Source organism: Pinus tabuliformis, chromosome 9 (genome assembly GCF_031772625.1).
Source record: "Pinus tabuliformis cultivar Carrire ecotype Pingquan chromosome 9, CPIR1, whole genome shotgun sequence".
NCBI classification, from domain to species: domain Eukaryota; kingdom Viridiplantae; phylum Streptophyta; class Pinopsida; order Pinales; family Pinaceae; genus Pinus; species Pinus tabuliformis.
In genome coordinates, this window is record NC_142307.1 from 1,849,223,376 (window position 1) to 1,849,367,554 (window position 144,179).

Sequence of the window (144,179 nt, forward strand, 5' to 3'; positions counted from 1 at the left end):
CTCTCATCGAGAGGTATAGGATTGATCCAAAGATCATCGGATTCCGATAAGTATTTATAGAGATATGAATTTATTTTGTTTATGTAATTATTATCAAGTTGACCAGCTCTTATGTAGGCTCTAGAAGCCTAACGTCATGTCTAGTCAATCATCCGCTTTTAGTATAAATAAGAGAGGATTTGGAGTCATTAGCACAACACATTCTTCATGTGAACTCCTCCTCTCCACGTCTTGGGTTTTTGGAGAAGGAGAAGACACTAAAAGAATACGTTGGATGCCCTAGCTGCAGATATTCTAAACACAGTCAAGAGTAGCTGTAATAGAGGAAGCTACAGTCATAATCTCACAAACATTGGAGACATCCACGCAGCTCCTGTACAGGCAATATCTATGCATAGCATGGTAACTACACGCTATCCATATGTTATCTACGCATAATGGTAACCACACGCTGTCCATATGCTATCCGCGCACAGTATGGTAACTACATGCTGTTCATATGCTGAAATGAATATCTACGCACAGTATGGTAAAATATACATATTCGATGCAACTGTTGAGACTCTAATACGCTGTGCAAGAAACCCTTATACGCAAGCCCTAATCCACAGTCAAGGAACGCAGTCATAAAAGGGAGTTGATTGCACACGCAATCATGGTTTCATGAGATATCTTGACACGCTATAACCACAGTCAAGAGCCACAGTCAAAGCTTGCAACTACAGCCTAATATGCACGTTGTACATGTGTTATCTTAACACACTATAACCGTTGTCAAGAGCCACAATTAGGAACCCAGTCATAGAACCCGCTGATATATAAAATACGTAGTATTATATTTATGATGAATAGAACGTAGAGATACGGGTCATATTCATTATGGATGCAATTATATGGAACGCAGAGATATACGGGTCATAGTTATTATGAACGTAGTCATATTTATGATGAATGTAAATGCTAGTCATTGGGCTGTAACATAAACGCTGGATGCTGGGCAGTAATATATACGCTGGTCGAGAATGCATATAAATTGTCATATGCAGCAAATGTATGAGGTTGACAAAATGGACATATATACACACAGGTGAAAACATATAAATTGTTATATGGGCAGCATCTGGGCAGCATGATATATAAGCAGCATAATGCATGATGTATATGGGCAGCATCTGGGCAGCATGATATATAAGCAGCATGATGCATGACATATGAGCAGCATGATGTATGATGTGCATGGGAAGCACAATGATGCATGGAGCATGGACAACATCATGATGAATGTAATCATGAGCATGGGCAGCTTGATGATGATGACGGTTGCGGATGAGATCATGGACATGAAGGGCAGCATGATAAGATCATGGACATGGGCAACATGATAATAATCATGATTAGTGCAGCATGGTGCAGTATGCAGTGATGCAGCAAGCGGACCAGCTGCCACACGATGATAGGTATCCGTTGAAGCATAATGTCTTCAACTGATCTCATCGTTATATGAGATGATCTATGCTTAGATCTAGACAAGTCAAAGTATTGACTTCAGTTGTAAACGTACTATTTATCTCTCTCTTTCTCTGCTGAACTTTGAAGAACATAAAAGAAGAATTGATGAAGGGTTTCCCCACACATTGTGGGGTTTGTCCCTGGCTCGCGCCAAATCTCGTGTCCTCTTGTCTTGGCTTGTCTTCTGCGATTTATATTTATGTTCTATCTGCAGTTTATCTTAATGCTGATGTGATTGCTAACTGTGAAAATTTAAATAAACTGCTTTAGCATAGAACATACCCAAAATTAACATGGTATCAGAGCTGAGGTGAAGACAATGCCCAAGCAAGGGTGAAAGAGAAATCACTGAAGATAGTTGGGTCAAGACAAAAGGATCAATGGGTTCCTCATAATTCACCTAGGGTGAAGTCGAAGCAGATAATGTTATCAGAATGGCGCAGCGGAAGTTTCTGATGGCCCATCTAGAGATCACTTCATTGGGAAGTTCGGATGTAAGGGTGAAAGGCGGATGCCTTGTTGAAATAAGTTCGGCCGTTAGGCGAAGGAGTGTTTGAATGATAGAGACACATCTCTTGATGAAGATAACAATCATTCTTGGAACATCTTCAATGATCAAAGGAATGACTGGTAATGCAGGTCATCAAGGAAATGGTCGACTCTTCCACGAAAGCAAGGAACCCTAGAATCTCTTTTATGTACCTGATCACAAGAAGAACCTGGTGTCCATCTTAGAAATGGAAGTCAAAGGTTACAGGATGGAACTTATCGATGGAAAGGTACGTTATTGAAAATAGATCTTTCAAAGATGTTTTTGAGTTCAGGGTTGTATCAAGTTATAGGAAGTCCATTGGGGACCATGTCCATTGACTCAGCACCGGAGGTCTGTGAGTCAGATGGTGACTAGGATGCATGAATTCAAAAAGGAGCATGAAGGTACATGTCTGAAATGTACCGAAGGAAAATATTATAAGGGGACCATTCCCCTCTTGCAGCAGGTCCACAGGCTTGGAACAACCCAAGGAGTTTGAGACTCATGATCAGGAATCTCATGTATACAGGTGGAAGAAAGCCCTCTATGGCTTGAAGCAAAACACCTCGAGCGTAGTATGAGAGGATTGATAGCTGTCTAATGCAATTGAGATTCACTAGGAGTGAAACTGATCCAAAACCATTACTCGAAGGTTGTGGATGATAAACCTCTCGTACCGGCACCTATGTCTGACAGGTGTAGACCCTCTCATTTATAGGAGACAGAGGGAGTTGGATTCTGAATGTGGAAAGATAAGCTGCAAGCCTATGACTACCTCGAGGATCTTAACATTCAAGAAGTTATATGGTAATGATGTCGGACTTGATTTGGGAAATGCCTCTGAGTGTCATAAACTCATTTTGCATTGATGTTCTTGGTGAACCTCCGTCCGGACATATGTTTTACAGTTAGCATGGTGAGCTCATATTTGCTTGAGTCTCACTGGATTGGTGCCAAGAATCTTCTGAGATATCTTCAGGGCACAATCTCTCATGGATTGAGATACACTGCCAGAAAGAAGAAATTGCATTATTATTCGAATGCTGAATGGGCAGGTAATGTGGAGGATCACTAGAGCACTTTTTAGTGTTGGTTCCCTTTGGATTCTGCTACGATGTAGGAAGCAGAAGTCGGTTGCTATGAGCATCGCCAAGACTGAATACATGGCTACGAGTATGATCTTGTATGAAGCTGCATGGTTACAGAAGCTCTTAAGTGAGCTATTTTTCTCTGTGACAACCAGAGGTAGGATTCAATTATTGAGGAATCCTGCGTTCGACAATTGCTCCAGCAGACAGACATCCGACACTGCCTTATCTGGGATATGGAAAGTCGATGAGCAAGGAGGCTACATCGCACTTAGATGATGTACAGGTCGCTAAAGCCCCAGGGGAAAGATCAAATTTTTGATTTTCCCGAATGACTTGGAGTCATCAAGAGACCTTTGTAAAAGGGTCCTGCATGTTGCATACATTGAGCTTTGGGAGCTCTGGGGGGCTTGCAGTTCTTACTAGAGCAACATACGACCACAGGGTGACTCACCCTCCCCTGGTGGTGCGCACTGGAACAAGATAATTCGCTCTCTTGTGGGACAAGATCATTCGCTCTCTTGTGGAACAAGATGATTTGCTCTCCTGTGTAGCAGGATTGATGTGTTCTCCTGTGAGGCCTGGATTGGTGTGTTCTCCTGTGAGGCCTGGATTGATGTGTTCTCCATGGCGATTGTAGTAGGATTGATGTGTTCTCCTGTGAGGCCTGGATTGATGTGTTCTCCATGGCGATTGTAGCAGGATTGATGTGTTCTCCTGTGAGGACAGGATTGATTAAGTTCTCCTGTCGAGGCATCCTACCCATGCAGTTTGGGACTCATGGGAAGTACCTCTCATCTGATCAATGAGCGGGGAAATGAAGTTAGGGACCATAGTAGTATCGATGGACGCATCGTTGTATCTACCGTACTCCCTACGCTAGGATGTCCTCCATTGATCTGGGATCAATGATACTGCTCTGGGACCAGTGGTAGGAGTTGTACATACTATGACGCTGACTTCGGGTCGGCTGAGACTAGTCTGGGATTAGTGGTACATACTCCGAGACTGACTTCGTGTCAGTGCAAGACTGGTTTGGGACCAGTGAGAGTCGTACATACTATGACACTGACTTCGGGTCAGTTGAGACTGGTCTGGGACCAGTAGTACACTCTCTGAGCCTACGATACTAGTCTAGGACCAGTGGTAGGAGTTGTACCTACTATGACACTGACTTCGGGTTGGTTGAGACTGGTTTGGGACCAGTGGTACATACTCAGAGACTAACTTCGTGTCAGTGCAGGACTGGTCTAGGACCAGTGAGAGTGATACATACTATGACGCTGACTTCGGGTTGGTTAAGACTGGTCTGGGACCAGTGGTACACTCTCTGAGACTACGATACTGGTTTGGGACCAGTGGTAGGAGTGGTACATACTATGACGCTAACTTTGGGTTGGTCTGGGACCAGTGGTACGCACTCTGAGACTGACTTCGGGTTAGTGGAGAATGGCATGAGACATTCTCGATCAACTCTTCTTCTTCATAGTTCAGCAGAGGTAAGTTGAGCAGAGCCAGTAGAGCCAGCAGAGCTGAGCAAAGCCAATAGAGCTGAGCAGAGCAGAGCAGAGCTTGCAGAGTAGAGCAGAGCTAGCAGAGCTTAGTAGAGGTGGGCCGAGCAGTGCAGGGCACGAATGACAAAGATAGTACAATCGGACTTATGGATCTTCAGATGGAGTTCTCCCTAGTTGAGAGGGAGTGTTAAATTGGCAACTAGGGCCAAACTCCATGTGGGTCAGCTTATTTATGATAGCTGATATTTTTATTGGATCCCTCTCATCGAGAGGTATAGGATTGATCCAAAGATCATCCTATTCTGATAAGTATTTATGGAGATATGAATTTATTTTGTTTATGTAATTATTATCAATCCGACCAGCTCTTATGTAGGCTCTAGAAGCCTAACGTCATGTCTAGTCAATCATCCGCTTTTAGTATAAATAAGAGAGGATTTGGAGTCATTAGCACAACACATTCTTCATGTGAACTCCTCCTCTCCACGTCTTGGGTTTTTGGAGAAGGAGAAGACACTAAAAGAATACGTTGGATGCCCTAGCTGCAGATATTCTAAACACAGTCAAGAGTAGCTGTAATAGAGGAAGCCGCAGTCATAATCTCGCAAACATTGGAGACATCCACGCAGCTCCTGTACAGGCAATATCTACGCATAGCATGGTAACTACACGTTGTCCATATGTTTTCTGCGCATAATGGTAACCACACGCTGTCCATATGCTATCTGCGCACAGTATGCTGAAATGAATATCTACGCACAGTATGGTAATATATTCATATTCGATGCAACTGTTGAGACCCTAATACGCTGTGCAAGAAACCCTTATACGCAAGCCCTAATCCACAGTCAAGGAACGCAGTCATAAAAGGGAGTTGATTGCACACGCAATCATGGTTTCATGAGATATCTTGACACGCTATAACCACAGTCAAGAGCCACAGTCAAAGCTTGCAACTACAGCCTAATATGCACGTTGTACATGTGTTATCTTAACACACTATAACCGTTGTCAAGAGCCACAATTAGGAACCCAGTCATAGAACCCGCTGATATATAAAATACGTAGTATTATATTTATGATGAATAGAACGTAGAGATACGGGTCATATTCGTTATGGATGCAATTATATGGAACGCAGAGATATACGGGTCATAGTTATTATGAACGTAGTCATATTTATGATGAATGTAAATGCTAGTCATTGGGCTGTAACATAAACGCTGGATGTTGGGCAGTAATATATACGCTGGTCGAGAATGCATATAAATTGTCATATGCAGCAAATGTATGAGGTTGACAAAATGGACATATATACACACAGGTGAAAACATATAAATTGTTATATGGGCAGCATCTGGGCAGCATGATATATAAGCAGCATAATGCATGATGTATATGGGTAGCATCTGGGCAGCATGATATATAAGCAGCATGATGCATGACATATGAGCAGCATGATGTATGATGTGCATGGGAAGCACAATGATGCATGGAGCATGGAAAACATCATGATGAATGTAATCATGAGCATGGGCAACTTGATGATGATGACGGCTGTGGATGAGATCTTGGACATGAGGGGCAGCATGATAAGATCATGGACATGGGCAACATGATAATAATCATGATTAGTGCAGCACGGTGCATTATGCAGTGATGCAGCAAGAGGACCAGATGCCACACGATGATAGGTATCAGTTGAAGCAGAATGTCTTCAACTGATCTCATTGTTATAGGAGATGATCTATGCTTAGATCTAGACAAGTCAAAGTATTGACTTCAGTTGTAAATGTACTATTTCTCTCTCTATTTCTCTGCTGAACTTTGAAGAACATAAAAGAAGAATTGATGAAGGGTTTCCCCACACATTGTGGGGTTTGTCCTTGGCTCACGCCAAATCTCGTGTCCTCTTTTCTTGGCTTGTCTTCTGTGATTTATATTTATGTTCTATCTGCAGTTTATCTTAATGCTGATGTGATTGCTAACTGTGAAAATTTAAATAAACTGCTTTAGCATAGAACATACCCAAAATTAACAACAAAGCACAAGCAATGATAAAAATGGTATAGACTTTTCCTATTCCTAATCCTACTTCTTAAAGGAAATGCTTTGTAGAATCAGATAGAAAACAATCGGAAAGGCAATTGACACTAAAGAAACTCTAGTGCTGGAATGTAAAAGACAATTTGCAAGTAAATCAAGTAAAGAAATTCCACACAATGGAAACAATCTTAAATGATGTAATGAAATGTTATGTTCATCTTCAGATGGATGGCTAATAGTTTGACAAGTGGGCCCTTGCAGAGTTTTGTCTTCCTCCCGATCCTCCTTCCACACAAACAACCTATCCTTGCACTGTTGCAATCTGCTTGCACTAGTGCAAGTACAATATCTCTATGTAAAAGTATATTTGACCTTCCTTACTGAAGACTTATGTCTTAGTGAAGGTGCTCTAAGCCTCAGGGCTTAGATCACTCTGTTTCTATGACAAGAGACCCACTCTTGCACCGAGGCAAAGTTTCCTTCACCCAATTTCCAAATTACTTTCGAAAGGACTGAAAGATGTGCTGAAAAAGAATTGCAACTGTAAATGAAATTCTGAAGTAAATTATCTGTGAAAAGGAAAGATGCTTTAATTCATTAAACCTTGCAAAGGAAATAAACTTCATGAAATAAAAGAAATTCAAAGGAATCAAACAGTAGTCTAAGTGTTTTGCATGTGTTAATTAACTTTGGTAATCCACTCAAAATTCTTATGTTCTTTGCAAGTATAACATGTTCATGATAATTTTATGCAACTACTTCCAAATCCCCTAAAGATGTACTTTTAATGCTGAAGATAGTTACTAAGTTACTGATTCATTCACTTGCAAAATAACTGGAAATAATATGCAGGTAAGTGATTCAATGTTTGTTGCAAAATGAATGACTAAACCAAAGTGCAAGCAAACGCATGCACTAGTGCAGGAAAGAGTTCCTTACATGATCCGATCGAAAACAAATTAGGGAAAAGATTGTGAGTAAACGAAATGTGAGAAAGGAATTTGATAAACAAACTAAACGTAACTAAATCTCAAACCATAGATCCGTTTCACTCTTTAGCTACAATAAATATTTAAATCAGAACTTGAAAAATAACTATTAACATTGTAACATCACACAGCTGCAAAACAAATATCCACACCGTCTTTTTGATTAATGAAAGTGAAAGGGGTAAATGAGCTAGGTTGGTTGGGCCCTAGCCAACTAGCTCATTCCCCTTCTAAGGAATGAAAAAGATCAACACTTCAAATATACATCAAAGATAAATTAGACGTTGTGTATGCAAATCATGGCAGTTCTCTTGTATTACTCGATTCGGCAAATATACATAACAGAGTAGTCCAACCCCCAGAGCTGAGGTGATAACCAGATTACATAAAAATGAAATTACAATCGATGGTTCACTAGCTAATCCTACCTATGATCTATATCTTATACATCCTTTCGGCCCTAGCCATTTTCACTAATTACAGACATTTCTTATTCAGGCCTTTTGGTCGAACAGACTTAGAAACCAAAATTACAAACATGACCAACAATTATAATTCACATGTATTTCGCTTGGCCGTAACCTAACTTTGGGAAACATTCACTGATTGCATGCCACCTGTTATCCTTCTTTCAGTTCGTCAACAACTAAACTAGGAGTCAAGGATCAAGACCCATCCTCGTGGAAGATTTGGCTTCTTCATGGCGGTGCAGGAATCTACCTGCGCTAGTCATACTCATTCATAATTAATACTAAGTTCCATAATTACTCTAAGAAATTAACATGAGTTACAAGAGGTATGTAAATAGGCATGAAATCCATATAAAATGATTAATAAAGCATTGTAATAAATCTTAATGTAAAATATGAGCAAGTGTAGGAATGGGTAACTATCTTGGACTAGTGTAGGAAAGAAGGGTCTTTATTGAGGTAAAACAAATGTTGATATTTATGGAAATGGGGTAGAAAATAGGGAAATTTGGGACACCAACATCCTCCCATCCCTAAGCTGTTATGTGTCCTCACACAACGTTTTACCTTCTGCAAAAAATCCTCAAAAATGAATGGCCAACTCCTCAGACTTGAACTTCAATGTTATTCCTGCTTTCACTATCTTCGACTTCTTGTCTCGGGCTTTTCACAACTTCTTGGTCACCTTCTTGAGGCATTTATAGCATTTGGAAGCCCGATACTTCCATACCTTTACTTGTTGCTTCTACCTCTTTACTTCTGCAAGTAACTCCACCTCGCTCTCCTTCTGCCAGCTCTATTCTTTCATGATAGGGTTCAAAGCCTCTAGGTCATGGACTTGTTGCTCCAGATCTATTATTCTACAGTTGAGGAAGAGAGTGGAGGGTGTTGTGCTAAGATCTTTGGGTGTGAATTCCTTCTCTGCCACAGACTCGAAACAAGTCCCATCATCATCAAGGTCAAGGCTGTCGAATGTCTACCTTATGACGTCTTCGAGGGTTTCTATACTCGGGGTTTTCTTGTCATTGAGGGTTTTGATGCCCTCACCAATATCCATGCCAAGGGTTTTAGTACCTTTTGCACTCAATTCCTCAGGGCTCTTAACACCTTGTTCTTCCAGTTTCTCAGGGGATTCAACACCTTATCTTCCCAAATCAGTAGGGGTTTCGGTTCCCCATTCTTCTACAACTATAGGGGCTTTAGTACCCTGTCCTTCTAGCACCATAGGGTCTTCAATACCTTGACCTTCTAACACTGCAGGGTCTTCAATACCCTGACCTTCTAAAACTGTAGGGTCTTCAATACCCTGACCTTCTAAAATCGCAGGGTCTTCAGTACCCCGCTCCTTGAAATCATTGAGGGTCTCTACATCTGGTTCACTGAAATTATCAAGGGCCTCTGCATGTTGTTCCTCTTCATCCTCCTCTGCTTGGACTTCACTAATATTCAGTGTCGTCTTTCTGCTCCTTAACCTGCTGACAAATGTTGACAACAAGACGTCATCTTCTGCATTCTCCTCATCTTCCACAGTGTGTGCCACTGCATCTGCAAGCACCAAGAGGTTATAAATTGTGGGGGAAACTTGGGGTGATTCATCGATTATGGTCAGAGAATTCAACTGGTTCATCCCTTGGGTGACAGTCTTCCTTCTCACCGAGATTCTGGTCTTCCTCTTCGTTTCCGCAGGTGGAGTGTTTTCAACGGCCCTCTTCTCTACTTGCACTGCTTGCACTAGTGAACTTTCACCTTGTTGTTTGGCAGGAGACAATGTCTCTGCCTTTCTCTTCTTACTTGTACTCATCCCAGCAGACACCTCTGCACCCCTCGCTCAAAATTCTTTCAGAAATGCTCCCCACGTTACTCCCTTTTCTTCTAACTTATTCTTGACTAGAATTGTGATAAGCCCATGATAGTAAACCTTGGTTGCAACTTGGCTTGCACTTCCACTCTGCACATTTTTCACCATCTTCTCAAGAATTCTGAGCAAGAAGTGAGGAAAATTAATCAACTTTCCTACCTCGAAATGCAGTAGCAATCGAAGGTGATATACAAACGCCAATGTATAGCGTCCTTCCCCAGTTACAAACTTCTGTAGTATAAATAGTAGGTCTCGCCACTTCTCGACCATGGCAATCTGTGGAAGTCCCTTCCTCCAATCGACCTTAATTTTCTTGTCAATCATGAACCAGTGCCAACACTTCTTAGCAAGCCACTCCTTTTTAAACCAGCGCTCCCCTATAAGTGGCAAGCCTATGGCTTGTGCAATAAACTCCTCTGTAATTTTGAACTTTAAGGACCTGACCCTGACTCGGCCTCCTTCGAATGTCCTTGTGAACTCCAGTACCAAAGCCATGTCGAACTCATCAAACTTCTGCAGGAATGGCAAGAACCCAGATTCTTGTAATAGTGCAATATTTTTCCTATACTCGATGGTTTGTTAAATCTCCTACAAAGACATCAGTTCACTCCTCACAGGTACCATTTCGAACTACACTTCACCCTCTCTGATCACACCCTCGAAGGAATTTCTGAGTGACTCCAACATTTACCGAGAGTTTTATGCCGGAGGTTCGTCACCCTCCATCTTTTCAGACCCACTCACCCAGCTATGATGGAACAACCCCCCCATATCAGGTGTTGATTCATGTCAGCCCACTATGGGTGAATCGTAATGATTGGATGCAATGGCGGTATAGGCGGCGATGGCGCAACAGCTACAATGATCGGATTACGGGCAAGCTAATAATGGTTAGGTAATGCGGAATTATTTCAAGGAGGGTGAATGCAGGTTATCGGACAATAGTACCATCCCACAGTCAGCATCATAATTTAATTAGACATACTTTAGCACTTATTAAAAAGATTAGATTTCAAACCTTATACATCTTGCACTTTAAAGATTTTTTCCTAGGTTAGTAAATAATGAAACAAAGTATCAATTAAAACATGGAATGAGATAACAGATCAACACATATACAGGAAAGTACAGGCCCATAAATATCCTTGATAAACCACTCCAGGACTATGTAGATTGCTTTCACAGTCAGCTGTGTTTCTGCACTAAACCTTCTTGCACTATTGTGCTTGCACTGCACTGTGCTTGCACTAGAGACTTTTACCAAATAAAGAATCTGATAGGACATACTTTTGTAGTTGGACTTAAAAAAAATTGCCTCATTATACAAGAAAAAATTATTCGCCATCCTTTGGTGTTTCTCAAACATGCCTTCTGGATTGACTGCATCAAATTCTGCAATCAATTTATGAGGGAATAAAGAAGTGGGAAAGGGGTAAAAATTTTAGAATGGGAAGGAATATTACAGTAGGGATTTCAGAAACAATATCACCAAGAGGGATAAACGAAATGGGATGTGGGAAAAAATTCAAGGGAAAAGAGGGATTTTACGAAATCGGGCAAGGGTAGTTTCTTGGAAGAAAGAGGAAGGTAATTCATTAGGGAATTTAGAAAAGAAACTAGTGGGAAATTTCAAAATGGAAAATAGAAGAAAGACAACATTTTTATCTTGAAATCTGCCTGCACTGGTGCAAGAAAAAATAATTGCAGCAGGAAGTAAGCGTTTACTTGGATAAAAATGTCCATGCTAGTTACCCCAAACTTGGGTAAGTGCTTGGTTTCGTGAACCTGCTTCTTCTTGGTGGCAGCCAGCATATCTAAAAATCAAGTAACATTCCATTTTTATTAAAATTTTGATCTTCCTGCCAGCATGCTATTTTTCAGGTTGATCCTTCTGCAATCATGTCAGTCAACTGATTTTCATAATTACAGGAAATTTTTTCTTTTTATACTTTTTTCTTTTTTTAATTTTTTCTCTTTTTATTTTTTAATTTTTATTTTTTTAATAAGGACAAGAAGGAATCAATTCTTCAACAGGTTGGTGTTACCACCTACCAACTCCTTTTCAAATGGCTATTGGACTTGTTGCATAAAATCTCCTTTAGTAAGGGGCTAAAAATATACCTTCAATCTATGTCCATTTACCAGGAACACATAATTTCGTCCATCAATAGTTTTGATTTCTACCACTCCATTTTCGAACACTTTTACCACCACATAGGGTCCCATCCAGCGTGTATTGAATTTTCCTTTAAAATGTTTGAACCTCGAATCATAAAGGAGTACCCAATCACCTAGTTGGAATTACTTCTTCTGAATGGACTTGTCATGCCACTTCTTGCACTGTTGTTGAACCAAGATGTTCTGCTGAACAACATCCCTTCAGATTTCATCTAACTCGTTTAATTGTAGAAGGTGCTACTACTGTGCTTCAGAGAGATCTAGTCCCAATTAGACTGCAGTCCTGAAAGTCTTGATCTAGAATTCTATCGACAAGAGGAATTGTTTCCCGTACACTAGCTCATATGGTGTGTGTCCTGTGCTATTTCTCCAAGTGGTTCGATAGGCCCATAATGCTTCTAGTAATTTGTCAACCCAATCCTTTTTGTGCATGTTTACCGTCTTTGTGAGGATGGACTCAATCACCTTATTTGTGGACTCCACCTGACCATTTTCTTGCGAGTGATATGGTGTAGATTTCCTATGCCGTATTTTGTCCTGCTCCATCACACCCTGTACTAGATTAGAAATGAACTGCGATCCATTGTTAGAAACAATTTCTCTAGGCACACCAAATCTAGTAAAAATTTTAGTAAAAACAAAATCAACAATGCTTTCAGTAGCCAAATAAACAGCTTTAGCTTCTACCCATTTTGTAACAAAATTTGTACAAACCAAAATATGCTTTTTATTTGATGATGTAGGATATATTAGTCCAACGAAATCAATGGCCCATTTTTCAAAAGGCTCAATCATAACTTGAGGACATAAAGGAATTTCGTTGGTTTGATTAGGCTGGCCAATTCGCTGACAGCTGTCACAGCACTTAACATATTGTTTTGCATTCTTGAACAAGGAAGGCCAAAAATAGCCAACTCGTAACACTTTGTATGTAGTCCACTTATCGGTGAAGTGACCCCCACAAGGTTCATCATGGGCATATTTTAAGATATCAAACACATCTTCCTCTCTTACACATCTACGGATAATGAGATCTTCTCCAGTGTAAAATAGGTCTCCTTGGATCTAGGAATATGCAACAGTTTTCTAAATAATATTCCGCTTTTCACGAGAGGATAAGTGAGATGGTAATTTTCCGGTGAATAAATAGTTAGCTATGTCAGAAAACCATGGAGATTTAGTTGACATAGCAAAAAGCTGTTCGTCAGGAAAATCATCATCACTAGGAATTGCTTCACTAGGATTATTTAATCTTGAAATATAATATACTACTACATTTTACTTTCCTGGTCTATCAACAATAGTAATATTAGATTCCTGTAATAATAGAAACCACCTAGTCACTCTACCACTAGTTAATGGTTTATTCATCAAATATCTTATAACGGAATGGTTAGTATGTACAAAAACTTCATATCCTGTAATATAACATTTGAATTTATTAATAGAAAAAATTACAGCTAAAAACTCTTTCTCAGTAACCGTATAATTGAGTTAAGTGGGTGACAAGTTTTTACTAATGAAATAAATAACATAAGATTGTTTGTCTTCTTCTTGTCCTAAACCTACACTTATAATAGTATCAGAGGAATTAGATGAAATATGAAATGGCAGGGACCAGTTTGGTCCTCTCAACACTGATGCCTAAACTAATTTTTCCTTCAATGTCTCAAAGGACGTTGGAAAGATGTGGACCAAGAAAACTCACTATCTTTAGCCAAAATTTGGAAAAGGGGGGTAGCTGTCCTTGAGAAATTCTCAATGAATCTCCTGTAGTATCCCACATGTCCTAGAAAACCTCTCACTTCCCTTTGAATTTTGGGTATAGGAAGACTCAAAATGACTTCTATTTTTGCAGGGTCAACCTGGATACCTTTGCCAGAAATAAGATGGCCAAGAACCACTCCCGCCTTGCACATTAATCTACATTTCTTATCACTCAAGGCGAGATGAGCTTCTTGGCAGCGAAGAAGCACTTTTTCTAGATTCTTGAGGGCTTCCTGAAATGAATCACCAAACACAGAGAAATCATCCATATAGATTTCTACGCATTCAAGGTCAGCAAAAATAGCCAAGGCTGCCCTTTGAAAGGCAGCCGAGGCATTATATGTTGGGTCCCTATAATACTAGTGATTACCCCATTACTATTGTATTTATACCCCTATTTATGTTGTTGTGCCCCTATTACCCCCATATTGTAACTATATGCCACATAGAAGCCCATCATTGTTACTGTTGTGCCCTACAATATTATTGTTATGTAGGCTTTGATTGTATTGGGACCACTTAGACTCCTATATATAGAAAGGAGGTATTTTCATTTGTATCATCCAAGAATTGTTCATTTATGTAATGTAAAGGAGGTTGCCCCCTCGAAGAGGCTGAATTCTAAGGCGTGGATTTATCTTTTCTTGAGCTGGTTTCATAACATTTGGTATCAGAGCTTTGGATTCTAGGGTTTCGCTGCTCCAAACAGGTCATCGTGGCATTTTCGCTATAACTTTTTTTCTGTGACGTTTCAGAAGTCGCAAAAAAAAACCCATTTGAGAAGAATTGGCGCTGAACCTTGGGTCCAAATTTCAGAGCTTTTCGCGCGATATTTTCGGAGATATGATCTGAGGAAGTTGGTCTTTTTGCAGACTCCTGAATTACATTCAAAACAGGTGACCTGGGGAAAATCGTCATAACTCTCTCTCTGAGGATCGGATTGAAATTTCGTAAAAAGGTACAGAAAGAGGACGGACTGTAGTTTCTTGTATGTGTGTTTCAGATTCAAAGGTTGAAACAGTGACTCGTGGCACGTCGTACAAGTTCGCTCTACTGAACCAGTCTAAAAGCAAGTCACTGTGGGAGATTTCACATAACTCTTCCTTGGAGAATCCAATTTGGCTCAGACTTGTGGCATTGGAAAGAGGACACAGAAGGCTACTGCAGGTATAATTTTCAGAATTGGATGATTCGAAATTACAGAGATACATCAGATTCAATATCAGACTTCTATAAAGTGAAAAAAGGTGTGTAGTTTTTTTTTAATTTTTGTGTAAGCTTGGTTTAACGGAATTCAAAGGGCATAGTAAAGCATTATTATCGGTAACTGATGCCCCGAGGAAAGAAAATGCAAACACCTAGTAAGGAACCTGAAAGCTCTAGCATGACTCATGAAGAAGAGGAAGAAATGCTACATGATATATCAAAATTACAAGAACAAGTGCAACAAATGTCACGCTCACAAAAGCTAACAAAAGCTAAGGTAAATGGCGTGGAATCTAAGATAAAGGGCATGGAAACTAAGATGGATGGCATGGACGCTAAAATTGATGGCATGGATGATAAGATGGATGAATTGAAGAAATTGCTACAAGAAAGGGTCACTAATGGTGAAAAGGCAGTAAAGGAAACTCATGATGAGAATAAAAGAAATGTTAATCATGATTCCATAGACTCTAATGTTGGATCGAAGACTCACCATGTTCCAAAAATCGATATGAGGAAGTTTGATGGCAAGGATCCCGCCACATGGATATTACAGATGGAGCAATTCTTCGATCTCAATAATGTGCAAAACACACAAAAGGTACGTATGGCAACTTTATATTTGGAACCAAATCAGTTTGTATGGTATCAATGGCTTTGTTCTCGTAAACAATTTATCACTTGGGCAATTTTTACGGAAGAATTGATAGCACATTATGAGGATACAAAAAGCAACACTTTTTTTAGCCAATTGATAAGTCTCAAACAAAAGGGTTCAATAATGGAGCACATTGAGGAGTTCCAAAAATTGAACATAAGGGTAAAAGATATTCCAGAGGAGCATAGGATTGATGTGTTCATAGGGTCTTTAAAGGATAATATCCAACATGATGTGCGCCTTTGGGAACCTGATTCATTAGAGAAGGCATTCAGGTTAGCAAGAAAAATGGAAAGCAAAATTATGGCAACTAGGAAGCATACCGTTCACAACTATAAAGACGGAAGTGTTGTTGCCCATAGTCTTCCACAACCTACAAGGTTGACACCACAACAATTGGAAGAAAAAAGAGCAAAAGGGCTTTGTTACAATTGTGATAGCAAATACACAAAAGGTCATAAGTGTGCTGAGAAGAAATTATTCTACATAGATTGTGAAGAGGAAGAAGAAAAGGAGCAAGAAAGGTCAAAAGAAGAGGATATATTCCAGGAACAAAGCCTAGATGAAGAACAAATAAATCCGACCATATCTTGTAATGCATTGGCGGGAATTACCACTCCTCAAACCATCAAGATAGAAGGACAAATCAAGAAGAAAAAGGTAATAGTGTTGATTGATTCAGGAAGCACCCACAATTTTATTCATTGTAGGGTAGCAAAAGAATTGAATTGCTTCCTATATCCAGCACCAGAGTGTCAAGTGATGATTGCAAATGGAGGAACAATAAATTGTTCTGGAAAGTGCCATAATATCAAGCTATCCATGGGAGAATATGTATTGACTAGCCCAATGCTTTCCATTCCAATGGGAGGTGCTGATGTTGTACTAGGAGTCCAATGGCTACAATCCTTGGGTACAATAGCTTTTAATTTTCAAGAACTTTTCATGAAATTTTCTGTGGAAGGAAAGGAAGTTGAATTAAGGGGTATTGCAGGGAAACCAGGAAAGATAATCAGCTCTAATGGCATGACAAAGCTTCTAAAAAAGGAGCAAAGAGGTGTAATTGCACAATTATGTTCGCTAGATGTTTCCACATTGGAATCATCTATTTCTCCAGATCTCCAAAAAGTCCTGGACAATCATTCCAAGGTATTTGAGACTCCCAAAGGTCTCCCACCTATGCGTGATCATGATCATGCTATTCATCTGATTCCAGGAAGTGTTCCTCCAAACATCAGGCCGTACAGATATCCATATGTCCAAAAAAGTGAAATTGAACGTATGGTTGCAGAAATGCTAGAGGCTGGTATAATTCAACCGAGTCAAAGTTCTTTCTCAGCTCCAGTAGTATTGGTGCACAAGAAGGATGGATCATGGCGCATGTGTCCAGATTATAGGGAGCTCAACAAGCTCACTATTAAAGATAAGTTCCCCATTCCTGTTATTGATGAATTACTGGATGAATTGCATGGATCAATTTACTTCACCAAGTTGGATCTTCGTTCGGGATATCATCAAATCAGAATGAAGATTGAAGACATTCCAAAAACAACATTTAGAACTCATGAGGGTCATTATGAATTTTTGGTCATGCCTTTTGGCCTTACCAATGCACCTTCAACATTTCAAGGTTTGATGAATTCAATTTTCAAACCATTCCTTAGAAAATTTGTGTTAGTATTTTTTGATGATATACTAATCTACAACAAGTCTTGGAAGGATCATGTTGAACATGTTGACAGGGTGCTACAACTATTGGAGGAGAAACAATTATATGCAAAAAGATCCAAATGTTTCTTTGGAGTCCAGGAGGTGGAATATTTGGGTCATATTGTATCTCATGAAGGAGTTAAGGTAGACCCTAGCAAAATTAAAGCCATTAAGGAATGGAAAATCCCCACATCCATAAAGCATCTGCGAGGATTTCTTGGGTTGACAGGGTATTATCGCAAGTTTGTTAAGAATTATGGGAGAATAGCAGCACCTCTAACAACATTATTGAAGAAAGATTCATTTTCATGGACTTCGGAAGCAACAAAGGCCTTTGAACATCTTAAAGAGGCAATGTGCCAAGCACCGGTCTTAGCTACACCGGACTTCACAAAAACCTTTATTGTGGAATGTGATGCTTCAGGAAATGGAATTGGTGCTGTTCTAATGCAAGATGAAAGACCCATTGCTTTTGAAAGTCGTCCAATCAAGGGAAAGTTTTTAAGCAAAGCTATTTATGAGAAGGAAATGTTGGCAATACTCCATGCACTTAAGAAATGGCGACCCTACCTAATGGGAAGACACTTCAAGGTAAAAACGGATCATGATAGCCTTAAATACTTTTTAGAACAAAGATTATCCTCTGAAGAGCAACAAAAGTGGGTCACAAAGATGTTGGGTTATGACTTTGAAATCATCTACAAAAAAGGGAAGCAAAATGTGGTGGCAGATGCACTCTCAAGAAAGGATGAGGATGTGGAAGCATTGTTGTGTGCCATTTCTATTATCCAACCAGATTGGATAAACGAAGCAAGGGAGGAATGGAAGAATGACGAAGAAGTGTGGGCACTTATTCGAAAGCTACAACAAGATTCCAGTACTTCTGATACATTTAGCTGGCAAAATGATTCGTTATGGTACAAAGATCGCTTATACCTCTGTAAGAATTCCCAGCTAAAACAAAAGATTCTTATGGAATTGCACACTTCTCCCTTAGGAGGGCACTCAGGATTTTTAAAAACTTACCACAGGGTTAAGAAGGAATTTTTTTGGGATGGCCTTAAATCAGATATTCAAAAGTTTGTGGCGGAATGTTTGGTTTGCCAGCAAAATAAAGTTGAAACAATTAAGACACCAGGTCTATTACAACCTTTATCCATTCCAAGCCAACGTTGGGAGGAGGTTTCAATGGATTTTATCACAGGTTTACCCAAGTCTGAGGGAAAGAGTGTCATCATGGTGGTAGTTGACAGACTTACCAAGTATGCACACTTTTGTGCATTATCACATCCATTTAAAGCCAGTACAGTTTCTACTGCATTTATGGAAACAGTTCAAAAGCTACATGGAAACCCAAAGATTATTGTAAGTGACAGAGATCCCATTTTCACTGGAAATTTTTGGACAGAATTATTTTCTTGTCTTGGTACTCAGTTAGCTCATAGCTCATCTTATCATCCTCAATCTGATGGGCAAACTGAGATAGTAAACAAATGTTTGGAAGGATATCTTCGTTGCTTTGTATCTGATAAACAGACACAATGGGTCAAATGGTTGCCTCTGGCTGAATGGTGGTATAACACTTCCTTCCATACAGCAACAAAAATGACCCCATTTATGGCACTTTATGGGTATCAACCACCATCCATCACATCATATTTAAGAGAAAATTCTAAGGTTCAGGCAGTGGAACATCACATCGAACATCAACAACAAGTCCTCCAACTCTTAAAGGATAACCTCGTGTTGGCACAAAATAGAATGAAACAACAGGCAGATCAACATCGCAGTGAAAGAAGTTTTGATGTAGGTGATTGGGTATTCCTACGGCTACAACCATATAAGCAAATGTCCCTAAAGCAAGCTAAGAAGGATAATAAATTATCACCAAAGTATTATGGTCCGTACAAGGTGTTGGAAAAGATTGGTACTATGGCATACAAATTGGAGCTTCCTGCAGCTTCTCGATTGCACCCAGTTTTCCATGTTTCATGTTTAAAGAAGGTTATAGGTGACAAGCTCCCAATTCAAACAATATTGCCAGAACTTGACGAGGAAGGAAAAATTATATTGGAACCGGAAGCAATCACAGAAACAAGAACTCGACAGCTACGAAATCGATCAATTTCAGAGTATCTTATCAAGTGGAAGAACTTATCCGCTGAAGATTCCACATGGGAGGATGAGAATTTTATGCAGAAGTATCCAGAACTGCTCAAGCGTTGAGGACAACACTTTTTTGAAGGAGAGGGGCATGTTGGGTCCCTATAATACTAGTGATTACCCCATTACTATTGTAGTTATACCCCTATTTATGTTGTTGTGCCCCTATTACCCCCATATTGTAACTATGTGCCCCATAGAAGCCCTCATTGTTATGTTGTGCCTACAATATTATTGTTATGTAGGCTTTGATTGTATTGGGACCACTTAGACTCCTATATATAGAAAGGAGGTATTTTCATTTGTATCATCCAAGAATTGTTCATTTATGTAATGTAAAGGAGGTTGCCCCCTCGAAGAGGCTGAATTCTAAGGCGTGGATTTATCTTTTCTATCTTTTCTTGAGCTGGTTTCATAACATTATATATCCCAAAGGGAAGCACTCGATAAGAAAATGTACCCCCTGGACATGTAAAAGTGGTTTTGCCTTGATCCTTGGGTGCTGTCTGTATTTGGTTATATACGCTAAAGCCGTCTAGAAAAGAAAAGTACTTTTTACTAGCAAGGGTATCGAGTACCTGATCGATGAAACGAAGGGGGAAGTAATCTTTAAGAGTGGCTTTATTCAATTCTTTGTATTCAATACAAATGTGCCATCTCCCATCTTTCTTTGGGACTAATACTAATGGAGAGACCCACTGGCTGTCAGAAATGGGATAGATAAAATCAACATCTAAGAGTTTTTGCAATTCTTCCTTTACAACTTCTCTTAGAGTTGGGTTCATTCACCTTTAGGTGTGTTGGATAGGTTGGGCTCCATCCTGAATATAGATATGGTGTGTACAAGTTTCAGGAGGGATGCCTTTCATATCTTCATAACCCCATGCAGAGGCATCAAGATCATTGTGCAACAAATTCACAAGCTGCTCTTGCTGAGAAGGATCCAAGTTTGAACTGATATACAAGGATTTACCTGGAGTAATCTCAAAAAGAGTAGTATTAGGCTCAAGAGTACACAAGGATGTCTCTAGAGATGGTGATGATGGAGGTAGTCATATCCTTCCTGAAAATCTAGACTAAAAATCTGACTCAATGACTCGAAATTAGGCATGGTGTCTAGATTGTTCAGGAAGCCTTGAATCTCACCCTCCTGTGAGGACTTTGCATTTTGATTTATTAAGGAAACAGGCTGAGTCTCCTCATTACTACTGTAGTCTAACCATAAAGTGTCTCGAAGCTCCTGGATGGATCTAGCGAGTGGATATAAGGTGACTTTCTTTCTGGAATCTCCATGGGAAATATACATATCACCAGAACAACATCCGATATAAGCATCAGTTGTAGCAAGCAATGGTCATCCCAAGATCAAGGGGAGCCTTCCCACAGGGTTCTTTGGCTGAAGCACAATGAAATCTGTGGGGTATTCCCAAGAATCTAAGGAAACAACCACATCATCCAACACCCCTTTCGGCTTGATTTTAGATTGATCTGCCAGTTCAAGCATTGTGGGAGTAGGACGAATATGGACCAATCCAATTTGATCCATGGTTTGCTTAGTCATAACATTAATGGCTGCCCTGAGGTCTATAAGTACATTGGAGACAAGGACATCACGTATCTGAATAGAGACAATAGGGTTTCCGAGGTCTGTATACTTTTCCATGTGTATACACCATGTCATTAACTCTGCTACTCTACCAACAAATTGAATGGTTTGGGGTTCCAATCTTCTCCTTCTTGGATTCTTGAGACAGATTTCCCTAATGATTTTTGTATAGATGGGGATCTCTTTCATAGCTTGGAGAAAAGGTACCCTTATGAAAAGGTTCCTAAGCTTAGAAGCTAGGCTAGACTTAGGAATGGGGTCTTTCTTCTCCCCAACTAACCTCTCTGGATAGGGAGGTCGGTTGGAAGAAGATGAAAAGGGATCAGAATGAAGAGGGATAGGCTGAATGGTGTCATATTTTTCAGAATGGCCAAGAGTTTCCTCCTCTCCTTTCTCATTGATAATCACCATGGGCTACTTTTGATTCTCTGAGGTTACTACCTTCCTTGATCTCAATTGGAGATCATTGACTCCAACTAGCATAGTCTGGAATCTAGATGACAAGGGATCAGAGTGTACAGGGATAGGCTAAAACAATGGAGGAAAAGGTAATGGTGGGATAGGTTGACTCAACTGAGGTAATGATGGTTGAGGCATTGGGTAAGGTGCATATGTAGGAGGGTATGATTGCATAGGTGCAGAATAGGAATGATGTGAATGGTTTGGCCCTCTCCATCCTTGTTGCCAAGATTGGGAGGGTTTTCCATATTGATATTGATTCCCATGCTGCCAATGCTGAGAGTGACCAGTGTTAGGATAGGAATATGAGTGTGCATTATAACCAAAAAAATGTGGTGGAGGTTCAGGAACCATACCTGCACTTACCTGAGGCCAATTTCTTCGTGCTCCCATAGCATGCAATGATTCAGCTTCAGGTTGTCCCCCTTCAAGTACAACTTTCAGCCCAGGTATAGAGGGACATTTATCTGTAGCATGGTTATCTGCAAAAATTACACATTTATTAGTTTCTTTAATATCTAGAGGAAATTATCTTAAAGGATGCTTACTTCTACATTTAGGATAGAAAATGGAAAATATCTATTGCTCTTCTACAAGTTTCTACTGAAACTTCAAAGAGTCTATTTGTTTACTAACAGTATTCATTATTTTAATTTTCATAATGTAAATTTTGTTTTCTAATCCAATAATCATAGCATCAGTAGATTCAGTTTTTTCTATTTTTATTCTGAATTCCTTTACCGGATCTATATTGGTTCCTCGATAATTTCCTACACAAGTCACATATTTGATCAAAGTATTTTGAGCAATATCCCCTTGTCCTAACAGATTAAATTATTTCTAGCATCATCAATGAGCCCACGTAAGAACAAGGTTCTAATGGTAATTGGATCAAATTTGTGCTTTGACCTTTGAAGGATATACAAGAATCTCTCCAAGTAGTCCTCTAAAGTCTCATCATCATTTTGCACAATAGTAAATATTTCATCTTGAATATCTCTAGTTTTACAATATTCTTGATATTTTGACAAGAGCACTCTCTTCATTTTCTCCAAAGAAGATATAGTGTTTGCTCCTAGTCCCATGAACTAACAGAGTGTTGCGTCCTTGAGAGTTGCAGGAAACAACTTTAACTTATGGGTATCGGATGAATAATCATAACTTCTACACAAAATATCAAACTCAAATAAGAAAGAGTCTGCGTCTTCATGTACCTTACCATAAAAATGAGGAAGAGCTGATGGTGAAACAATTTTCATTTGTACTTGTGTATGAGGATCCACAATCAGACATCAGAAAGTGGATTGTTCCTCATTTACTTAATTTTCACCACTTCCTTCTGCATGGTCTTCCATATCTGCCATTGTTGTTATTCCACACAAACCGCTCTCAACAAGTTGAGAAGGCTGACTATGGATTCCAATAGTCCCCTTCTTCCCCTTTATGGGTTGTGTCACACCTGAACCATTGCTACCAGAGCCTAGGTGGACTATTCCTACGTCATGAGTCTAAGTTTGTTTGGACTTTTTGCCTACAAAAGAAGGCCCAATATGTTCTAATTTAGTAACCAGAGAACCCACAGTAAAAACCATTCTTCGTCAACATTTCAAATCCCAACAGGGATCCATCATCAGAACATTCTTGAATGATGATAGTAGAAGAGCTTGAATGAGGGTATTAAATAGATTTTAATAGTTTGAAGTGAGAAGATTTAAATGGTTATTGTCATGACAATTCTTAAGAAATTGAAGGTCTGTAGCTCTTCTTGCTATCTTCACCCTAAATTTTTTGAGTAAAATGATTTCACTCCATGTATCCCCTCCGCATAGGGAAATGATTCTGGATTTAAGACATCTGTGGTTTATATCTTCTAATTTAGTAACCGGTGAACCCATAGTAAAAACCATTCTTTGTCAATGTTTCAAATCCCAATAGGGATCCATCATCAGGACATTCTTGAATGATGATAGTAGAAGAGCTTGAATGAGGGTATTAAATAGATTTTAATAGTTTGAAGTGAGAAGATTTAAATGGTTATTGTCACGACAATTCTTAAGAAATTGAAGGTCTGCAACTCTTCTTGCTATCTTCACCCTAAATTTTTTGAGTAAAATGATTTCACTCCATGTATCCCCTCCACATAGGGAAATGATTCTGGATTTAAGACATCTGTAGTTTATATCTTCTAATTTAGTAACCGGAGAATCCACAGTAAAAACCATTCTTCGTCAATGTTTCAAATCCCAACAGCGATCCATCATCAGGACATTCTTGAATGATGATAGTAGAAGAGCTTGAATGAGGGTATTAAATAGATTTTAATAGTTTGAAGTAGAAGATTTAAATGGTTATTATCACGACAATTCTTAAGAAATTGAAGGTCTGCAGCTCTTTTGCTATCTTCACCCTATCGAGTAAAATGATTTCACTCCATGTATCCCCTCCACATAGGGAAATGATTCTGGATTTAAGACATCTGTGGTTTATATCTTCTAATTTAGTAACTAGAGAACCCACAATAAAAACCATTCTTCGTCAACGTTTCAAATCCCAACAGGGATCCATCATCAGGACATTCTTGAATGATGATAGTAGAAGAGCTTGAATGAGGGTATTAAATAGATTTTCATAGTTTGAAGTGAGAAGATTTAAATGGTTATTGTCATGACAATTCTTAAGAAATTGAAGGTTTGCAGCTCTTCTTGCTATCTTCAACCTAAATTTTTCGAGTAAAATGATTTCACTCCATGTATCCCCTTTGCATAGGGAAATGATTTTGGATTTAAGACATCTGTGGTTTATATCTTCTAATTTAGTAACCGGAGAACCCACAGTAAAAACCATTCTTCGTCAACATTTCAAATCCCAATAGGGATCCATCATCAAGACATTCTTGAATGATGATAGTAGAAGGGCTTGAATGAGGGTATTAAATAGATTTTAATAGTTTGAAGTGAAAAGATTTAAATGGTTATTGTCATGAAAATTCTTAAGAAATTGAAGGTCTGCAATTCTTCTTGCTATCTTCACCCTAAATTTTTCGAGTAAAATAATTTCGCTCCATGTATCCCCTCCACATAGGGAAATGATTATGGATTTAAGACATCTGTAGTTTATATCTTCTAATTTAGTAACCGGAGAACCCACAATAAAAACCATTCTTTGTCAACGTTTCAAATCCCAATAGGGATCCATCATTAGGACATTCTTGAATGATGATAGTAGAAGAGCTTGAATGAGGGTATTAAATAGATTTTAATAGTTTGAAGTGAGAAGATTTAAATGGTTATTGTCACGACAATTCTTAAGAAATTGAAGGTTTGCAGCTCTTCTTTCTAACTTCACCCTAAATTTTTTGAGTAAAACGATTTCACTCCATGTATCCCCTCCGCATAGGGAAATGATTCTGGATTTAAGACATCTGTGGTTTATATCTTCTAATTTAGTAACCGGAGAACCCATAGTAAAAACTATTCTTGGTCAATGTTTCAGATCCCAACAGGAATCCATCATCAGGACATTCTTGAATGATGATAGTAGAAGAGCTTGAATGAGGGTATTAAATAGATTTTAATAGTTTGAATTGAGAAGATTGAAATGGTTATTGTCGTGACAATTCTTAAGAAATTGAAGGTCGGCAGCTCTTCTTGCTATCTTCACCCTAAATTTTTCGAGTAAAATGATTTCACTCCATGTATCCCCTCCGCATAGGGAAATGATTCTAGATTTAAGATATCTGTGGTTTATATCTTCTAATTTAGTAATTGGAGAACCCATAGTAAAAAGCATTCTTCGTCAATGTTTCAAATCCCAATAGGGATCCATCATTAGGACATTCTTGAATGATGATAGTAGAAGAGCTTGAATGAGGGTATTAAATAGATTTTAATAGTTTGAAGTGAGAAGACTTAAATGGTTACTGTCACGACAATTCTTAAGAAATTGAAGGTCTGCAACTCTTCTTGCTATCTTCACCCTAAATTTTTCAAGTAAAATGATTTCACTCCATGTATCCCCTCTGCATAGGGAAATGATTCTGGATTTAAGACATCTGTGGTTTATATCTTCTAATTTAGTAACCGAAGAACCCACAGTAAAAACCATTCTTTGTCAACGTTTCAAATCCCAACAGGGATCCATGATCAGGACATTCTTGAATGATGATAGTAGAAGAGCTTGAATGAGGGTATTAAATAGATTTTAATAGTTTGAAGTGAAAATATTTAAATGGTTATTGTCACGACAATTCTTAAGAAATTGAAGTTCTGCAGCGCTTCTTGTTATCTTCACCCTAAATTTTTTGAGTAAAATTATTTCACTCCATGTATCCCCTCCGCATAGGGAAATGATTTTGGATTTAAGACATCTATGGTTTATATCTTCTAATTTAGTAACTAGAGAACCCACAATAAAAACCATTTTTCATCAGCGTTTCAAATCCCAACAGGGATCCATCATTAGGATATTCTTGAATGATGATAGTAGAAGAGCTTGAATGAGGGTATTAAATAGATTTTAATAGTTTGAAGTGAGAAGATTTAAATAGTTATTGTCACGAAAATTCTTAAGAAATTGAAGGTCTGCAGCTCTTCTTGCTATCTTCACCCTAAATTTTTCGAGTAAAATGATTTCACTCCATGTATCCCCTCCGCATAGGGAAATGATTCTGGATTTAAGACATTTGTGGTTTATATCTTCTAATTTAGTAACCGGAGAACCCACAGTAAAAACCATTTTTCGTCAACGTTTCAAATCCCAACAGGGATCCATCATCAGGACATTCTTGAATGATGATAGTAGAAGAGCTTGAATGAGGGTATTAAATAGATTTTAATAGTTTGAAGTGAGAAGATTTAAATGGTTATTGTCATGACAATTCTTAAGAAATTGAAGGTCTGTAGCTCTTCTTGCTATCTTCACCCTAAATTTTTTGAGTAAAATGATTTCACTCCATGTATCCCCTCCGCATAGGGAAATGATTCTGGATTTAAGACATCTGTGGTTTATATCTTCTAATTTAGTAACTGGTGAACCCATAGTAAAAACCATTCTTTGTCAATGTTTCAAATCCCAATAGGGATCCATCATCAGGACATTCTTGAATGATGATAGTAGAAGAGCTTGAATGAGGGTATTAAATAGATTTTAATAGTTTGAAGTGAGAAGATTTAAATGGTTATTGTCACGACAATTCTTAAGAAATTGAAGGTCTGCAACTCTTCTTGCTATCTTCACCCTAAATTTTTCGAGTAAAATAATTTCACTCCATGTATCCCCTCCGCATAGGGAAATGATACTAGATTTAATACACTTATGGTTTATATCTTCTAATTTAGTAACCGGAGAACCCACAGTAAAAACATTCTTCGTCAACGTTTCAAATCCCAACAGGGATACATCATCAGGACATTCTTGAATGATGATAATAGAAGAGCTTGAATGAGGGTATTAAATAGATTTTAATAGTTTGAAGTGAGAAGATTTAAATGGTTATTGTCACGAAAATTCTTAAGAAATTGAAGGTCTGCAGCTCTTCTTGCTATCTTCACCCTAATTTTTTCGAGTAAAATGATTTCACTCCATGTATCCTCTCTGCATAGGGAAATAATTCTGGATTTAAGACATATGTGGTTTCATATTTGTCAGTATTTCTTTGGCCCCTGGTGGGCTTCAGACCCTTACCTCTTTTACGCATTCATTTCAGAAAATGAAAAAAAAAAATTCAAATAAAAATGCAATTTAAAAAAAATAAATCAGCGCCTATAAATTCCTTCAAACAATAGAAGTACACTACAGAAAAAAAAATAATAGCAGACTTACCCCTTTTGCAAAAAAATGGAAAATTCTTACCAATTCAAATCACCTCCCTGACAACGGCACCAAAATGTTGGGTGCAGGAATTGCGCTTGAGAAAACTTCTCAACACTTAATTGTCAACCTGAGGGTTTCGTAAACTTAGAGACGAAGCACAAGCAATGCCAAAAATGGTATGAACTTTTCCTATTCCTAATCCTACTTCTTAAAGGAAATGCTTTGCAGAATCAGATAGAAAACAATCAGAAAGGCAATTGACACCAAAGCAACTCTAGTGCTAGAATGTAAAAGACAATTTGCAAGTAAATTAAGTAAATAAATTCCACACAACGGAAACATTCTTAAATTCCATAATGAAATGCTATGTTCATCTTCAGATGGATGGCTAATAATTTGACAAGTGGGCCCTTGCATATTTTTGTCTTCCTCCTGGTCTTCCTTCCACACAAACAACCTGTTCTTGCACTGTTGCAATCTTCTTGCACTAGTGAAGGTACAATATCTCTGTGCAAAAGTATATTTGACCTTCCTTACTGAGGACATATGCCTTAGTGAAGGTGCTCTAAGCCTCAGGGCTTAGAGCACTCTGTTTCCATGACAAGAGACCCACTCTTTCATCGAGGTAGAGTTTCCTTCACCCAGTTTCCAACTTTCAAAAGGACTGAAAGATGTGCTGAAAAAGAATTAATGAAATTATGAGGTAAATTATCTGTAAAAAGGAAAGATGCTTTAATTCATTAAACCTTGCAAAGGAAATAAACTTCATGAAATAAAAGCAATTCAAAGGAATCAAATAGTAGTCTAAGTGTTTTGCATGTGTTAATTAACTTTGGTAATCCACTCAAAATGCTTATGTTCTTTGCAAGTATAACATGTTCATGATAATTTCATGCAACTGCTTCCATATCCCTAAAGATGTACTTTTAATGCTGAAGACAGTTACTAAGTTATTGATTCATTCACTTGCAAAATAACTGGAAATAATATGCAGGTAAGTGATTCAATGTTTGTTGCAAAACAAATGACTAAACCAAAGTGTAGGAAAACACATGCACTGGTGCAGGAAAGAGTTCCTTGCATGATCCGATTGAAAACAAATTAAGACAGAGATTGAGAGTAAAGGAAATGTGAGAAAGGAATTTCATAAACAAAGTAAACGCAACTAACTCTCAAACCACGGATCCGTTTCACACTTTAGCTACAAAAGATATTTAAATCAGAACTTGAAAAATAACTATTAAAACTGTAACATCACACAGCTGCAAAATAAATATCCACACCATCTTTTTGATTAACAAAAGTGAGAGGGGTAAACGAGCTGGGTTGGCTGGGCCCTAGCCAACCAGCTCGTTCCCCTTCTAAGGAACGAAAAATCTCAGCACTTCAAATATACATCAAAGATAAATTAGACATTGTGTATGCAAATCATGGTAGTTCTCTTGTATTACTCGATTTGGAAAATATACATAACAGAGCAGTCCAGCCCCCAGAGCTGAGGCGATAACCAGATTACATAAAAATGAAATTACAATCAATGGTTCACTAGCTAATCCTACCTATGATCTATATATTATACATCCTTTCGGCCTAGCCATTTTCACTAATTACAGAGATTTCTTATTCAGGCCTTTCAAATGAATAGACTTAGAAACTAAAATTACAAACTCGACCAAAAATTATAATGTACATGTATTTTGCTTGGCCATAACCTAACTTTGGAAAACATTCCCTGATTGCGTGCTACATGTTATCCTTCTTTCAATTCATCAGCATCTAAACTCAGAGTCAAGGATCGAGACCCATCCTGGTGGAAGATTTGGCTTCTCGGAAATCTCGAGCAATCTTCATGCCGGTGCGAGAATCTACCTGCACTAGTCATGCTCATTCATAATTAATACTAATTTCCACAATTATTCTGGGAAATTAACGTGAGTTACAAGAGGTATGTAAATAGGCATGAAATCTATATAAAATGATTAATAAAGCGTTGTAATAAATCTTAATGTAAAATATGAGCAAGTGCAGGAATGGTTAACTATCTTGGACTAGTGCAAGAAAGAAGGGTATTTATTGAGGTGAAATCGAGGTTGATATTTATGGAAATGGGGTATAAAATAGGGCAATTTGGGACACCAACAGTGTTTTTATAGCATGTTCGACTTCAACACATTTATTCGCATGTTAGAATTCATACTTTGATCGGGTCGGGATGGAGCACAAGACCCTGAGTCTTGTCTGTTATGACTCAGGCTGCATGGAGTTATATTTCGTTCATGATTGTACACATGTTTCTACTATATGGATGGTTGTGACCATACCATGAGAGACTTTATATTTATGACAATTTTTGTTATCTGGATGGCTGCAACCATACCATGGATATTTTCCTATAATCTTCATCATCCAGATGGTTGCGTCCATACCGTGGATTCATGTCTTGATCTCAAATATGTATATGTATATGTGCTTTCGATTTTCAAGTCTCCTGACAGTGTGTGTCCTCTTCCTTGCAAGAGCTCGTAAAGCATCTCAGCTATCACTCGTCATTCTGCCTTCATGCTTTAGGGGGCATCTGTTACACAATATTTTGTCACACCTCCTACGCTTCCCTGTAACATACTCCGAAGTGCCCAAAACATAACCATTATACAATATACTCATCCATGTATATAGCTCAGATCCATCCTAAGACTTTGTTTGGAAAATGTCTTGATCTTTCCCTAAAGAAACAACTCTTAAAACCCTAAAATGAGAGTCATCGCTCTTATGAGGCTTAAAATAGCAATGGTCACTTGTTGCACTGTGTTTGACCCATGATGGCATCGCTATGTTCCCTTGCATACTTGTGATGATCCCAAAATGGTAATTTTCCCAAAGGAAATCATAAGCTTCATGATCTAGAAGCTTCTAGAGCGGCGATCTGGAGGTGGTTTCACATAGATGAGGTTGAATCCTCTTAACTTGAACTCTTTGTCTTATCCCTATGAGCTACCTCCTTGAGATGTGGGCCTAATCCTATCTTTGGAGAAGTCCTAACTCCCTCTCCCAACCTATAAATTCCCCCTCTCCCATTCCCAAATAGTTGGTCTATGTCTATTTGCACCCTTATGCTAAGCCTATGCCTAGAGGCTATTCATTAGACTTGGAGAAGGAGTTCTTGGAGAGTTTCTTGGATTGGACTTGGATTACCATTGAAGGAGAGCCTTTCAACATCAAGGCTTTGGTTGTAAGCTTACCTTTATTTCTTAAATAATATACAACTGTTGGTTCATCTTCCCAAAATATATCTGCTCATGTATTTATTTATCTTGACATTCCTTGATTAGTTAAGTAGGTTGTTATTGGATTTGCTATTGGTTTTGGCATGCTTTGTTGTTTCTTGATCACTTATGCAGGTACAAAATTGCTCAGAGAAGCAGGAAAAAGTTTGTGACACAAGCGGTTTGAGGCCCTCAACAAAGAAAATCAAAATAGCATCAGAACGAGATAGGTCATCTCTTTCATTCTACTTTTCAATTATAACCTAGGAAGATGTCTAGTTGATTGTCACTTTAGTTCCTAGACCAACTCATTGGGCTAGAGGGATCATCTCTGTCCGTAGAGAGGATTAACCTTGTCAACAAGTATTTATCATTAAAAAAATAGGCCAACCTTGTCAAACTTATGCTAACTTCAATATAGTTACAAATTTTTTATGTTTATGTCAAAATTATGGTAACTTAATACATTGAAAACTTTGGCTTTCACAAATATGAATTTATCGTTAATCTCCATTTTAATATTATATTGAGAATTTTTTGTATCATATGCTCATCTAAATCATTTTTTGACTATTTGGGACGTGTCCTTGTTAATATTGAAATAATGAACTTTTGTATTATATTAAGTATTAATATTGAAATAATAAACTTTTTTTTTGTACTATATTCAAATAATGAACTTTTATATTATTCTTTTTAATTATATATGTATATATATATATATATATATATATATATATATATATATATATATATATATATATATATATATATATATATATATATAGATATATATATAGATATATCTATATATATATATATATATCATAATAATTGAAATAACAATGAGGGTAATTATCATATATTAAACTTTCCCATCTTTGAGGAAATGTTTCAAAAAATGGTTCTTGCGCAGTGGTTATAAATTTCAATAATTTTGGGTTTGTAACTTGCAGTATTTTCTTTAGTCTAATATTGAAGTATATAGAAAGAAAGTAAAGATCAAAATGGATAGTTTTCCTAATCGATTTTTAGATTAAAATAATAAATGAATGTTGTTGCTATTGTGATTTAACATTTTTCTTCTTTTCTTTGCAGTAGACAAGGTAACTTTTCCTTTGTTGCCAACAAAGGTTGTTGCTTTTGGTATGGATATTCCTATTTGGAAATTTCTCCTCTGTGAAATTATTGAGCTTCTCTTTAATTGGCTTCCTTTATCGGTGTTGATGAAATTTAAGTTAGTTTGTAGACAATGGTGTCTTGTTTTAGAAAACCTGCTTTTTCTTGCGGCTTGTGATCGATGTCGTGAGAAAGAGTTAGGGTTTATTCTTTATCCACTCATTTTCCCAATGATTTCTTCCTAGAATCATACCTTAACAATATTGATCTCTTGTTGACTATGGTGTTTCCTTTTCTTCATTCTGCATAGAGAATTGAATGTACAATGTGATCAATGATTCTCTTCTGCATGCCTGGAACTTTTTCGTATACAAAAAACTATTTCATTTTGAACCCTTTTATAAATACATTTAGAAATGTTGGACTTCTTAGTGTTGGGGAGCGAGGATTCTTCTCTTTATTTCAAAAATGCAGTCCAGGAAATTATGATTGGGTGTTTTTGAAACATGTTTGTGAAACATGGACTCACATTTTCTCATTTGTAGTAGTATTGACAATGTTTGGAAGAGGACAGAGCTTCCATATAGTGGTGTAACTCCACCAAAGGAGGCTATCTTCTTTGAGAAATGTTTTATTGGGTATATCTAGACAAAGATTATGAAGATTACCCTACTTATGGTTACACTATCTACTGGTTGGAATTGAACATAAATAATTGGGGTTATTTGTTTGTTCCTATTGTTGACATACAATGTATGTCATTAGGGTTATACATGAATCAACTTGTTTGTGTTGTTAATAATGGTGCCACGTCTATTTGGTCACTTGAAAAGATAAATAATTTTGAATTTGGTCAACTGTCGAAAGAGAAAAGTTTGGAATATTTTGAAGATGATTGGGGACACAGATGGTCGTTGCTTCAATATATCTCTTTGGATATAAATACTAAATGTGCAGGTTACATACGTTTGTGCATAGTTGGAGAAAAATTCCTTATGCTCAGTTCATCTCTAGTGCAGTTAAAGTTGTATGATTTACTGAGTGGACTATGAAAAATAACAATTGTTGATGGATTGTCTGTGCTTGAAGCGTCATGCTTCTATCTACAAATAGTTGAAGAATTTGATGATGTCATTGAAAATGGAAATATTTTTTCACTGATTCCTAATGCAGATTCTATTGTTGACATACCTCCACTACCTATGGATGTATTCAATTAGCATTTGAGGCATGAACATGTTTTTTTCTATATTACTGAACACCATATGTATGTTTAATGTTTTTAAATATTTTTTTGAACATCATTGTAATTCACATTTTGAAGTTATATTAAGGAGATAGCCTCATGGTTCTATCTACAAATGGTGGATGATTTTGATGATGTCATTCAAAATGGAAATGTATTTTTGGTTATTCATAATGGAGATTGTATTCTTCACATAGGTGCAGTATGTGTGGATGTATTGATTTAGCGTTTCAGGCTTGAACATGTTTCTTTTTTGATAATGTAGAAGACCTTTTGTATGTTTTGAAATATATATATTTTTTAAATCAATGTAATTCAAATTTTTAAGTTATATTGATGACATACATGTGGTATAAATTTCAAATGTGCTTTGTATTTCTTTGCTTTTAATTTCTTCAACTTGTTGATTTATCGATTATGTGTAAGGGGAACTTTTTTGTATGTCTTCCAAGTTTGCCATGGGAAACATAATTTCTTAAATATTTCTTCTCTGTGCTTTTCTTAGGTTTTAGTTTGAAGATTGAAGAGTATGTATTAGCGTGAAATAGAATTGTGAAATGAATTTTTAACTGACTTTAACTTTATCATAGAGATGTTGAGTGAAATAAGAAGTAAGAGTGGTGTGAAAAAACCTCCCTCTGCTGCTACACGAAAAAGATTAAGTGAATACCAATGACAGTGGTATCAACAGAATAAGGAAGTCATTAAAGCACGTAGAAGAGTTGTGTATCAACGAAAGAAAAGAGCTTTAGTGAATGATGAAGAAGGAGGACCTGTAAAATGTAATTATGAAAAGAGTGCTAGCTTTCTTCTTTGAAAATTTTGTTTTGATTGTTCCTTCATTGCATGTTTATCATCTGAAACAACTTATATTTTTTGAAGGTTTACTAACTTTTATATTTTTTCAAAATATTATGTTTTGAAAGAGACTCTTCATATGAACAACAAAGGTATTTCTTGTGAAAACAATGAAAGAGTGCAATTTAGGAGTTGATGAGAACTATAGGAATGAGGAATTTCCTGAAATGGTTGAAAATTTGGGAGACTATGTTGGCAAAGATGGTCAGGCATTTCTTTGTGTTGGCTTGTTGGGGCCTAACCCAGGTTCAGAGTTAATTAGCCAAACAAATCTCGATACTACTGGCCCTTTCGGCAACAGTCCACGAAGCCGGACTGAGGTCTCACCCAAAGTAGTATGGGAGGGTGCTAGAACCAGGTTTCTACACCCTAGAGATGTCTAGTGAGTTCGACTGGTTCACGGTTTGACCCAGCGTGCAGGTTGCTTCATGCACTTTCCCATTCCTCATGGCCTGATATACTGCCTTCGCGCAGCCATACCAAAGGGCTAAGCACCATGCTCTACGTTATTAGCCAAGGCCTTGCTTATATTCCAATGTTATTTAATTAGATTTGCCTACCTGAGTGCTTTAAGTTATACTTAACAACATAAACCATTCATACAAGATCACGCAGTAAATAAACAATATATTTTCAAACTATATAGAACATGAATTAACCTAAGAAAAGATACACAGGATTATGATAAAAATTCTCTTTATTAATTCCTTCCTCAGTTATAGACACGACTCCACCTTGCGCACTCAACTGCAGGGGTCCGCACACTCAACTATGAACTACTAAGCCTCTGCACACTCAGCTACAAAGCCTTCTCCTACTCTATGACCCAAAGACATACTTCAAACTGTGAATCAATCACTTAGACTTCTCATTACTTAGTTAGTTATCTATACACTTAGAGCCTCACTCTATTTATACAATCCCATGGTCCGTGGACCATGGGTAGGTCTATCCAACCAACATTACATTACAAAACTAGGGCATATAACCCTATGAATTTATCATACTTTCACACCCCATGCCTGCAATTCGTGGAGCTTTACAACAAGATTCAGTCAAAACTTGGGCTTTGAGCCCCAAAACATGCCTTGTGGGGGTTCCATGCCCAACAAGCTCCCAACACAAACATCATGACTCGCCCTTGAATCACTCTGTCGGCTCGACGATCTTTGTGCGAAGTCCCTCCAACTGTTCTTGAACTACGCAGAGGTCAGCATCGCACTGAGCTGCTGCTTGTTGGATCTGTTGCATATGTTGCTCCGAGACCTCTGTGTCAGGAGTGCTTCTCTGCATCAATATGTGCAACCCCTGCATGTGTGCGATCTTGCCTTAGATTTCTGCTACGATGGTGAAGTCCTCATCCATCCAAGGCTGAGCACGCACCTTCAGGACTGCTTCCTTATGTCGTGCCGCATCCACCTACTCCTTCAATGCTTTAGCCTTCTGCATCTGCACAAGCCTCCAGGTGAGGACCACCATCTGCACAGTTCCTCAAACACTCTCATACTACTGTTGGAGTTCTCGCACCTCTGTCTCTAAGCACTGGATGTTGGGGTCATCCTACAGAGTTGTGAGGACCTCAAGTGATTCTTCCAACATGCTAGTGCAGTCTCGCACTGCACCTACAATTTCTTCCAATCCCGTTGTGATAGCGCTAGCGCGCTATTCTCTGACTTCCAGGGGAGTGTATGGCTGCACCTTTAACTGTAGCTCCACAATCTAAAGGTTCAGCTCCATCTGAACCTTTGTCATTTCTTCCCTCGCCTCGCAGACCCCTGCTGCTAACATGTGGATCCATGCCTCTGCTAGTATATCTGCTAGATTGGCCAGCTCCGGGATGCTTTGACAAGCGTCGTCGATCACCTGTACCAACTGTTGATTCTGTGACACCAATTCGTCGTGCTGCAAGATTAGTTGTTCCATATTTATTTTCTGCTCACTGAGGACTTGGAGTGTGCATCTCTCCCTAGCTCGCAGCTCTACCATTATCCCATCCTGCAATACATATAAGGTCTCACGCAGGAGTGCAGCGAGATTGATACCGAGACCTTTCAACACACTAACCGAAGGCCTATCAACCTCATTTGATGGCACTAGTTCTCCTTCCGGCAACACTATGGTGTTCGTTATCCGTGTGCGCAACATCTACTCTGGTGTCGAGGATCCGACTGTACCAACCTGAGGGGGGTTTACCTGTAATTCCTGCAACTGCGCTTTGAGGGCCCCCAGCATAATCTAGTTCTCCAGTATGAAATCTTGGAGATCCTCATTGGTGACATCGCACACCGCTTCGCTAATGTCATGCAGGTCACCCTCGATTAGGGTGATCGGATCAATAGACAATTTCGAGGCCTTAGCCTCCTTCCGTAGCCCTGCCCGCTCGACCGGGTGTTGGCGCTTTAGCTATGTTGATGCGGTTTGTGGGTCCGTGCCTCCTTTTGTTGTTCCTGCTTCCACTGCTTCCTTCCCCTGTGAAGGCATTGTTTGGGCCTCACCCACCTTCGAGGTTGTTTCCTTTACTATTGCTGCTACTGCGACCTTTTCCTGCTTAGTTGCTTTCTATGCATGCATCCCGCACTGCCCGTACTTCTGTTGCTGCTGCTTCTTCCCTTCATTTTTTGGCCAACTGTGCGATGCGTAGCTTAGCCTCGTCTTTCTTTCTTTGCGCCGCTGACTTCTCGAGCTCTACGATGTCTGGGGCGTGCCACTTTGGCGGTCATGCCTCCAGGACATTGAAAATTATGTCGTTGGTGGCTATGAAGGGTAGCTTTACCCACTACTTGGTTGGGTCCTTGCGCGCCCTGATATAGATGTTATGCATGTCTGCTTTAAATTCGACAAAACCCTGCAGACTATTGTAAACAGTGGGTGACAACCGCGGTTTACGGTTGATCCCCATTCTGAGGTTCATTTCCATGAACACCCAGAAGATTTTGCTTTTACGTATCCGCTTAGCATCCTTTATGGCCCAGAGCGAAGCATACTTTGTGGCCTCTGGCAGGTCCTTGTCAATTATGGGGAATTGACTATCCCCCGGCAACTCCCCAACCATGAGCACTATGGACAACAACAACCATGCATAGTGGAACGTTTTGCCTTGTTCCTAGGCTTCACAACAATTTTCTAAAAATTCCTGGCAGAGGAACTCAGACCAGTTAAACTGGACCCCCTCCACACACTACTCGGCTAGTGCTACCACCAGCATAGGGACTTCGTCTGCACGACACTTACGCATGACCTTTCCTGCCAAGATTTGGGTTGCAATGTGCACTGCTTTGTCCTTGATGCTAGAGATGGTGTAGCCCCTCTTCTTTTTTTCCATCTTGTACTTCTTCTTCATGGCCTCCGCGATGGCCAAATCACTGCCCTTGCCTTCCGATATGTCCGCAGGGTCCTCTCCTTTACATGGAAGCTGAGAGATGTGGTGAATCAAGTCCACCGTGATGGGGATGGGATCCTCCAGCCAAAAACACCCATCATGCACCAGGTAGGCAGCTGCCTGATGACGAAAATGGTTATTTGGGTGCCGGTGGAAGTGTGGCACCCAAAGAAAATTAAGCAGTCCAACCTTCTCCACTCCGCACAGCCACTTCGACAGCTCTAGCTCTATAACCCTTGCCACGGTGTTCTATTTGGGATTCATAAGGTTCCCGGTCTCTAGGTGAGGTAACTTCTCATGGTCAGCGAGGTCCTAATCTTCAAATTTTAGACCCAGAACACGTCCCAAGTGTGTGCCCTCAAATATAATGTTATCTGGGAGGAGTAGGGTCTGGAGCAAGATCTTGGTCTCATCGAGGTCCTTGGGCACTTTCTCCTTCCCCTTTTGGTGGCCTAGGTGCAGGCGATATAGACAAACGCCCAAATCCTGATATAACTTCTTCTAATTCTGGCTGAAACCTTATTCTTCTCTAAATGGAGTATCAGTCATCTATTCTAGACTGACTATTATAAAAATTCCCTTTTTCTTCAAAATTGCCACTCTTCCCCCTTAATCACCCCAACCCTTGTTATCGGGTGCAATTTATTACATAGAGCCTCTTCTCCACTATCGGGACTATAATTCTATAGGAATTATAAAAATACACTATCAGAGGGCTTTTGAATGGAAATAATGCAAATAGTGTAAAATACACTATCAGTGCTGTAAATAAAGAAAATGCATTTAAATGCAAAATACACAGTCAGCGGGCTTTTATTCCAAAGGAATGGAATAACACTATCAGCACTTAAATACACTATCGACGACTTATTTCACAGGAACGGAAATAACACTATCGGCGCTTTAACATCGGTGATTCCCCGATGCGATATGACATGTGGCTATCGACAATCGCTATCGGTAATTGCAATACACCCTGCTAAAACTCCCCGCTAAGACTTATGATGCGATAACACTCGCAAAACCGATATGCTATCAAAGCCTTCCCATAATATTCGGATTCGAGGTATCGCTACTTTGGACTTTGGTGCTTTAAAGGGTTAATTCCTCTCCGCTATGGTTCTGCGATGAGATATTGGTTCAGACTCGATATGGGTATAAGCCAGATGTCATAAGATTTTAGGTTCGAAACTCTATTCCGGCTAAGTATTTTCACGATTTCCCTGTGTAAAACAAAGTTTTGCCTGCGGAACTCTGTAATGCAAATAAAGAATCCAGGGCTCGCCGATATGAAGGAAACACAGTCTAAAGGCTTCAACCGAGATGTTAAATGGAAGATAAGTCCAAATCGATGATATTAAAACTCAGAATAAAGCAACGAAGCCAAATACACATACAAATACCAGTTAATAGCAAACACAGTTCTGATGCACAAAAAAGCTTTCGAAGGTCACCACGCCTCCGAGATCGACCAATGCATAGAGAAAAAAAACCCCTTTTCCTTTGAAAAATATGAGATAAAGGCATGCGGTCCAAATCCTATTATAATGGCATCCAAATTACATTTATACTGGTTTGTATTAACAACCAGATCCCTAAAACAGAGGCTTTATTTAATACAACTATCAGTTCAGGGGAACATCCTCCTCGAGAACCTCCACTATGCTTAACTAATCCTATCAGTTCAGCGAGGTATTCTCCTCGATAACCTCCACTATAGCTTATCTATTTAACATTTATTACAACATGATTTAGTCCTATATTCTATCACTATGTTAAGCTAGAAAAACATGGAAATTGATGGCTAAAGGATCCCACTGCTTTGCCTGTAGATTTTTTTTGTGTTTTTGGAATAAGTTTGAAGATTTTCCCTCCAAGTCTCATGCTCCTGCGTCAGACTCCTGAGGACAAAAATATTCATGGGCTTCTTTCCATGAGCTCCTCTACAGAACTGCCCAGCTTCTATAGCATGCTTTGTGTTACCCAAGTAGCTTCAGAAGTTGGTTGATCCTTCCATTTTACCAAATACTGAAAGTAGTCCTATCCTTTGGTTTTCTTGAACACCTTTTTGTCCAAAATCCTTTCTGGCTGTAACTCTTTTGCTGTAGGTAACTTTTTTACCCAGTCAATCTCCTGTGTCTCTTGATATTGCGCTGTGTCATTTGCAGTTTCACCTTCTGTTGTGCCCTACAACAACCCCCCATTTCATATCATATTTATTTACTAAATCAATATATGAAATGGGTCCCTTTAGAAGTTAGTTGGTATCAATACTTCATTATTTGAAAAAGGTCCGCAAACCAAATGAAGACATTATATAAAACCTTTTAAAAACCCATTTTTGGTCAAATAAAACAATCTTTTATCATTGCGATAAAGCGATCGCAAGATCGCATATCGCAATGGCATAGAAAACACAAATAAGTGGCACATTGGTCTCCGCCGATGCGATATCGCTATCGGCTATCGGCAATACTCCATGCACATTTTAAAGCGCCCCATGCCATTAGCCCCGACGCGATGCGCAATCGGCGATCGGTTATCGGCGGTAATCTTTACACAGTCTTAAAACACCCCAACTCTTTCACCCCGATGCGATGGAATATCGCAATCGGCAATCGGCAGTATCCCATGCACAATAATAAGGCGCCCAGGTCATACCCCCGATGCGATGCGATATCGCAATCGGCAATCGGCGATACACTATTTATGCACATTATGATGCCCATTCACCCCGATGCGATGCGATTTCGCTATCGGCGATCGGGATTTCAAAATTGTCAACGTAAGGATTTAAGTGTTCCCGACGCCCGATTACGATATAGCGCGGATTTCAAAAAAGCCGTTAAATGGAGGGATATTATGATTCATTCATATTTAAAGCTTGATCTTTTAAGCAATCATTCACCCGCGCTCAACCGCCAAAACATCCACAGCACGCTTAAACGGGCCATTCGGCCGAATAATGGTATAATGAGCATTTAAGGGGTGGCAGGTCTTAAACGGCCATTTAATGTAATTGTAAGATCCTCCCATGGATTGTGTCTGCGCCCATTTTTAAAGCTAATCCCTTATTACACATTTCTCAATATTTCTCATCACTTGCAAGTTTTCATTGCTATTTCTCTGTGTTACGTATATTTGCGCCTCTGTGCAGAATTCATCCAAAGGAGAAAGCTCAAGCAAGATGGGGAAGAAATCCAAGAAGACCACAGGCGCTTCCGCTACACCAGCTGTAGGACAAGCTCTCGTGGACAAAAAGAAGGGCTTGATATCTGATACTACATGTACGGGTCTCGTCAGAGTTACTTGGCAAGGCACCTACAACCTGATTGAAGCCGAAGAACCAACAAGGACAATAGTCGAAGCTACTGTGGATCCTACTCGGAAGTCTGAATGTACTCTCAAGGATTTAGCCGACTCTTTCCTTCACAGAATAGCGGCCAGGGAGAAAATTCTCCCATACACAGACGTAGTGCGGTGGGCGATTCAAGAAATCCCAATCTTGGATAGAACTTTCAGCACTAGAGACGGAAGAATCTTCGGATCGTTCAGGGCGGATGATCTAAGGCAAATGTATCATTTGCCCGAGCCAGAAAAGATATATAATAAGGCGTTCCTGGAGAAATTCGCAAATGAAAATGAAGTTGAATCCGAACCCATCCAGGATTGGAGACAAAATCCGGCCAAGCACAAACACGAATCTTCCGGTAAGTACTCGGTTGATTCTCTGGCTTCTCCTTATTGCTATGCTGGATTAATGATGTGTAGATTATGGGGATTGCATGACTCTGCTAATTTTACCATAGAAATGGTTCCTCTAATGGAAGCAGCATGCAACAGTATAATTATGGATTGGGCCACCATCCTTTCTGACAAATTAGCACAAGCTATGCTTGATTTTAGAAATCAGACTGTCATCTCTGAAAGGAAAATTCCCCCATTCTATTACAGTGCATATATTTTAGATACATTATGTTTCAATTCTGAATTTCCCGTGCTCGGCTAGAGGTGGACGCCACAAGATCCCATGGCTATCCACATATACCATAAAAAATTATGGAAGTCCTCTTACAAGCACCATCTGTACCAAATCTGCAATGGCTTTATGGTGCCTATTTATTATTCTATTTTTGATAAACCCATTCCCAAGATTTCCTATCAAGCTTCGTTTGATATAACAACGGTAGGGAGTTGGTTTGGAGAGGAGAGATTTACCTACATAAGAGTTTTCGGCAGCCAAGCCAACCCACATGTTCTCCCTTTGTACATACCAGATAAACTGCTAGCAAGAGAAATCGCTTATCAGATTACGGCTGAGAGTGTTACACAGACTCTCAAGAAAGAAAAGAAGAGGGGCTGGCCCTCTTTTCCCTTGAGGTGTGGTGTCTATACTCTGCATGATCTCAAACATGCAGAAAAGGAAGCCACAAAGATTCAGTCCTTAACTCTGGCGACTATCCCAAATAGGCCATATGATCCAAAGAAAGTTGCCTATAATGCACTAGAACAGGCCAAATTGAGCATAAAGAAGATACGTTTGACGACCTGTTCGTTTCAGCCGAATCAATAGGTCAGGCTAAAGAATTCGCCCGAATGAAATATAATGATGAAGGGTTGACTGAGTTTAATAAGCTTAGAGAACAGAGGTTGCAAACTCTACCTCTAGATTTACTAGCAACAACCCCGGCGACATCATCAAGCGAGCCTGGTCGGCAACAGTCAAAGGAACCTCCGGTTGTAACAAAGGATCATAAGAACGAACAGGAGGAAAGGTAGAGAAAAGAAAAAGAAGAGAGGCAGAAGAGAGCACAGGAGGAGAAACAGAGGAAAGAGAAAGAGGAACAACAAAAGAAAGAGCAAGAGGAAAGGCAAAAGAAAGAACAAGAGGAATAGCAAAAGAGAGAGCAGGAAAAAGTGCGGAAGGAGTCCCAAGCTGAAAAGGAAAAACAAACCACCATTGATGTCAATATAGATACTCATATTGACCCTAAATTGCTCCAGGAGTGGAAGCAATTTGACTCTATCATCAGTGGGTTGGAATGTTCCAACGATACAGACACCTCTAAGACAAACGATACACAGGACATCACTTCACCTCAGGTTCTATGTGGAACCAGCGCCCACCCATTTCTAAGGATGTTGAGGTAATACCAAAAGACCCCTCCGACCAAATCATTCTCCAGGTAGAAGATATTCCTCCCCTGGATGTTTTCTATAGCCCGAGGCATAAAGCAGTGGTAAAACGACAAAGGAAAAGAAGGAAGATTGATCAACCTCCCCTTTTCCCAGAACAAACTGTTATGGGCGGCGTGGTTTGGAAGGAGGAATTCGACCCCTCTGATGACCTGACAAAACTGTCGCAGTATGCGGGAGCCTATTCGGCAGCGACAATCGATAAGGCATTAGAGGTAAGTCTTCTACTGAAAACAAAGGATCAAGAAATTTTCGCATTACAGGCAGAATTGGCTGAGACAAAGCAGAAGGCAGAGCAGCAATTGTTGACACAACAGCAAGTGAACAGTCAACTAACTCAACAGTTGCAGGCAGAAAAGCAAAGGGTCGACCAAAGCGTGATCCAGAAACAGAAGGAATTATCAGAGGCATTGGCACAATTAAGGGCAGCAAACGAGCAAATGATGAAAACAAAGGATGAGCAAATCGCTCAATTGTCATCGCAGCTCGAAAAGATAAAGGGCGCTCCACAAGTGGCTGAATTCAGAGCAGAAGCATTACAAATAAACACTGCATTAATATCTCAAATTAGGCTTCTGTGTCAACAAATCGCTCAGGCAGAGCCACTCTATGAATTAACGACATCCATAAATCAGCAGGTAGAAAAGGCCAGAAATGAATTAGATCAAGCCGAAGAGATCATAACTGCATTTCTTGACTGGCAAGATTCTGATCAAGGGAGAGCAGCAAATTTGCCCAAGATTTCAGAAACACATAAAGATATACTTTTCACAGAATGGCAGTCTCAGATGATGAAAGCAGAGAGGGCAGCTTCAAGATGTAAATCAACTTCCAGCAATCTGGTTGAACTAGTTAACAACACTCTCTACTTATCAAATATGATTTCCCAATGTACACCAGGAAAGTTGACAACAACAAACACATTGGAGCAATCATGCTATCCTGATTTAGAGGAAAAGGGGAGATTAATCGCTGGGATTAATAATTTAACTATGGAAGCATATTGGCTCGTCCTGGTAAAGCCGCATATACAGAGAGCCGCCCTTAAGTGCCTAACAGATGCGATCGGGTATATAATTCCCGATATTCAGGATGCCACCTATGCCGCCCAGCTCAGTTCGCGCCTCAACAAACCTCCTGAAGTAGAGCCAATGCTTGCGATAAGTCAGCTCAGATTTAAAGGCAAGCAGCCTACCTGATGAATCATGCTGTCGATTGCCAGATCGCTGAGGAAAATAGGATCAAAATTTATTGATACCGATTTAGTTGCATTTCAGTTTAATAGATATTTAGATTAATTTAGTATTTATAGACCCTTTCATTGTTTTGGAAAGGGTCGTAAAGTTTTGTACCAGACTTAAAGACTGAAGTTTGCACTATTGTGCTTCAGTCAATATTCTTTTATGAAACTGGACCAGTTTTTCTTAATTCAACAAGGAGGCTTTTTATGCAATTGTGCACTATTGTCTTTGTTGAGAATGTTTCTGCGTTGAAGAAAGAATTACAAGTAGCGATTGATATCGGGAGTGTCAAAGCAGCTCATATGGTATTTCTATCTATGTCTGAATTCATTCCTGTTATGTGAATTGTTATTTGATTATCCTTGCTATTGTTGATTATATGCATGCGCTGTAACAACAGATCTACATTCATACCACTATTGGATGTTTTATGATATGCTTTCCTTTTAATCATGTATATGTCGATAATATAAATGATGAGTGTGGTAATATCGCTGTAATCGCTGCGCTTAACTATTTAGGCACAGTAATCTTGAATGAATTAATATCTATGTCTGATAGATGGAGTCATCTATATGCCTGTCTTTAGACACAGACCATCAAACGCTGCACTTTAAAGTTCAATAGATTCCCGGGATAGGTCATAGTTCTTGTATTCTTGTTAATAGTTTAGTTATTCGCTTACCGCTAGCTTAGTTTATAAATCATACATTCATCCCGTTTATCCACTTTTGGGAAACTGGTCCCATTATCCCCAGTCGGAGCCACTATTCCAAACAGAAAAGGAGCTGTACTAAGGTCCGGACCGGGTGGTTATCCCCGATGTTGTTGCAGCGATTTTCGAGGCTTCAACATTTTTGGCGCTAGAAGGAGGGCCTGACTGTGAATGGCAAACAAACCCAAATCTGCAAGCCATTCTAAGAGTAATTCTCCCTCCGAATCCCCTCGGACTTCTCATTCGCATGCTGGTTCTCCAGTATCCAAACAAGAAGAAGAGGAATCAACTACCACTGCTCAAACCCATCATACTCCAGAACAATTAAGTCTTGAATCACCTGAAGTCCAGTCTCTTATCCACAAACTTCAGAGCTTCTCGATTTCACCACAGAAATCTGAGGTATCACAAAGCAGTGCGACTTCGCAGTTCAATTTACCTCACCCTCTCACCAGACTTCAGAGCGAAAAGTTCGGTATTGAACCCACTAAGTTCCCTTTACCCAAAAGGAAAAAGGCGAAGACAAATATTGAAGGATCTGACAGTGAAGAGCTTTCATCCATATCCTCCATTGCATCTTCCCCTCTGCAAAGTCAACCATCCACTCCCCCATTACATATTGTTGTTCACCAGGGATTAGAAGCTTCAACATCCCAACCTGCCCACTCCTCAGCATTATTTCCTTCCCATACATCTGGAATTCCAACAGTAGTATCAACCACTGTTGCTATTACAATGGAAGATCCATGGACCAGACCTGGTGCAGTCAATATGCCTGCGCCATTGCATCCATTACCAGATTATCCTGAAAAATGCCTACCCAAGTTTAATCCAGATGATGGAACCCAAGTTGAAGAACACATCAATAATTTCATGTTAGCAGTCAACTTGAAAGGAGTAACAGAACAAGATGTTGTTGTTAGACTTTTCCCTTACACCTTACAAGGATCAGCAGGATCCTGGTATTTCTCTTTACCCTCTGGTTCCATTACCAGTTGGAACACTTTCCAAGAGCAATTTCTTACCAAATATGGAGATGATAGGTCTTTGGCAACTTTAATAAACGATCTCTCCAATCTGAGAATAGAGCATAGGGAACCAATTAAGGAATTTAATGCTCGCTTCAATAAACTCCTGAACAAAATCCCTACAGCTTCCAAACCAAGTGAACAAATTCGAAGCGAATGGTATATCACCACCCTACCTGCCAATATAGCCATTTTTGTAGACAGGGCTGGGAAACCTACCTTAGCCAAAAACATGAGAGAAGCACTTGCTGTGGAAAAGCACATCAATGCTCTAGAGAAGAAAGCTGCTCTGGAAGACAGAAAAGCCAAAAAAGTCTCTTTCAAAGATGACTCAAGAAAGAAAACCCCAAAAGACCCATACGACATGGAGGGTTTACAAAAAGTCCTAAAAACTTTATCAAATGAAATGGTTGAAATAAAGAAGCAAGTGGCCGAAACCTCAACCAAAAGACCCTTTAGGACTTATAAGAAAAATGAATCAAAGCCCCCAAATGTCATATCTAATGCAGACTCAGAGCAAGAAGAAGAAGAGGAAGAGGAAACAATCACACCGACTGATGATGAAGAAGAAGTAGTAGAATGTCATGGGATGTGGGATTTTATACTCCCCAACTCCGATGCTGATAATGAAGAAGAGGAGTTCACTACTAGGAGCAAAAGTACTTCTGAACCTATTCAGGTATCATCAAAGAAGAGGAGTGCAGGTGCCGCTACAACCAAAGAAAAAACACCTGCAAAGAAATCACCTGCAGCAGTTCCCCAAAACCAGCCTTCAACTTCTAATACTCCTTCAACATCTAAAACATTAGTGGTATCCGATTCAATGGAATATAACATTGTTGATGACATGAAGAAAACTAAGGCAAACATCACTATGTTTGAGCTTAGTAAATTAAAGCATCAGCAGAAATTACTCCTTAAGGAATTGAATGCTGTTCCTTCTACACCTCTTCCCAGTGCAAAAGCTACTAATGATTTAGGCCAACCTCCTCCCAGTATGGTTGAAGCTACCGATTCAGTTCTGATTGGTGATAGATCAAACTCTCATACTCCACCTTTCCTCCTAACCTATGAGATTTACAACAGAAACCTGCACAACTGTTTAATTGACTCAGGGGCATCATCTAACATAATGCCAGCTTCAGTTTGCTCTAAACTGAACATTGAACCCCAGAAGTCTGCTATCCATATTGTACAGTTGGACAAGACCAAAGTGCAGGTTGTGGGAGAAATTAATTCCGTAACTATCAGGTTGTCTGTTGATCCCAGAGTAATACAAAGGATTGACATCCTAATAGCCGATATACCTGAATTTTACGGTTTAATTCTGAGTAGGGATTGGTCCGAAAAATTGCATGGGTATATTTCCACTGATTGGTCACATATGTGGCTTCCCTACAAAGGCAAGCCAAATCAAATAAGGATCGATCGAGAGAAACATATGACCCATACAGTGACTGAATTTGAGCAAGAAAACCAACCCGTAGCGTTCAACAACAACATTTTGGGGAATTATTCATCAGAGTCATTCTTTGGCAACTTTGTTGCCCAACCATCTCCTTTTTCAGTCAATCATTTTACATCTCAGATTGAGAATTTTTCACAAACTGATAGGTCTAGATGTTTCAATGATGCTGAGAAAACTGTAAATACGTTTGTTAATACCTCTTTATTTTGGTCTTTATATTTTGATGGCTCTAAGTCCAACGAGGGCTCAGGAGCAGGTTGCATTTTGGTTAGTCCACAAGGAGAAAAGACAATGCTGTCCTGTAGGCTGGAATTTGAATGTACTAACAATACAGCCGAATATGAAGCCTTAGTCCAGGGACTGTATAAAGCGATCGGTCTTAAAGTGCAATATTTGAAAGTATTCGACGATTCTGAAATTATTGTTAAACAGGTGAGGAATGCAATCCATTGTCTTTCAAATCACCTCAAGCACTATTAATCGCTAGTACAAGAACTTACTTCACACTTTTCCGCATTCAACATTTCCTCCATCCCCAGGTCTCAAAACTCGGCAGCCGATCTCCTAGCCAATGTAGCTTCCAAGCTTCTACCTTCTGAAGACTACAGCCTAGATAAATTTTCCGTAGAATTGCTTTTTAGGCCTTCAATTCCTGACAATGTCACTAATTGGAGAGTATTCAACCATGATGAGGATATTTTACAATTTCTAACTTCTGAAAAGTCCTATGATGATCAAATTATTGAGGAAAATGACCATGATCTACAAATGAAAGAAACACCTAAGGAAAATTCAATTCCTAAGCCAGTGGTAAAGCTCGAAGATCTCTATGATATCAAAGACAGGTTTAAACCTGTAGCTAATGCAAAGCTCCAAAGTTCTACCCTTAGGTTTGAATTGATAAATCTAGGTACTGAGCATGCTCCTCAAAATATTAATTTAGGATTAGGACTTTCCTTGGAAGAGAAGGAGGCATTTATTAAACTGTTAAGGAAAAATAAACAGGTTTTTGCTTGGAAATATGATGATTTGAAGACTTATGATACATCCATTATCCAGCATACCATTCCTATGCTTCCCGATCAGAAACCGATTCAGCAGAAGTTAAGAAAAATACATCCAAATTTGGAGAGCCAGATAAAATCAGAACTTAACAAACTCTTGAAAGCCAAGATTATTTTTCCTGTCCGACACTCAAACTGGGTCTCTAATATGGTGCCAGTCAGAAAGAAAAATGGCGACATTCGAATTTGTATTGATTTCAGAAATTTGAACAAAGCGAGCTTGAAAGACAATTTCCCATTACCTACTATGGAGCAAATACTCCAATCAGTAGCAGGCTCTGAATTGATGTCCTTTCTTGATGGTTTCTCAGGATATAACCAAGTTCTGGTTCATCCTGATGACCAGCGTAAAACCACATTCAGAACAAAATGGGGAACATATGCGTATCAGAAAATGCCTTTCGGACTTATAAATGCAGGAGCGACATTCCAAAGAGCTATGGATATAGCTTTTAGAGGGTTGATTAATAGAACAGTAGTCGTCTATCTAGACGATATTACTGTATTCTCTAAGGAGAGGTATAATCATTTGCATGATCTAAATCAAATCTTTCAGCGTTGCAAAAGATATGGTATTTCTCTTAACCCTAAAAAGTCTTTCTTTGCTCTTGATCAAGGAACGCTCTTGGGTTTTATTGTGTCCAAAGATGGCATTTATATTGATCCTAATCGGATCAAAGAAATCTCTGAAATCCCTTTCCCACACAATAAAAAATCGATGCAGTCATTTTTAGGCCAGATCAATTTTGTTAAAAGATTTGTCCCAGATTTTTCTCAAATTATTTTGCCACTTCAAACAATGATTAAGAAAAATTCAGTCTTTAAGTGGGGATCAGCAGAAAAGGAAGCTTTTGATCTAATCAAGCAATCAATAATCAATGCCCCAGCTTTAAATACTCCAAATTTTTCTAATCATTTTACATTGTATACCATCGCATCCAACTTGTCTTATGCTGCAGTACTCACGCAACTAAATGATCACAATTTGGAAGCACCCATTTCATTTTTTAGCTCAAATCTTCAGGGTGCTGAATTGAATTACTCCGATGTAGAAAAACAAGCCTTTGCTGTATTTAAAGCAGTCAAGCATTATAGACCCTTCCTTTTGAAAACTCACACAAAAGTTATAGTTCCTTTCCCAGCAGTTAGGCAACTATTAATCCAAAAAGAACTGGGTGAAAAAAGGGAAAATTGGGTCACAGTGCTTCAAGAATATGACTTAGAAATTAGGCCAGCAAAGATTGTTAGGGGCCAAGGTTTTTGCAGGATATTGGCAGGAGCATCCAACATTCCAGAATCAAGCGATACAGAGCAAACTGAAGAAATCAATCAGATAAGTGTTACTGATTCTGAATCTCAATATGCAGATTTAATCTTTTATTTAAAGAATGGTTATGCACCTCCACACCTATCTTACAAGAACAAAAGGGCCATTGGGTTGAAAGCAAAGAATTTTACAATTATTGATGATGTACTTTTTAAGTAGAATTATGATTCCATCTTATTGAGATGCCTTGAGAAAACTGAAGCACAAAAGGTTTTGCAGGAGTTACATGATGGACCAGCGGGAGGACATTTTGGAGCTGATACAACAGCTCACAAAATTATTCATGCTGGTTACTATTGGCCTACTCTGTTTAAAGATGCCCACGAGTATGTAAGGAAATGCCTCAATTGTCAAACTTCTAGTGGAAGACAACGTAAATCAGCTTTCCCTCTGCAAACAGTCAACATTGAACAACCATTTGAGCAATGGGGATTGGACATCATTGGGGAGATTACTCCACCATCTTCCAAACAACATAAGTATATCCTTACTGCTACCGATTATTTTACTAAGTGGGTTGAGGCAATCCCTTTAAAGACAGCAAATTCTGAAGCAATAATTGAATTCATAGATCAATTCATCATTACCAGGTTTGGTGTCCCAAATGCTCTTGTTTTTGATAATGCATCTTACTTTTCAGGCAATGCTATGTTTGATTTCGCTATTAAAAGAGGATTTAAATTAAAATATTCTGCTAATTACTATCCCCAGGGTAATGGTTTAGCAGAGTCTACTAATAAAAATCTGATCAAAATCATAAAGCGAACTATCGAACAGAATCATAAAAACTGGCACAAATCCTTAGTGTTTGCATTATGGGCTGATAGGATAACACAGAAAGCTTCTATAGGATCTTCTCCGTTCAATCTTGTGTATGGAAAAGAAGCAGTACTACCCACAAATCTTGTTCTTCCTTCTTTAGCCCTAGTGCAGTTCATTGAGGAAAGTCCTTCCTCTTCTATTCAGCTTAGACATGACCAAATTCTAAAATTAGAGGAGGAAAGAGAAAAAGTTAGGGTTATTCATGCCAAACATCAGCAAGTCATCAAGGCAGCTTTTGATTCAGTCTCATCTAGTTCAAAACAATTCCAAGTCGGTGATTTAGTTCTGAAATGGGACAAAGCCCATGAGGACAAGGGTAAACACACCAAGTTCCAGAAGATGTGGCTTGGACCGTTTCAGATCTGTGAAAAGATAGGCCATTCGACCTTTATATTGCAAGACTTATCAGGGTTGAGAGATTCTCTCCCTGTTAATGGCCTTATCTTGAAGAAATTCTTTAATTGAGGAGGTAACCCCTTCTCCTTCTAGTTTGATAGATTTTTGTAGTTTGTAGGATTTGCAGAAAATAATGTTGTAAGGTATCTACTATTGACCTTTGCTGTGTTTGAAAATTTGATCTACAGGAGTACAGCGATATTTGCTTTTAAAATAATAGAACTCTTAACCAAAAGGGATAATTTCTAGGAAATTAGGTATCATTGTATTCTGAGACTACAGTTCAAGTTTTGTGAACTCCTTTCAAAGTTTAAAAGTATTGTAAATCATTCTCTATTTTCAAATTGGTCTCAAAAGGTTATCAATATCAAGATAGAAGCCAATCCAATTTCAGCATCTTCAACTCTTACCCTGTCATCCATTTACTCTTAAGGAGAAGATTGTTCATCCCATTCACTAAAGTTTATGATTACTCAGAGTGTAATTCTAAAATATCTGATATTAAAGATAAGAGGTCTTATTACAAGCCTGCTTACCATGTTCATAGGGAAATAGTTTAACCGACATTACCAATATTGCATACCAAAACAGGGTAATGGCTTGAAATTATAAGACAAGGGGTCTCATCAAGATCCAGCTTGTTCGGTTAGATTACTACCAGTGAATGGCATTGTCAATAGCTGGCCACCAAACCAGGACAATGGCTTTTTATCTTATCAATAACAGAAAAAGGAAATGAAATACAAAATATGAAAACATGTTTTGAATTCATTCTGTTAATCACACTTTTAATTGGATGGAACAATGGACAATAGCATGGTTAAAAGGTATCCCTGTCGAAACTATGAACGTTTGCTGGCAGCAGAGGCTCTACCTATGACGGAGGAGTTCACTTTAAAAGCTGATTTGGAAAGGTTTTCTGTTTTATCATTATAAACCAATAAAGGCTTATTTAAAACTTAGAATGTATTTATTTTCTTAAAAAAGAAAGGAAGTTAGCAAAATAGTTTCATTTTATTCGGAATGCATATATACCTAGTTATATTAGAATCTTCCCCTTTGATTAGAACTCTATTGTGAAAAAAGTTTAAGTATTTTTATGCTTTCCAGAGATAACTGGTTCTTCCAGTGAATCGCCAATCGTTGTGCCCTACAACAACCCCCCATTTCATATCATATTTATTTACTAAATCAATATATGAAATGGGTCCCTTTAGAAGTTAGTTGGTATCAATACTTCATTATTTGAAAAAGTTCCGCAAACCAAATGAAGACATTATATAAAACCTTTTAAAAACCCATTTTTGGTCAAATAAAACAATCTTTTATCATTGCGATAAAGCGATCGCAAGATCTCATATCGCAATGGCATAGAAAACACAAATAAGTGGCACATTGGTCTCCGCCGATGCGATATCGCTATCGGCTATCGACAGTACTCCATGCACATTTTAAAGCGCCCCATGCCATTAACCCCGACGCGATGCGCAATCGGCGATCGGTTATCGGCGGTAATCTTTACACAGTCTTAAAACACCCCAACTCTTTCACCCCGATGCGATGGAATATCGCAATCGGCAATCGGCGGTATCCCATGCACAATAATAAGGCGCCCAAGTCATACCCCCTGTTATCACTGAAAATTCTGTTGCCTAAATTGCTCAGACTAGCTTAAGGAAAAAGTGTTTCAGCAGCGCATAGATCCTTTTAGCATTTTCGCAGCGCAACTTCTTTTAGATGGTTTCATAGCGCATAATTCATAATTTGCACTGGCTGCGCTACGAAATTGGGAATTTGTCCGAAACCATTGCTCACCCATATCACTTTTGTCTCCTATGGGTTCTGTGGGAATATGATATATGCATAGAAAAGCCTGTTTCGGCAAATTGATGGTGAAGTTTGTAATTCATCTGAGTTATGGCTACAGGCTTGCTTGCCTTCTAGTGAGAGTTTAAAGCTTGTTAACCAGGATAAAAGTCCTCAATCAGCTTCACTGTAAATGACAGCTGATGTTAATAGGAAGGATGTTTGTGAAATGGGTGCTGGGGGTAGTACTGATGTTCAATCAGAAAATCCAAATTCTGAGTCCTTGTTTTATGAGCCACCTCGTCTGTCAAATTGGGATATTCCATCTGCTAATTGTGATTTGATTAATTCATGTGGCTATCTTCATCAGGCATATAGTCCACTTGGTGTGCGGCAAATGATAATGTCATCAGTTGATTGTTTTACTCCTCCTGGCAACCCATGGGGATCTGCTTTCAATGACAAGAGCCCAGGATCTATACTGAAGAGTGCTGCCAAGAACTTTATGAATACTCCCTCTATATTATGGAAACGGTTACGTGATGTTTCAACTCCTGTGGATGCAAACCAGAGTAAAAAAAGCAGCAGATAGAACAAAAGCTCATGATAATTTTATAACACCCGGTTCATTAGCTAAGAAGTATAATGAACTGTTGGAATCTCCAGATGATGTGTTGTCTGACTATTGAGTAAAGGATGGTGTCAGTGGACCTGGGTTATGCCAAAGTAAAAGGCGGACTCTAGTCTCACCGCATATTTCTACAGGCATATTTCTCTGCTTTAAGTAGTCAACTTCCAGGAGGTATTTAGAGCAGCTGAAAGAATATTTTCAAAAACTGAAAGAGGTTTTTATTCCTAACATACGGAACTAGAAAAACCTCTTTCATTTTATTCAAATTGATTATGAGCTGGGAGAAACGAGTGACTAAAAGTTGCGCTACAAAACTGCTGTAGGTGCAGTTTTTAATTTCCTGTTTTACACATCTTCTTCAAAGACAGATTCTGGGCAGCTGGAGTAGTGTTTTAAAAAACCAAAAGAGGTTTCTGTTAAGTACGGATTGTTTCACAAAAACCTCCTTCAGTTTTTCCAAATACGTCTTCTGTGAGAAATTACGAGCTCTGTCTCAAGACATATTTTTCAGCCAGAACATATGGGAGTAGTTGGTTCGATTGCAGATTTATGGGTTAAATATGAAGCTGAAGTGAAGGAAGTTTTCTCAAATGATAGTGCTACTAAAGCTATTGTTGAAGATACCCTTGATGACAATGAACGTGAGCCTGAGAGCTGAAAACAAAGCCTTGAAGAAGGAGGTTGTAAATTTGAAGATACAGCTAGGTCAACTAGCTCACTGACTTGAAGAAAAAGGTGCCATTCTTAGTTTTGGGTCAATTTTGTTTAAGCTCCATTATTTTGAAGTCATATAAGTCTTTGATACCTGTGGAAGAAGTCTAAAGAGTCATGAGTCTAAGCAAAAAACGTTTCAAGGCAAATATACTCTGTTTCAGCAAAAACAGCAGTTTCGTAGCGTGCTACGAAACTGCTGTAGGTGCTGTTTTATAAGGAAGATGAGCAGTTTAATGGTGAGGTCAGCAGATTTTTGAAGGAAACGCCAAAGTAATGAAAGAGATATCACTCAAGGCTATCCTGGCTATTCAGAGAATGACAGGTGGACCTTTTGGTAAAAGTAAAATTTTTGTCTCAAGTTAAACTTGTGTAAAGCTACTTTATGACAAGTTAGGGTTTAGCAGAATGGCATACGAGGAGTATCTTTTTGGTTCATACACCTGGCTATCCATGAAGCTTCCTACGCATTTGAAGTATGGTGAGGCTCGTAAGTTTTGGGATATTAAAGGAGTTGGGACATGTTGCTTAATTTTCGGAGGATGGTAGGAGACAGGGACCATAAAAATAGGGGTTTTGATCCTAATGATAAATGATCCATTAGCGCCTTCAGGTATCCAAAGTCAGCGTTCCTTGCACCTGTAGCTCAGTCATCTCAGCCTAACCAACAGAAGACAACTGTCAAAGATCAAGAAAAGAATCATGCTACGAGGACATGAAATTAGAGTTTTAGTTTGATTAGGACTCTTTGTAATTACAGCTCAACACTTTGTGTATTTAATGAGTCTGTTTAAAATAGATAAGGATAGTTAATGATAAGTGATCGAGCTCCCCTCATGCTAGAGGAGGAGACTCAAAGTAGTTAAGTTTGTTTTCCTATATATAGTGAAAACTCTGATGTAATGAGGGTTGGATGTTATTGAAAAAACAGAGTTTTATATTGGCTTATGTAAAAGACTTGTTGCAGTAATATAATAGACTACTTTTTCTTCTCAAGATTCATACTTTGTTCAAATGCTCAAGATGTATCTGGCTTTGTCTTATCCTTTGTGTTTTACAGCTCTATAGATATACAATCACTCTGAATTCACCTAGTTGCTCAGATTTCCTGTGTATATTTATGAGTTGAGGTTCATTTGCAAAATGTTTTGAGTGTTTAAACATTACATGCCTTGACTTCCATGAATGAGTAGTTGAATGGTTTACTGAAATGGTGTTTGACTCCATGAGCCCAATGGAAGAAATCTTATGTTGTCTGTCCAACCAGCATGTTATTAAGTTTTCATTTCAAGAGTTAGCCCTCTTAGTGTTAATCACAATCAGTAGTTTGTTTTGAGAGAGCCCTCTCAGGTTAGGGAGGCTAATCCTTAGCCAAGAGTCTGGTCTGAAATAGTTACATAAAGTCTAACTGATTAGCAGCCATCAGTACATGATTTTGTGATAACATTTTGGTGCGTCTGCCGGGAGCCTGAAGATTATTCTTTCCCGAAATCATGAAGCTGAACTTCTGAAGGTAGCAGGAGCTCAGAAGGTTTTCGAGGCTGCAAAACTACCTTGGCGACTCCATTGTTGAAGAATTCAAAATTCATACATTCATGGTGATTCCACTGGAGTTATGAAGGACCCAGAAGCTACCATTCTTAGTTCAAGGTATGCATGCATAGATTTTTCAGGAATTCATGGTTTCCCAAATCATTTTCCCAAGGATGCATATTTTCTAAGGAATGGTCCCAGATTTAATGGAGAAGATTTGAGTTTAACTCTGAAGCATATCTCAGATTTCTGTCATTTTGCTGAGCTTCTTAGAGTTAAACATGAGGATGTTTGCATTATGTTATTCTATGATTCACTTCAAGGGAAATGTAAACAATGGATTGAAAGTTTTCCTATCAAATCCGTTAAGTCATTTCAAGACTTATGGCTTATGTTTTTGGAGGAATGGATAGATAGGTCAGAGGTGGTGGAAAACTCTCCTTCAGTTGAGGGTTTCAAACAATGGAATGATGATCATATTAATGAAAAAATAGGTGAAAATTTTTCTTTGTCCTTGTCCTCGTATCTAAAGTCATTTGACTGTAAAGCAGAGGATAAGATGAGATTTTTGGATGAAGTTGTTGAGGACATTGAGAAAGAAATTGAAGGTTTAGAAGGTCAAATTCAGGCATATAGTTTTCATAATCATGATCATTATTTTCAGAAGTTTTCTATGGCAGAACGCAAGGAGAGAATGCTGGTTCCTTTCTCTTTCACAATTGAGGAACTGAACACTGTTGTTGAAGATCAGTTTGCACAGCCGGAAAGTTACAAGAAAAATCAAGCTGATCGTGTATTCTGGGATCCTATAGCTGATTACATGGAGGAGTTTGACACTCCAGTGTTTCAGTTTGCCTATAAAGATCAGAGACAATTCCAGTGGCAGCGGTCATCACACTATCATATTGGCTCTGAACTCCGATGCAGTCAAAGAAGTCAAATATCAGATAAAATAGAAGATTGGCTACATTGGAAATTTCACATAGATTGAGCAGAAAGAAGTTGAAGCTGATAGGGTAGGTAGGTAGGTAAATGCAAATAAGCTCAAGGTTGACTGAGCATTTTTTTTTAGTAGATGTAGTTTTCTTTCTCCTACAGTGATCATTCAGCTAAAGCCCAAGGTGAAGGCCCAAGGAACTTAAAGAAGATGTTTGTCAAATAAATTTTATAAGGCACTGGACCTGCGAGTTCTTAGTGTACCACGAGGGCACACTATCCCAAGTGGAGCCACTGTTATCACTGAAAATTCTGTTGCCTAAATTGCTCAGACTAGCTTAAGGACAAAGTGTTTCAGCAGCGCATAGATCCTTTTAGCATTTTCGTAGCGCATAATTCATAATTTGCACTGGCTGCGCTACGAAATTGGGAATTTGTCCGAAACCATTGCTCACCCATATCACTTTTGTCTCCTATGGGTTCTGTGGGAATATGATATATGCATAGAAAAGCCTGTTTCAGAAAATTGATGGTGAAGTTTGTAATTCATCTGAGTTATGGCTACAGGCTTGCTTGCCTTCTAGTGAGAGTTTAAAGCTTGTTAACCAGGATAAAAGTCCTCAATCAGCTTCACTGTAAATGACAGCTGATGTTAATAGGAAGGATGTTTGTGAAATGGGTGCTGGGGGTAGTACTGATGTTCAATCAGAAAATCCAAATTCTGAGTCCTTGTTTTATGAGCCACCTCGTCTGTCAAATTGGGATATTCCATCTGCTAATTGTGATTTGATTAATTCATGTGGCTATCTTCATCAGGCATATAGTCCACTAGGTGTGCGGCAAATGATAATGTCATCAGTTGATTGTTTTACTCCTCCTAGCAACCCATGGGGATCTGCTTTCAATGACAAGAGCCCAGGATCTATACTGAAGAGTGCTGCCAAGAACTTTATGAATACTCCCTCTACATTAAGGAAACGGTTACGTGATGTTTCAACTCCTGTGGATGCAAACCAGAGTAAAAAAAGCAACAGATAGAACAAAAGCTCATGATAATTTTATAACACCCGGTTCATTAGCTAAGAAGTATAATGAACTGTTGGAATCTCCAGATGATGTGTTGTCTGACTATTGAGTAAAGGATGGTGTCAGTGGACCTGGATTATGCCAAAGTAAAAGGCGGACTCTAGTCTCACCACATATTTCTACAGGCATATTTCTCTGCTTTAAGTAGTCAACTTCCAGGAGGTATTTAGAGCAGCTGAAAGAATATTTTCAAAAACTGAAAGAGGTTTTTATTCCTAACATACTGAACTAGAAAAACCTCTTTCAGTTTCTTCAAATTGATTATGAGATGGGAGAAACGAGTGACTAAAAGTTGCGCTACGAAACTGCTGTAGGTGCAGTTTTTAATTTCCTGTTTTACACATCTTCTTCAAAGACAGATTTTGGGAAGATGGAGTAGTGTTTTAAAAAACCAAAAGAGGTTTTTGTTAAGTACAGATTTTTTCACAAAAACCTCCTTCAGTTTTTCCAAATACGTCTTCTGTTAGAAATTACGAGCTCTGTCTCAAGACATATTTTTCAGCCAGAACATATGGGAGTAGTTGGTTCGATTGCAGATTTATGGGTTAAATATGAAGCTGAAGTGAAGGAAGTTTTCTCAAATGATAGTTCTACTAAAGCTGTTGTTGAAGATACCCTTGATGACAATGAACGTGAGCCTGAGAGCTGAAAACAAAGCCTTGAAGAAGGAGGTTGTAAATTTGAAGATACAGCTAGGTCAACTAGCTCACTGACTTGAAGAAAAAGGTGCCATTCTTAGTTTTGGGTCAATTTTGTTTAAGCTCCATTATTTTGAAGTCATATAAGTCTTTGATACCTGTGGAAGAAGTCTAAAGAGTCATGAGTCTAAGCAAAAAACGTTTCAAGGCAAATATACTCTGTTTCAGCAAAAACAGCAGTTTCGTAGCGCGCTACGAAACTGCTGTAGGTGCTGTTTTATAAGGAAGATGAGCAGTTTAATGGTGAGGTCAGAAGATTTTTGAAGGAAACGCCAAAGTAATGAAAGATATATCACTCAAGCCTATCCTGGCTATTCAGAGAATGACAGGTGGACCTTTTGGTAAAAGTAAAATTTTTGTCTCAAGTTAAACTTGTGTAAAGCTACTTTATGACAAGTTAGGGTTTAGCAGAATGGCATACGAGGAGTATCTTTTTGGTTCATACACCTGGCTATCCATGAAGCTTCCTACGCATTTGAAGTATGGTGAGGCTCGTAAGTTTTGGGATATTAAAGGAGCTGGGACATGTTGCTTAATTTTCGGAGGATGGTAGGAGACAGGGACCATAAAAATAGGGGTTTTGATCCTAATGATAAATGATCCATCAGCGCCTTCAGGTATCCAAAGTCAGCGTTCCTTGCACCTGTAGCTCAGTCATCTCAGCCTAACCAACAGAAGACAGCTGTCAAAGATCAAGAAAAGAATCATGCTACGAGGAGATGAAATTAGAGTTTTAGTTTGATTAGGACTCTTTGTAATTACAGCTCAACACTTTGTGTATTTAATGAGTCTGTTTAAAATAGATAAGGATAGTTAATGATAAGTGATCGAGCTCCCCTCATTCTAGAGGAGGAGACTCAAAGTAGTTAAGTTTGTTTTCCTATATATAGTGAAAAATCTGATGTAATGAGGGTTGGATGTTATTGAAAAAACAGAGTTTTATATTGGCTTATGTAAAAGACTTGTTGCAGTAATATAATAGACTACTTTTTCTTCTCAAGATTCATACTTTGTTCAAATGCTCAAGATGTATCTGGCTTTGTCTTATCCTTTGTGTTTTACAGCTCTATAGATATACAATCACTCTGAATTCACCTAGTTGCTCAGATTTCCTGTGTATATTTATGAGTTGAGGTTCATTTACAAAATGTTTTGAGTGTTTAAACATTACATGCCTTGACTTCCATGAATGAGTAGCTGAATGGTTTACTGAAATGGTGTTTGACTCCATGAGCCCAATGGAAGAAATCTTATGTTGTCTGTCCAACCAACATGTTATTAAGTTTTCATTTCAAGAGTTAGCCCTCTTAGTGTTAATCACAATTAGTAGTTTGTTTTGAGAGAGCCCTCTCAGGTTAGGGAGGCTAATCCTTAGCCAAGAGTCTGGTCTGAAATAGTTACATAAAGTCTAACTGATTAGCAGCCATCAGTACATGATTTTGTGATAACACCCCCGATGCGATTCGATATCGCAATCGGCAATCGGCGATACACTATTTATGCACATTATGATGCCCATTCACCCCGATGTGATGCGATTTCGCTATCGGCGATCGGGATTTCAAAATTGTCAACGTAAGGATTTAAGTGTTCCCGACGCCCGATTATGATATAGCGCGGATTTCAAAAAAGCCGTTAAATTGAGGGATATTATGATTCATTCATATTTAAAGCTTGATCTTTTAAGCAATCATTCACCCGCGCTCAACCGCCAAAACGTCCACAGCACGCTTAAACGGGCCATTCGGCCGAATAATGGTATAATAAGCATTTAAGGGGTGGTAGGTCTTAAACGGCCATTTAATGTAATTGTAAGATCCTCCCATGGATTGTGTCTGCGCCCATTTTTAAAGCTAATCCCTTATTACGCATTTCTCAATAGTTCTCATCACTTGCAAGTTTTCATTGCTATTTCTCTGTGTTACGTATATTTGCACCTCTGTGCAGAATTCATCCAAAGGAGAAAGCTCAAGCAAGATGGGGAAGAAATCCAAGAAGACCACAGGCGCTTCCGCTACACCAGCTGCAAGACAAGCTATCGTGGACAAAAAGAAGGGCTTGATATCTGATACTACATGTACGGGTCTCGTCAGAGTTACTTGGCAAGGCACCTACAACCTGATTGAAGCCGAAGAACCAACAAGGACAATAGTCGAAGCTACTGTGGATCCTACTCGGAAGTCTGAATGTACTCTCAAGGATTTAGCCGACTCTTTCCTTCACAGAATAGCGGCCAGGGAGAAAATTCTCCCATACACAGACGTAGTGCGGTGGGCGATTCAAGAAATCCCAATCTTGGATAGAACTTTCAGCACTAGAGACGGAAGAATCTTCGGATCGTTCAGGGCGGATGATCTAAGGCAAATGTATCATTTGCCCGAGCCAGAAAAGATATATAATAAGGCGTTCCTGGAGAAATTCGCAAATGAAAATGAAGTTGAATCCGAACCCATCCGGGATTGGAGACAAAATCCGGCCAAGCACAAACACTAATCTTCCGGTAAGTACTCGGTTGATTCTCTGGCTTCTCCTTATTGCTATGCTGGAATAATGATGTGTAGATTATGGGGATTGCATGACTCTGCTAATTTTACCATAGAAATGGTTCCTCTAATGGAAGCAGCATGCAACAGTATAATTATGGATTGGGCCACCATCCTTTCTGACAAATTAGCACAAGTTGTGCTTGATTTTAGAAATCAGACTGTCATCTCTGAAAGGAAAATTCCCCCATTCTATTACAGTGCATATATTTTAGATACATTATGTTTCAATTCTGAATTTCCCGTGCTCGGCTGGAGGTGGACGCCACAAGATCCCACGGCTATCCACATATACCATCAGAAATTATGGAAGTCCTCTTACAAGCACCATCTGTACCAAATCTGCAATGGCTTTATGGTGCCTATTTATTATTATATTTTTGATAAACCCATTCCCAAGATTTCCTATCAAGCTTCGTTTGATATAACAGCGGTAGGGAGTTGGTTTGGAGAGGAGAGATTTACCTACATAAGAGTTTTCAGCAGCCAAGCCAACCCACATGTTCTCCCTTTGTACATACCAGATAAACTGCTAGCAAGAGAAATCGCTTATCAGATTACGGCTGAGAGTGTTACACAGACTCTCAAGAAAGAAAAGAAGAGGGGCTGGCCCTCTTTTCCCTTGAGGTGTGGTGTCTATACTCTGCATGATCTCAAACATGCAGAAAAGGAAGCCACAAAGATTCAGTCCTTAACTCTGGCGACTATCCCAAATAGGCCATATGATCCAAAGAAAGTTGCCTATAATGCACTAGAACAGGCCAAATTGAGCATAAAGAAGATACGTTTGACGACCTGTTCGTTTCAGCCGAATCAATAGGTCAGGCTAAAGAATTCGCTCGAATGAAATATAATGATGAAGGGTTGACTGAGTTTAATAAGCTTAGAGAACAGAGGTTGCAAACTCTGCCTCTAGATTTACTAGCAACAACCCCGGCGACATCATCAAGCGAGCCTGGTCGGCAACAGTCAAAGGAACCTCCGGTTGTAACAAAGGATCATAAGAAGGAACAGGAGGAAAGGCAGAGAAAAGAAAAAGAAGAAAGGCAGAAGAGAGCACAGGAGGAGAAACAGAGGAAAGAGAAAGAGGAACAGCAAAAGAAAGAGCAAGAGGAAAGGCAAAAGAAAGAACAAGAGGAACAACAGAAGAGAGAGCAGGAAAAAGTGCGGAAGGAGTCCCAAGCTGAAAAGGAAAAACAAACCACCATTGATGTCAATATAGATACTCATATTGACCCTAAATTGCTCCAGGAGTGGAAGCAATTTGACTCTATCATCAGTGGGTTGGAATGTTCCAAGGATACAGACACCTCCAAGACAAACGATACACAGGACATCACTTCACCTCAGGTTCTAAGTGGAACCAGCACCCACCCATTTCTAAGGATGTTGAGGTAATACCAAAAGACCCCTCCGACCAAATCATTCTCCAGGTAGAAGATATTCCTCCCCTGGATGTTTTCTATAGCCCGAGGCATAAAGCAGTGGTAAAACGACAAAGGAAAAGAAGGAAGATTGATCAACCTCCCCTTTTCCCAGAACAAACTATTACGGGCAGCGTGGTTTGGAAGGAGGAATTCGACCCCTCCGATGACCTGACAAAACTGTCGCAGTATGCGGGAGCCTATTCGGCAGCGACAATCGATAAGGCATCAGAGGTAAGTCTTCTACTGAAAACCAAGGATCAAGAAATTTTCGCATTACAGGCAGAATTGGCTGAGACAAAGCAGAAGGCAGAGCAGGCAGAGCAGCAATTGTTGACACAACAGCAAGTGAACAGTCAACTAACTCAACAATTGCAGGCAGAAAAGCAAAGGGTCGACCAAAGCGCGATCCAGAAACAGAAGGAATTATCAGAGGCATTGGCACAATTAAGGGCAGCAAACGAGAAAATGATGAAAACAAAGGATGAGCAAATCGCTCAATTGTCATCGCAGCTCGAAAAGATAAAGGGCGCTCCACAAGTGGCTGAATTCAGAGCAGAAGCATTACAAATAAACACTGCATTAATATCTCAAATTAGGCTTCTGTGTCAACAAATCGCTCAGGCAGAGCCACTCTATGAATTAACGACATCCATAAATCAGCAGGTAGAAAAGGCCAGAAATGAATTAGATCAAGCCGAAGAGATCATAACTGCATTTCTTGACTGGCAAGATTCTGATCAAGGGAGAGCAGCAAATTTGCCCAAGATTTCAGAAACACATAAAGATATACTTTTCACAGAATGGCAGTCTCAGATGATGAAAGCAGAGAGGGCAGCTTCAAGATGTAAATCAACTTCCAGCAATCTGGTTGAACTAGTTAACAACACTCTCTACTTATCAAATATGATTTCCCAATGTACACCAGGAAAGTTGACAACAACAAACACATTGGAGCAATCATGCTATCCTGATTTAGAGGAAAAGGGGAGATTAATCGTTGGGATTAATAGTTTAACTATGGAAGCATATTGGCTCTTCCTGGTAAAGCCGCATACACAGAGAGCCGCCCTTAAGTGCCTAACAGATGCGATCGGGTATATAATTCCCGATATTCAGGATGCCACCTATGCCGCCCAGCTCAGTTCGCGCCTCAACAAACCTCCTGAAGTAGAGCCAATGCTTGCGATAAGTCAGCTCAGATTTAAAGGCAAGCAGCCTACCTGATGAATCATGCTGCCGATTGCCAGATCGCTGAGGAAAATAGGATCAAAATTTATTGATACCGATTTAGTTGCATTTCAGTTTAATAGATATTTAGATTAATTTAGTATTTATAGACCCTTTCATTGTTTTGGAAAGGGTCGTAAAGTTTTGTACCAGAATTAAAGACTGAAGTTTGCACTATTGTGCTTCAGTCAATATTCTTTTATGAAACTGGACCAGTTTTTCTTAATTCAACAAGGAGGCTTTTTATGCAATTGTGCACTATTGTCTTTGTTGAGAATGTTTCTGCGTTGAAGTAAGAATTACAAGTAGCGATTGATATCGGGAGTGTCAAAGCAGCTCATATGGTATTTCTATCTATGTCTGAATTCATTCCTGTTATGTGAATTGTTATTTGATTATCCTTGCTATTGTTGATTATATGCATGCGCTGTAACAACAGATCTACATTCATACCACTATTGGATGTTTTATGATATGCTTTCCTTTTAATCATGTATATTTCGATAATATAAATGATGAGTGTGGTAATATCGCTGTAATCGCTACGCTTAACTATTTAGGCACAGTAATCTTGAATGAATTAATATCTATGTCTGATAGATGGAGTCATCTATATGCCTGTCTTTAGACACAGACCATCAAACGCTACACTTTAAAGTTCAATAGATTCCTGGGATAGGTCATAGTTCTTGTATTCTTGTTAATAGTTTAGTTATTCACTTACCGCTAGCTTAGTTTATAAATCATACATTCATCCCGTTTATCCACTTTTGGGAAACTGGTCCCATTATCCCCAGTCGGAGCCACTATTCCAAACGGAAAAGGAGTTGTACTAAGGTCCGGACCGGGTGGTTATCCCCCATGTTGTTGCAGCGATTTTCGAGGCTTCAACATCTTCATACTTGTATAGGTCAAAAACATTGAAAATTAGAGATATTCCAACATCAACGGGTAAGTCTATTTGGTATGCATTTGCAGAAAACTTCCTTAGTACCCTGCATGGTCCAATTTTTTTTAATTTTAATTTATTATACTCCCTTTTTGGAAATCTTTCCTTTCTAAGGTGTGCCAAAACCAATTCTCCAACTTCAAAATTCACCTCTCTTCTTCTCATGTTTGCTTTGGTCTTATACTTGATGTTGCTATTCTACAGGTGTTGTTTTATTTGTTCATGTATTGCTTTCATTTCTGAATCAAAATCTTCTCCCTTTGCACTTCTCATTTCTTCGTTTCCCAAGTTTCTCAACTCAGATACTCCTCTTGGGTGCATTCCATAAACTATATGGAATGGAATCTGTCTTGTACTCCTGTTAGGTGAGTCATTGTATGCATATTTAGGTTGTGCCAACACTTGTTCCCACTGTTTTGGATGTTCTGCAGTAAGACTTCTTAAAAGATTGCCCAAACTCCTGTTCACAACTTCAATCTGTCCATCAATTTGTGGATGATAGGCAGAACTGAAACTTAGTTTAGTTCCCAACTTCCTCCATAATGTCCTCCAGAAATGTCAAACAAATTTGGAATCTCTGTCTGAGACAATACTCTTAGGCAACCCATGCAATCTTACTATCTCCTTAAAAAACAAATTAGTAATGTGAGTAGCATCACTAGTTTTATAACATGGAATAAAATGTGCGATTTTTGAAAATCTGTCCATTACAACAAAAATTGAATCATTACCCCTTTGTGCCTTTGGTAAACCCAAAAAAAAATCCATACTTACCATATCCCAAGGCCTATTTGGAATTGGTAATGATACATACCAACCTGTGTTTTAGCTTCTTCCTTTTGCATATTGGCAAATTTTACAAGTTTTCACATACCTTTCCACATCAGATCTCATTTTTGGCCAGAAATAAAATCTGTTCAACTGTTCAAAAGTCTTCTCTATACCAAAATGTCCTGCAAGTCCTCCACTATGTTTTTCTTTGATTAAATTCTCCCTCCTAGAACAGTTTGGCATGCACAACTTATTTCTCTTAAACAATAGTCCATCTTGTAAGAAATAATCCAACCATTTACTCCTTTCCATCAAAACATGATTCTTACAAGTTTCAAATGCCTCTTTAAAATTTGAGTCTGTCTCATATAATTCTTTAAGAAAATCAAAGCCTAGCACTTGAATTTGACTCTCTTGGAGTAATATATTTCTCCTACTTAGGGCATCTGCAACTTTATTTGATTGGCCATTTATATGTTTCAAAACAAAATGGAAACTTTGAAGATGCTCTACCCATTTAGCATGTTTCTGGCTAAGCTTTGGCTGTAGCATAATATAATGTAGTTCATGGTTATATGAATAAAGGATGAATTCCTTTGACATTAGATAATGTCTCCACTTCTTCAATGACTATACAACTGCATAGAACTCTTTATCATAAGAAGAATGCTTCTTTTTGGAGTCATTCATCTTTTCACTAAAATAAGCTATAGGTTTGTCTTCCTGACTTAAAACACCTCCAATAGCTTCTCTGCTGGCATCACACTTCATTTGGAAAGGCTTACTAAAATCAGGTAGAACCAAAATAGGCTTTTTAGTGATTTTCTTCTTCAACAGCTAAAAATTCTTTTATGCTTCAGCAGTCCATCTAAATGGATATTTGTCCTTCTTTATGGTCTCAATAATAGGTGCATTGATCTTACTAAAATTCTTTATGAATTTTCTATAAAAACTAGCAAGACCATGAAAACTTCTTACCTCACAGACACTTTTAGGTGAAGGCCACTCCATGATTGCCTTGATCTTCTCTAGATCCATCTTCAGCCCTTCAGAAGAAATAACAAAACCCAAGTACACTAGCTCTTCTTTCATGAATGAACACTTCTTCAAATTCAACAATAACTTCTATTGTTGTAGTCTTTATAAGACATAATTCAGATGTCTCATGTGCTCTTCCTTAGACCTGCTGTAAACTAATATATCGTCCAAATACACTATTACAAATTTACCAATGAATTCTTTAAGTACTTCATTCATGAGTCTCATAAATGTACTTGGTGCATTTGATAACCCGAAAGGCATTACTCTCCACTCATACAATCCCTCATTTGTCTTAAAGGCAGTTTTCCACTCATTCCCTTCTCTTATCCTTATCATATGATACTCACTTTTAAGATCTAATTTTGTAAAATACCTTGCTCCACTCAAGCAATCCATTAAATCTTCAATTCTAGGTAAAGGAAATCTGTACCTGATTATGATTTTATTGATGGCTCTTGAATCTGTATACATTCTCTAGTCTCCATCTTTCTTTGGACTCAAGACTGTTGGTACTACATAAGTACTCAAGCTTTCTTTCATCAACCCTTTTTCAAGAAGTTCTTGAACCTGCTTCCTAACCTCTTCATTTTTTGTAGGAGTCATTCTCTAAGCTACTTTGTTAGGTAGACTTGCTCCAGGAATCAAATCTATAAGATGGTTGATTCTTCTAATGGGTGGCAACTCATTAGGTAAATCAGCAACTATGATATCACAATAGTTGTCCAACATTTATTGAATATCAATAGGTAAATCAGAAACTTTAGTGGAAGTCATTATTACCTTGGGCTTGCAAATTACAGCAAAAGTTACCTCATTCTCTTCAATCTGCTGCAAGTATTCCTTTCCTCCCAGTAGTAGAGTTTTTGGATTAGTCCTCTTTCTTAATGAATCTTCTTCTTTCATAGGCAGTAGTGTATGATTGATGCCATCTTTACCAAACTTGTAGGTGTTTCTTTTCCCATCATGCATAGCTCCCTTGTCATATTTCCAAGGTCTTCCAAGCAATATGTGACATACATCCATTGGCATCACATCACATACAATTTTGTCCTTATATTTGCCCAACTGCAACTCCACTTCACACTGTTCATTCACTAACAACTGATGTCCCTTTTGTAACCATGACACCTTGTAAGGTGTTGGATGTTTCATTGTCTTCAGCTTCAATTTCTCCACCACTTCTGTAGAGACCAAATTATTAGTGCTACCACTATCATTGATCATCTGACAACATTTCCCTTGAACCTTACACACTATTCTAAACAAGTTCTTTCTTTGTGATGGTTGAGCTATCTCCATTGCTGGCTTGAGAAAGACTTTATTGATTACCAAAGATTCTCCTCTCTGTGGTATATTTTCTTCTTCTGCCATTGTTGTTGCTATTGCTTCTCCCTCAACTAGAGTAACAATTGCATTCCTCTTGCTTATTCTTGCATTCTCTGGGCACTCAAAAGCTCTGTGTCCCAGTTTGTTACATCTGTAACATCTTACTTCTCTTCCTCTTCCTCTCCCTCCTCTTCCCCTAGAAAAACTCCCTCAGCCACTTGCATCGCCATGCTGAGTTGAGATGCTACTAGCTCCCTCTTTATGTGTTGTAGATCTTCCTCTACCACCTTGACTTCCCCTTCCTTAGAAAGTTCCTCTCCCTCTGGAAGATTGCTTCTTCATGAGCTTTTCTTCAGCTTTCAGTACCATTTGATAAGCTTCCTCTATTGTTTTAGGAGATAGTATACTTATTTCATCTTGAATGTCCATCCTAAGACCATTCACATATCTAACCACCTTCTCATCTGTATCTTGAGTTTTTCCAGCTCTTATGCTTACCTTATAGAATTCCTCTGTGTATTCTTTTATTGTCATAGAACTTTGTCTAAGATTCTGCATCTATCTGAACAAGGTTTACTGATAATTACTTGGTAGAAACTTACCTCTTAGCTTTGCTACCATCCTGCTCCAATTCTTGATAGGTGGCTTGCCAAGTCTCTTTCTCTCTGCCTGCACTCCATCCCACCAAAGTGTTGCATGGCCTTTTAGCTTGGTGACAACAAACTTTACCTTCTTCTCATCTTCTGTTTCTTCATAGTCAAAGAAGTTCTCCATGCCATTAATCCAGTCTATCAATTCTTCTGGATTCATTCCTCCTTCATATATTGAAAACTTAGTCTTTGGCCTAGCTGTGGATCTCAACACTGACTGGAAGAATCTCATATTAGGAGTAACTACTACAGCTTCCTCCTCTTCAGCTTCAACCTCAGGCTCACTGACATCCCCATCATCTATATTTCTCTCTGTTGTTAATGCCTCCAATCTTGCTTGCATCTGTTGCACAGCTTCCATCACTTCAGCGTTTGCAACTGGTCATCCTCTTCTACCACGTCCTTGTCCTCTTCCAACTCTGAAAGCCATATTATCTTTTCTTCTTCCACTTATGAGATTCAATTCAGTGTCAAAAGGTTGTTCTAAACCACTAATGGTGGCCTGGGTGTAGGTGATATAGACAAACACCCAAATCCTGATATAACTTCTTCTAATTCTGGCTGAAACCCTTCTTCTTCTCTCACTGGAGTACCAGTCATCTATTTCTAGACTGACTGTTGTAAAAATTCCCTATTGCTTCAAAATCACCACTCTTCCCCCCTTAATCACCCCAACCCTTGTTATCAAGCGCAATTTATTACATAGATCCTCTTATCCACTATCGGGAATATAATTCCATCGGAATTATAAAAATACACTATTAGAGGGCTTTTGAATGGAAATAACAAAAATAGTGTAAAATACACTATCTACGCTATAAACCAAAGAAAATGCATTTAAATGCAAAATACACTGTCAGCGGGCTTTTATTCCAAAGGAATGGAATAACACTATCAGTGCTTAAATACACTATCGGCGGTTTATTTCATGGAATGGAAATAATACTATCGTTGCTTTAACATCAGTGATTCCCCGATGCAATATGACACGTGGCTATCGACAATCGCTATTGGTGATTCCAATACACCCCGCTAAACAATCCCCGCTAAGACTTGCGATGCAATAACACTCGCGGACCCGATATGCTATCAAAGCCTTCCTATAATATTTCAGACCCGAGGTATCGCTACTTCGAACTTCACTTCTTTAAATGGTTAATTCCTCTCCGCTATGGTTCTACAATGAGATATTGGTTTCGACCCGATATGGGTATAAGCCAGATGTGATAAGATTTCAGGTTTGGAACTCTATTCCGGCTAAGTATTTTCATGATTTCCCTGTGTAAAACAGAGTTTTTCCTATAGAAATCTGCAACGCAAATAAAGAAGCTAGGGCTCGCTGATATGAAGGAAACACAGTCTAAAGGCTTCAACCAAAATGTTAAATGGAAAATAAGGCCAAATCACTGATATTAAAATTCAAAATAAAGCAACGAAGCCAAATACACATACAAATACCAGTTAACAGCAAACACAATTCTGATGCATAGAAAAGCTTTCAGAGGTCACCACACCTCCGAGATCAACCAATACATAGAGAAAAAAAAACCCCTTTTCCTTTGAAAAATATGCGATAAAGGCATGCGGTCCAAATCCTATTACAATGGCATCCAAATTACATTTATACTGGTTTGTATTAACAACCAGATCCCTAAAACAGGGCTTTATTTAATACAACTATCAGTTCAGGGGAACATCCTCCTCAAGAACCTCCACTATGCTTAACTAATCCTATCAGTTTAGCGAGGTATTCTCCTCAAGAACCTCCACTATAGCCTAACTATTAAACATTTATTACAACATGATTTATTCCTATATTCTATCACTATGATAAGCTAGAAAAACATGGAAATTGATGCCTAAAGGATCCCACTCCTTTGCTTGTAGATTTTTTGTGTTTTTGGAATAAGTTTGAAGATTTTCCCTCCAAGTCTCATGCTCCTGCATCACTTTTCGCGAGGGGAAATAGGCGAGCAATTTTGTTGCAGAGCGTGTAGGCTAAGTGTCCTCCTCCATGCCTTCATCCTCCTCTTCCGAGATGATAAGAACCTCCAGATCTTCTTCTTCTTCGTCTGTTTCTATAGCGACGGCTTTCCCCTTCTCCTCCATCGATAGTTTGCTGCGCAGCGGGTTCCATGGGGACACGTGTATAGGAGCCATTGCTTGTTTGTGCTTCTTAGGTCTTGGCGTCCATGGTGATTTTGGGATTTCTGCTACATTCCCAACATCTTCTGGAACATCCCCCATAGTCAGGGTCTGCGCGACCTCCTCGGTAGTCATTTTTGTTATATCCATAACATCCTGAGCAGTTGCCATTGTACTCATCCAGAAATATAGCACTCGCGAACTCAGGGGCTCAATCAACACTCAGCTCACAACACTCAAGGCTTTGTTCAATCGCTCAATTCGCAAATTACCAAGTGTCGTTTGCTGGGCAGCCCTTTGTATTTTATGGCACTTTTTGAATTTGAATTCGACCGTTCCCCCCAGATCTGGTTCATTAATGCTCCCTTGGCAGCATATTTTCCCAGATTTTGCCCATAAATCACGTCTTAAATGCCTTCCACCCACTCCATTTGGCCTCAAGTCGAGCATCCCATCGTGAATAGTGACTTCAACAGGCACTTTTTGGCCAACTTGCATGGCAGTGTAGCCCCCTGTGCGCGGTCGTGGACCCTGTGACTCTTTGCTTCTGCACGCATCTCCAATTTCGCGCAGTTCCCGGACAGAATATTTTATATTCCTGCACTCCCGTCCAACTTCTTGGAGTGCTAAGACTATTACTTCCTTGGCTAGTCAGGCGGTCGCGCCACTTGTGTAGAGTCCCATCTTGTCCTCTGTCATGGTTCCTGGAGAATCCCCAACTTTTATTGTTACGGTTGGTATCGCACACTTCAACATTTGCAATGCACTACCCTGGTCACTATGCTTAGCAATATGTGGTCCAAGCCAAGGCATCATACTAATTATTTTGTGGTGATAGTCCTCAAGCTTGTTAAAATGATCGTGTGCACCCTGTTTTATGACTGTGGTCTTCTTATCGAGAAACTCGTCCCTTATCTCGTCTTCTAGCTTCTTGAATTCTGCTTCTACCAAAGTGCTTTTCCTCCTTAACCACAACCTTTCTTTTTCAAGTTCTTGGGGCCTAAATTTCCCTGTTGGATTTCTTCCTCAAGTCCCATACGTTGCGACTGTTTGATCCCTTCTTTCCAGGCTTCGCGAACCCTCATATCTACTGGTACTATTATGTGCAAACTAAGCTTTGCATGCCCCATAGGGATTACATCATTCGCTTCGAACTCCAGCCTTGGTGGTGCTTGCATGGTCAGTTTCTTGCTTGTGGTCCTATACACCCATAGAACCGCTCGTATGCACAGGTCCCAGTCAGCCCGCTTCACATGGTGAACCGTGTTCAGTGCTTCGCGTACCTTGTCAAAATCTTCTGCGTGAATATGCTTTTGCGCACTTGGTCTTACCATACTTCCTAGTCTCAAATAGAGGGGTTGTTCGCGTCATTGTCTAGCCCGCCCCTACTTGCTGATCGTGTTTCCTATCGTGAGGACGGTGTACCTTTGTGCAGGTTGTGCACCATACGCTTGTACCCATCTGAAAAGGTGGGCGCGCAGGTTGTTTTGTCCGTCATACTTAGCTTTTATCCACATCTGAGGCTTCTCAAATCATAGATGCATCATCCTTCTGCATTCATGCCAGTCCTCAAAACTCTGTTGGTGCATACCCCACCACCTTGTGGGCGTAGAATGTAGTACCCATTTCAGAGCATCGAAATGCTGCTATTCCGGTACTTCTCTTTCAAATTTTCTCAGGAAATCATCCACCCCGCTCAACTCGTCACACATAGGCAAATATCTTACCTCTGTTGTCATGCAGCACAGTGACCTTGTCATCATGTTACAATAGAGTGTGGTTACCTCGTGTAACCGGTTCTGCCATCGTTCTATTTCCTCATCCGAATCTGAGGTGTAGGAACTTTCACGCTCCCATGAAATCCTGCCATCCATTGTCCTACTCCCATGCGGTTATGCTATAGATACACTCTAGATCGTCATCGCTATCTAGTCGTTCACTAGCTCTGTGTAGCACAATCCTTCGAAAAGGTCTAAAGGTACCACTACGCGCAGTGAATTTTTCTCAAAAATCATCTTGCGCTTCTTTAGCTTTATCACTCCATTTATGTCAGTGGCCCAATCTATTCCCAGTAGCATGAGATAAGGATTGCTATCATCAACAATCTCTATCACTTTGAAATCTGCAAGTGCACCTACTCCTTCACTATCTACTGTGATTCATTGCAATCTCCCCATAGGTAGGATCTTCTACTGGTTTGCCATTTGCAGTTGGATAGGAGACCATTACAGTGCAGGCTTGCCCATGCGTTCCATGGTCTACTTTGGCAGGACGTTCGCATCTAATCCTAGATCTAGAATCACTTGATCCATTTCATATTCCCCAATCTACGCAGTCAGTCTCATCTCCCTTCCTGTTTGCGTCGTGTCCTTCTCGAGCTTCCGGACTACACGCAGTTCTCCTAGCGTGGTCCTAGCACATCTAGTGATGAGTTCTTGCAGCCCCTTCACAGCCTTGTTTTCGCGCAACAACTTCATCCATGTCTCCAAAAATGTAGTGAGCATTGATGGGTCCATTTCTGGTTCCAATTTGTCTTTACTTCCTAAAGTAGAGGCATCCGTGAACCTCTTCTTAGCTTCCATGAATGTCTCTTTAACGTGCTCCAAATCAAATTCAGGTTCCTTCGTCGGAGCCTTGTGAACCCAGGTACTTTCTTCGGGCTGCTTTCCCTTGTCATCTCCCATCATAATATCGCTTCGGAGCACGATATTTACATTTGGGTCTTCCTCGCGTGGCTCAGACCTCATCATTTGCAAGCTCTGAGTCGGGGGAGGTTGGAGTGCTCCTTTATCGCACAACCTCGCTATCAGCATGGGACAGTCCTCTGTCTCATGATCAAACTGCATACAATATAAGCATGATTGTCTTGTTGGATTTGTACAATCACGGGCATAATGCCCCAGTCCTCCGCAATTGTAACATATCAGTTGGTCGCGACCTCTTCCTGGTCCCATTCCTCCTCGGCCTCGTTCATGCCCCTGAAATCTAGCGCGCGCCATTCCTACATTTTGATCGAGGGGCCATGTTTCGGCCTGAACTCTGTAGGTAGGAGTCTGATCCATCATCAGTTCATAACTTCTATAGGTGCGCTTGTCATGGCCTACTGACCTGCAAAAATTACATAACAACTACTGGGAATTCTGCGTATACTTCTGTAATAGATGGCACTTATCTGTAGTGTGCTTTCCTCCTATCTAACAAATAGCGCACCACAATGCAGGCGCCGTGCTTGGTCCTACTTGTGCCTCCGGTCTCAAAGGCATTTTTCCTCCTCTAACCAGGTAGTTCGCAAAGACTGGACAATGGTCCTTGTCATGTCCCTAGCCTTTGCACTTTACGCACCATACCTCCTCGCGCGCTTTTGGGCGAACCGTCTTGTCTTGTTTCAAACTCTGCATCTCAAGGCACAAGTTCTTTAACTGCGTGTGAATCTGTTGGACTCCCAGGTTTGGATCTTGTATCGAAGTCTCATGCAATCTCATCGCGACCTCCAAAGCTTCAGTCTGAGTGGTTAGCCTTTGTTGTGACAACACATTTCATAGATGCGGTGTTAACGAGGCTACAAACCATTTGCGGTGTTGCCCATCTGTTAGGGTCATGTTCACTTCGTGAATTGTGCACTTCAGTATTTGATCCAACTCCCACGGGTTTTTGCCTAGTAGCACGGTGATTTCCTTGAATCCAATGATCAAATGTGCCTCTGATATCAGCACGCTAAGTTCTTTGTTTAGCGTAGTCTGGATATCTGCTATCCTTACATTCGAATTTTCATTGGAATGCTTAATGTACCAAGTCAGTGCGCAATCCTGCAGAGTGCTGACCAACGTTGCCTTCTTTATATTGTTGTCTGTGACACCCTGTGCTTCCCATACTACTTTTACCATGAACCAAAATTGGTCCGGATCTTTATTCCCTACTCCCTTGAACACTGGTAGCTTTATTGCGCTAGCCATACTGCTTTGCGGTGGTGGCGGAGGTGGTGTGGGAGGGGGTCGTATGTGCAGAATTTTGTGCTTTATCAGATTGATCGCACTTCTTAGTGAAACCCTCGCGAGCTCTCTTTCGTTCCCTCGCGGAGATGATATCAAGGGGCTGGTTTCAAGTTCTATGCTACCTTCATTTCTGTAGATCCTCCCACTCCGCGTAGCCCCAAACATCAATTTATTTGCATAACCCACTTTTCACACAGTAGTATTTTAATCCAAGTGTTCAAATATTTGACGTACTTACCTCATGGTCCCTTGAGGAAATGTCATTCCACCTCGCTATAACTAACCGAAGTATCTACCGTGAATTCGGTGATGAACCCTCCTATGATCCAATCCAGTGAGTATCGACAACGCGTGCGATCTTATCTTCTGATGCTTCCAGTCTGCGCACCAATTCTGGAGTCCACACAATAGGTTTGTCGATTTTACACCTTCATTGGCTATCTGCTAGCTTCACAATCCACTTGTACACCTCAGTAGGGAAGGATGCAAAGAAAATTTCGTGGATTTCTATTTATAAGTAGCAATCTAACCACTCTTCCTTCAATAATCGCGGATTCTTGTTTTCCTGCACTGTGAACTCGTGAATATTTGTGTCCAACCACCCTTTAATTCCTTTCTTTGTCGGATTCTAGTGATATGACATCAGACATCTCTATGCAGATCTCGGTGCCGGTAATGGAACCATTTGTTGGCTTGTTGGGGCCTGACCCAGGTTTGGAGTTAATTAGCCAAACAAATCCCAGTACTACTGGCCCTTTCGGAAAATAGTCCGTGGAGCATGGACTGAGGTCTCACCCAAAGTAGTATGGGAGGGTGCTAGAACCAGGTTTCTGCACCATGGAGATGTATGATGAGTTCCACTAGTCCACGGTTTGACCTAGCACACAGGTTGCTTTACGCACTTTCCCGTTCTTCGCGGCTTGATATACTGGCTTCGCGCAACCCTACACAGGGGTTGAGTGTCATGCTCTGTGTTATTACCCAAGGCCTTGCTTATATTCCAACGTTAGTTAATTATCTTTGCCTACCTAAGTTTTTTAAGTTTTTTTTTTTTGGCGCGTGGTTCACGGACACCTTTGGTCAATGGGTGGTGCTACGTCCACTGGAAAAATCTGGGCTGACGCCCCTCGGCCTACTACAAGACCTAACCCCAAGAGCTTTCGAGAATTGATCCTGTGACCTCCCATCTAGCGAGGCCCCGACTTGACCGATTGAACTAACCCTTGGGGCTGTTGAGTGCTTTAAGTTATACTTAACAACATAAACCATTCATATAGGTACGCGCAGTAAATAAACAGTATATTTGCAAACTATATCGAACATGCATTAACCCAAGAACAGATACATAGAATTATGATAAAACTTCTCTTTATTAATTCCTTTCTCTGTTATAGACTCAACTCCACCCTGCGCACTCAGCTGTAGGGGTCCGCGCACTCAGCTGTAGACTACTAGGCCTCCGCGCACTTAGCTGCAGATCTTTTTCCTACTCTACGACCCAAAGACACACTTCACACTGTGAATAAATCACTTGGACTTCTCATTACTTAGTTAGTTATCTTATGCACTTAGAGCCTCACTTCCCATGGTCCACGGGCCATGGGTAGGTCTATCCAACCGATATTACATTACAAAACTAGGGTGGACAACCCTATGACTCTATCATACATTCACGCCTTGTGCCCACAATTTGCGGAGCTTTACAATAAGATTCAGTCAAAACTTGGGCTTTGAGCCCCAAAACATGCCTTGGGGGGATTCCATGCCGAACATTTTATAGCGACTATATTGTTAATATAGCTACCCCTCCTGAATATTTATGTAATGTGTTTGTTGGAATAATGTAGGGAGCTCAATTTTTTTTCTTTTGCATTTGAACTTTTTACTTTTTTTTTTACCATAATGTTCTTTCAAAATAGTGTCAAAATCATTAGTAACCGACAAATAGATTCAGAAGTAGCAAAAACTTTATTTCTTCCTCAATGCGAGGGTCAATGACCAACTTTTCAAACTTCAAGAAATGATGAAATGTATAATAACAGTAATCATAAGCTTAGAAACTTTTGTCTATACATAGTAGAACATTTTGTTTGCATTTTTGTTTGGTTTGTTGTTGATTCTCTCGAATTTTTGTCTTCTTCCATATACCTTCTCAAATGTTTTATGTTTTCCAATATTGTGTTTACATAGGGACCCTTGATAGAGATGAGAACCTTGGGGGTTGTGGAAATCATGCAACAAATGTTATAATAGAAGATAGGGAATTTGATTCTAGAGAAGAAGTTATTGCGTATGATGTTTTTTGTGATAGTAATATGCTTGCTAGAATGGTTGATGATTTGGGAAATGTTGGAATGAATATTTTTCGACGTAGCTCTATAGAGAACATTGTTGAAGCCGAAGAATGTGAGAATAATTTTCCTCTTGGTGGAGAAAAGTTGCTTAATACATATTTATTTTGAAAGGTTTAGTGGTTGTCAATGTTAAATTTATATTGTTTTACGAATGTCTTTGTACATGTTTTTGTCGCAGAATTCTGTTGAGCTGAATAATGGTCGACAAAGAAATTTTCAAGCAATGCAAGCAATATCAGTTCGATCATTTTCACATGGATGATGTAACAATGAAGAAAATGTAAATTGTTTTTTGTTATAATAATATAAATTTGATTTGTTTTGTGGATATTTCATTCTTACAAATGTTATTTTCTTTCTTCCAAGTAGAATTTGGTCAGCTGTAATGAATATAGAAGAATGATTTCCCATTTTGTTATAGAAAGAAATGATATAACCAATACTCCAGTTCCACAAGTTGTTTCACATGATCGCCAAGCTAGAATGGTGTTTCGTAGAGAAAATGAAAGTGTTTAGTATCATTTTAGCGAACAAATGGTTGATGTGCATAAAAAGTTTCAGTCGAGGATTGATAGTTTTTCTTCTGTGCATATTTTCCATGTATGTAATGAATTTTATCCTGGTATACAAGTTGTTAGATTGCACGAGGGGCCGATTTGTAAAATATGTAAGTTTGAGAAAGGTGCTCATCACTTTTCTCACTTTAACAACATGGATCCAAGTGAGCAACTTGAGGTTCTAAGAGTTTTGACACAAGTTTAAGAGATGCTAATAACACGGGTAAATCCAATATTGCAAGTAACGCATTCTCGTGGTGGTCAATATAAATATAGCAACCACACAATATGTTTTCCACAAGATATTTCTTCGATTGCAAAGAAGCTTCCACGACGTGTTGAAGAACTATATTTTTTTATTGTAAGAAGGTGAGGTGTACAATATTAACACTATGAATGCTATGGGAAGAGACGACATTTGATGGATGTGTTGCGTTATAAAATTGAAATGGACAAGTACTATAGGGATGTCAAAATTGACATGGATTTAGTTGCTTCTCTCCTGGAAAGACCTACTGATGTTTCTAGCAAGTTACAATATGTTGATAGTCATGTTGATGATATACCTAGGATGGATGCAGACATTGAAACAGACGAGGCTAATTGTTTGCACTGTCACCCTTCATCCTTTATTTCTCGATTGTCTAATGAACCCCAGGAAGTTGATCGAATTAGAAGATTTATTGAGAATTCAAATAACACATCCGGTGAGCTAATAGATTGGAAAAATATTGGTATGTCTCCCATTAATGAATATAATACTCAAGGACTGCTAGATATGGCATTCCCCACTTTGTTCCCTACAGGTGATGCTGATTGGTTGCATCCTTGAATTTGCAATGTTCAGATGCATGAATATGGTTTTCATGTATTGAGATTTTATGGTCAAATATTTGGAAGCCATCCTGACTTTCAATATTTCTTGTTGAATATAATTATGCAACATCATATTTAGGGAACAACTTAATTTTTTTTAAGAAAAATATTCATGGAAATGTCCCTGTAACTGTTAAGAAGTTGCGTCAACAATTTTCTGATTTGCCAAATAATAAGTTGGGTGAGAAATTAATGCATTTTAGATCTTGTCCTAGGGGTACAAGAGCTTATTGAACAAAGTGTCATTCTGAATTAACTGATATGATCAACCAGTTAGGTTTCCCTACTTTGTTTTTTGCATTGATTTCAATTGACACAAAGTGACCTGATTTGCATAGTGTTATGCCTTCAAGCAGAGATTGTGATTGACAAAGTGAGCATGCTAGAAAGATTCAAAATGTTATTCGGTACCCACATATAGTTGCTATGTACATGCACCAAATATTCAATATCTTCCGTGACATAGCCTTGCAAAGATATCTTGGTGCTACAAACTTTTAGTATAGGTTTGTGGTTCTTCCTTTTCGATAATATTATAATGATTTGAAGGAAAATGTATGATGTTATGATTACTTATTATATTTTAATTGCATGTTTTCAATCTTTTTAGGTATGAGTGGTGGCATAGGGGTTCCACCCATATCCACAGTTTTTTTTGGTTGCCTGAAGCACCAGATATGGTAACATTGAATTGGTCCAATGGAATCTGTGTGACATACATCATTGAAATATCATGATCTCTCGAACTTTAAATGATGATCCATGTCTTTTGAACACTAAACAATTTTTTTCTTGTAATGTTGAAGAAGATTATGAGCATTTAGTTAACCGTGTGCAAAGGCATAAAAAATGCAGTGTTGATTCTTGTTTACATAAAAAGGGGTATGTTCTTTCATGTCACTATCATGCCCCATAGGAGGTTTGTGTGGAGTCTGTTGACCACTACCGGTCAACTACCCATGCAGTACACCCCCTTTTCTTTGCAAAAAAGGGGTAGCACTTGATCGACATGTCCGTGCCATCCTGCAGTCATCAGCAGCTTGATCATTTTAATTGTAAACCCAGTCTGCATGTATGAATTGTAAATAATCTTAGCAGATATGAGTCGTGTATGTAAATTGCCTAGGTGGACCTAACTTTCTAATGGTAATCTACGTCCCGGAAGGTTTTTCATCTCACCGATCCATGATCGGCAGAGTTTTCCTTCAGCTTGACCCCAAAGCCGGGATGGATTTTGTCATTAGAATTTTAGGAGAATCCTAGTGCGTTAATCTGCTAGATTATAGTTGTGTCGCAGAACTGGGTGGTTTATGAGGGTCTATGATAAAGGGGTTTTCCCCCTTAAGATGTAAATTGTAAAAGTCATGATGTAAAGTGTCTTGAGGGTTGGAAAATGTTTTAAATCCCTCATGAGTCCTAAGTCCTAGGTCCAAGGAAATGATCCCAACGGCTAGTTCGAGTGATCCATGTCGAAATGATCTCGACCGTTGATGAGAATCAAGACATCTCTTAATCTCATCCGTCGATTTATTAAAAAATGATATTTTACATGCATTCACTCAAAATATTATTATTTTATTATTTTAGGGTTTTTGCTTTATTTTATAATTTTTATATTTTTTAATTTTATATTTTATATTTTATTTTTATTTATTATTATTATTTTTTAATTATTTTTTAATTTTTAATTCATTTTAAAATGGATCCTCGAACTTAGCCTTTGGAAAAATCTCCTAGGACCTAGGACTTAGGACTCATGAGGGGATTTAAAACATTTTCCAACCCTCAAGACACTTTACATCATGACTTTTACAATTTACATCTTAAGGGGGAAAACCCCTTTATCATAGACCCTCATAAACCACCCAGTTCTGCGACACAACTATAATCTAGCAGATTAACGCACTAGGATTCTCCTAAAATTCTAATGACAAAATCCATCCCGGCTTTGGGGTCAGGCTGAAGGAAAACTCTGCCGATCATGGATCGGTGAGACGAAAAACCTTCCGGGACGTAGATTACCATTAGAAAGTTAGGTCCACCTAGGCAATTTACATACACGACTCATATCTGCTAAGATTATTTACAATTCATACATGCAGACTGGGTTTACAATTAAAATGATCAAGCTGCTGATGACTGCAGGATGGCACAGACATGTCGATCAAGTGCTACCCCTTTTTTGCAAAGAAAAGGGGGTGTACTGCATGGGTAGTTGACCGGTAGTGGTCAACATCTGGCTCTACTTGGGGACACGTTGCTGCTCTGTAGGAATGTGAGAATCCAGAATCTGCATCCATGCAACACAAAACAAAATATAAGTAGTGTCCGTCCAAAAAATCATCATATAACATTAAGCACATGAAAGATATAAGCTCTTCATTTATTAACTATCTAGAAAAGTAAATCTAATCCTAAAACAGAAATGAAAATGCGGAAAAAAAACAAGGAGTAGGGTTAGAAATACAGCGGAAGCCCCTGGCATCAGATGTGTTCAATATAGTGTATACTGAGCATTTGCCTTCTTTCAGGCAAATCTGTTGGCTGCTTGTCGGATGTGCCATGTCCAATTCTGCATAAGGTAGGACTTTTTCCTATCCGAAAATCAAGCTGCTCGTGGTCGTCTGATGCATCAAACCTTCTTCTCATTTTCTTTCTCTTGCGCTTTTTCTTTGTGGTAGGTTGTATTATTGATGACATGGAACTTTCTGTTTCAAAGCTATCAGATGAAGTATGTAAGATATGTGTGACATGTCCTTTTTCATCTTGCATCTGATCTTTATCGTTTTTAAGCTTATCTGGATCACCTTCAATTAACCATCTTTCAATCGAACCAATGACCTCCTCATAATAAGATGGAACTCGTTGTAACAAATGAGAAGGCTCATGATCTGTTGATGTCCCCTGGTTTCTCTCATCCTCTGACCATTGTTGAAACTTTTGAACCTGTATTTTAATGGCATCCATCTGACTAGAGTGTTCAACCTTTATATCACTGATTTGCCTGGCATGATGTTCTTCCATATCTTTTATTACTTTATCGTTCTTTTCCTTTATGTTCATCAAGCAATGCTGCATGGAGTTTATTTCTTCCTTATGATTTTCTTGCATGGTGGCCAACTGATTATTATGATCGAATGTCATGATAGTCATTTCTTCATCCATAGTTAATAACTTGTTTTGCATAGAATTAATTTCCCTATCATGATCAGCTTTCATGGTCATCATATTTTCTTCTAAGCTTGACATTTTGCTTTGCATGAAACTGAATTCTGTGTCATGATTAGTCTTCATGGCTTCAATTTCTTTAGCATGCTGATTTTGCATAATCTCCATCTCCCTATTACGTTTTTCCAGGTGGGTGCATAAAGTTCTCATATCATTGACGTAATTAGTTTGATTAATCTCCATATTTTTTACCAGCAGCATTAGCTCCTGTATAATTTGCTTTTGATCCTCCTTTTCGTTGTCATTTGTCCCTGCTTTTCCACTATCATGGACTTGATTTGAAATAGTATAGGTGGATGACACATTCTGATATGAAGAATCGTCTTGGAATCTTTCACCGACAGCTGGACCTTTTTTAAGATTTTTTTCATTTTGTTGCAAAATTTTAGGGGCACAAGGCGAGCTATCTGGATCACCATATCTATCTTTAAAAGCATTGACAATGTCTTGCAAAGAAATGAAGGAATCTTCAGGAAAACTATTAAACCAGTCCAAAGCATCACCCTTCAAAGAATGGACAAATAGACGCATCTTGAAATCTTCATGATTATATTGAGGAAGTCTACAATATATGATCATTACACAAGTAAACCTGTTCAAATGCTGTCTAACAGCGATCGAATCACCACCCGAGAACTTAAATAATTTAGAAATGGCCTCTTTCGGAAAATCATGGAGATTATCAGTAAAATGACATGGTTTAAATGAATAATCCATGATGAATAATAAGGGATCAAATGGATGATAGAAAGAGATTTTTGCTCAAGAAAATTAAGAGATGTGGAGTCGCCACTTAAACAAATGAATCTAATTCTAAGATCCAAAAAGCAACCAACAAGTAGATATGAGAGAGGTTTCTTATCTGGGAAAAATAAGAAAATGGAGTCGCCACCCAAAAAGAAACAAATCGAAGAGAAGTTGCTGATATGACGAAATATAAGGTGATGAAAGAGATCCAAATGATGCCAAAAAATGTTGAATCTGCCAGCGCAAATGAGAGAGAAATGAGAAGATGACAAGTCGTTGAAAAGCCAGGAACAGAAAAACTCTGTCCCAGGCAACGACGCCAAAAAATGTTGGCGTTGCCGGGCCAGATGAGAAGATAAAAAAAAAAAAAGAAGGATGATTGTCGTTGAAACGCGAGAATAAAATTGTCCCCGGCAATGGCGCCAAAAAATGTTGGCGTTGCCAGCTCAAACGAATGATAGAAAGATGAATGATGAATGATAAAAAGTCGTTGAAACACCGAGAATAAAGTATCCCCGGCAACGGCGCCAAAGATGTTGACCACTACCGGTCAACTACCCATGCAGTACACCCCCTTTTCTTTGCAAAAAAGGGGTAGCACTTGATCGACATGTCCGTGCCATCCTGCAGTCATCAGCAGCTTGATCATTTTAATTGTAAACCTAGTCTGCATGTATGAATTGTAAATAATCTTAGCAGATATGAGTCGTGTATGTAAATTGCCTAGGTGGACCTAACTTTCTAATGGTAATCTATGTCCTGGAAGGTTTTTTGTCTCACCGATCCATGATCGGCAGAGTTTTCCTTCAGCCTGACCCCAAAGCCGGGATGGATTTTGTCATTAGAATTTTAGGAGAATCCTAGTGCGTTAATTTGCTAGATTATAATTGTGTCGCAGAACTGGGTGGTTTATGAGGGTCTATGATAAAGGGGTTTTCCCCCTTAAGATGTAAATTGTAAAAGTCATGACGTAAAGTGTCTTGAGGGTTGGAAAATGTTTTAAATCCCCTCATGAGTCCTAAGTCCTAGGTCCTAGGAGATTTTTCCAAAGGCTAAGTTCGAGGATCCATTTTAAAATGAATTAAAAATTAAAAAATAATTAAATAATGATAATAAATAAAAATTAAAAATAAAATATAAAATTAAAAAATAAAGCACAAACCCTAAAATAATAAAATAATAATATTTTGAGTGAATGCATGTAAAATATCATTTTTTAATAAATCGACGGATGAGATTAAGAGATGTCTTGATTCTCATCAACGGTCGAGATCATTTTGACATGGATCACTCGAACTAGCCGTTGGGATCATTTCCTTTAAATAGGGTGCTAGGGGTCATTTGAGATAAGATAGGATTGGTGAGTCTTGTGCTGAAGAAGCTCTCTTGTAGTTCATTTTTTGTGCAATAAAGAAGACTTTGGGGTTAAAAATCTTGTTGGTGTTACTCTTCTGAAAATGCTGTAAGATTGTTCTATTTGTTCTGCATAATTTTATTTTCAGCCATTAATGATAGCTTAATGAAGATTGATCTAGGCACAGGTATCTTGTCTGATCTTTGAGGTTTGAATGATAGTTTAGATCCTGAAATATATTGGCAGGTATCTCCATTTGATCGGGGTTTCACTATTGTTTTCTCCTTCTATGTTGATGGTTGATTTTAAGCTGTGCAGGAAATCCTTTTTTTCAGATTACCGGGCGTTAGGGGAAGTTCTCGGCTGAACCAGCCAACTCCCGGGTTGTGTTTTTTGAAAGAGCCCAGCCAGTTCTTGATCTCGGGCTTATCATTCGAAATATTTTTTATGAATGCATGTAGGGTTTTCTGAAGTATTTTACATTAAAATCAAATTTTGATAATATTTCTGCTCTTATTGCTAAATCTGGCTGTTAAGGGGCCAAGATCTGTAAATTACTCAGCTGATCTAGGGTTTCATTTTTGGTTATACATAATATAGGGATTTGCCCTTTTCTTTAGCAGGTTGCAGGGTTTTCTCTGAAAATTTCGAAGGGTTTTACTTTAAAAATTTTGTGTATATCTGCTGGGTTTTGTTTTCTTCTTGCAGGTTACAGACCTGAGACAAGATCTTGAGTTTTCTCGGTCCTCTGGGTGTTGCGTTGATTGATTGACCACCTGCTTGACTGGCCGTGGAAGCATCAAGGCCCAGAAATCACGTTTTGAAGGGGACATATTTCGATTCAAGGGTTTTTCTTTTCTGTTACCCACGTGAAAAACGTCAGGCTGCCTGCAAAATCTGCGTGAGTCCTTCCACGCCGTGGCTTCATGTAGCTGATAGCCGTCAAGAGAAAAGAGCTGCAAAACGAAATCTATACGGGGCTGGTTTGTATATGCATAGCGTCAGGTAGCAGGTCCAATCTAAAACGAAATCGTCCCATTCAGAAATGCTCAGTAGCAACGGTGGCCTCAAACCTACCCACGCGTTTTATTAAATCACCATCACCTGGTTGCTGGAGGCTGCACGCTTCAAACAGTGGCGTAATAAATTGATCAGGTAAGCTTCCAAATACGATTCAAGATCTTCACCATTTGCTGGGCAGTGCGTTTCAGAAAAGGCGATTTCCTCACACGCCCACGCACAGTAAAAAAGGAAAACGCTGAAGCGATACGAGGGTTCAGCAGTGTTTATTAGAATCGTTCCTCGCCAGGTAATATCCCTAAAACGTAAATCGTGCAAGTACCAGGTAAAAGTCGATTTGTATGAAAAGCGTATTTTTTTTATGTTGCTGTAACAACGTTTTGGTTTTCATATGAAAGACATAGTTTTTTTTGAAAAATGTTGTGAGCATCAGGTAAGAAGATCCAATTTCAACCGAAGTTTTGCAGCTCGGCATCCTCAGGTAACCCCTGATGCGGTTTTGAACCTTCGATCTTTGTTGGCATCGCTTGTTTCTGAGCTTGAAGTATCATCAACATGCCTAAATCCTTCCGCCCTGCAAACCGCAAGTTTTTTTTTTCCTCACGCATCAAGGGCATCAAACTGCCTGCAAAATCTGCGCAGTTCCATTTAACGCCATAGCCTTCAGAAGCAGCGGTCATTATTCGTCGTGGTTTCGATCTCAGGTTTCATTGGTTAAATCTACTGTTTTGTCTGACTGCAGCAAGCTTTTGCGTATCGAAGCCGTAAGGCAGATAAAAAGGGAGCGTATAGTAAGCGTTTTTTTTTTATTGTTTAATTTTTTCATGATATATGTATATGCGTAGTTAGGTTTTGTTATTTAGGATTTAATCTCAGGCATCGACTTATGTATTTTTTTTAGTTTCTAATCTAATGTTAGATTTATTTTAATAATTTCCGTTTTTTTAGATTTTTATTAAATATAAAAACAAAATAAATTTGTTTAGGATTAAGATTTTAATATTTTGATAGTTTAGTTCTTTCGATTTTTTTTTAAAGCTTTAGGTTCGGATTTTTTTTAAATTTACGTTTTAAAAAATAAATAAATAAATAAATAAAAAAGTTTTGTTTAGGTTTTAGAATTTTGACTTAGTTTATTTTGAATAGATTTTAAATTAGATTCTAATTTAGGAATTATTTTTTTAGTTAAATAGTTTAAATTTCTTTTATTTGTTAAGTTTTAGTTTTTGTTTCATCCTTTTTAGATTTTATTAATTAAAAATAAATCATAAAAAATAATAAATAAAAATAATAAATAATAAATAATAAATTTTGCATTTTCAGTCTTGGCTCGGGAGTTTCCTAGGTTTCATCTTTTATGCTGAGGCTAGATTTTTTGACGTGGGAATTAATGTTTATCGTGGGTAAATATTCATTTGAAGATTAACTGCATAAATTTGATTGCTAAGTATTCGTGCCTTTATTGGTTATCTTGTATCTGGAAAAAGTTAAGCTTTTCATGATAAATGAGTGCTCTTCCTGGTTTATATTTCTGCAACATCTAATAATTAATCGTAAAAACATTAAATCCACAAGGCACTGGTCCGCTAAATTAATAAAATCATTCTAGTGCTTGTTTCTTCATGTCTCCCAACCCAACTGGTTGACAGTGGGTCTTCATCACCTCATAGGGTCTACCCCCCTTAGCCGCGGGATACAGGCTCAAACGGAGAGATCGGGGATCAGAGTGACAACCCCCGGTCTGAGTGTTGTCGTGACAATCTGTGCGACAACAGAGTCAAAATTGTCGATAGATGAAAAAGGGAGAGAGAAGTATGAACCGACACAAAATGATGACCATGTAAATGTTCATAATGTTGATTTTTTAACAATGTGGCGAGAAAATGTTGATCGTCAGCCAGTTCTGTCTCGACATCAGGTTTTAAAGTATATTGCAAAATATGCTTCATAGGCAAAGAGGAGATATGAAATTTATCACGAAATGTTGACTAGAGTTATTGGTGGGAGTGGGTCTGAGGATCTTTTATTATCAGCATAAAGAAGGTTCCTTGTTGAGATGCTTGTTGAGCGTGATGTTGGAGCTCAAGAGACGTGCCATTTGTTGCTAAAGATGCCTCTTATTATATGTAGTTGGAAATTATTTTCCTTGATTGTTGGAAAGAAAGTTTACCAAATGGTTTCACTACATTCTGATGAAGTTTTGTGCGGAAACAACTTCATTCAAGTTTATCAAAGCCGAAATTTTTTTTTTGGAACATTTATGCCTGATAGAAACAACAAGATCATGGAGTTTTGAGGAGAAGCGTAGGAAGGAAAAATGGAGGCCACGTGATAAGCAGGTTATCATTCATGTTTGGCCATGGATTTATGTTGTTCCGAATGAGGGGTCAGAAGAGTTTGAAACATTTTGTTGGAGGATTTGCTTCAGATATTGGTTTGTCTTGAAATTATTGTTGAGAGTTGGAGAAATTGGAGATATCGTGCATGGCATGTTGATCAAGGCCCTTTATCAAATGAAGGTGATCAAGAGGATGTGGAGCCACTTATACATGAAGAAAATGTTGATCGAGATTTTGAAGAGTGCCAGGTTTTTTCGTGGTTAGTTCCTCCAATTTGTGTAAACATTTTAGACCTTCATAATCTTGGTAGAATGGACTTTTATGTTGATTATAATTGGCAGGAAATGATGGTGTCAAATGATTTTTTAGAAGAAGGGGTCAATTTTGTAAAACATGCGTAGTCTATAGGCGTTTTGAATTTTGGGTTCGTTACAGACACATATTTGTTGCCTTCGTTTCTATCAGAAAAATAACTAGCTTCTTTTGAAATTACTTTTCGACACTTTGCTAATGGTGAGAATGATGGTGCTTTGAAAATGATTATTCTAGGTATTGATTGTGATCGACAAAGTGAGCATGCTAGAAAGATTCAAAATGTTATTCGGTACCCACATATAGTTGTTATGTACATGCACCAAATATTCAATATCTTCCGTGACGTAGTCTTGCAAAGATATCCTGGTGCTACAAACTTTTAGTATAGGTTTTTGGTTCTTCCTTTTCGATAATTTTATAATGATTTGAAGGAAAAAGTATGATGTTATGATTACTTATTATATTTTAACTGCATGTTTTCAATTTTTTTAGGTATGAGTGGTGGCATAGGGGTTCCACCCATATCCACAGTTTTTTTTGGTTGCCTGAAGCACCAGACATGGTAACATTGAATTGGTCCAATGGAATCTGTGTGACATACATCATCGAAATATCATGATCTCTCAAACTTTAAATGATGATCCATGTCTTTTGAACACTAAACAATTTTTTTCTTGTAATGTCGAAGAAGATTATGAGCATTTAGTTAACCATGTGCAAAGGCATACAAAATGCAGTGTTGATTCTTGTTTACATAAAAAGGGGTATGTTCTTTCATGTCGCTATCATGCCCCATAGGAGGTTCGTGTGGAGTCAAAATTGTCGATAGATGAAAAAGGAAGAGAGAAGTATGAACCGACACGAAATGATGACCATGTAAATGTTCATAATGTTGATTTTTTAACAATGTGGCGAGAAAATGTTGATCGTCAGAAAGTTGTATCTCGACATCAGGTTTTAAAGTATATTGCAAAATATGCTTCAAAGGCAAAGAGAAGATCTGAAATTTATCACGAAATGTTGACTAGAGTTGCTGGTGGGAGTGGGTTTGAGGCTCTTGTATTATCTGCATATAGAAGGTTCCTTGTTGAGACGCTTGTTAAGCGTGATGTTGGAGCTCAAGAGACGTGTCATTTGTTGCTAAAGCTGCCTCTTATTGTCTGTAGTTGGAAATTATTCTCCTTGAATGTTGGAAAGAAAGTGTACCAAAGGGTTTCACTACATTCTGATGAAGTTTTGTGTGGAAACAATTTCATTTAGGTTTATCAAAGCTAAATTATTTTTTTGGAACATTTATGCTTGATAGAAACAACAAGATCATGGAGTTTTGAGGAGAAGCGTAGGAAGGAAAAATGGAGGCCACGTGATAAGCAGGCTATCATTCATGTTTGGCCATGGATTTATGTTATTTTGAATGAGGGGTCAGAAGAGTTTGAAACATTTTGTTGGAGTGAGTTGCTTCAGATATTAGTTTGTCTATTGAAATTATTGTTGAGAGTTGGAGAAATTGGAGATATCATGCATGGCATGTTGATCAAGGCCCTTTGTCAAATGAAGGTGATCAAGAGGATATGGAGCCACTTATACATGAAGAAAATGTTGATCAAGATTTTGAAGAGTGCCAGGTTTTTTCGCGGTTAGTTCCTCCAATTTGTGTAAACATTTCAGACCTTCATAATCTTGGTAGAAGGGACTTTTATGTTGATTATAATTGGCAGGAAATGATGGTGTCAAATGATTTTTTAGAAGAAGGGGTCAATTTTGTAAAACATGCGTAGTCTATAGGAGTTTTGAATTTTGGGTTCGTTACAGACGCATATTTGTTGCCTTCGTCTCTATCAGAAAAATAACTAGCTTCTTTTGAAATTATTTTTCGATACTTTGCTAATGGTGAAAATGATGGTGCTTTGAAAATGATTATTCTAGGTACTGCTGGAATAGGGAAGTCTTCTCTCATTGGGTGTATTTCACATGCTTTTCCTAGTGTAACAATGAATGGGAAAATTCCATTGTTATTGCTTGCTCCAACTGGTATTTCTTCTTTTAACATACGTGGGAAAACAATACATTCTGCTTTAAAAATTCCTATAAAAGATATGAAGCCACTATGTGGGTAGGCTTTGGCAGTGTTCCAAGAGGAAATGAGACATGTTCGATATATATTGATTGATGAGATGATATTTATAGGTCCAAGGCTATTCATACAAATAGATTCTCATTTGCGAGAAGCCTTTCCTGAAAATAAGGACTGTCCTTTTGGTGGTAGGTCCATCATTCTTGTGGGTGACCTTGCCCAGTTGCCTCCTATTAAGGATAAACCTTTGTATGCAGGTATAACAACTGGGAAAGTTTTGTGGGAAAGATTCAACATTGTAGTGGCTCTAGAAAAAATTTATAGGCAGCAAGGAGATGATCTGAGACAAGCATCTTTTCACAATCTTTTAACCAATATTAGAAATGCAGAGCCTTCTCTTGCTGATTGGGATTTTCTTATGACCCGTGTTGATAGTTTCTTGGATCAACAACAAAGGATTTTGTTTGATTCTTTTGTTCACTTATTTGCGACGAATAATCTCGTCAATTTTCACAATCAAAAAATGCTTAAAGCATTAAATTCTCCTATTGCGAGATGTGTTGTAGAAAGTAGTAGAAGAATAGAAATAAGTGATAATGATGATGATATATTGGAGTGTGAAGTACTGCTATGTTGTGGAGAGTGTGTGATGTTAACATGTAATTTGTGGGTTGAAGTTGGTCTCATTAATGGTGCACTTGGATATATTGAAAATATTTTCTTTGCGCCTAGTTCAAAGCTGCCACAACTTCCACAATTTGTTACAGTTATGTTTGAAAAGTATTATGGTGTTCCATTTGATAAGGATTTTCCAATTCTTGTACCCATTTTGCCTATTCTTAGGGGGAATATGAGGCAAATTCCTTTGAAAATGGCATGGGCGTTGACAATACACAAATCACAGGGGATGACTTTGCAACGAGCCACTGTAGATATTGGAGATAGAGAAAGGCAAGGTCTAACATTTACAGCTATATCGAGAGTGAAATCAATAGATAGTTTGTAGATTTCACCGCCTTTTTATTTTCAATGTTATGCACAAAAGAAATATGGTGCATATGTTACACTTAGAAAGAAAGAGGAGGAGCGATTAAAGTCAATACCATTATTGGGGTATTTATCTTCAATACAATTTACTCTTCATAAATTATTTTTTAAGTAAATTAACTATTTTAGAGGAATTGTTGTTTGATTTCTTGAATTGTAGTTGTTTGTGTTATTCTCTGTCTTTCTTTTCAATCCTTTTATATTTATGTTTGAATATGAAATAACCAAAATCATAAATGAATAGTTTTATTTATGTTAATTTGTTCTCTTTCATTGTACTGATTTTAATTGTATGGTTTTTTTAATGATTCACAAATATGGAGAACAATGATGGTAATTATTACATCAAAGTGATTAATTCTATTACAAAAACCATTAGTTTTGTTACTTTTATTCGTGCAAGGTTTGATAGAAGACATGGCTTCCATCCTCATTTTTTCGATGAGCATATTCGTGTTTTGAGTGGAATGAAATCAGATGTTCAAACTTTATATCATTTTTACCAAAGAGAATTAGGGAGGAAGACGAGAAAAGACTGGCTTGAAAGCGTAAAGTATCATGATCATTATGTTGTTGATTTAATTGGTGTTTCTTTTGCCACTGTTGTCACAAACATTCAGTAAAGAAAATTTTGATTATTGTAAAATTTATGCATAAAGCTTGCGATTCGATGAAGTTCATCCTTATTAGTTAGATTTATTCGATTGTTATTATTTGAAAGATATGGACCATCGTTCAAGTGTCCCAATCAACATGTAATTCCATAGTTATAGTTTACCAGCAAAATTCATATATGACATAATAATAAGTAAGATACATGACATAATAATAAGTAAGATACATTTTATAGTTATTGTTTTATCATTACGAATCTTGCTGCTACTATAATTACTCTCATTAGAATTAGAATCTCATTAGAATTAGTGGCCAATTAGTAGTTCAATATGTGAAATGTAACCATTAACCATTGGTAAAATATGTAAGGCTTTTGCGCAAATTAAACAACTCACACATTTTGCCATTTGAATATTTCCCTTTTTACATTAATGGGTAAAGTGAATGTTATTCACTAAGATAAACTTGTTGGTTTGTATGTCATTTTTATTTATAAATATGTATGACACTCCATTCTTATCTCATAATAGATCTAGTTTAGATGTTTAGATTATATTATAATATATTTAACTTAGATTATCTTATAATATATCTAATTTCGATGTTTCGATTCAAACTACAGGGAAAATTATTTGCAATATTATATTAAAATTAAAATTTCAATTATGTAAGTAAAAATAAATAAATAAATATATATAATATATCTAATTTAGATGTTTCGATTCAAACTACAAGGAAAATTATTTGCAATATTATATTAAAATTAAAATTTCAATTATGTAAGTAAAAATAAATATATATATATATATATTTATATATATATAACTATTTTAATGGATATATCCACCATTTATATCTATCTATATATTAATATTAATTAACATCGAATTTCCTATAACAAAAATAACTCTTACACGCTTACCATACATATGTGTATGCATCATACACATATACACATATTTTCTAAATTTGAAATTTTTCATTGAAAATTTTAGAAGGAAAGTTATTGGTATAGAAATCTAAAAATAAAATTGTTGTTAGTAATTTTTATTGGCATAGTCTAATTTATAGATGAAACAACCACCTTCATCGGAATCCGATGATACACGATGATACACTTTCAAGAAAGAATGTGATTTTTTTTGTTTAAAATACATTTTAAATGTATAAATGGATCCAATGCCCTGAAAAACCTTGAGACACTCAAATTCTACATATTAAACATCTTAAAGTCAAATTTGTTTAGTTAATTTAATAATACCTATACATTTGGCATGCTCATGAATTTTATATTTATACCAAAACCATCATTTAACACACACATACACAAACACTCATTTATATATGGTTGACCTCCCAACTTACTCCTTGGGTACTCTTCTTCCCCTTGGACCCCTAAGCTGCAATGGCACTATAAGGTAGAGGAAGAACACTAGTAAGTGGAGGAGAAAACTTTGGCTCAAGAGTGCCTTCTCTCATCTTTCGTTCCTTCTTTTATAGGAGGATTCATAAATGGCACTTGTCACTTCATGAAAAAATAATTATTTTTTTAATCCAATAATTTGATTATTCACCTATCGATGCATTAGCCTCTCACCAAAGCTCTACTAAAATTATTTACTTAAATTCTTATTAAAAAAGATATTTCCCCCCACTGCAACATGATTCACTATTTCTTCTCCTAGTTGTCCTTTGATCCCCCTTATTTTGTGTTCATTACTAAAGACAATTGGTAGGTCTAAGATTTTTTTCCCTAACTACACCCTAGTTTAACTCAAGTTGAAATCTTGGATGGAGATCTTTGTGTTGTGTTCTTACCACATGGAAGTTCTCTCATGAAACTAAGTTTTTTTAATTTTAAATTATTATTCTTTAATTTTGTACACCACTTTCTTTTCTTAATGAGGTTAAATTATTCTTAGATTAATGTTTCTAATTAAACTGTGTGTACCCTTCCCCCTTCGTTATTAGAACATATACATACTTTTGAAGTTATTTTAATACACATTATATATTTAATATTTTCCAACGTGAGGAGGGCAGAGTTACTCATTTGGTCCATTTTTTATAATTCTTCCTATTCTCCCTTTTCCCAAGGTTTACTCTTGATTTAGTTAATTTGATTCTAAAAAATTAGTTACTACATTATGTGAATTAGTGCTCAATATTGCATGATCATCAACCCTTAATTATCTTTCAACTTTTTCTTCTTGATGCCAAGTGTGCCAAGTCGTTCGTGCACTTCAAGAACTTCCCTTTAAGGTTACAAGGGTGTCATGTCGCTTTCCCTTCAGGAATTCTATGACTACAAGGGAAAAAAATAGGCGTGATGATAGAAACCACTATCATCTCTTGTTTCGCCCTCTATAGTGACACTAGTGGTGTTATGGATCAAGGAATCTACCTTGATGCGTGTCCCCCAATAAATTGTCGTATGTGACCCAATCCAAGGTCTTCCCTCACGACATCATGAGCTTCAAGGTGAAGGTATCCAAACACCTTCTAGCTCAATTCACAATAAGAGTGCTTGCAGGTGAAGTCAGGGATGTTGTTCCAACCCTTCCATGAAGTTCTACCTATCTTGTACAACCCCATCACCCATGTGTGAGTCATTCAACTAAGCAACTAAATTATGACTGTAACCACCAACATTCCATTAGTAATCATAATAGAATATTATTTTAAATTTTAAATTTTAGTGTCAATAGTATGCAATCGATCAAACTAGAGGTCATTGACTCATCACATGCAAGTGCATCTAGCTGGTCTCTTACTATACTCAATAATCATCGGCAATATCCATTCATAATGTTAGTCATTGATATAATTGTGCGTGCTAAATTATCATCATGACATAATCATCAACATAACCACTAATTATAAGTAGGAAGTTAGTCCTTAGAATATGTAAACATGAAAACATAATGAATTTATCAACATGATTACACATAGTCATTAAACATGTCCATCACAACCATCATCATCATAACATCAAACTCATACATCACAATTATTATCACATTCACTAATAACATAAGAAAAATAACTAGATCCTTAACTTGAGGTCCTCAAAGAATAATGCATGATTTCTAAGGCTATATCAAGCCTAATGTAATATCAGTCAGTCAACCAGAGTGGGGAACTACATACACCCGTTCTTAACAATAGACTTCGTCTCAAAGTCCTTAGAATGGGAAAGGAAAATGGTGGCACATCTCCTCAACATCCTCCAAGTCGATGAAATTGGACTATAGTTTTCCCATTGGACATGCAATTGGTCCACCAATCATCACCTAAGTTGCAGGTTCATTGGCCCAATATGTGAAATGTTTCGGCTGTCATTGTGCCCTTGTTTGATACTTGTGGACGACTCAAGCCAATAACTTGTGATGAATATGAAATATAATGATGTAATATAGACACATGGAACACATCATGCATACGTGCTAATGATGTAGGTAAAACAAGCCTATATGCCACCGATCCTTTTTTCTCTATGATTTCAAATGGTCCCACAAATCATGGAGAAAATTTTGCTCCCTTCCCAAACTTTATGGAGCTCTTTTGGGGCCTTACTCTCAAAAACACCCTATCTCCCACTTCATAACTTTGATCAATACAATGAGCATCAATATCGTGTATCCTTTAGCCTCACCTCAATCATGGTCATTTGCTTTGAATCCATCTCTTGTGCCACTTCTAGTCTTATTAATACTCAATCATCTAGTCAATCCCAACTGAGAGACATTTCACAAGGCATATCATATAGGAACTCAAATCGTACCATCTTGATGGAACTTGGACAATTTTTATTGTAAGAAAATTCCACTAATGGTAAAAAAATATTTCCATCTTTTTTGTTGATCCATCACATACATCCATGGCATGTCCTAGAGGATTTGATTAGTCCTCTCTATTTGACCATTTATCTCGAGGTCATAAGCAATGATTAAGTTTAACTGGTTTCCCAAGGTTTCTTTGAAACTGGTCCAAAACCTTCCTAAAAAGATTGCCCGCCTATTTGATGTGATCTTCCTTGGAACTCCATGTAATCTCACAATCTTATAAATGAAAACTATGGCTATCTTAGGTGCCTTATATGTAGTCTTAACTAGTATAAAATGGACGCTCTTGGTCAACATGTCTAATACTACAATTATAGAATCGTGTCTCCTTGCAGTCATTGGTGGTGTCATGATGAAATATATTAAAATAAATTCCCATTTAAACTCTAGTATATCATGGGCTTGTAATAACCATATTGGATGTATGTGCTCAACTTTTACTCGTTTACACTCTAAACATCTTGTTACAAAATTTACGATGTCTTTCTTCATCCCCTTCTAAAAGAATAGTGGTTTCATGTCCACAGTCATCTTATTAAGACTGAAGTGTGCCATGTATATGGATCGATGTACTTCGCTCAAGATTAGTTGGTGTATATATTCATTCAATGACACATATATCCTTCCATGGAATCATAGTAGTCCATCAATATATAGAGATTATCCATCATACTTTGAGATTTTCATTTCAACCTCCCTTAAACTCTTGCTAACCTCCTTGTACCATGTATCCTCAATTAGCAAGTTGAGTAGCTTCTCCCTCAGGTTTGTCTTTAAGGGGATCACCAAAAATATTCGAGGCCTCCTACTTAAAGAATCTGCCACCCTGTTTATTGTTCCATTTATGTAAGTAATATCAAAATTGCATATGCTTATCAACTCTAACTACCTTATTTTTCAATAATTTAAATGGCCTTGGGTGAATATGTGTTGCAGTCCACAATGACTAGTCTTAAGTTCAAACTTCTTTCCTAGTAAGTAGTGTCTCCAAATATTTAGGGTGTATAAAATAGTTTTCATTTTTAGATCATGTGTTGTGTAGTTCTCCTCTTGGGTTCTAATATTTCTTGAAGCATACACTATTATTCTTCCCTCTTGTATCACTATGCAACCAAGCCCTTCCTTAGAGGCGTTGGTGGTAACTAGGATTTCTTGCTCCATATTTGGCACCTTTAGGATCAGTGCAATTGTTAATAATACTTTTAACCTCTAGATTTCCTCATCACATTTTTCAGTCCAAATGAACTTCTTATTCTTTCATTGGAATTTAGTGATGGGGGTTGTTATCTTTGAAAACCCCTCGACAAATATGCGATAATATCCATCCATGCCCATGAAACTATGTATTTCGTGAACATTAATTGGTGTTGGCCATTTCATGATGGCCTTGATCTTCGTTGGATCTACTATGATACCTTCCCTAGAGATAATGTGTCTGAGATAATGGATCTTGGATTGGTAAAAGGAACAGTTTGAAATATTTATGTATAGTTGGTTCTCTCTCAAACATTGTAAAACTAGTCTCAAGTGTTCATCGTGCTCCTTTGGAGTCCTTGAGTAGATTAATATGCCATCGAAAAAGACTTATACAAACTTATCTAGGTATTCCTGGAATATCTCTTTCATCAAACTAATAAAAACACCTAGGGAATTTGTTAGTCCAAATGGTAATACTACAAACTCAAAATGCCCAAATCTTGTCTTAAAGGTTGTTTTCTGGGATATATTCTTCCTTGATTCTTAACTAATGATATCCTAATCTCATATTTATCTTTGAAAACATAGTTTCTCCCCTCACTTAGTTGAACAAGTCATCTATCCTCGATATAGGATATTAATTTTTTTATCATCACCTTGTTCAATTGACGATAGTTAATGCACAATCACTAAGACCCATTCTTCTTTTTAACAAAAATGAAAGGGGCTTCCCACGAGGATATGTTGGGTCATATTGATGAGCCCCAAAAATGGATAATTATTTGGGCTCATTCAACCTCCTAATTTGACTTAATCCACCATTCTCATTAGTTTATTGCATGTTTTTGATTATATTTATGCTAATAGAGTGAATTGGGTTAGTCATTATGCCAACAAGTCTAATGTGTGCTTTGTGTAGCCTTTTTGGTCAATTTGGAGACAAAATCAAAGGTTTAAATGAGCACTTGGCAGCTAAATTCGTGGGAGAACAAGGGAGAGGATTTGTAGGAAGGTGTCCCCTTCATTTATGGGCCCTTACCTCGAATTCTCCACCATCAGCTCGGAGTTCAAGGGCCACCAAATCAATTAACACAAGGGCAGCCAAGCAAGTCAAGTAGGACTGCTGTTAACTGCAAGTTTTGGGCAGCCGAGTTCCTAAAGTTTAGGAGGGTTGTTGGGGTCCTCAATTTGTATAAATAAGAAGGCTTAGGGCCTCATTTTGGTTAGCCAGTAGTTAGTCATTTTTGTATTCATTTTGTAGTCATTTTATAGTTCGATTTTTAGGCAGTAGATTAGCTTTGCTTTCAACACATTTTCAAGTTCTCCTTGTGGACAGTTTTTGGAATGTAACATTTCTTTTGATCAATAAAGATGAATCTAGCTTTTCACCAGCTCTAAATCTCTCTTAGGAGGCTGTAGCTCTTGGGGTTGGGCCCATCTCAAGTGCTCAATACCTCCTTTTTTACTTTCATGTGTCTTTGCTGCATTCTTAGAATAAAATCTGTTATTTAGATTTAAACCTTGTTTTATTATTTAGGTTGTTTTTGATAAGTAAAATAACTTTTCATGCTCCGATTTAGTTGATAGGTTGTTAACAGAAAAAGCTTCAAGAAAAGGGCCAACAAACATCTGTGGTTTCACCTCTCCCTCAGTGGGATCAGGAGCTGTGACTAGGATGACTTTGTTGCCCACAAAAGCACTAATTTTGCTTTGCCATTCAATCACTAGTGTTTGATCTTCATGTGTAGAAGCTGGTTACAAGTTCAGACTTTCATTTGCTTAGTTGCATGAGTTAAAATACATGGTTTCATTGCAGGTCACACTTCTGTTCATTCTCTTTACTGACAGCTAGCAAATTAGGTCATCGTAACTAGGTCTTTGAATTTACAAGTCTTTGTTGGTTCAGATTGGAAAAACGACTTGCAGAGCACCTGTACCACTCCTTCATCTGCTTATTCTCCATCAGCACCATCCACTCCACCCTCTACTTAGAATCCTTACCTCACGTTTTCCACATTTACTCACATAACCCTAGTTTTTGTAAATCATTGTTTCAGCCTTCTTTGAGCCAACTTAGCTATCTACACCTTCTCACCACTCCATCCACCAGTACCTGGGCCACTTCAGACCCCTATCCTACTTCCATATCCATTCATGCATCTTCCCTCACTCACCCATCCTCCAAAATCCAATTTTAAAACATCCTGTAGAAATTTCTGAACATCCTGTAGAAATTCCTGAAACATCCTGTAGAACCCCTGCAGACTTCCTGTAGAAGCTCACGAATGAGGTTTCTTGATAGCCAAACTTTGTGAAACTCTCTGGAAGGGTGTTAGGGACCCCTTAGGCCCTCTCTGAACCTTCCCGACCTCTTCCAAGCGTTTCCTCTTGCCAATCCACCTCTACACAGTCAAAAACAGTTAAATTGTATGAATGATAATTGTGACAACTTATTCAAAAATACAAAAAGATGTTTTCTTCAGGTAGTGATAACTTAGACACATGCATTTTACCTTCCTAGAAGTCAATGGCATCTCTTTCAGTAGCTTGCATCCTCTTTTTCGCACCAGTAGGGCTAGCTGGTAAAATTAGGGTTTGCATTTCCTTTCCGCGTTCCAGTTTCTTTCTGCAAGTAAATTAGCCCCTTTGAGTTAGCTTTCATTCATCAGTTAAAAATCTTCTTCTAAGAGCTCATAGAAGTTGGCTTAAGCTCCTAGCGGACTTGTGCCAGCTGACCAAGTGACAGTTGTGGCAAGAGCTAGTACTTGTGCATATAGCATCGTCGCTTCCAAGTTTGTTACGAACTACCGGGTTGATAAAATTAAAGAAGGGAGTTCCAGGAGTTGCAGCATTATTGCTGCAATACTGGAGCCCACCATCTTTTTGGCGCCGTTGCCGGGGAAGCGTCAGAGTATTGGTGATTGCTGCTTTTCTTCTATTTTCCACTACAACCTTCTGCTAAGTAGTTTATTTCATTTCATTTCCGCAAAAGTAGAGTAGACATTTCCCGCTTTCATAGATTAGCATTTCAATTCCGCAATTTCATTTCTGCAAGCGTAGATTAGCATTTCAATTCCGCAAGCGTAGACTAGCATTTCATTCCTGCAATTTCATTTGAGCAAAATAGATTAGTCATTTCCTGCTTTCATTTCAATTCCGCATTTTCATTTCAGCAAGATAGTTAGTTGCAGTTCAATCTATTTCAGTTTTGCAGGTAGAAGTAGAAAAAAGCAAAAATCAACCAAAAAGATTTCATTTCATGCCTTGTAGGAGTAGAGATAAGTTAGAAAAATGATTACACAACACCCCCACTGCTTCACACAGCCAACATTCTCTCTTCTTCGATGGCTGTGATTAAAGAACCCTTAGGTGGACAGCAAGACATATTTGAAGAACCTCAAGGGAAGAAGAAGAAGAAACCATTCCTCTGGAGCAAATGGCTACAAGCATAAATGTTGGGAGTAGTACCTTGTCCAAAAATGAATTTGAAAATCAGATCAAAGATTTCAAGAGTGATATGAGGCAATTTCTTGCCATGCAATTGGATACCTTGCAGATCCAAAAGAAGCAAGAGGAAGCCAAGAGGGCTTTGGCCATTTTTTGTCCCAGGTGCACTAGAAAGCATCCTAAGGACGAATGTCCAATGCACTCCCTAGAAGTGTGTTTTGTCTGTGAAGAATACCATCCTACAGATCAGTGCCCTTCCTTACCCAGAATCAAAGCTGCATATCAGAGAGCCAAAGGAGCCACTGAATCACTCTATTATATGAACCAAAGGAGGCCACATGGACCTAGATCTTACCAGCAGGAATTGTAAGGGACACCCGAGACCTATTATGACCCCTATCAAGCCACTTTCATGCCTTCTTGGGGTCCCCCTGCTCATCCTTTCTGGCTCACACCTCCTCCTTGTTCCTTCACAGATCCATATTATGCCCAACCAGTTGCTCATTCATTTGACTCTTGTGCTCAGCCACAACCTTAGTGGAATGCACCTCATCAAGGGTGGAGACCCCAGTACAACTCTCATCCCACTCCTTTGCCTCCACCACCTGCTCAACCGCAACCATCGCCTCCTCCTCCACCAAGGCAGCCCCACATGCCTACCCAACCACAACCCCATCCGCATCCATCTCAAATATACACCCCCACTCAGCTACCCGTACCACCATTTACAAAACCATGCAATGGAGTAGCTCAACCCAATTGCAAAGCTGAGGCACAACATGTCCAAATGACTCCTCTTGAGCTCAACGATCTTCACCATAGCCCAGGAAGAGTGTTGCAAAGCAGAGATTATATTGACAACATTGAAGGACCAAAAGAAAAAGAAGATTCAAAAGAGGAGATCAAAGAACCATGGGCTACACTTGATGAAGAGAAGAGATCAGAATCAGAGATCGAGAAAGCTCCCTCATGGTCACCATCAAACCCTCCATGTAGTCAAGAGAAAAGTCAGCAAAAAGAGGAAGATGTGAAGTTCATGATAGAAGAAGATATGGAGAATGATCCAGATCAGCAAAAGGACCAAGGATATCAGAGCTATATTGAGATATGGTTTCAGACGGTCACTAAGTTGCAGCGGTACTCTCTTCCTCAGCTATGTTTGATCCCTTCAAAGTCAGATCATTTGGTCTCTAAAATCCGGATAGCTGTCAAAGCATGCATTTCAAGCCTCCACATCATCTTGTCTCTAATCTCGATGTGCACATGGCTCCATTGGAAGTATTCTTATACTTGAAAATGATTTTGTTTTTCAAGTAGGGTAGGGTAGGAAAAAAAAAAAAGGAGAAAAAAATGAAAATAAGAAGAAAATAAAAATCTAAGGTGAAAACCTCCTCGGAGGCGCCTTAGATTGGGTCATTGATTGAAAACCTCCATGAGGCGGTCAATGGGTTGGAAAGAAGAGAAAATAAAAAGGGAATAAGATCCCTGGGTGAAAACCTTCCTTGGAGGCACCCAGGGCATGCAATTAGGGTGAAAACCTCCATGAGGCGCCCTAGTTGTTTTTCAAAAAAAAGAGAAAAGAAGAATAAAAATAAACCTAATTTCCATTGGATAGTTGCAGGTTGTAAGAAGGACATTGCAGGTCAGGAGGATCACTCAAAGCAAAGACAAAGTAATTTTTGTGCCTTCTACAGGAAGTTTTGTATTTCTACAGGAAACATCCTGTAGAACCTTTGGACGAACCAAATTCAATTTTAAAAGGGAATCTGATGGTGGGAATCTGTTGGTTAGGCCTGCAAGCACCTTTGTGTCCATCCCTCGCCTTTCTCCATCATTTTTTCCACCTCATTGTGCTTCTTTTATGAAAATTGTGTTTTCTACAGGAACTTCCTGTAGAAATTACAAGAAGTTAAAAATGGATTGCAAAAAAAGTAGTTTGGCGAACATGGTAGCTTCCTCAAGGGTTCAGAAGTCCTCTTGCAATTTTCAAACTCCTCCTCCATCATCTCCATGCCTGCATCATAGCCCAAGCTCATTCTTTTTCACCATGCAAAAACTTGCAGAATGCTTTGAAGAAAAAAATACATAGAACAGAATTTGTTTTTGCCCTAACTTGAAAACCATGCATCCATTTGAAAAACTGTTTTATGGGGAATTGTACAGGGGTGATGGCAACATGCCCGAGTAATTTCAGCCCATTCCAATGCGCGGTTTCCAAGAAATCCACCTCCATCACCGTCAGCCATTTTTGAATTTTCTCCATATCCGTGCATCCATTTCAAAACCTGTTTCATGGGGAGATGCATATGGGTGACCGTAACCTACCCAAGCAATTTCAGTTGATTCCGATGCATGGTTTCCGCGAAATTGATCTCTGAAATCTTCAGCCATTTTCCATTTTTCTCGAAATCTGTGCATCCATTGATCTCAATTTTGCTATGGGAGGTGCATCATGATGATAGGAACATGCTCAGCAAGTTTCAGATCGATCCGATCTATCGTTCAGGAGCAATGGCGAAAACAAGTTTTGGTCCTGTGAAAATTCAGCAGCAGCGGCTTAAGGGTGCAGATCTGAACGTGGAAACGAACTCCTGCAGCTTAGATCTGGCTAGAGGATACCTGCACAAGCAAAATAACCACACATCAGACAGCAAAGAGCTTATAGCACAAAGGATCCATCATGCAACCACCGAAATAGATGCATGCAGCAGCAAAAAGCACCTCACAGCAATCATTTGACTTCAGGTACGTGACTAAAACTCATTCCTCTGATTGCATGAATGTAATTTGGAAACAACATGAGCAATGAGATGGTTGGGATTAAAAAAATCGGTGGCCAGCTAACTGACCACCGTCATCCAGTTCAATAGCGCTCAGTGGGTGAATGAGACACGTGCGCTCAGCCATCTCAAGAGGAAATCAGAAAACAGGTAGTGATGACCAGTTAAACTTCAGCGTGATTGATGGAGTGATCACAGGTAGGAAATATGATAATTTGTGGCAGCATTTCCGTCTACATGGCCAGCACATGTTTTTGCCACCTCACCACAAATCACGCAGTAATTAACGAACGCTCAGCTGAAACTCACAGACTGCTGTTAACTTGCACTTGCAACATTTTCAACTGAAGTATGCATCCTCTGCTTCCACAAAATGATTAACCCATCGTCCTCCATTGAGCTTTGTGGCCTGGTTCACAATTCTCCAGTGTATCGGGCTCACTCAGAGGTGCAGGGGCACTCTACAGGCGTTTCTACAGGAAGACGTCCTACAGGAAAGTATAGCAAATCCGTCCAAAGCAGAAAAGCCCGAGTTTTTCTTCATCAAATTTGGAGCCTGAAGAGAGATATGTAGCACAAGGGAAGAAGATTTTGCAGCCTCATCATTTATTAGATGGACTAACAGAGGTACTGGGAGAGAATGATGAACTTCAAACGCTCAAAGATGGGCTATTTGGAGATGTGTTAAGGTCCACACAGGAGGCCATCATTCTTCCACCATGGATTGTTCTTGCAGTACGGCCAAGGCCTGGTGTGTGGGATTATGTTCGTGTCAATGTTGATGAACTTGCTGCTGAACAGCTTTCTGTGGCTGAATATTTGGAATTCAAGGAGCACCTTGTGGATGAAAGTGTCAAGGATAAATATGCATCGAAGCTAGACCTTGAGCCCTTCAATGAATCTTTTCCTCGCCCAACACGACCATCTTCCATTGGTAGTGGAGTTCAATTTCTCAATCAGCATTTGTCCTCAAGATTATTCCATGATAGAGAAAATATGCAGCCCTTGCTGGATTCCCTTTGAGCACACAGCTACAGAGGCTAGAAGTTGATGCTGAATGAGAAAATACAAAGTTTGTCCAAGCTACGCTCAGTCTTGGTAAAGGCAGAGGAATATCTTAAAAAGTTCCCCAAGAATACACCACATACAGAGTTTGAATACAAATTACAAGAAATGGGATTGGAAAAAGGATGGGGAGACAATGCAGAACATGTCTTGGATATGATTCATTTGCTCTTAGAGACTCTGCAGGCCCCTGATCCATCAACTTTAGAAACATTTCTAGGAAGGATTCCTATGGTCTTTAATGTTGTGATTCTTTCACCTCAGGGTTATTTTGGCCAAGCAAATGTTTTAGGAATGCAAGATACTGGTGGACAGGTTGTGTATATACTTCATCAAGTTCATGCATTGGAGAATGAAATGTTGCTGAGAACAAAACATCAAGGATTGGACATCAAACCTGAAATTATTGTGGTGACTCAGTTGATTCCTGAGGCCTATGGTACAATATGCAATCAACGAATTGAAAAAAAGCCACAGGAAAAGCAAGAGGAAAAGAAAGAAAGAAAAAGAAGGAAGAAACAGTGAGGAAAAAAAAAACAAGTTTAATCCCTGGAAATTTTTGCAGGTTGCAGGAACACCATGCGGAAAGGGGGCCTCCCAACAGAAGCAGATGGGTCCCTACCAAGTTCCCAGGCATCCTCACATCCATCCCCTCCATGAACACTCATTTTTTCAAGGTTTGGACACAATCTAGTCATGGTTCAACCTTCTACAGGAAGCTACAAGACTTTCTACAGGAAGTTCTGTATTTCCACAAGAAACATCCTGTAGAGCCTTTGGGCAGGCCATAATCGATTATGGAGAGGGATTTGAAGCTTGAAGTTTGTTGAGGAGGCATGCAACCACTCTCTTCTTCCATCCTCCACTCGTTTCATCTCCTTTCACCACCATTGCCGCCATCTGGTTGAATATACTTGCACAATCATACCAAAGCTGAGAATTCTCTAGGAAAAGGAGCAGGCAGTGGGAAGAAGCAAAGAGAAAAGCATGGTTTCATGATCAAGAAGAGGACATCACTTCAGAAACTTGGCATGACAGGGAGGCCACCAGGGCCATCAAAGATGAGGAGATAGATTAGTTGCTCAGAGGATGAGCAACACTTTCAGTAGGGGGGTGATGATGAGCCCCAAAAATGGATAATTATTTGGGCTCATTCAACCTCCTAATTTGACTTAATCCACCATTCTCATTAGTTTATTGCATTTTTTTGATTATATTTATTCTAATAGAGTGAATTGAGTTAGTCATTATGCCAACAAGTCTAATGTGTGCTTTGTGTAGCCTTTTTGGTCAATTTGGAGACAAAATCAAAGGTTTAAATCAGCACTTGGCAACCAAATTCGTGGGAGAACAAGGGAGAAGATTTGTAGGAAGGTGTCCCCTTCATTTATGGGCCCTTACCTCGAATTCTCCACCATCAGCTCGGAGTTCAAGGGCCACCAAATCAATTAACACAAGGGCAGCCAAGCAAGTCAAGTAGGACTGCTGTTAACTGCAAGTTTTGGGCAGCCGAGTTCCTAAAGTTTAGGAGGGCTGTTGGGGTCCTCAATGTGTATAAATAAGAAGGCTTAGGGCCTCATTTTGGTTAGCCAGTAGTTAGTCATTTTTGTATTCATTTTGTAGTCATTTTATAGTTCGATTTTTAGGCAATAGATTAGCTTTGCTTTCAACACATTTTCAAGTTCTCCTTGTGGACAGTTTTTGGAATGTAACATTCATTTTGATCAATAAAGATGAATCCAGCTTTGCACCAGCTCTAAATCTCTCTTAGGAGGCTGTAGCTCTTGGGGTTGGGCACATCTCAAGTGCCCAGTACCTCCTTTGTTTACTTTCATGTGTCTTTGCTGCATTCTTAGATTAAAATCCGTTATTTAGATTTAAACCTTGTTTTATTATTTAGGTTGTTTTTTATGAGTAAAATAGATTTTCATGCTCAGATTTAATTGATACGTTGTTAACAGAAAAAGCTTCAAGAAAAGGGCCAACAAACATCTATGGTTTCACCTCTCCCTCAGTGGGATCAGGAGCTGTGACTAGGATGACTTTGCTGCCCACAAAAGCACTGATTTTGCTTTGCCATGCAATCACTAGTGTTTGATCTTCATGTGTAGAAGTTGGTTACAAGTTCAGACTTTCGTTTGCTTAGTTGCATGAGTTAAAATACATGGTTTCATTGCAGGTCACACTTCTGTTCATTCTCTTTACTGACAGCTAGCAAATTAGGTCATCGTAACTAGGTCTTTGAATTTACAAGTCTTTGTTGGTTCAGATTGGAAAAAAGACTTGCAAAGCACCTGTACCACTCCTTCATCTGCTTATTCTCCATCAGCACCATCCACTCCACCCTCTACTTAGAATCCTTACCTCACGTTTGCCACATTTGCTCACATAACCCTAGTTTTTGTACATCATTGTTTCAGCCTTCTTTGAGCCAACTTAGCTATCTACACCTTCTCACCACTCCATCCACCAGTCCCTGGGCCACTTCAGACCCCTATCTTACCTCCATATCCATTCATGCATCTTCCCTCACTCACCCATCCTCCAAAATCCAATTTTAAAACATCCTGTAGAAATTTCTGAACATCCTGTAGAAATTCCTGAAACATCTTGTAGAACCCCTGCAGACTTCCTGTAGAAGCTCACGAATGAGGTTTCTTGATAGCCAAACTCTGTGAAACTCTCTGGAAGGGTGTTAGGGACCCCTTAGGCCCTCTCTGAACCTTCCCAACCTCTTCCAAGCATTTCCTCTCGCCAATCCACCTCTGCACAGTCAAAAACAGTTAAATTGTATGCATGATAATTGTGACAACTTATTCAAAAATACAAAAAGATGTTTTCTTCAGATAGTGATAACTTAGACACATGCATTTTACCTTCCTAGAAGTCAATGGCATCTCTTTCAGTAGCTTGCATCCTCTTTTTCGCATCAGTAGGGCTAGCTGGTAAAATTAGGGTTTGCATTTCCTTTCCGCTTTCCAGTTTCTTTCTGCAAGTAAATTAGCCCCTTTGAGTTAGCTTTCATTCATCAGTTAAAAAGCTTCTTCTAAGAGCTCATAGAAGTTGGCTTAAGCTCCTAGCGGACTTGTGCCAGCTGACCAAGTGACAGCTGCGGCAAGAGCTAGTACTTGTGCATACAGCACCGTCACTTCCAAGTTTGTTACGAACTACCGAGTTGATAAAATTAAAGAAGAGAGTTCCAGGAGTTGCAACATTATTGCTGCAATACTGGAGCCCACCATCTTTTTGGTGCCGTTGTTGGGGAAGCGTTAGAGTATTGGTGATTGCTGCTTTTCTTCTATTTTCCACTACAACCTTCTGCTAAGTAGTTTATTTCATTTCATTTCCGCAAAAGTAGATTAGACATTTCCCGCTTTCATAGATTATCATTTCAATTCCGTAATTTCATTTCTGCAAGCGTAGATTAGCATTTCAATTCCGCAAGCGTAGACTAGCATTTCATTCCTGCAATTTCATTTGAGCAAAATAGATTAGTCATTTCCTGCTTTCATTTCAATTCCGCATTTTCATTTCAGCAAGATAGTTAGTTGCAGTTCAATCTATTTCAGTTTTGCAGGTAGAAGTAGAAAAATGCAAAAATCAACCAAAAAGATTTCATTTCATGCCTTGTAGGAGTAGAGATAAGTTAGAAAAATGATTACACAACACCCCCACTACTTCACACAACCAACATTCTCTCTTCTTTGATGGCTGTGATTAAAGAACCCTTAGGTGGACAACAAGGCATATTTGAATAACCTCAAGGGAAGAAGAAGAAGAAACCATTCCTCTGGAGCAAATGGCTACAAGCAGAAATGTTGGGAGCAGTACCTTGTCCAAAAATGAATTTGCAAATCAGATCGAAGATTTCAAGAGTGATATGAGGCAGTTTCTTGCCATGCAATTGGATACCTTGCAGATCCAAAAGAAGCAAGAGGAATCCAAGAGTGCTTTGGCCATCTTTTGTCCCAGGTGCACTAGAAAGCATCCTAGGGACGAATGTCCAATGCACTCCCTAGAAGTGTGTTTTGTCTGTGAAGAATACCATCCTACAGATCAGTGCCCTTCCTTACCTAGAATCAAAGCTGCATATCAGAGAGCCAAAGGAGCCACTGAATCACTCTATTATATGAACCAAAGGAGGCTGCATGGACCTAGATCTTACCAGCAGGAACTGCAAGGGACACCCGAGACCTATTATGACCCCTATCAAGCCACTTTCATGCCTTCTTGGGGTCCCCCTGCTCATCCTTTCTGGCTCACACCTCCTCCTTGTTCCTTCACAGATCCATATTATGCCCAACCAGTTGCTCATTCATTTGACTCTTGTGCTCAGCCACAACCTTAGTGGAATGCACCTCATCAAGGGTGGAGGCCCCAGTACAACTCTCATCCCGCTCCTTTGCCTCCACCACCTGCTCAACTGCAACCATTGCCTCCTCCTCCACCAAGGCAGCCCCACATGCCTACCCAACCACAACCCCATCCACATCCATCTCAAATATACACCCCCACTCAGCTACACGTACCACCATTTCCAAAACCATGCAATGGAGTAGCTCAACCCAATTGCAAAGCTGAGGCACAACATGTCCAAATGACTCCTCTTGAGCTCAACGATCTTCACCATAGCCCAGGAAGAGTGTTGCAAAGAAGAGATTATATTGACAACATTGAAGGACCAAAAGAAAAATAAGATTCAAAAGAGGAGATCAAAGAACCATGGGCTGCACTTGATGAAGAGAAGAGATCAGAATCAGAGATCGAGAAAGCTCCCTCATGGTTACCATCAAACCCTCCATGTAGTCAAGAGAAAAGTCAGCAAAAAGAGGAAGATGTGAAGGTCATGATAGAAGAAGATATGGAGAATGATCCAGATCAGCAAAAGGACCAAGGATATCAGAGCTATATTGAGATATGGTTTCAGACGGTCACTAAGTTGCAGCGGTACTCTCTTCCTCAGCTATGTTTGATCCCTTCAAAGTCAGATCATTTGGTCTCTAAAATCCGGATAGCTGTCAAAGCATGCATTTCAAGCCTCCACATCATCTTGTCTCTAATCTCGATGTGCACATGGCTCCATTGGAAGTATTCTTATACTTGAAAATGATTTTGTTTTTCAAGTAGGGTAGGGTAGGAAAAAAAAAAAGAGAAAAAAATGAAAATAAGAAGAAAATAAAAATCTAAGGTGAAAACCTCCTCGGAGGTGCCTTAGATTGGCTCATTGATTGAAAACCTCCATGAGGCGGTCAATGGGTTGGAAAGAAGAGAAAATAAAAAGGGAATAAGATCCCTGGGTGAAAACCTTCCTTGGAGGCGCCCAGGGCAGGCAATTAGGGTGAAAACCTCCATGAGGCGCCCTAGTTGTTTTTAAAAAAAAAGAGAAAAAGAAAAATAAAAATAAACCTAATTTCCATTGGATAATTGCAGGTTGTAAGAAGGACATTGCAGGTCAGGAGGATCACTCAAAGCAAAGACAAAGGAATTTTTGTGCCTTCTACAGGAAGTTTTGTATTTCTACAGGAAACATCATGTAGAACCTTTGGACGAACCAAATTCAATTTTAAAAGGGAATCTGATGGTGGGAATCTGTTGGTTAGGCCTGCAAGCACCTCTGTGTCCATCCCTCGCCTTTCTCCATCATTTTTTCCACCTCATTGTGCTTCTTTTATGAAAATTGTGTTTTCTACAGGAACTTCCTGTAGAAATTACATGAAGTTATAAATGGATTGCAAAAAAAGTAGTTTGGCGAACATGGTAGCTTCCTCAAGGGTTCAGAAGTCCTCCTGCACTTTTCAAACTCCTCCTCCATCATCTCCAAGCTTGCATCAGAGCCCAAGCTCATTCTTTTTCACCATGCAAAAACTTGCAGAATGCTTTGAAGAAAAAAATACATAGAACAGAATTTGTTTTTTCCCTAACTTGAAAACCATGCATCCATTTGAAAAACCGTTTTATGGGGAATTGTACGGGGGTGATGGCAACATGCCCGAGCAGTTTCAGCCCATTCCAATTCGCGGTTTCCAAGAAATCCACCTCCATCACCGTCAGCCATTTTTGCATTTTCTCCATATCCGTGCATCCATTTCAAAACTTGTTTCATGGGGAGATGCATATGGGTGATAGTAACTTACCCAAGCAATTTCAGCTGATTCCGATGCACGGTTTTCGAGAAATTGATCTCTGAAATCTTCAGCCAATTTCCATTTTTCTCGAAATCTGTGCATCGATTGATCTCAATTTTGCTATGGGAGGTGCATCATGATGATAGGAACATGCTTAGCAAGTTTCAGATCGATCCGATGTATCGTTCGGGAGCAATGGTGAAAACAAGTTTTGGTCCTGTGAAAATTCAACAGCAGCAGCTTGAGGGTGCAGATATGAACGTGGAAACGAACTCCTGCAGCTTAGATCTGGCTAGAGGATACCTGCACAAGAAAAATAACCACACATCAGACAGCAAAGAGCTTATAGCACAAAGGATCCATCATGCAACCACCGAAAAAGATGCATGCAGCAACAAAAATCACCTCACAACAACCATTTGAATTCAGGTACGTGACTAAAACTCATTCCTCTGATTGCATGAATGTAATTCGGAAATAGCATGAGCAATGAGATGGTCGGGATTAAAAAAAATTCGGTGGCTAGCTAACTGACCACCGTCATCCAGTTCAATAGCGCTCGGTGGGTGAATGAGACACGTGTGCTCAACCATCTCAAGAGGAAATCAGAAAATAGGTAGTGATGACGAGTTAAACTTCAGCGTGATGGATGGAGTGATCACAGGTAGAAAATATGATAATTTGTGGCAGCACTTCCGTCTGCACAGCCAGCACATGTTTTTGCCACCTCACCACAAATCACACAGTAATTAACGAACGCTCAACTGAAACTCACAGACTGCTGTTAACTTGCACTTGCAACATTTTCAATTGAAGTATGCATCCTCTGCTTCCACAAAATGATTAACCCATCGTCCTCCATTGAGCTTTGTGGCCTGGTTCACAATTCTCCAGTGTATCGGGCTCACTCAGAGGTGCAGGGGCACTCTACAGGCGTTTCTACAGGAAGACGTCCTACAGGAAAGTATAGCAAAGCCGTCCAGAGCAGAAAAGCCCGAGTTTTTCTTCATCAAATTTGGAGCCTGAAGAGAGATATGTAGCACAAGGGAAGAAGATTTTGCAACCTCATCATTTATTAGATGGACTAACAGAGGTACTGGGAGAGAATGATGAACTTCAAACGCTCAAAGATGGGCTATTTGGAGATGTGTTAAGGTCCACACAGGAGGCCATCATTCTTCCACCATGGATTGTTCTTGAAGTACGGCCAAGGCCTGGTGTGTGGGATTATGTCCGTGTCAATGTTGATGAACTTGCTGCTGAACAACTTTCTGTGGCTGAATATTTGGAATTCAAGGATGAAAGTGTCAAGGATAAATATGCATCGAAGCTAGACCTTGAGCCCTTCAATGAATCTTTTCCTCACCCAACACGGCCATCTTCCATTGGTAGTGGAGTTCAATTTCTCAATCAGCATTTGTCCTCAAGATTATTCCATGATAGAGAAAGCATGCAGCCCTTGCTGGATTCCCTTTGAGCACACAGCTATAGAGGCTAGAAGCTAATGCTGAATGAGAAAATACAAAGTTTGTCCAAGCTACACTCAGTCTTGGTAAAGGCAGATGAATATCTTAACAAGTTCCCCAAGAATACACCACATACAGAGTTTGAATACAAATTACAAGAAATGGGATTGGAAAAAGGATGGGGAGACAATGCAGAACATGTCTTGGATATGATTCATTTTCTCTTGGAGACTCTGCAGGCCCCTGATCCATCAACTTTAGAAACATTTCTAGGAAGGATTCCTATGGTCTTTAATGTTGTGATTCTTTCACCTCAGGGTTATTTTGGCCAAGAAAATGTTTTAGGAATGCCAGATACTGGTGGACAGGTTGTGTATATACTTGATCAAGTTCATGCATTGGAGAATGAAATGTTGCTGAGAACAAAACATCAAGGATTGGACATCAAACCTGAAATTATTGTGGTGAATCGGTTGATTCCTGAGGCCTATGGTACAACATGCAATCAACGAATTGAAAAAAAGCCATAGGAAAAGCAAGAGGAAAAGCAAGAAAGAAAAAGAAGGAAGAAACAGAGAGGAAAAAAAAACAAGTTTAATCCCTAGAAATTGTTGCAGGTTGCAGGAACACCATGCGGAAAGGGGGCCTCCCAACAGAAGCAGAAGGGTCCCTACCAAGTTCCCAGGCATCCTCACATCCATCCCCTCCATGAACACTCATTTTTTCAGGGTTCAGACATAATCTAGTCATGGTTCAACCTTCTACAGGAAGCTACATGACTTTCTACAGGAAGTTCTGTATTTCCACCAGAAACATCCGGTAGAGACTTTGGGCAGGCCATAATCGATTATGGAGAGGGATTTGAAGTTTGAAGTTTGTTGAGGAGGCATGCAACCACTCTCTTCTTCCATCCTCCACTGGTTTCATTTCCTTTCACCACCATTGCCGCCATCTGGTTGAATATACTTGCACAATCATACCAAAGCTGAGAATTCTCTAGCAAAAGGAGAAGCCAGTGGGAAGAAGCAAAGAGAAAAGCATGGTTTCATGATCAAGAAGAGGACATCACTTCAGAAACTTGGCATGACAGGGAGGCCACCAGGGCCATCAAAGATGAGGAGATAGATTAGTTGCTCAGAGGATGAGCAACACTTTCAGTAGGGGGGTGATGATGAGCCCCAAAAATGGATAATTATTTGGGCTCATTCAACCTCCTAATTTGACTTAATCCACCATTCTCATTAGTTTATTGCATTTTTTTTATTATATTTATGCTAATAGAGTGAATTGGGTTAGTCATTATGCCAACAAGTCTAATGTGTGCTTTGTGTAGCCTTTTTGGTCAATTTGGAGACAACATCAAAGGTTTAAATGAGCACTTGGCAGCCAAATTCGTGGGAGAACAAGGGAGAGGATTTGTAGGAAGGTGTCCCCTTCATTTATGGGCCCTTACCTCGAATTCTCCACCATCAGCTCGGAGTTCAAGGGCCACCAAATCAATTAACACAAGGGCAGCCAAGCAAGTCAAGTAGGACTGCTGTTAACTGCAAGTTTTGGGCAGCCGAGTTCCTAAAGTTTAGGAGGGCTGTTGGGGTCCTCAATTTGTATAAATAAGAAGGCTTAGGGCCTCATTTTGGTTAGCCAGTAGTTAGTCATTTTTGTATTCATTTTGTAGTCATTTTATAGTTCGATTTTTAGGCAGTAGATTAGCTTTGCTTTCAGCACATTTTCAAGTTCTCCTTGTGGACAATTTTTGGAATGTAACATTTCTTTTGATCAATAAAGATGAATCCAGCTTTTCACCAGCTCTAATTCTCTCTTGGGAGGGTGTAGCTCTTGGGGTTGGGCCCATCTCAAGTGCCCAATACCTCCTTTGTTTACTTTCATGTGTCTTTGCTGCATTCTTAGAATAAAATCTGTTATTTAGATTTAAACCTTGTTTTATTATTTAGGTTGTTTTTGATGAGTAAAATAGCTTTCAATGCTCAGATTTAGTTGATAGGTTGTTAACAGAAAAAGCTTCAAGAAAAGGGCCAACAAACATCTGTGGTTTCACCTCTCCCTCAATGGGATTAGGAGCTGTGACTAGGATGACTTTGCTGCCCACAAAAGCACTGATTTTGCTTTGCCATGCAATCACTTGTGTTTGATCTTCATGTGTAGAAGTTGGTTACAAGTTCAGACTTTCATTTGCTTAGTTGCATGAGTTAAAATACATGGTTTCATTGCAGGTCACACTTCTGTTCATTCTATTTACTGACAACTAGCAAATTAGGTCATTGTAACTAGGTCTTTGAATTTACAAGTCTTTGTTGGTTCAGATTGGAAAAATGACTTGCAGAGCACCTGTACCACTCCTTCATATGCTTATTCTCCATCAGCACCATCCACTCCACCCTCTACTTAGAATCCTTACCTCACGTTTGCCACATTTGCTCACATAACCCTAGTTTTTGTACATCATTGTTTCAGCCTTCTTTGAGCCAACTTAGCTATCTATACCTTCTAACCACTCCATCCACCAGTCCCTGGGCCACTTCAGACCCCTATCCTACCTCCATATCCATTCATGCATCTTCCCTCACTCACCCATCCTCCAAAATCCAATTTTAAAACATCCTGTAGAAATTTCTGAACATCCTGTAGAAATTCCTGAAACATCTTGTAGAACCCCTGCAGACTTCCTGTAGAAGCTCACGGATGAGGTTTCTTGATAGCCAAACTCTGTGAAACTCTCTGGAAGGGTGTTAGGGACCCCTTAGGTGCTCTCTGAACCTTCTCGACCTCTTCCAAGCATTTCCTCTCGCCAATCCACCTCTGCACAGTCAAAAACAGTTAAATTGTATGCATGATAATTGTGACAACTTATTCAAAAATACAAAAAGATGTTTTCTTCAGATAGTGATAACTTAGACACATGCATTTTACCTTCCTAGAAGTCAATGGCATCTCTTTCAGTAGCTTGCATCCTCTTTTTCACATCAGTAGGGCTAGCTGGTAAAATTAGGGTTTGCATTTCCTTTCTTCTTTCCAGTTTCTTTCTGCAAGTAAATTAGCCCCTTTGAATTAGCTTTCATTCATCAGTTAAAAAGCTTCTTCTAAGAGCTCATAGAAGTTGGCTTAAGCTCCTAGCGGACTTGTGCCAGTTGACCAAGTGACAGCTGCGGCAAGAGCTAGTACTTGTGCATACAGCACCGTCGCTTCCAAGTTTGTTACGAACTACCGGGTTGATAAAATTAAAGAAGGGAGTTCCAGGAGTTGCAGCATTATTGCTGGAATACTGGAGCCCACCACATATGAAACCCAATTCCAATAATTTCTTTAACTAGATTTACAACTCTTTTAATTTTGGAGTTGGCATATGATACTATGCCTTTCACTACAAGGAAAATACTTTCTAGTGGAGGTTATAATGAATGTTTTTAGTGTTATAAAATCGGAAAAAATTATCAAAAAAGCATCCGCTAAAACATCTGACTGTGGGAATGAATGTTTTAGCAGAGATTATAATGGAACTTCATCACAAATGAAAAAATTTGTGCGGCAAGAGGTTTTTTTTAAACTCTAGTATATCATGGGCTTGTAATAACCATACTAGGTGTACATGTTCAGCTTTTACTCGTTTACACTCTAAACATCCTGCTACAAAATTTACGATGTAATTCTTCATCCCCTTCTATAAGAATAGTGGTTTTAGGTCCACACTCCTCTTCTTAATACTAAAGTGTGCCATGTATATGGATCGATGTCCTTCGCTCAAGATTAGTTGGCGTATATATTCATTCGATGACACATATATCCTTCCATGGAATCATAGTAGCCCATCACTATATAGAGAGTATCCATCATACTTTGGGATCATCATTTCATCCTCCCTTAAACTCTTTCTAACCTCCTTGTACCATGTATCCTCAATTAGAAAGTTAAGTAGCTTCTCCCTCAGGTTTGTCTTTAAGGGGATCACCAAAAATATTCGAGGCCTCCTACTTAAAGCATCTGCCATCCTGTTTATTGTTCCATTTATGTAAGTAATATCAAAATTGTATATGCTTATCAACTCTAACTACCTTATTTTTCAAGAATTTAAATGGCCTTGGGTGAATATGTGTTGCAGTCCACAATGACTAGTCTTAAGTTCAAACTTCTTTCCTAGTAAGTAGTGTCTCCAAATATTTAGGGTGTATACAATAATTGTCATTTGTAGCTCATTTTTTGTGTAGATCTCCTCATGGGTTCTAAGATTTCTTGAAGCATACACTATTACTCTTCCCTCTCGCGTCACTATGCAACCAAGCCCTTCCTTAGAGGCGTTGGTGGTAACGAGGAATTCTTGCTCCATATTTGGCACCTTTAGGATCAGTGCAATTGTTAATAATACCTTTAACATCTAGAATGACTCTTCAAATTTTTCAATCAAAATGAACTTCTTATTCTTTCATTGGAATTTAGTGATGGGGGTTGTTATCTTTGAAAACCCCTCGACAAATTTGCGATAATATCCATCCATGCCCATTAATTGGTGTTGGCCATTTCATGATGGCCTTGATCTTCATTGGATCTACTATGATACCTTCCCTAGAGATAATGTGTCTGAGGTAATGGATCTTGGATTGGTAAAAGGAACAGTTTGAAATATTTTTGTATAGTTTATTCTCTCTCAAACATTGTAAAACTAGTCTCAAGTGTTCATCATGCTCCTTTGGAGTCCTTGAGTAGATTAATATGCCATCGAAAAAGACTTATACAAACTTATCTAGGAATTCATGGAATATCTCTTTCATCAGACTGATAAAAACACCTAGGGAATTTGTTAGTCCAAATGGTAATACTACAAACTCAAAATGCCCAAATCTTCACTTAAAGGTTGTTTTCTGGGATATGTTCTTCCTTGATTCTTAGCTAATGATATCCTAATCTCATATTTATCTTTGAAAACATAGTTTCTCCCCTAACTTGGTCGAACAAGTCATCTATCCTCGATAGATTATGTTAATTTTTTATCATCACCTTGTTCAACTGATGATAGTTAATGTACAGTGACTAAGACCCATTCTTCTTTTTAACAAAAATGAAAAGGGCTTCCCACGAGGATATGTTGGCCCATATGAACCTGAATTCCAATAATTTATTTAACTAGATTTACAACTCTTTTAGCTTTGGAGTTGACATATGATGCTATGCCTTTCACTACAATGAAAAGACCTTCTAGTGGAGGTTCCTCTCTTTTTCTTTTTCTTTTATTCGGTACGCTTTATAGAATAGGAATCCCCAATGCGTTACTTATATAAATGCACCAAGCTTCATACATAATTAAAAGCACCGAGCCATTTAATTGAAATAGCACCAGAACCTGAAATGTATCCCACCTCGATGCTTACAACAACAAAAAATATCAGTGCGTTCAACTCAAGGAGCACCAGACCTTGAAACATATACTACGTCAATGCTTGTATAAAAAATCCCTGATTGTTCTTTGATTAAGGAACGAATCCGTGACATGGAAAAAATAATTGCAGTTTCGTTGCTTTCTCCTAAACATGAAACACCGGAACATCTTGTTTACATAAACACATTGGTGCATTTGTTATATAGAGCATTCAATGTTGTTAACTTTAATTGTGCACCGAGAATGGAAATAATAATTTGTAGAATCGAGGGGTGTTAGTTCTATGAAAACATTGGTGCATTAAGAGTTACAATGCACTGGGGCATTAACTAAAAGCAATGTCGGTGCTTGAAGACCTAAAAGCCTCAATGTTGTCCTTTTCTAAAAAAGCATCGGTTATGCTTAAAGATGATGTCATGATCCTTTTATTTAAAGTAAAGCACCGATGTGTTTTTATGTTATGGACGTACTGATGTTTTTGTATGATATTTTCTCTTTTTTGGAGACATCGACTTATGACAGTGCAATTATTGTAATTTTTTAAATCTGTTATTCATTGAGAAATCAACATATATCTTATAACAATATTCATATAAATTAATATTTGATTAGTGCATTTGTATATGAAGTTTGGATTAATTTGTTATATTATCATATTTCACATCTCTTCATTATAATATTTAATCATCCATATATTTAATCAGTGGTGTAACATTTCACAGTGACATTGGATAACACAATAAAATAAATTAAAATGTATTTTATTATATATCAATAAGAGGCTCTTTGTCATACAAAATGGGATTGTTATTGGTAACCCCTTGTCTTTAAATTGGGACACTATGTCCATGTTTACATTAAACAAAATGTATGATTTTCACAAACAATTATTTCAAAAAATACAATAGGTTGCATTGATATCCAAATAGATCATCATTCTTCATTGGAACTGTTGTCAGTGCTCGAGCTACTTCCATGACTTGGGTTATTTGGAGGAATGTTTTGTTGATTTCATCGATTTCTTTCATCTTCTTGATCTTGTTCCATCTGTAAACATAAAAATAAAGTGTAATGAATGTATCTACATTGGTCAGAATAATGAAAATTGAAATAAATAATATATATCAATGTAAATCTAATAACAATGTACCATATTAAGAAGTGACTCATAAACTATGCACATGGTTTCAAAACGATGTCCCATGCCTTGTTGCAACAAGTCTTTTGCTGGTGTAGGTCCATACTTTGTTTCCTGCATGTTTTAAACCCCATTATAAGTCATAGATTTAATATAAATGATATTTTTGTTCTATTAATTATAAACTCAAATAAGTAAAACAACATAGATACTTACAATTTCCACAATTAATTTTTGATATGCCAACATATACTCACAATCATTATTTAACCCAATGTCAATGAATTCTTCTAATGACTCTTCTTTGTATGTTAACACCTATTTGAAGACATTCAAGGATGATTATTGTAAAACAACTTAAAATATTCAAAAATAAAACCTTGAGTTGTTATAAGGAAATATTAACAATTACTCACAAACTTTGAAATCAACCCTTTTCTTCCTTATCATCCTGTTTTATGTGTTGAATGAGTTCCATCTTGTTTTCTTTTCTGCAAGAAAATACTTGAAAATTAATATTTAATGCTAATGTTTTTTTATATGTACAAATTCAATCATGATTACATACATTTGAAGCACGTTGTTATTGAGATGGCTCCTCCTGTGATGCAATTATGTCAATTTCTTTGACCATCTCCTTATACACTTTTTTGGACATTCCTACTGGCATGTTTCGTATATTAGTGCATTGATCATTTGGGATTTTCGTAATCTTCCTAAAAAAAAGAAGAAGGAGAAAAAAGTAATAAACTATTTTTATAATGATATATGAAAACTAAATTAAAAAAATTATATTAATAAATTAATGGTTTGTAGTAATATATACATATAATTCTAGAAAATAATTTTATACAATTAGGAATATTACCTTTTGAATGATCATTTTTTGTCATTGTATGTTTTTTCCATTGCAAGTCTGACATGTCTCATTGATCAATGCTTTGGAAACGCTTCCTGTAGTTTAGATATAATTTTGTTCTTAGAATCATTGCATTGATTTTTGTAATGTAAGTGGAAAGTACCTCTATACGTCGTTCCACTAGATCCTTCGTAGTTCTATAAAAAATTCCCCCCCCCCCCCCCCCCCCCCCCCCCCCTTTCATTAACCTCCAACAACACTCCAAATGAGCTTAGGACAAATTCATCATCATTTATAGTTCCATAGTTTTTCTTTTCTTAGAACGACATTGATATTTTCCTCTATTCTTTCTCCCTGTAGAACATTAAACATATATGAACTAATAGATTGTTTGAAACATGTTATCTAATATTATTAAGTATATTATTAATCAAAATTGAAAAAAAAAAAAAAAAAAACCTCATATTGAATGGTGCTTTTTCATTCACCTGATTCATCATTCTGAAATTTTTTAATCAAGATTTTACACTCTTCTGTACTTAGATTAGAAATATTCTTATCGACCTTCTTCATTTTGTGGCTCTGCATGACACACACCAACTAATAAATATTATTTAAACTTACATATAGTTCAAACATATTAATTTTGTAAATAATTTACAAAGAACTTGCCTTCTCTGATTTTTTTGATGTGTTGTCATTCTTTCGATCAATATTTTTGTTACTTGAGACCTTCTAAGAAGTTTTTTTTTATCAATATAAAACCTTTACCATTCAATATATAAGCCATTAGATATATTTTACAAATAAATCAAATAAATTTCAGAAAAAATCTCTGGTAACCAGTGTGCTTATCTGAATAAATGCACTGGTGCTTTTATAAGATTAAACACACCAGTTTTAATTATTTAGCACCATCATGGAATTTTTTTTTTAAATTAAATTAGGAGGGTGTGATTTGTAAGGCTAAGTGCACCACACTGATTTAATAGTGCTATTAGGAACAAACACGTAGGTGTGTTAAATTACACCGGGAGCAACAATGAACAAACTAGACAGAATCAAGAGTCTCATAATATATTGGTGCATTGCAATACTCAGGTAGCCCTAGTGAATTATATTGTAGAGGGCACACCTCATAACATATAGCCATTTTTTAAAAATAAAGGAGAGGGTCGATGGTGGGATTTGTAAGGTTACACTCAACAGAATGATTTAATTAGGAACAGGCGCGTCAGTGCGTTATATTACATTGGGAGAAACGATGAAAATATTGGACAAAATCCAAAGTGTTATAACATATGGGTGCATTGCGTTACTCAAATAGCCCCAGTGTGTTATATTACATAGGAGGCACCATGAAACATATGGTCATTTCTTAAGATCAGAGAAGGATGGCGATGTGATGTGTAAGGCTCAATGCACCATAATGATTTAATGGTGTTATCAGGAACATGCACGTCAATGTGTTATATTACACTGGGAGCAACATGAACAAACTAGACGTAATTGAAAGTGTTATAATTTACCGGTGCGTTGTATTACTCACGTAGCACCAGTGTGTTATGTTACATATGGCGCACCGTGCAACATATAACCGTTTAAAAAAAACAGAGAGGGCCAACAAGGTTTGGATCTAATTCAATAAGTGATTCCCCTAATTTATATGTCAAATACCCTATATATAGTAAGTACACAAACCCATTAAATTTAAAATTCCTAAATTGGAAAACCCTAATTGTGAAGTAGTAGAGAAAGTTAAACCCTAATATGCAATTTTGTAGGAAGAAGCAAGGGTTTAAGGTAAGTATTGAATTTTTTTGTTTTTTTTTTCTAAATTTTAATTAAATTTAAATAGGAACAGATAGTAAAAATTTTACTAGTAAAATCTATAGTAATATATATATATATATATATATATATATATATATATATATATATATATAGATATATATATATTTAATTTTAATTTTATTTATTTATTTATTTATTATATATATATATACAGGGTTTCTATTTTTTTCTAAACTGTGAATAAATCTAACACACATTGTAAAATATTTTAAAAGTAAAATTTAAGATTTTTGTTATCCATGATTTTGAGTGAATCACCATACCTTTTAACTTCTGATATTTTGGCGGATCCAAAATATTTTGCAACTCTGATCTGATCTAATCTTGCGAATGATCTCTCTTTTAATTAAACCCTAGCAGAAATCGTAATTCTTTTTATTAGTAAAATAAACAAAAAAATTTAAAACTTACTATGCATGTTTTTTAGTGAATCACCATACCTTTTAGCTTTTTATCTTTTGAATAGTTTTGTTGCTCCAAAGTATTATGTTGTTGCTGCACAGTGCTCCTGGTATATCTCTCTTGCAAATCATTCTCTTGAAATTTTGGGTAAAATAATGAAATGGTGAATTTTTTTTTACTATTTAATATACTTTTATGAAATTAATTGCCACTTGTTTTTTCAATTTAAAAAAAATATAAAAATCACGCTTTTTTTATTCAATTTATCTACACATCGGTGTGTTAAATACTTAAGTGCACCGGTGCATTTATATAGAAAATGCACCAACATTTCTGAGGTGCCATATTTTTTCAATGCACCGACATGATTAATTTTTATTTTTATTTTTTGAAATCCTGAAACAATGTGATTATTTTTTTAATGCAACAGTGTGGTATATATTTAAAAGAGCACCGAGATAGTGTAATTCATTTTTATTTTCTAAATTTGGGAAACAATTTTGTATCAATGTTGCTTTTTTATTTATATGTACCAGTGTGCTTTTATGTGAAAGAGCACTGGTATGATAACTTATTTTTTACTTTTCCAGAATGTTGGAAACTAGTGCGAGTATTATTTAAATGCACCAGTGCACTTATTATTTAAATGAACCGGTGCAATTTATTTTAATTAGTGCACCAATGGGGTTTAAAAGCTATATGAAATTTTATTCACAGAAAATGACATATTAATATCAAATTATCCTTTAGGACGCATCAACACGAATTACAGTAGTTCATAATTATACATTTTCTGCTTAAAGTCCTTGTTCTTGAAAAAGGGTTTTAAAACTATATTGAAATTCAGATTGTGGTTATATGGTTCTCGAAATTAATTTTAGATATTCGCATAATTTTTTTTTTCTTATTTTTCTCAAATACAAGGACAAAATATCAATAAGATCAAATGGCCAATTCTTTAAATTCCAACTCTTTCCATATTGTTGATCAAAGTCCTTCATGGATTTCTCCCTTTCCATCTTGAGTAAGTTCAGATTTTATATATATTTCAATTATCTAATTGATTTTTTTTTTTTAATCCATGTCAAATTGAACAAAAATGTATGAAAATTATTTGTAGGATCCAGATTCGAATCGAGTTGAGATGCAGAAAATATTACTCCATATTATTTTCAGAAACATCGGAAGCTCTTACCAGGAGCAACATATAGCAAGAAGCTGGTAGATGAAAATGGACAACCTCTTCACCCTGCCAATTAGAAAATGGCATCTTCTAGCCACAATCCTAGATCAACAATGGTAATAATTGTTTGGTATACTGGAATCTCAACAAACCAATTACATTTTTGTTCTTACTAATATCATTGATAATGTACTAATGGCGTTCATTATTTTTTGAAATTAGGATTCTTGTGATGATGATCGACCCACTTACCATCTTTCAGTGAACCCCACTACAAAGTCAAGTTGAGATAAGGAAACATTAAGAGAAAGACTCGGAGAGGAAGCATACAAAGAATGGTTGAATCAACCACCTATTCAATTCCCACTACATCCAGATTCACCAATTAGGAATGACTACAACAATAGTAGTTCTTCATCACAAGTTGGAAATGGAGGCAATCAAATGGAGGTTGGTATGGATGATTACTTATGGGATACGACTTCCATGGATGAAATGTTATTAGATGCATTACAAAATGACGAGCTAGGGGATGATGCTCATATCACTAATACCTTATTCGAAAGCCTAAAATTTGCTTCCACCACCCCTCTCTTTGGACCTAGCAGCAAGTCAAATTCTACTCAGTTGGGGACAACGATGTTGTTGTACAACATGAAAGAAAATTTTGGCATGTCGAATGCATGTTTCTCGGCAATATTGAGGTAATTAACTTGCATGATCGATCAAGTTCCTTATATTTTGTCACACAATCAAATTTAAAAATGGTTGATTTTATGAATGTTAAATATTGATATTGTACAATTATATTCCCCACCAATTGTAGGATATTCAAAGATAAGGTTCTTCTGAGTGATAATGTCTTGTCGGGTAGTTGCGAAGAGGCAAAGTAGTTGTTGAAAATGTTGGGTGTTGAGTACATATCATATCATGCATGTCCGAATGATTGTATTCTATATAGAGGATAATATGTAGACAAAGATATATGTTTGAAATGTGGGCATGACAGGTACCATAATTAAAAAAAAAATGGTAAATCACATGGTCCTTCTCATAATATATTGAGGAACATGTGTATAATCCCAAGGATTCAAAGAATATTTTGTTGCAAAGAATTAGATATGTTGCAGGGATGGCATGCATCACACAGAAGTGATTCAGGAGTTATGTGAATCCCAACAAATTCAATAGCCATTAAGCATATAGAGGATACATGGCCTATAAGGTTCAAGAATGAAGTACGAAGTCTACGACTCAGCATAGCCATGGATTTCATCAACCCATATTCCCTCCAAAACACTAACTATTTTGTTTGTCCTGCAGTAGTGATCAATAAATATATCTCTCCATGGTTGTCTGTGAAGAATGAACATCTTATGTTGGCTCTCATAGTCCCTAGTAGAAGACAAGTGAAAAATATGGATGTCTACTTACAACCATTGGTAGATGAATTCAAGGAATTATGCAAAGGGATACATGTGTACAATGTATCAAAACCCATTGCAACATAGAGGAGTTTTACATTGTATTTCATATGTGCTTACACCATACATGGTTATCAAGGCTTAGGAGTTTTCTATGGTAAATTGCATTCTTATTGATTTGTTTAGTAACAATATTGTTTCACACATTAATTTAATTCATTTCCATTGTTCATATCTTCATAGTCGCTAATGTGTTGGCCTGTATACAACATATTCACAGGTCTTGTAACAAAAAGGTATCATGGATGTAAATGTTGTAGACCTTATCTGAAGGATAGGTGGTTAAAACACCTACGAAAGCTAGTGTATGACTACTCTGGGGTATTCCTCCTAGAAGAAAACCCTTATAGAAGAACAAAATCTTCTTTCAATGGTAAACCAAAGAGAACCCAAAGGCTTGCAATAATGACACCAACTGGATGGCTTAGAGCATATGAGATAGAGAAGGAGAAGGAGTTTGCATAAATGTTCAATTCAAATGGGGATCTTATGTTCGATGATCCAGATTTATTCGACATCTATGTTGAGAAATTTCCCATTGGGATGAAAGGAAATTTGTCTTTTATGAGCTCCCATATTAGGAACATCTTAAGATTTCCCACTTACTAGATCCCATGCATATATTTAAAAATGTTTCGTCTTCTTTATGGAGGCACATATCATCGAAAGAAAGTTAAACATTGGTTGTTAGGAGAGATCTTATTTCTTCAAAAACTAAAAAGAAACATTGGCCAAGACAAGAAACTAGAGGAGAGGTTGGCCCCTCTTGGTATTTCAAATAAGGTGATGTCCCATGGATTTTAAAGAAAGATGATATTTCTTTGGAAAAGGAAGTTATAATGAATGTGAGGGTGCCTTCTTTATATGGGTCTTCACTATGACGTTGTTTCACTGTGGATGACTATTTGTCAGGGTTGAAATCGCATGACTATTTGAACCTTCTAAGAGTATGTATGTCAAAAACATGATTTTATTTTTTTTATTTTATTTTTATGTAATGGGATATTTTATAATTAATTTTTGTATAATGTACTATTTATTGTGTAGTGTCATTATCCTTTGCTCATGTGTGGGTGTGTGAACCATGACTTTCCCCAGTATCTACGTCGTGTCATAAGTAAATTATCTGCATTTGTATATTGGATCACATCAAAGGAGATTCATATATATAGCATTCCACAGTGGCATCAAGAGAAAGCTGAGATTGGTTATATGTTTGAGAATGAACTACCGAGGAGTCTCATGGACTTGCAGGTTCATCTTCTAATTCACCTAGTAGATGAGGTTGAATTAGTTGGGGTCATTTATTGTCATTGGATGTTTTTCTTAGAGAGTTACATGAAGAAATTGAAAGGTTTTGTTTGACAAAGGGAAAAACTTGAGGGGTATATGGAAAATGGGTATATATCATATGAGACTTTATATTATGCCAGTGAGTACATCAAGCAGATCGACAACACACCAGGTTCAACTATTTGGGATGACAAAAGGGATGAAGATAAAAGAGAAGGGGAGCTTCTCAAAACGAATTGAAAGAGGCACATGATAAAGAGTAAGTGCAAGCTTATCATTTGTCAAATTACTACACAATAACTATTCATATTTAATTTCATATTAATGCATATTTTGATCTCATATATAAATGTATATGTATGTGTGTGTGTGTGTGTGTGTGTGTGTATATATATATATATATTGGTTTTATTTCATCATAGAATTCAGAAATTGAAGCCATCAACAAATTCATTCTTTATAATATGGAAGCGACACATTAGTGGGTCGCTTGTATGAAGAGAAGAGGAGGAAATGGGACCGTGAAAGGAAAGAATTCAAATGATTGAATGGTAGAAGTATGCATGCCTTATCCTGATCATTTAAAAGAAAATATGCCAATGACATGCCCTAACAGTTGGGTTGTTGAGTAAGTGAGAGAGAAACACGGTGCATCTGGTCATTACCCGTGCACTGAAGAGGATGCACTAAACATAGGGATTGGGTCATAGAATTCAGAAATTGAAGCCATCAACAAATTCATTCTTTATAATATGGAAGCGACACATTAGTGGGTCGCATTGTATGAAGAGAAGAGGAGGAAATGGGACCGTGAAAGGAAGGAATTCAAATGATTGAATGGTAGAAGTATGCATGCCTTATCCTGATCATTTAAAATAAAATATGCCAATGACATGCCCTAACAGTTGGGTTGCTGAGTAAGTGAGAGAGAAACACGGTGCATCTGGTCATTACTCGTGCACTAAAGAGGATGCACTAAACATAGGGATTGGGTGAAAAAAATTGGTAATTATAATCTCTTTCTGTACAATTTTAACTTCATATTTCACCTTTGAATTGTAACAGATATATATATATATATATATATATATATATATATATATATATATATATATATATATATATATATATATATATATATATATATATATTATTTTTAATTATGTTCAGGTTATTAGACACATGACACTATAATTTTTTCACTTTTTTATAGGTGCATTTCCTCCCATCAATGTGGGCATATGGACATCATTTTCACGTGGAGGATCTCGACGATGGATGCATGACACAAGACTGTGGAGTGGAAGTTGAGTTCGACCAATCTAGTCACGCTGGCCATTGTGATCAAAATCTAATGCAAGGTACATCACGTTCCACTGGAAAGATAAAAGAGATCATTCAAGTGGACTTCTCTTCATTCCAATGTGTTATTTTTAGGTGCAAGTGGTGGGACACCTTTGATCGGAATAATGTAGAAGAAGATCGCGGCAATGCGTTAATATCTATCAACTCTAGAGGGATGTGACATGAAGCTAGGGAGCCTTATGTTTTCCCAAAACACTGAAACTAGGTGTTTTTTTAATTAGATGTGTTAGATAGGGATTAGTAGTTCATATTAAGACACAAACCTAGATCAAAACATGTTTTTGAGAACAACAATGTTATCATGTCAAGAACCGAGGAAGATAATCAAGGTGATGATAATGGAGAGTGATATGTACTTGTGTTATTTCATCATTTTTATTATTGTTGTATGTTTTTATCTTCATTATTTCGTTAAATATTTTCAATTTTTGTTGCTCCCTCTGCTGATGTCTCTGCTACATGATTGCCATATAAAATACATTAGCCTCCTACATAAAATACATTTTTTTATTAAATGAAAAATGTATTTATTAATATGAAAACATAACTATCAATTAAAAAAAGCATTATCAGTGCGCCAAAAACACAATCATGCACCGACTTCAGTGCTCTGTAAAACACAACCACACCATAGATGATGTGCACATACCTATGACGCACCGCTATAAACTAAAAGGAGGTCTTATGCATGTATAAAATGTTGATTACATATTTTTATGGACCATAAGAGAAACAAATGGGCTTACATGGATGCATGAGAGGTTTTAATTTTTTCTTCATGGATAATGGAACAATTTTGACTTTTCTTTTCAATGGTAATTATAAATAAAAGTTGAATTAATAAATATTTTATGGCTAAGAATTAAATGATAAATAATGTGATGGTGATTAAGAGGCATTTCTTTGACTTTCAAATAGACTTGGTGATGCGTTTTTCTTTCCTATTTAGATTATGTAAAATAAATATCTATTTTTATGTATTTATAAGTAAATTATTTAAAGTAGAAATGTCTTTATAAGTTCGGTAATAATAAGTGATAAGACTTTAAAATAAGGTGTTGCGTGTGATATATTATTATAATATATCATGCCCAAAATGATCGTTGAAGGTCACGAGCCAAAGTCATATACATCATGTCATTGAAATTCACGAGCCTAAGCCATATACATCATGTCGTTGGTTTGAAGGACCTCAATTGTACGATATGGTAGTGACGTGAAAGACATCCCTACAATTTTTCACGGTGTTTGGTGTGTGACTGATAAGACCCATGAAACCCTAATCTGATATATATTCTCCGTACCACTGCCTTCTAATTTCACTCTTATTTTACCTTTTAACCAGCAGCGTTTAACAAAGTATAAACTTTTCACAGTTTTGTTTTTGAAATCCATGGTGCCATGGCAGTTTGTAGCATGGACCTCTAAGATCCAGGTAATACACATGGAGTATGTATTGTAGGAAAACAATTAAGTGTTCTCCCTCTCTCTCACCTCCCATGGTCGGACCATATTGTATGTGTCCTCCATTTTCTCCTACTCATGCTATTGCTCCCTATGTTAATGTCTCTGCTACATGATTGACATATAAAATACATCAGCCTCATACATAAAATACATTTTTTTTATTAAATGAAAAATGTATTTATTAATATGGAAACATAACTTTCAACTTAAAAAAAATACATCATTGGTGTGCCAAAAGCACAATCATGCACGGGATCTGGTGCGTTGTCAATCACAACTACATTGTATATGGTGTAGACTTACCTATGACGCACAATTGTTGGTTCACAAATTTAAATTTCGTAGAAGTGCATCACACTTATGCACCGGTGCACATGTATAATATTTTTGCAGCGAGACGAAACATTCACGTTATCTAACACACCGATATATAGCTATATTTTTAAATATTATTTAGGTGATGCATTGGGTAAATATGATAGCACTGATGCGATCAGAACATACCAAGTGCACCACATTTGTGATGGTGATTAAGAGACATTTGTTTGAGTTTCAAATAGACTTGGTGATGCATTTTTTTTTCTTGTTTAAATTATGTAAAATAAATATCTATTTTTTATGTATTTGTAACTAAATTATTTAAAGTAGACATGTATTTATCATTGTGAACATGATGTAATATTAGCTAGGAGAAATGTGAAAAACATGAATTTTAGTGAATATCTAGTGATAATTTAATTTGTATTATGTAAACTATATTATTTAACTCATATTTATTATTAAAAAGAATTAAAGTTAAACAAATACAATAGCAAATAAAGAATCAAAATAGTATCAAAATGTTATATCATTATTACCAGAAAAAAGTTCACACGCCTCTTTAAGGGAGAACTTCCAATAGTGAAAAACCCCAACTACAAGTAATTTGATCACAAGTCTGATTTTGCATTTCCTTATCCTCATCTTTAGAGAGAAAAATATTTAATTTAAATTGGTAAGAGTTGCTATAAAGATTAAATTTAAATTGCTTGGCAATTTCATAACTTAAGTAATAAAATAAATTTGATAAAAATAAAAAAATTTCAAGTTGTATTAAATCTAAATTAATTTGTGACATCCAAGCACCCTTCTTTAAAATCGGAATCCAATGTTGTGAAAAGAGGAAGCATGTCATGAGGATGAGATTTACTCACGTTTTGTTGAGTTTGTTAAATTTTTATTAATAAAATTACTATTTTAAGAGATTGTAAGCCATTTCACTAAAGTAGATATGGTCAACCTATTATAAAAATAGGGAAGTGCATGATTTTAGCAACTATTACGAGATCCTAAGAGAAACGAATAGATCTCAAATGATCCATTCGATGTATTGTGTTATATATAAATTATAGCCTTCGGTATAGTGAAAAGGAGGCCAAACGTTATGTAACATCAAGCGCTAAGAGAGCGACCTGGCTCATATAAGCATATTGTAATTCGAATTCGAAAGTAATATAAATCATGTGTTTTGTCATTATGAATTTTCTGTTGCTGTGTATAAGAGTGTACTAGTTCTTCAATTTCCGTGAAACTGTATGTTTTTAGATAGATCAACACTCATCTTATGTTGTGTACAAGCTTGAACTTGTGTGGAATTGCATGCACTGCGTAGAGGAGTATGGATGGTGGTCCATAAAAGAGATAATGTGTTGCTACATAGTGAACTATTTCGTTCATATTGTGGGCCCATAACCCACAGGTCACGTGTTTGAGAAAGGATGCAGATTTGTTGCATCAAAGTGGTATAACAGTAGGAAAATATTTCTTGTGAGAAAGAGTTTTCGTGCAAAAGGAGGAGGTACAGTTATGTTGTAGATTAGAGAGCTTGTGGTCTTTCTATTGTCCTATAGGTAGCAGCAGAAGAAGGTGAGAAGATTCCAGCAGCCTAGAGCAAGGAGTGCTCAAATGGTTCTAAGGAGAAAGAACCAGAAAGATGCTGAAAGACTGAGCTAAGAAGAGAGAAGCTTAGTGAGGTATCAGGTACCAAGGAGGACTTGTTACCATAGAGGTTTTGTTGCAGCTCATAGAAAGATCATAAAGGAAATTCCACAAAGGATGTGGGTAGAATTGCTAAGGGATGAAGGAGACATATGACCAAGAGGTCATAAGAATTTTTGTACCTCGGGAGTTCGATGCAGGAGCATCCGAGCACCCTTCATTAAAATCAGAATCCAATGATGCGAAAAGAGGAAACATGGCATGAGGACGAGATTTACTCACGTTTTGTTGAGTTTGTTAAATTTTTATTAATGAAATTACTATTTTAAGAGATTGTAAGCCATTTCACTAAAGTAGATACGGTCAACCTAGTATAAAAATAGGGAAGTGCCTGATTTTAGCAAACTATTACGAGATCCTAAAAGAAATGAATGCATCTAAAATGATCCATTCGATGTATTGTGTTATATATAAATTATAGCCTTCGATATAGTGAAAAGGAGGCCAAATGCTATGTAACATCAAGCGCTGAGAGAGTGACCTGGCTCATATAAGCGTATTGTAATTTGAATTCGAAAGTAATATAAATCATGTGTTTTGTCATTATGAATTTTCTATTGTTGTGTATACGAGTGTATTAGTTCTTCAATTTCCGTGAAACTCTATGTTTTTATATAGATCAACACTCATCTTATGTTGTGTACAAACTTGAACCTGTGTGGAATTGCATGCATTGCGTAGAGTAGTATGGATGGTGGTCCATAAAAGCGATAATGTGTTGTTGCATAGTGAACTATTTCGTTCATATTGTGGACCCATAACCCACAGGTCACGTGTTTGAGAAAGGATGCAGCTTTGCTGCATCAATTTGGGTGAAAGATGCTCTACAACTCAGTATGGGAGATATGTTGCCACATAACGTTACATTTAAAAATAGTAAAATAGTAATTGAAATTAACAAATCAAAAATAGTAATAAGAAAATAAATTAATGTCTACTATAATTACAATACTTCAATTTACACCTTAACCCTATATAACTTGAGTAAAAAATTATAATTTACTTTTTACTACAAGGAAAAAATGTAATTTTTTCACATGACAAGAAATAGTATTATTGATATTACATTATGTGTAATTCATTCTATGTTCCATTTACACGTGATATCTAAAAAATATAGATATTTATAATAAAAAATATTTTACTAACAACCATAAGTAAAATATTTCAATGTCCATAATAAATAACATAATTTTATAGATACTTTATACAGAGAAAAACAATGTAATTTAGATTGAATTTTTTCTTGTATTTTCACTTTAGTGAGAAAGATTGAGAGAATTCTTATTCCATTAATAGTTGCTTTCTAATTCAATGTATGATGGATATTTGTAAAAAAATTAATGTTTAATATGGATTTGATATTTAATATTAATTTAGAAAATATTAATAATTAAATAATTAAATGTATACATATCGGAAAAAAATAATAAGGGGACATATTTTAACATTTTAATATGGAGAACGTGAATTATAAATAAAACATTTCAATGTCAACTACATATATATTAATATCTCAAGAGATTTGATCCCTCTCAGCCCTTGGTAGATCCAGAGTTAAGATGGATCTAGGCTATAGGTTGTAAGATGAGACGTATTTTAACATTTTAATATGGAGAACATGAATTATAAATAAAATATTTCAATGTCAACTACATATATATTAATATCTCAAAAGATTTTATCCCTCTCAACCCTTGGTAGATCGAGAGTTAAGATGGATCTAGGCTATAGGTTGTAAAAAAATTCAGACTTAAGTTTTTAAAATTTAACAATAGATTGAATTTTATAAACCAATATTGAATTAGTTAAATTGTATTTTTGAATAATTTATTATTATTTTATATTAAAAATTGAATGAGTTACACATTTTCCTCTTTTAAGAACTAACTAAATTATTTTACCTTTAATTATTTTATCGTTCTGAGTATTGAAATATTTTTCTAAAAAAGTTAGATTGAATATAAATGAACTATCTAAGCAATAGAAAAATATTTATCATAATTTTACAATCATACTTTCATCCATACTAAATTTTGTAATTTATAAAAATACCTTTGCATTTTTTTTTAAATATATCATTTTACATGCAATTTCATATATAAAAGTTTGATATAATTCACCAATCCATAATGTATAATAAATATTATTTCATAAAAATAAACATAATGACAATAATCATCTAACATAAACATTATCTAAGATACACATTCGAACTCACTACTATCATCTAATTATATACACTTTTAGTAACACAAATAAACGTCATTAGCTAGCACACAAATCAACTAATCTAATAGGGCATCATCATCGTGATCACATCTAACAAAACACAAAGGCTGTAATCTAACATCATCACCACACACATCCTCATATTAATATAAATCTAATGTCAAATAATTGTTATCATGTACACATCTATCTGCAAGCACATTAAATGAACATATCTAACATGAGCTAAAAATATACACATCAACACTAACATATACATTAAGTACATAAACATGAACAAAAAAATCCACCATATATATAGATATAGATATATATACAAAGAAGTCAGACTACGTCATGAAGTCAAATAAGTGCAATCAAATATCTGATACAATAGACGTAGTAGTGCCTGCAGCCTCGGCTGCAATAGAAGACGATAAATGGTCAATTACTTCATAATCAAGTACGTTTGTCAAACTCATCTGAGGTGGAGGATTAAGAGGCGATTGGTCTATAGTAGAAGGATATGGTTGGTCTACAAGAGAAGGTGGTTGATATGCTCTATTAGAAGAAACATACAACACATCCTCGAGCTCTAGAATCTCAACATCATCTGATGACAAACTAGTAGTTTTACTACCAAAAGGATCACCAACATCCTAATGACCATGATCTGTGATGCAGGAGCATCCTGCTTCAGAAAATCATTGTATATTTGGTTGACTAGGGGGTGTGATGTTTTAATTTATTTGTATATTTTTAATAAATTGAGTGCAAAATATGTGTGTGAGGTTTTAATTGTAAATATTCTCAATTATGAGAGAATATGAGTGATGATAGACTTGTAAGGATCTCATAGAGATCTTAGGGATTAGGGGATCCTAGAATAGAGGATTAGTTGAGTTAAAAGTGGAATTATAGCATTTTTAAGATTAGGATGAGATATTTTAGGGATCAAGAGAGATATTGTTGAAGTTTGTTAAGGGACCTAGAACTTCCTTGGGTTCTAATCCATTTGTATAAATTAAGAGGAGCCCAAGAGGATTGGGGGAGAGAGAAGTGTGAGAGTGAGGAATGAGAATTTCTCCTGTAAATATTTTATGTTCTTAATAAATTATATTTGAGAGTTATATAAATTCTTATATTATGGATTTTAGCGTTTTATTGTGTCTTTGATTTAAACGACGGAACCTATGGTGGTGATGTTGCATCAAAGTGGTATCAGAGCCTGAAACATTCACATTTGCTGATCGATTCCGTGAAGATTCATGGGAGATTGGATACGTAAGGAGGATGAGAGCCATCGTCGGAAGGGAATTGTTAGGCAAGGCTTCATCCTGGAAGATAGGCTTTTGCGCTCTGCTATGGTGAAAGTTTCAACCGGTCTAGGCCTATAAAGGTTGTTGCCTTCCTTGCTGTTTCGTAATACAGCTTTGCACATCCCGTGTTGGTTTAATGCATGTAAGAACACTGTTCAATGCTGCATCTGCTCGTTGGCAGGTAATTACAAATGTTGCATCTGTCTTGGATATACGACAATTCTAACGTTGTATGGAGCACTGTGCACAAGTATATTCAGTTCTGGGTATTGATTTAATGTGCGTGATGCAAGTTGACTGTAAGGTTTAATGGGTCGTGGTGCAACATTAGCTTATCATAAGGATCATCGTAACATGAGAAGAGCGCTATTGAAGAAGCCAAATAAGAAATGGAGTATTTGACTTGGAGAAAATGTGCATTGTTCGTTGATCAACGTGGCCAACAAAGTTTTGAAGACTTGGTCGCCTGTTATTACTTGTTGTAAGTAAGGATCTGTTTGACCATGCGTGGAACAATTTGATTGAAGAATCCATTTAGTGATCTTTATATAGGCACAACATTTAATTCATGAAGATGTATGTAAAAAAAAACTTTACTTTTGGAAGGTCTATCTACAAAAAAAAATACCGTTTTTCTTCGAGAAGATTTATGTGCAGATTTACGTAGTCAACATCTGTTTAGAGGAGGATGCAACCTGCGTGAAGAAAGTCGTGGGGAAAGTGGAGAAAGTGAGCATTAAATTCATTTTCACGCAGTGAAACAAGCACGTCTTTCTGAACGAAGTCGTACGCCTTTCTAAATGAAGTTGTGGAGAAAGAGAGTTCATTTGCATGCAATCCCATATTTCGTTTATCACATTAATGCTCCACTTATTACTTTCATGTGGATACAATTTTCCACTTATTTTTAAATAAGGATCACCTAAAATTCCACTTATTATTAAAATCAAAGTTATGTGAAAAGCTTTAAGAATGTAAAGGAAAAGTGGATTCATGTAAGTGGAGAATCATTTTTTTTACAATTTTTAATTGTACGTGCCTTCAAGGGAGACATAAGGATTTAGCAATGTTTTATTCTTTGTAGTGATGGAGTAATAAGAAATTAATATAATTTTGGAGTGATTGGTGAATATTTTTGAAGGAAAGATTTACTAATGAAGAGTGGACGTGAAATTAAAAGTCTGGAGTCAAAAGGAAATTAAGAGTCATAAAGTCAAGTCAAAAAGTTTGAGTCTTTGATTGTAATGGGTGCATGATCGGCGGAGCCCGACACCCAAAGTCTATTCATTGTAAAGGCAATCTGAAGAGTTACTACAATTGTTGCTTGCAGCAAAGAGGAGCAAGGATTGCTCAGGAGTAGGTTCAAGTGAGGTGAAACATTGGCCAAGTTTAGAGAAAACAACTTGGTAAAGTGTTAGTTGTTGCAGGTGACAGTGTACAGGATAAAGTTCACCATAGAAGATGAAGAAAGAGATCAAGGAATTGAAAGCACGACTTGACATACTAACAGAATGGCTACAAGGAAAAGAGAATGAAGACTGAAGACATGGATGGAGAATGAGGAAATGGGTTAGATGGAATCTATTGTAAAACAAATTGAATGCCAAGCTGATAAACAAGTTCAAAGAACTTGAAAAAATACATATTTCTTTGTTCGAAAAGGAGAAACTCAAAGGAATTGAGTCACAACAAAGAGGATTTGCTGAAACTGAGAAAGTCCATTGTGAAAGATTGGTGCTTGAAGCATCAAATGAGGTCAAAAGGTCTTGTATTTTAAAAACTGATAGCTTGTTTGTGGATGCAGGAAATGTTAAAGATGTTGAAGGTGAACAAATAATTGAAGTTGTTGATAATCATCAAATAATTTCATATGTCAACATGAGTAATATTGCAACAGAATTAAAATTTCTAAAAGAATGGTTGGATAATCCAAAGTTAGAATGTGACAATATGCCTTCAAATCAACAAATTTGGCGCAATGGAAGCATAGAGAATGATAATAAAGTTGAAATTGAAGAAATGAAAATGTTGTTGGAACATGAACATATTGCACATATGGAAGAAAAATGTTCAAATGTGGAACCTGAATGTAATCATGATGAATTGTTATTCCAATCTTGTAAACAACATCAAGAAGAAACATTGAAGGACCAGCAGCAAAACAGAGTTTGGAATCCTAGACGTAGAAGTCGTTGAGACTTGTAGTTGTCACATTACTATAGAAAAGTGACAGACCTCATAGACAGGAGTCTATGAAATTTTCTTTTCTACATCGGGAGTCTGATGCAGGAGCATCCTACTTCAAAAAATCATTGTATATTTGGTTGACTAGGGGGTGTGATGTTTTAATTTATTTGTATATTTTTAATAAATTGAGTGGAAAATATGTGTGTGAGGTTTTAATTGTAAATATTCTCAATTATGAGAGAATATGAGTGATGATAGACTTGTAAAGATCTCATAGAGATCTTAGGGATTAGGGGATCCTAGAATAGAGGATTAGTTGAGTTAAAAGTGGAATTAGAGGATTTTTAGGATTTGGATGAGAGATTTTAGGGATCAAGAGAGATATTGTTGGAGTTTGTTAAGGGATCTAGAACCTACTTGGGTTCTAATCCATTTGTATAAATTAAGAGGAGCCCATGAGGCATGGGGGAGAGAGAAGTGTGAGAGTGAGGAATGAGAAGTTCTCCTATAAATATTTTATGTCTTTAATAAATTATATTTGAGAGTTATATAAATTCTTATATTGTGGATTTTAGAGTTTTATTGTGTGTTTGATTTAAGCGGCGGAACCTATGGTGGTGACGTTGCATCAATTTGACAGGCTAGCACAACCACTAGAAGCATCATCATCACCATCCTCATCATCATGATCATGATCATCACCCTCTTCATCATCACCCTCATCATCATCATGACCACCCTCATCATATGATGGATGTGCTATTGCATGATGCCCTACAACCCTCATCGATACCAGTGCCCTACTAGCTCCGATGACATGCCACATAAGAGACATCAAATCCTGTGGACAGGTCCTATAGAGATCCACGAACATCAGATCCGCGTTGATATCTCAAGGCCTCGCAGGGCAGACTCCCTGCCAAACCAAAACTCTGACCAATCTATCACAATAGTCAATCTAACATCGCATATTAAATGTCTACTGCCAAACCTCACACCCCCCTAAGGATGTGCCTCACCCTCACCCTCTTGGGCCTCGCCCATCTCCTCATCTCCTCTATCATCCGATGGGGGAGGAGGCATGTCTGCATCAAATGTGCAGATGTATACAAAATATATAATATAGAAAAATAATTAGAAAATTTCATTAAACAATTTAATAAAAAAGTTAAATAACATGCTAGAACAAATTTTATTCTAATTCATTAAAACAAGAAAATGAAACTAGATTAATTTAAAGAAAATAGTAATATTATCTATCATTTGGAGACTTATCTGTTGTGAAGAGGATGTTGGGACACTGTAACACCCCCTCCTCCGAGGTCCACCCAAGCTACCGACTAGATGGGGTAAACATGCGATGAGAGAGGTCATTATAAGGGATTCAACCTCCTTGGTGACCTTAAGGAAATGGAATCGACAGTTAATATCAAACAAACCCATCCACATCAGCAACAACACCTTCATGAGACATGTCAGCCACTCAGACATCATGTCCCTGAGTCCCACTAATGTTTCAAGCCTTTTAACCCCAGTTCACTCTCATGTTATAGGCATGACAGCGTCCAGAAGCCAAAGTCACTATCACAGACCTATATGCCAACGTCCCTGGGATTTGACCCACTTTTCTAGCCCAAAATATCAGCCTCTTCCCAGAACATGCTAAAACCTTCAGAATCCATCAAAGAAATGATGAAAATATAAACAAATAAATAAATCAACCTTAGGACTAGACCTGAGCATCCCCAACCAGGACTGACATTTTGTCAAACACTTGGCATCAATGCAACATATAGATCTAGGACACAAGACAGAGCATAAATGACTGAAAGCACTTATGAAACATAACCAGAAGGATCACCACATTCTCCATTGAACTTTTATACATAAATTAGGTCTTGCATCCATCCATTTAACAATTACAGGTACATGAAATAACCACGACATGAACCAATCATATAACCATGCTTATAACCAGCATAAAACCATATAAATATCAGAGATATGGTGGCCATTAAATCCACATATAAACAAGTGCAAAAGTAAGAGAACTTAGCTTTTATTAATTATAGGAAAATTTGACCAGGCTCAGGACTTCCACGTACCACTCAAGCATAGACATGGTTGAACCAAATCTCTCTTTTAGCTAGCCACTCCCTTTCCATATTCCAAGCATGAATGTGGGATCTCATAGAACAACCAATCCAAGAACTACCAAAGGAATCCATAGGTTAAACCACCTCCACCCTCATCAAAGCATGACCACACTAAAACTGGTGCTCCGATCACCATCGAACCGAATTTGGAATGCCAACTGGAATCCATCACTATCCTTGAGGAATTTCCATCTCCTTGTCTCCCAGGCTTTACCACAATCCAATCCCAAATCATTGGGCCCTAAACTGGGACCGGTCTCGTAGGATTTACTACAATCCAAACCCAGATCCTAGGCCCTAAACCAAGACTTCTCCCTCAAGATTTACCATGTATCCCGCCAAAATCAATCAAGGGATTCCTAAGCCTTTGGGAATGAAACTTAAGACCACCTTCGCCCCGGATTCCGAAATCCATCTGGAAAACCAAATCTCAAAACCAAGATAAACATCCCAACATACCATGGCATCCAGAAAAAGTCAAGGCTAGGCTAAAAACCACTATCATAACCCGACAAAACCATGCCACTAACATCAAGAGAGCCATACACCAACATGAAAATCCATGCATGTCCAAAATTTCTACGAAATCACCCATGCAAAAGGTTAGATACAAGTATTCTTGTTGAATCTGCTTGATCCTTCTTTTCCTTCCTTGATCCTTGCTTTCCTTCCTTTCCCCTTGCTTGCTTTTCCTTCCATGCTCCAAATCTAGAGTGCTCCAAGAAAACTTTAAGTGACCAAGAGTGAGAGAGAGAGAATAATGAGAGAGCTCCAAACTTGAATTTACAAAAGGTTACTATGACCAAGCCTAAGGCAAGAGCTTCCAACTGATTCTCAAAAGCCGTTTTATCAATGAGGCCTCTAATTTCTTCGTTTTCCATTATTTTCCTTCAATTTCCTCCTCACATGAAACCTATGACCTTTTACCTTCCTTTTCTCCTATTTTCCTTTATTTTCATAAATAAATGTGCCAAAAATGCCTTTGCCAATTTTTCTAAAATTCAGTTTAGAATACGTGTCCCTTACACGTGGTCTTATTTTTCCTTTATTAACTTTTATTACATGAACTTTTCACTAGGGCTATTACAGAACCCTCCCCCTTGGGGAACACCATCCTCGGTGTTAAACCACACCAAGACCTCAACAAAACCACTGAAAAACAAACATACTGCCCATGGAGATTTATAACTTAGCTCATTGCAGTATTTACAATGAATGACCTGCTCAAAAGCAAAACATCATGACAACGTGATAGCATACTACATACTAGAGCTTTATAACACAAGTCATTACGATATTTACAATAACCACATATACACATATGCACATTTTATAAACCAACAAATAAAAGGATATGATGCTTGTATTAATCAACAAGGTAATCCAAATCGGATCACACCTCCACCCTCAAAGTAGTACCAGGATTCACCTCCTTCCCAGGAATTCCAAAATCCACTCTCATAGTCAAAGTTGCATCCAATGTCCAGCTCTACAATCTCGCATTACATGTCCCCTCAACGAACAGTTATCGGATCATTGTTCCAGGGCGCACTCCCAATGTGCATCTAATTCCATATGGAAATGCTAATGACCAAAAAAAATATATCTGCGACCTTCCCTTCCCTGCTATGCAGTCCCTCAGGAAATCTGGTCACCCCCTTTCGTGTAGTCACTCACCTTCCAATTTCCCCAGAATTCCCTATCCCAGGCGATCCATCCCTTGGAAAGGCTTCCTCACATTAGTAGATACAAAACCAAGGCATATCCCTGCCTCAAAACCATCATATCGGTCACAACATGCTCAAGGCAATCCATGGACACTACTGGGTACGAGTGTCCCACAATGGCCCTGCACCTGAAGCACTTTACCAACATACTGTTGCATGTTCCAAATTATTTTGCTATTGTTGCCAATTCTTGAAGTCAATTTCAACCACTCAACAAGGCATGTTCATGCATTCTTGTTCCAAGCACATAATTTCCATTAGATTCAAATAATTGAAATAACCTCAAATCATACCTCATTGGTAGCTCATCAATAAGATATACTTGCAATCATGTTCGCTTCCTGTCACAACAAGTCAAACTAACATATTTGACCAAATCATCATGTATAAACATATCACATCAGTTACCTCAAAACACAACCATCATAGATCAAAATCATAAATCACATGTAACTATCATAAACTAAAATCATAGATCACATGTAATCATCATATACCATAGTTATAAATCACATGCATAATACAATTGAAATAAAATGTTGATACTTATCCTTTAATCAATCCTTAGCTTCCACCTTTGTCCTTATTCCATATGCACTATGGAACGGTTACCACACCTCACAAACACCCAATGCCTTCTCCTCAACCATGTGCACATACACCTAGTGTGCTTCACACACATACAATCACACATGACATACAACACCATGCAATACATGCACCTAGTACCATGTTCCTTCAACACAGCATGTATGATATGCGCACAATACCACACGTACAACAATACCATATGTACAAAGCACCACCTGCACAATGTGTGCACAACATCACATGTACATGACACCACCTGCACAATGTGTACATAACACCATATGTACGTTGAACCATTGTACAACTTGTACACAATACCACATGTACATAATACCACATGCACAACATGTACACACACCATATGTACACATCGTCACATGCACGACATGTACACAACACCACCTGCACATAATGCCACTTGTACAACATGTACATAGCACCACATGCACACAACACCATATGTGCATAGCGCCACATGTACAACATGCACGTAACGCCACCTATACATAGCATCATATGTACACAGCACCGCATATGCAATATTTGCACAACACTACATGCACATAACATCACATATGCAACATGTGCACAACAATAGTACCACACATCCAAAACCACACTGTCTTGACCAATCAACCTTGCTTCCAGTGTCTTATCCATGCTTGTCCCAACATGTCGCACACCACACTGCTTTCATTTCCCTGTTGTATCCCTCGATATAACTTGTTCATAACATGGACATAATATAACCACATAATATAAACTCATAACCATATGATATTGACCTTGTATATTTTTCATGACTACTCTTCTTAATTGATTACTCGTAAAACCAAGAACCTCTTCATGCCATTTGCTCGCATAAGCAATCATTCCTCCACAAGTAGAGTTTAGGCTTCTGTGATCCATATCAAGTTTACAAAAGATTTTTTGGCGAAGATCACATGAGACATCATTTGTCGACGCGTTTCGAACCAACCAGTGTGGTTCATCGTCAGGACAAGTTGAAGAAACAGATCCAGCTTAGCAGGTTAAATAGACAGAGCAAAGCCTCCAACAGCTAAAAAGACTAACAGGTACTTTTGACTAGGTACCGGGGTCAAAAACCTTATTTTATAAAAATGTTACCCTAGGGGGACCAGTCCTTTAAATAAAAATAATATTATGATAAAAAATATTAATAAATAATTAAAATATTAAAAAATAATTAAACAGTTATGTTCAATTAGTACCTAAAAATAGTTCATGATAATAGTTAGCTAAAGATAAATAATTAAAAATTATATCTAAGGGAAAAAATTACCCAAGAGGGGGACCGGTTCTTTAAATAAAAATAATATTATGATAATAGTTAGATAAAAATATTAATAAATAATTAAAATTGTTATTTAAAATATTAAAAATAATTAAACAATTATGATCAATTAGTAAAAATAATTCATGAAAATAGTTAGTTAGAGATAAATAATTAAAAAATTATATCTAAGGGAAAAACAAAAATTCATAGAGGGACCAATCCCTTAGAATAAAATAAATAAAATAATTATGTGAAAAAAAAAAAAAAAAACAAACAAACAAACAAACAAACTTTTTTATTAATAAAAAATTATATGATAATAGTTAGTAATAATACATGATAATAGTTAGTTAAACATAAATAATTAAAATAATATTTAATTATTAGATATAATTAAAATTATATTTAAAATTAAATTATATTAAAATTAAAATATAATTAAAATTATATTTAAAATTAAATTATATTAAAATTATATTACCCTAGGGGGACCAACCCCTTAAAATAAAATGATTTAATGATAATATTTAATTAAATTTTTATTTTTTCTAAGTTAAATTAGTAATTAAAAATACTTTGTGATAATAGTTAGTTACAAATAAATAATTAAAAATAAGAAAGAATTAAAAACAGGACCATTCTTATATGAATAAATGAATATAAAAGATAGAGATGGAAAAATTAAAATGAGTCATCCTAAAAAATAAAAAAATAAATAAAAAAAATAAATAAAAAATAATAATAATAATAATTAAAATAATTCAGAATAATAATAAATAAATACGTAAGTTTAAAAAAAAAAAAAAAGAGACTAGGTCAAGAGTGCTGGGACCCAACACCGACTGATTTTCCAGCCATCATCTCTATTGAGATTACTCGGCCTCTTTTCAATCTCAAGCGCCTCCCTAAATTTCCGATGATGGAAGTGCGAAACCTTAGCAATAACACTAGCTTCCTCAATACAAACATGATGATTGGTTTTCTCGGCGTGCTCAGCTAAAGCGGAAGACTTAGTACGCCTATGCTTAAGATCTGCTGCATGCTCACTAATCCTCTGATTAATGGAGCGACCAGTTTCCCCAATGTAGGGGGTCCCACAGGAACAGGGGATCAAGTACACACCTTTCATATCTTTAGGGTCGATAGGATCCTTCGCTGATCTGAGGGACATGCGAATAGTGTTCAGGGGCCTAAAGGTCACATGGACATCATGCGACCTAAGAATCCTACCAATCTTATCAGTAGTCCCCTGAACATACGGAAGAAGGACACCAGGAACTCGCTCCTTTGGTTCTCGATGAGACAACGAATTCTTCGAAGCTTTAAGGAAAGCCCTCTGACCCAAGAATCTACTATAACCATTCTCAAAAGATGGGTGTTCTCAATACCCTGGCTACTCGAGCCCTAAGGATATTGGATAAGGAGAGTTTTGAGAAAGAAAAATCCCATCTCCTTGATGTCTTTGTTGAGAATGGTTATAGTAGATTCCTGGGTCAGAGGGCTTTCCTTAAAGCTTCGAAGAATTCGCTATCTCATCGAGAACCAAAGGAGCGAGTTCCTGGTGTCCTTCTTCCGTATGTTCAGGGGACTACTGATAAGATTGGTAGGATTCTCAGGTCGCATGATGTCCCTGTGACCTTTAGGCCCCTGAACACCATTCGCATGTCCCTCAGATCAGCGAAGGATCCTATCGACCCTAAAGATATGAAAGGTGTGTACTTGATCCCCTGTTCCTGTGGGACCCCCTACATTGGGGAAACTGGTCGCTCCATTAATCAGAGGATTAGTGAGCATGCAGCAGATCTTAAGCATAGGCGTACTAAGTCTTCCGCTTTAGCTGAGCACGCCGAGAAAACCAATCATCATGTTTGTATTGAGGAAGCTAGTGTTATTGCTAAGGTTTCGCACTTCCATCATCGGAAATTTAGGGAGGCGCTTGAGATTGAAAAGAGGCCAAGTAATCTCAATAGAGATGATGGCTGGAAAATCAGTCGGTGTTGGGTACTAGCACTCGCGACCTAGTCTCTTCTTTTTTTTTTAAACTTACGTATTTATTTATTTATTATTATTCTGAATTATTTTAATTATTATTATTATTATTATTATTATTATTATTATTTATTTTAATTTTTTTAATTTTTAATTTTAATTTTATTTTTTATTTATTTATTTTTATTTTTATTTTTATTTATTTATTTATTTTATTTATTTATTTATTATTATTATTTATTTATTTATTTATTTATTTATTTTATATATATTATTTATTTTTTTTATTTATTTTTTTATTTTTTAGGATGACTCATTTTAATTTTTCCATCTCTATCTTTTATATTCATTTATTCATATAAGAATGGTCCTGTTTTTAATTCCTTCTTATTTTTAATTATTTATTTGTAACTAACTATTATCACTAAGTATTTTTAATTACTAATTTAACTTAAAAAAAAAAAAAAATTAATTAAATATTATCATTAAATCATTTTATTTTAAGGGGTTGGTCCCCCTAGGGTAATATAATTTTAATTATTAAAATATAATTTAATTTTAAATATAATTTTAATTATATTTTAATTTTAATATAATTTTAATATAATTTAATTTTAAATATAATTTTAATTATATTTAATAATTAAATATTATTTTAATTATTTATGTTTAACTAACTATTATCATGTATTATTACTAACTATTATCATATAATTTTTTATTAATAAAAAGTTTTTTTTTTTTTTTAATTTATTTATTTATTTATCACATAATTATTTTATTTATTTTATTCTAAGGGATTGGTCCCTCTATGATTTTTTTTTTTTTTCCCTTAGATATAATTTTTTAATTATTTATCTCTAACTAACTATTTTCATGAATTATTTTTACTAATTGATCATAATTGTTTAATTATTTTAAATAAAAATTTTGGTTATTTATTAATATTTTTATCTAACTATTATCATAATATTATTTTTATTTAAAGAACTGGTCCCCCTCTTGGGTAATTTTTTCCCTTAGATATAATTTTTAATTATTTATCTTTAACTAACTATTATCATGAATTATTTTTAGGTACTAATTGAACATAACTGTTTAATTATTTTTTAATATTTTAATTATTTATTAATATTTTTTTATCATAATATTATTTTTATTTAAAGGACTGGTCCCCCTAGGGTAACATTTTTATAAAATAAGGTTTTTGACCCCGGTACCTAGTCAAAAGTAGCTGTTAGTCTTTTTAGCCGTTGGAGGCTTTGCTCTCTCTATTTAACCTGCTAAGCTGGATCTGTTTCTTCAACTTGTCCTGACGATGAACCACACTAGTTGGTTCGAAACGCGTCGACAAATGATGTCTCATGTGATCTTCGCCGAAAAATCTTTTGTAAAATTCCTCCACAAGGACGATTCATGATGACCCTGTCAGACAGTGACATATATACATGGATACATGCATATATATATATATATATATATATATATATATATATATATATATATATATATATATATATATATATATATATATATATATATATATATATAGATAGATAGATAGATATATAAAACATTATCATAAAACAATCATGGTCTTGTCAGAAAATGATATACATACATAC